We start from the raw sequence: 113,718 nt of genomic DNA on the forward strand, positions 1-113,718 counted from the left end.
CCTGCTCTCAAGCTTATCCTTTTCTTAACAATCCTGTCGTCTCAGATTTTCAAAATATGCTTTAGAACCAGAGAAAATCAATAATTTGTGTAAGAGTGGTGATAGCTAGCTTAGCATTTAGCATTAGCATTTAGCACGCAACATATTCACAAAAACCAGCAAAGGGATCAAATAAAATAATTTACCTTTGAAGAACTTCAGATGTTTCAATGAGGAGACTCTCAGTTACATAGCAGATGTCCAGTTTTTCCTGAAAGATTCTTGTGTAGGACACAACGTTCCATTTTGTTACTATGCATTTGGCTACCGAAACTAACCGAAAATTCAGTCACCTACACGTCAAACTTTTTTCCGAATTAACTCCATAATATCGACTGAAACATGGAAAACGTTGTTTGAATCAATCCTCAAGGTGTTTTGTCATATATCTCTTCATTGAAATGCCGTCCCTGGAAGCCTGCATTCTTCTCTGATTCGGATGGAAAAATACTGGTAGCTGACATTTGCGCACCAATTTCCACACAGACACCGTGCGGGACACTTGGCAATTGTAGTCTCTTATGGTCAATCTTCCAATGATATGCCTACAAATACGTCACAATGCTGCAGACACCTTGGGGAAACAAGAGAAAGTGTCCGTTCATTCCTGTCGCATTCACAGCCATATAAGGCGATCATGGAAAACGTAGCCTCAGAAATCCTGTTCATTTCCTGGTCGGTCAAACATCTTGGTTTTGCCTGAAGCATTTGTTCTAGGGCACTCACAGTGAAAATCTTTGTAGTTCTGGAAACGTAAGAGTGTCTTCTTTCCAAAACTATCAATTCCAAGCATAGTCGAGCATCTTTTCGTGACAAAATATTGCGCTTAAAACGGGCACGTCTTTTTATCCAAAAATGAAATACTGCCCCTATAGGACTAACAGGTTAAGTTTTATTTTGATGTATTTCACTTGTATTTATATGAATGTTAAATATATATATTTCTGTAGTTTGAATTTGGCGCTCTGCAATTTCACCGGATGTTGTCAAATCTATCCCGCTAACGGGATTTGAGCACTAAGACGTTTTAAGCAAATTGTTACTCCTGAACTTATTTAGGCTTGTGTCTTTACTATCATTAATGCGATGATGATTATTTTATCAAATCAATTAACTATGTGTAATTATTACAATGATTAAATTAACAATTAACAATTGTAACAATTAACTCATTAGCAATCTTGGGGCATCATGGAAAAAGTTTATTTAAATAGTTACCTTTTTCCGAATGAACTCTTAAAGATATAAAGTTCTCTTATATTTCAGTCATCAAACAGTCATTAATGAATGGTTACCTTCTATCAGTCTCATTCTGAATGTTGCAAAACTCTTGGATATCTGCACGAACAGTAGCATAAATGATGAATCAGCGATATTCAAATTGGCTTAATTATTTATTTACTATCTAACAAAATAATCACACAGAATTACATAAACACACAAACAGGTTAGCTTACACATTGATTACTACACAATGCAATGAAAAGTCTCTAGTGGACTAACCCGATATGATGGCTTGATAGACAATGGGAAAAGGGTGTGGATAAAGAGCGGGAAAGACAGTGGGAGAGACTGTCACGACTTCCACCGAGGTTGGCTCTCCTGCCCGTTCGGGTGGTGCTCGGCGGTCGTCGTCACCGTCCTACTAGCCACTACCGATCCCTTTTCGTGTATCTGTTGGTTTTGTCTGATTGTTTTCACCTGTGTGTTGTTTAGTTAATTAGTGTCTGTATATCATATAGGTTGTCCCGCCCTTGTTTTGTGCGGGATTGTTTATTTTGTCATTTGTTTCGTCTGTCGGTGTTTTTGTGTTTATTATTCTCCGGTTAGTCTGTTATCCTGTTTTTGGATAAATTCACCCTGTGTGTATTTGGGTTGACCGTGTTTATTTTGTTCACCGGAGAATAAACTTTATATCGCTATTTGCTCTCTGCGCCTGATTCCACCCACCTTGATTAGACGTGACAGAGACAGAGAGTGGGCTTATTGTACATACATGTGAAAATACGCCCAGCGTAAATATGGATATTTAGCACCCAAACAACTGCTCATTCGGATTTTGAAATGCAACAGATATTTACGCTTGTATGTCTTTGTTTTCCTTCTGTTGAAATCGGCGGTCTGTCTGGGGAGTGATTCGACAGACGTCTCAAAGTCTTTCGTAGTTTGTTCAGCGGGCTCTGTTCGTTAGAATAGAGTGGTGAGAGGAAATGGTTCTTTGTCTCTCGTTTTCAGTCGAGTTTACTAGACTAGTTTACATGCACAGCTGCAGACTGTTAATGTGCAGTCTTGTAGTGTTCTTAACCATTTCAAAGTGCACAGCTGGCGCTGCACATAACTGGTCTGTATTTAAATTGCCAACCATTTCAACATGTAGCTACAGCTCCATGCTTTCTGGTCTAATGTGAATTTGGTCACGAGGGGGGATTATGCATCCTGGCAAAAGGGGCGTTCCATGACGCTGACATAATGTCCGTGCTCACGTCAGTGTGGTCACTGACTGACTGGTTAAGACTTCAAATGAAAAACAATTCTCTCATTTAGAAGGCTAACATCACAACCGTGATCTGTACTTCTCCACAACTTTGTCTCTGACCCGTTTGGAGAGGTGTTTGATTTTGAGATAATGAAGGATTGTTCTACTCCAAAGCTATCTCTAGTAAAACACATTCTTGTCTATGTAATGCAGTCTTTAACTCATTTCTCAGCTCAAGCCATCTCCAGTGACCATACGCCCTGATTAGCTGCAGGGATCTAGAGTGGAGCCCATGAAAACACAGAATAAACAGAACAGATATGTCCTGTTTGTTAATTATTCATAGCTAACTATTAACATAAACAAACCAGGTAAATAAGTATTTTCTATCACAACACATAGCCTACATATCAATGCATACACACAAACTATCTAGGTCAAGTAGGGGAGTGGCGTTGTGCTGTGAGGTGTTGCATTACCTGTTATTTGAAACCAGGTATGCAGTTTATTTGAACAATATGAGATGATTATTCATTTTCACCCAACTTGGCCCACTGGTGTAACTGCTTAACTGCCGACTGTACACTGTACTGCATGATTGCAACAGGTTTACTTGCATTAGTTCTAGTAGCTAGCTATGTTGACAATGATGTTAATATGGTGACAACGATGTGGGATGTGTGTAGCGGTTAGCGATTATGACATGAAGGTTTGGCTTCGAAAGGTTTTTTCACTAGGGCACAGAAAGCTGATGTGTTGTACACTGAAGTTCACAATCGAAGGGAAAAAGTGAAAGGAGGGGAGCATGTAGGTGCAAGAAGGAATACGAACCGCATCATCCCTTTATTGTTGTATGTGGCTGCTATGAAAATGAACTGTGTTTGCATGTGATTAAGGGTGTATTCATTCCACTGATTCTGTTGAAAAACGTTTCTTAAACGGAAGCAAATGGAGAAAAAAAACAGGGATAGAAAAATACCTACATTTGTCTAATAGAAACTCTTGTTTGCAACTGTTGGACGAATAATTACACCTTAGATCCCCTAATGTAGATGGAGGCAAGAGTGTGCAATGCGGTATTGAATGTGTCAATGTCTGTCACCTTGATTACTCAAATGTATCTCGGCCTGTGCACCTACGTTGTAAACTTACATTTTTAGGCTAGGTTGTAAGCAACCTCATGATGGGTACAGGGAACATTTGAGTATCATGTAGTAGCCTATGATGTTACATCGAGCTGTGTGAATGGAATATGAATGACAGTCATCCAATATGCTGTAATAGAAATAAGAACTTGCTCATAAAAACAACAACAATCGTCCTCCCTCATCTTAAACGCCGACCGCCACAGGAGCCACAGGAGCACGCCAATTCCTCTTTCAATTATAACAAGGCTTATGATATGGTATGATCATTATAAGGTTATCACAAGACATTATAAAGGGATCCTAAACACTCAAGACAATTAGATTTATGATAGTTTCATAATGCTCTATGACTGCATCTATAAGGTCCCACAGTATGAATATGTTTACAAGTCTTCATAAGAAGGTGCGTCAAGTAAAGTGATACCATAAGTTATAATACTTTTTTAAAGACTAATTTGTGCGTATAAGAAGTTATAAACCATTATATGTCATATGTTACTGTTTTTCTTTCTTAGCTGCTGCAAGCATGTCTGGGTGAGCTATTCGAGGCCCGACTAGAGAGTTCCTCAATGGGTATGGAATGTGCTGCTCCACAGAGCTCCATGCCATGGGACTCCCACCCCACCTCCCTGCTGGAGGGGCTTCAGAGGCCCAGTCGGGGGCTCCTTTCACAGGAAGTACATTCTTCCTCTCCGGGGAATCGACATTAGCATAATGTCTGGCATTTTACCTCAACGATTATGATAACTAGAAACAATAAATAAACCATCTATTTTGGTCTTTCCAAATAAAGTGATATCGAGTTTTATTCCTATAGCATTCCACACGATGGTGATGGAAAACAACTGTGTTAGCCACAGTCAGTGAATCTTTGGCAATTATCATGTTCCATTCCTGTTCCGTGTCTGTTTCTTGAGCAGGAGGTGGAGGGGCTCCTGCAGAAGCACAGGGAGGATTTGGTGTTCCTCCATGTTGAAAGGCTGTTGAGAAAGAAGAGCTTGATGCTCCGAACCACGGAAGTGCGTCACAAAGCCCAGGAGGAAAATACTGATCAAGCTCAGTGATTGTCAACCAGGGGGGCATATGACATGATTTAGGGGTCCCTGGATTTTGGGAAAGCATTTTAGTAAGCGTCGGAACGGAAAATGTTGAGAGCCCCTCACATACAGTACTTGTTATAATTCATGATGGCTGATCTGCTTGGGAAATACACAGTTGTGTATGGACTGGAATCTGATGAAAGACCAAAACGTTCTCCTTGTGAGTGTGACGGAGAGGTTCTTCATGCACACACACCTATCCTTTTACAATCTGTATACAACCTGACCATGACGTCACAAAATACCTCAGACTGACATCACTGCAACCAGGTTTGCCCTACTGGGACTAGAATGCTGGGACGGTGGCGCAGGAGGTGTCCCTCATACCTATGTGTGTTGAGATTATTTGTAGGATCATCAGTTGCTGTTGTCCGTTACAGGCACAATCTGTGATATTTCCTGCTGTTCAATGGTCATGTCAATGAATACCCATTGGTTCGTGATGAATATAACTTTAGAAATGCCTTTATTTTAGTGCAACTGCATTACTCTATCATAATCCAAAATATAGGTTGCAATGCTCCATGTTTTAGCTTTTTCTTGTCATCTTACTTTTTGTTAACAATAATTGTATAATTTAAAGAAATGTGTATGTTTAAAACTATCATATCAATCTTTTTGATAACCCTTGTATCCATAGCTGAGTGTATGAATTTGACAGTGGTTGCATTTCTTCAGTTCCACCTCCCTGCTTAAATGGCGGCTGCTGCTGTTGGGCTGAAACGTTGTGGTGTTAAAATCTAGATTGTAGTAGAGGTTTTGAGTTTTAGAACATTGGTATACACAGTATTGACACAGGACACTGTAGGAGGACAGATAAGTCTTAAAATCTTTTTTAAGATCCAAGACTGATTTTTACACTTTATGCAATGATCAGTCTGTACTTTTGATGTAAACTGTTATGCCTGTATTGCTTGTATCAACATTTCTATGTCTCAAATGTGCTTGGAAATAAATAAACAAAGACCATGAATTATGGCTGATTCATGTGTTTATTATTACATTTGGCAGTCAGGAAGCTTCATGTATTTTCTCAAACCAGCAACTTGCAGTTGTCTCTGAGTATGGAGCGCAAGAGCTGATCAGTTAATGGCTTTCTCTGGGCGTTTGTTTACACTGGGTCTCAGTTAGAGCACAGCTTGTCCTCATCAGGGTAGATCTGGGCTGGTGTGTTGTATGAAGGCATAAAAAGGAATGCAAAGGGCAAAAAACATTTCCTCCTTTTTCACTCCTAACTAGTGAGTTTCAGTGCAACAATAATGATGAGCAACACAATGCCAATAACAAATCCAACGATGTTAAGGATCTTGGCCATTCTGGATGCCTCTGCAGCCGCTCTTGCCTCTCCAACTGCGTTTGCATTATCCGCCTTCAAACACACAATGGGGGATAATCAATGCATTATCCCACTTTCACTTAGATAACCACAGAATCCACCTCAAAAAATCAGACAAGCTATTCAATAGTTAATCAGCAGATGCATTTGTAAATACCTTTAGACTTCTTGAATAATTGATTGAGTCTGAATTTTGGATATCTTACCCTGCATGAGCAAACTATTGCTGCAATTCCAATTGGGAGACAGCAGCATAAAGTGTTGAAAATGGACCATCCCAGGTAGGATGGCACTGTGGTGCGGGCTTGGGTTCCTTCCATTGTCTCTGTTTTTATGTAGTTAGATGTACTATAGTGAACCAAGTTGGAGCTTGTCAGTGCCTGTCCCAAATAAGTGATGAGGGTTGGGGAGCAACAGACCTTTATTGAGGGGGTGTAGACTGTGGGATGTGGACTAAGAAAGAGGTGTGTCATCTTGGCGAATGTGAAAAACAAATGATGCTCATTTCCTTTGCAATAGGGAAGGACCAAGGGACTAGTGCGGAGTTATGATTGGGAGGAGAGACTAGTAGGAAGTGACAGCCTCCCGTTACAAGATCCTAGCTAGTGAAAGTGGTTTCCAAGTAACTTTTGAGACACTTTTTATACTAGGCATAACACTTATTTTTTTAATGATTGGTACTTTAATAAAATAGCAATCAATCCATAAAGAAAGGCTATTATTAAAACATTCATTTAATTTGTAGTGTTGGTTTGATAACAATGTTTTTAGGTCTTCTTATAAACTGCTTATATCATTACTAAAAATAAACAAATTAATTTGATAACACTTCCTATGAATATTCTCTTCATTATGCATAACACATCCTGAGTAGTCTGTTCAAAATATTTCCCATCACAGGATTTCCAATAAAAATTACTTGATCTGAAATCAACCCTCTATAACAGGAGGTGTAAACCACCAATAGGAGCTACACTACATGACCAAAGGTATGTGGACACCTGCTTACCGAACACCACATTCTAAAATTATGGGCATTAATATGGAGTTGGTCCCCCCTTTACTGCTGTAACAGCCTCCACTCTTCTGGGAAGACTTTCCACTAGATGTTGGAACAATGCTGCAGGGACTTGCTTCCATTCAGCCACAAGAACATTTGTGAGGTTTTGCACTGATATTGGCCGATTATGCCTGGCTTGCAGTCGGTGTTCCAATTCATCCCAAAGGTGTTCGATGGAGTTGAGGTCAGGGCTCTGTGCAGGCCAGTCAAGTTCTTCCACACCGATCTAGACAAACCATTTCTGTATGGACCTCGCTTTGTGCATGGGGACAATGTCATGGTGAAACAGAAAAGGTCCTTCCTAAACGGTTGCCACAAAGTTAAAAGCACAGAATCGTCTACAATGTAATTATATGTTGTAGTGTTAACATTTCCCTTCACTGGAACTAAGGGGCCCGAACCATGAAAAACAGCCCCAGACCATTATTCCTCTTCCACCAAACTTTACAGTTGTCTCTATGCATTCAGGCAGGTAGCGTTCTCCTGGCATCCGCCAAAACCAGATTCGGTCATGGAAACCCATTTCACGAAGCTCCCGACGAACAGTTTTTGTGCTAATGTTGCTTCCAGAGGCAGTTTGGAACTCGGTAGTGAGTGTTGCAACCGTGGACAGAAGATTTTACACGTTACACGCTTTAGCACTCTGCAGTCCCATTCTGTGAGCTTGTGTGGCCTATCATTTCGTGGCTGAGCCATTGTTGCTCCTAGACGTTTCCACTTCATAATAACAGCACTTACATTTGACCAGGGCAGCTCTAGCAGGGCAGAACTTTGAGGAAATTACTTGTTGGAAAGGTAGCATCCTATGACGGTGTCACGTTGAAAGTCACTGAGCTCTTCGTTAAGGCTATTCTACTGTCAATGTTTGTCTATGGAGATTGCATTGATTTTGTGCTTGATTTTATATACCTGTCAGCAACGGGTGTGGCTGAAATAGCCAAATCCAGTCATTTGGAGGGGTGTCCACATACGTTTGTGTATATAGTATAAGTGTTTAAATTGTGCCGTATTTAGCAATCATAATAAGTGTATGGTAGCAGCAGCTGTGATGTGTGTATAACATGAACGGATATGTGTGTTTGTGGATGTGTGTGGATGTCTGTGTGTGTATGTGTGTGAGTGCATGTGGGTCTTTCTATAAATAATGTGGCCAATGTGTGACATTGGGATCAACATTTCAAAATGGATTGAAACAACAGCAAAAACATTTTTTCATGCAATTCCACATGTGTCCTTAGAGGAATATATGCAAATTGGCCCATAACTCCACCTATACAACAACATAGTCCTAGGACTATATTCAAGTCAGCCTATTCCAGTAATTGAATTTCTATTTTTGTATATATATTTTCTATCTATTTTATTTTTCTCCTTTTTCTCCACAATTTTGTGGTATCCAATTGGTAGTTACAGTCTTGTCTCATCGCTGCAACTCCCATATGGACTCGGGAGAGGCGAAGGTCGAGAGCCGTGCATCCTCCGAAACACAACCCAACCAAGCCGCACAGCTTCTTGACACAATGCCCACTTAACCGCACCAATGTTATGTAGGAAACACTGTACACCTGGCGACCGTGTCAGTGTGCATTGTGCCCGGCCAGCCACAGGAGTCACTAGTGCACAATGGGACAAGGACATCCCTGCCGGCCAAACCCTCCCCTAACCCGCACGACACTGGGCCAATTGTGCTCTGCCCCATGGGTCTCCCAGTGGCCGGCTGCGACAGAGCCTGGACTCGAACCAGAATCTCTAGTGGCACAGCTAGACCACTGCGCCACTCGGGAGGCCTCAGGACCTCCAAATTTAAGTTCAAGTAGTCTAACCTCTCTGGGGTTTGCGTCCCACCTCGACAACGTCCAGTGAAATTGCAGGGTGCCAAATTCAAACAACAGAAATCTCATAATTAAAATTCCTCAAACATACAAGTATTATACACCATTTAAAGATAGACTTCTTGTTAATCCAACCACAGTGTCCGATTTCAAAAAGGCTTTACGGCGAAAGCACAACATGTGATTATGTTAGGACAGTGCCTAGCCACAAAAAACCATACAGACATTTTCCAGCCAAGGAGAGGGCTCACAAAAGTCAGAAATAGCGATTAAATTAATCACTAACCTTTGATGATCTTCATCTGGTGGCAGTCCCAGGACTCCATGTTACACAATAAATGTTTGTTTTGTTCAATAAAGTCCCTCTTCATGTCCAAAAACCTCAGTTTAAATTGGCGCGTTATGTTCAGTAACACATTGTCTCAAATAACATCGGTGAAATTGCAGAGAGCCAAATCAAATTACAGAAATACATATCATAAACATTGATGAAAGATACAAGTGTTATACATAGGATTAATGATAAACTTTTTGTTAATCCAGCCGCTGTGTCAGATTTCAAAAAGGCTTTACGGCGAAAGCAAACCATATTATTATCTGAGGATAGCACCCCATCAAAAAACATAGACAATCATATTTCATCCCGCCAGGCACGACACATAATTCAGAAATAACGATATAATTAATTCCTTACCTTTGAAGATCTTCTTTTGTTGGCACTCCAATATGTCCCATAAACATCACAAATTGTCCGTTTGTTTGATTAATGTCCATTTATTTTGCGCGTTTGATCCAGAAAAACACCAGTTCCAACTCACGCAACATGACTACAAAATATCTCATAAGTTAGCTGTAATCTTTGTCCAAACATTTCAAACAACTTTCCTAATAAAACTATAGGTATTTTTTAAACGTAAATAATCGATAATCGATAACATTTAAGACGGGATAAACTGCGTTCAATTGGCGATAAAAACGAAGTGTAGCGAGCTTTCAGGTCACGCACCTCAACCACAACAGTACACTTCACTCGATCCTCGTTCTGAACTGCCTTACTTCTTAAAAACATCAACCAATTTCTAAAGACTGGTGACATCCAGTGGAAGCGATAGGAACTGCAAGCAAATGCCTTAGAAATCTAGATTCTCATTGAAACCCCATTGAAAAGAGTGACCTAAAAAAAATGTCCTGGTTGGTTTGTCCTCGGGGTTTCGCCTGCCAAATAAGTTCTGTTATACTCACAGAAATCATTCAAACAGTTTTAGAAACATCAGAGTGTGTTCTATCCAAATATACTAATAATATGCATATCCAAGCTTCCGGGCCTGAGTAGCAGGCAGTTTACTTTGGACACACTTTTCATCTGGATGTGAAAATACCGCCCCTAGCCTGGAGAGGCTAGTCTACTTCAAGCCCAAGAACACTCAAGAACACGTTCTTCACATCCGACAAGTCGTCTAGTGTCGCCTGGAGAACCAGCTGTTTGTCAAAGCCGAAAAATGATAGTTCCATCGCCTCACCATCTCCTTCCTTGGACACATCATTGCTGCTGGGAATGTGTCCAAGGAAGGAGATGGTGGAGCGATGGAACTCGCATTTTCCGGATGTAGATGAAGATCATCAAAGGTTAGTGAAAAGATGGATCCGGGAAATGTGAGAGTGGTGGTGGATTGGCCTCAACCCACATCCAGAATGAAGCTGCAACATTTCTTAAGATTTGCCCATTTCTATCAGCGTTTTATCCGGAGTTACAGCACCCTGGCTTCCCCCCTTCCAGCACTCATCTCTCCCAAGGTCTTGTTCATATGGTCCCCAGCTGCCGGGCGTTCTTGGGCCTTAAGCACCGCTTCACCACAGATCCAATTTTGAGCCATCCGGACCCGTCCCATCAGTTCATGGTGGAGGTAGATGCTTTGGATGTCGGAGTGGGGGCCGTCCTGTCCCAGCGTTCTGCCCTGGACCTTAAGCTGCATCTCTGCGCCTTCTTCTCCCATCGCCTTAACGCCATGGTGAGGAATTATGATGTGGGGAATCGAGAACTACTGGCGGTGAAGATGGTCTTGGAGGAGTTGAGACACTGGTTAGAGGGGGCAGATCTTCCATTCATAGTGTGGACGGATCACAAGAACCTGGAATATCTCTGCACCTCCAATCATCTCAACTCCAGGCAAGCTTGATGGGCCCTGTTGTTCAACCGGTTCAACTTCACCATTTCCTACCGCCCGGGTCTAAGTATGTTAAGCCGGACACACTTTCACGCCGCTATTGCCCCTCTTCTACAACCTCAGACCCCGAAACCATTCTTCCTACCTTGTGCCTAGCGGCTACCCTCATCTGGGGAATAGAGAACCAGGTCCATGCAAATGCGAATATATAATGCATATATAACTTGTCTGTGTATAGCCGTATATAAGATAACTGCTGGGTCTGCCCAAAGAGAGATCCTGATTGACATGTGTACTATGGTACATTGAGTTGATTGGAACCTCTCCAGCACGTTAACAATAAACAATGATTAATTTAAGAATGACTTTGAATGTCCCTGTGTAAGAATTGTGTAAGAATTTCCACAACGGTGGCGCATTTTATGAAGCGTGTCACGACTCCCACCGAAGGTGGCTCCTCTTCCTGTTCGGGCTGCGCTCGGCGATCGTTGTCACCGGTCTACTAGCTGCCACCAATCCCATATCCCTTTTCTGTTGGTATTGTCTTATTGGTTACACCTGTTTCTTGTTTAGGTTTTAGTTGGGTTATTTAAGCCGGTAATGCCCGCCTGCTCTTTGTGTGGGCTTATTTTTCCTCTGTTCGTGTTTGTGGTTGTGCGATCTCCTTTGTTTTTCTCCGGACTGTTTGGGTCCTGGTTTTGGGCCGGTTTTGTATTAGCGTCTGGTGTTTTGGCGTGAACATTTTCCCTGCGCCGGAATAAAACATTTTTCTTTACCCTCTGCTTCCTGCGCCTGACTCCGCACCCACTACGCATAGAGTGTGTTACAAAGCGTCAGGGAAATTCCTCTCTGACCAAAAGAGGACGAGGACCCACCCAGACCAGACCCTTACTGTGAGCTGCCCAGTAGGAGACTCATCATCCATGAGCAATTGAGGGACGGAAACTGATTTCAGTAAGTCAATTTCAATTAATGTATAAAAAGAAAAACAAATTATAAAAATTTGATCAAGATGAGTAACAGATAAAAAGGTATCCATAGTCTTGTAGTGAAACGCCAAATGGATCTACCTCCTGGTCCTCTTCCCCTGCCTTACCCGCCAATGGTAGAGACAGAGATGACCACGCCTACTGAAATACCGGATTGGGCAACGTCACCAGAAGATGACTCAAGCCAACCAACTACTGAACAAGACTGGTGTCAGGAAGAACCACCCTCTGCCTCAAGTGACACCTCTGAATGGGAACAGCTGTTAGACTTATTGCTGATAGAGTAAGGGCACTGTCATAAACGGATGCCCATATATGTACTGTCATAAGAGTAAGGGCACTGTCATAAACGGATGCCCATATATGTACTGTCATAAGAGTAAGGGCACTGTCATAAACGGATTCCCATATATGTACTGTCATAAGAGTAAGGGCACTGTCATAAACGGATGCCCATATATGTACTGTCATAAGAGTAAGGGCACTGTCATAAACGGATGCCCATATATGTACTGTCATAAGAGTAAGGGCACTGTCATAAACGGATGCCCATATATGTACTGTTGTTAATGTGTGGTAAAGCAGCTGTGTGTCCTCCAAGTTTGTAGAGGGGAGGACACTCATGTGACCTCGTGTGAGGGATAAAAAGGTATATATAGAGAAACTGCTTTGGTTTTGTGAAAAACATTACTGGTACATTGTGTTATTAAATTACGTGGTAACCCAATGAGAACTTTTGGGGAATGTTCTCTGGTTGTTACAGATGTTGTGCACAACATTTTAGTGAATGTTAGGATAACATTCCAAGGATATTTAATAAAAAATAAAAAAAAGGATGTTATCATCTTCATGTTAGATAAAACCCTAACTAGAACTTAATGGGAATCTTAGATAATGTTCTGGGTATGTTCCCAGTTTGCTGGGATTGCAATCACTGTATCTCAAACACATCAACTCATGCATTTGGACGGAGATGTCGAATTAATTTCGCAATGATTACATTTTAATGAACCCCAGTCATACAAAATCAAAATGAGTGGTCTCATTGTACACACATGAAGTCATGAGTGGCTATAATTGGAGTATTCATTGAACTGACACCATGTCAGATTTTCCATCAAGGGCACACTGGCATTTAGGGTTTGGATGCAACCAAGAGAATCTGTATTTCAAACATACTGTAAGTCATCCTCTTTTACCATTGGCTACCATTGTCCCACATCTACTATGGCTATAGTGCCATACAGACCCATTAGCAGTTATCAATTTGTCACAGCGTGCAGTCACTTTTTATAAACTGTCATAATATGAATAATTGATTGTATTCTACCTGTTCATACCAATAACTGCTGCCTTGCTTTGCTTTGGTGGCTATGCTGCCTTAGAGTCCTGGATGACATCCAACTTGCTTTTGAAGACATTCTATACATGTCAATGGCTGGAACCTGTCAGAGGATCTTGTCTGTATTTGACATGCATCATGTTTCAATTACATAAGTCGTAATTGTCTAATGCTATTGCTACATGCTTAAGGCGTACGATAGTGAGGTGTAGGTTTTCTAACTTTCTAACACTGTAGGCTACGGAAGAATGATTCATTCACACTATTTCCTTTGTCTTGTTTACTCAAGGTCACATTCCATAGTCTCTATGGCTCTGTGTCTCTGTCTCTTCATCTTTTTGGGGGGTTCCTCTAGGGGGGAAACACTGACCTTCAGCTAATGTTTTCCCATTTCCTTTTCAGACATTGTACATGAAAGGAAACTAAGTGAAAGTGTCTGCAGCACATCCATTCTTGTACAGCTGCTGTTTCAGATCAACTGAGATGTCATTTGGCAATCAAGGAACCTACACAAGCAGGAACGCATGCATGCACACACACACGTGCGGGCATGCAGGCTAACACAAACGTACCACGCATGCCGCACGCACACACGTGTACACACACACACACACACACAAAAGGAAACCACACAAATCTGATTAGGATCACTAACGCTCTGCCACAAAGGATTTTTTTTATTTTTTATTTAACCTGCGACGAGCAATCCCGTATCTGGGAGCGTAATTATAGCCTCAAGCTCATTACCATAACGCAACATTAACTATTCATGAAAATCACAAATGAAATGAAGTAAATATATTGGCTCACAAGCTTAGCCTTTTGTTAACAACACTGTCATCTCAGATTTTCAAAAAATGCTTTTCAACCATAGCTACACAAGCATTTGTGTAAGAGTATTGATAGCTAGCATAGCATTTAGCCTAGCATTCAGCAGGCAACATTTTCACAAAAACAAGAAAAGCATTCAAATAAAATCATTTACCTTTGAAGAACTTTGGATGTTTTCAATGAGGAGACTCTCAGTTAGATAGCAAATGTTCAGTTTTTCCAAAAAGATGATTTGTGTAGGAGAAATCGCTCCGTTTTGTTCATCACGTTTGGCTAAGACAACCCCCCCGAAAATTCAGTCATTACAACGCAAACTTTTTTCCAAATTAACTCCATAATATCAACAGAAACATGGCAAACGTTGTTTAGAATCAATCCTCAAGGTGTTTTTCACATATCTATTCGATGATAAGTCACTCGTGGCAGTTGGGTTTCTCCTCTGTTCAAAATGGAAAAATGCACGCACTTGGAGATTACGCAATAGTTTCGACGGAGGACACCAACCGGACACCTGGTAAATGTAGTCTCTTATGGTCAATTTTCGAATGATATGCCTACAAATACGTCACAATGCTGCAAACACCTTGGTGAAACGACAGAAAGTTTAGGCTCATTCCTTGCGCATTCACAGCCATATAAGGAGACATTGGAACACAGCGCCTCAAAAATCTGGCTCACTTCCTGTATGAAATTTCATCTTGGTTTCGCCTGTAACATTAGTTCTGTGGCACTCGCAGACAATATATTGCAGTTTTGGAAACGTCAGAGTGTTTTCTTTCCAAAGCTGTCAATTATATGCATAGTCGAGCATCTTTTCGTGACAAAATATCTTGTTTAAAACGGGAACGTTTTTCATCCAAAAATGAAATACTGCCCCCAGAGGTTCAAGAGGTTAACCTTTATTTAACTAGGCAAGTCAGTTAAGAACATTAAGAACAAATTCTTATTTACAATGACGGCTCACCCTGGCCAAACCTGCTGTTTTTATTCTTTAGAACTGGAACCCCCATCTGAAGCTAGCCAGCTAACTGGCTATATAGCTAGTAGTCAGTTAGCCACTGCTAGCGGTCTTCACCGTAACTTGAACACCAGCCAGCTTCAGCTCGGTCAATACATGCCAGTCTGCACAGCACGACCCAGAGCATATCGGACTGCTTTTTCACTACCACATCACCGGATTCCTACCGCAAGCTCTGGACCACTACATCGGATCATCGCAGCTAGCTATCTGCAACCTGAGTGGCTACTGCTGGCTAACACCTATATCCTGAAGCAAGCACCAGTTAGCCTTGAGCTAGCCTCGAGCTAGGCCCATCTCCCGGCTAGCCCGAAGAGGTCTACCAGCTAATTATTGGGCTACAATGACTCTTTTGCCAATTGACCTGGACCCTTTATTGCCGACGTAGAGCCCCGCCGATCCATCAAGACTGGTCTGATGACTTAATCGTCCGAGGAGGTTTCAACAGGCTTTTCCATTGCGACGTCGCTGAAGACCCATCTGTTAGCCCCGGCCTGCTAGCATTATGAATCAACGTGCCTCCAGCTTGCCTAGCATAGTAGCAACTACCGAATGGCTCCCTGACTCACCTATTGCTGCTCATTGGACCCTATGATCACTCGGCTACACATGCCTCACCCTAATGTCAATATGCCTTGTCCACTGCTTAGGTTAGTTATTATTGCTTTATTTCACTGTAGAGCCCCCAGCCCCACCCAACATGCCTTAGATAGCTCTTTTGCGCTTTCATCGTCACTCAATGCCTAGGTTTACCTCCATTATACTCACATCCTACCATACCCTTCTCTGTACATTATGCCCTGAATCTATTCTACCACGCCCAGAAATCGTCTCCTTTTATTCTGTTCCCAAAACGCTAGACGACCAGTTCTTATAGCCTTTAGCCGTACCCTTATCAAACTCCTCCTCTGTTCCTCTAGTGATGTAGAGGTTAACCCAGGCCCTGTAGCCTCCAGCACCACACCTATTCTCCATGCGCTGTCATTTGTTGACTTCTGTAACTGTAAAACCCTTGGTTTCATGCATATTAACATCAGAAGTCTCCTCCCTAAGTTTGTTTTATTCACTGCTTTAGCACACTCCGTCAACCCTGATGTCCTAGCCATGCCATGTCTGGCTTAGGAAGGCCAACAAAAATTCTGAAATTTTCATTCCCAACTACAACATCTTCTGACAAGACAGAACTGCCAAAGGGGGTGGAGTTGCAATCTACTGCAGAGATGATCAGGCCTACCACTGTTGTGTTGTCAGCCAACTTAATGATGGTTTTAGAGTTGTGTTTGGCCATACAGTCGAGGGTGAACAGGGGGTACAGGAGGGGACTATGAAAGCACCCCTGAGGGGCCCCCGGGTTGAGGGTCAGCATGGAGGATGTGTTGTTGCCTACTCTCACCACCTGGGGGCAGACAGTCATGAAGTCCAGGATCCAGTTGAAGAGCGAGGTTTTCAGTCCCAGGTTACTGAGCACAGTGATGAGCTTAGTGGGCACTATGTTGTGCTGAATGCTGAGCTTTAGTCAATGAACAGCATTCTCACATATGTGTTCCTCCTTTCCAGGTGGGAGAGGGCAGTGTGAAGTGCAATAGAGATCCAAGGCGTCTGGGCTGATTGTGTTGATGTGAGCCATGACCAGCCTTTCAAAGCATTTCTTGATTACAGATGTGAGTGCTATGGGGCATTTTCCATCAAGATAGAACTGCTAAAGGGGGCGGAGTTGCAATCTGCTGTAGCGAGAGCCTGCAGAGTTCTGTCATACTATCCAGGTCTGTGCCCACACATTTTGAGCTTCTACTTTCAAAATTCCACCTTTCCAGAAATAAGTCTCTCACCGTTGCCGCTTGTTATAGACCCGCCTCAGCCCCCAGCTGTGCCCTGGACACCATATGGGAATTGAATGCCCCTCATCTATTTTCAGAGTTCGTACTGTTAGGTGACCTAAACTGGGATATGCTTAACACCCCGGCCGTCCTACAAACTAAGTTTGATGCCCTCAATCTCACACAAATTATGAAGGAACCTACCAGGTACAACCCTACATCTGTAAGCATGCGCACCCTCATAGATATCATCCTGACCAACTTGCCCTCTAAATACACCTCTGCTGTCTTCAACCAGGATCTCAGAGATCACCGCCTCATTGCCTGCGTCCGTAATGGGTCCGCGGTCAAACGGCCAACCCTCATCACTGTCGAACACTCCCTAAAACAGCGAGCAGGCCTTTCTAATCAACGTGGCCCGGATATCATGGAAGGATATTGACCTCATCCCGTCAGTAGAGGATGCCTGGTTGCTCTTTAAAAGTGCTTTCCTCACCATCTTAAATAAGCATGCCCCGTTAAAAAAATGTAGAACTAAGAACAGATGTAGTCCTTGGTTCACCCCAGACTTGACTGCCCTTGACCAGCACAAAAACATCCTGTGGCATATTGCATTAGCATCAAATAGCCCCTGCGATATGCAACTTTTCAGGCAAGTCAGGAACCAATATACACAGTCAGTTAAGAAAGCTAAGGCTAGCTTTTTCAAATAGGAATTTGCATCATTCCAAAAAGTTCTGGGACACTAAAGTCCATGGAGAATAAGAGCACCTCCTCCCAGCTGCCCACTACACTGAGGCTAGGAAACACAGTCACCACCGATAAATCTACGATAACTTATCATTTCAAAAATGATTTTTTTTTACGACTGGCCATGCTTTCCACCTGGCTACCCCTACCCTGGCCAACAGCTCTGCACCCCCCGCAGAAACTTGCCCAAGTCCCCACCACTTCTCCTTCACCCAAATACAGACAGCTGATGTTCTGAAAGAGCTGCACAATCTGGATCCTTAAAATCAGCCGGGCTAGACAATCTGGACCCTCTCTTTCTATGATCCAAATGATCCACCTGAAATTGTTGCAACCTCTATTACTAGCCTGTTCAACATTTCCTTCGTATCGTCTGAGATCCCCAAAGATTGGAAATCATCCCCCTCTTCAAAGAGGAAGACACTCTAAACCCAAACTGTTATAGACCTATATCCATCCTGCCCTGCCTTTCTAAAGTCTTTAAAAGCCAAGTTAAAAAGATCACCGACCATTTCGAATCCCACCGTACCTTCTTCACTATGCAATCTGGTTTCCAAGCTGGTCATGGGTGCACCTCAGCTACGCTCAAGGTCCTAAACGATATCATAACCGCCATCGATAAAAGGCAGTACTGTGCAGCCGTCTTCATCGACCTGGCCAAGGATTTCGACTCTGTCAATCACCGCATTCTTATCGGCAGACTCAACAACCTTGGTTCCTCAAATGACTGCCTCGCCTGGTTCACCAACTGCTTCTCAGATAGAGTTCAGTCTGTCAAATCGAAGGCCCTGTTGTCCAGACCTCTGGCAGTCTCTATGGGTGTGCCACAGGGTTCAATTCTCAGGCCGACCCCTTTCTCTGTATATATCAATGATGTCGCTCTTGATGCGGGTGATTCTCTGATATTCCTCTATGCAGACGACACCATTCTGTATACATCTGGCCCTTCTTTTGATACTTTGTTAAGAAACCACTGTGTTAACAAACCACTTCAATGCCATACAACACTCCTTCCGGGGCCACCAACTGCTTTTAAATGCCAGTAAAACTAAATGCATGCTCTTCAACCGATTGCTGCTAGCACCCACCCGCCCGACTAGCATCACTACTCCGGACGGTTCTGACTTAGAATATGTGGACAACTACAAATACCTAGGTGTCTGGTCAGACTGTAAACTATCCTTCCAGACTCACATTAAGCATCTCCAATCCCAAATTAAATCTAGAATCAGCTTCCTATTTCACATCAAAGCCTCCGCCACTCATGCTGCCAAACATACCCTCGTAAAACTGACTATCCTGCCTATCCTTGACTTCGGCGACATCATTTACAAAATAGCCTCCAACACTCTACCCTGCAAATTGGATGCAGTCTATCACAGTGCCATCCATTTTGTCACCAAAGCCACATATACTACCCACCACTGCGACCTGTATGCTCTCGTTGGCTGGCCCTCGCTACATATTCTTCGCCAAACCCACTGGCTCCAGGTCATCTAAGTCTTTGCTAGGTAAAAACCTGTCTGTTCAGCTCACTCGTCACCATTGCAACACCCACTTGTAGCACGCGCTCCAGCAGGTATATTTCACTGGTCATCCCCAAAGCCAACACCTCTTTGGTCGCCTTTCCTTCCAGTTCTCTGCTGCCAATGACTGGAACGAATTGAAAATATCACTGAAGCTGGAGTCTTATATCTCCCTCTCTAACTTTAAGCATCAGCTGTCAGAGTAGTTTACCAATCACTGTACCTGTACACAGCTCATCTGTAAATAGCACACCCAACTACCTCATCCTCATATTGTTATTGTTATTGTTTTTTTGCTCTTTTGCACCCCAGTATCTCTACTTGCACATCATCATCTGCACATCTATCCCCCCAGTGTTAATGCTAAATTGTCATTATTTCGCCTCTATGGCCTATTTTTTGCCTTATCTCCCTAATCTTACTACATTCGCACACACTGTACATAGATTTTTCTATTGTGTTATTGACTGTACATTTGAACATGTTCCCATGCTGTAACGTGAGGTGATAGATGAATGGCACGACAAAGGGCCTGAGGATCTCGTCACGGTGTCTCTGTGCATTCAAATCGATAAAATGCAATTGTGTTTGTTGTCTATAGCTTATGCCTGCCCATACCATAACCACACCACCAACATGGGGCACCCTTCTCACAATGTTGACATCAGCAAACCGCTCGCCCACATTTCGTCATGCACGCTGTCTGCCATCTGCTCGGTACAGTTGAAACCGGGATTAATCGCTAAGGGCACACATCTCCAGCGTGCCAGTGGCCATCAAAAGTGAGCATTTGCCACTGAAATCGGTTACGATGCCGAACTGCAGTCAAGTCAACACCCTGGTGAGGATGACGAGCACGCAGATGAGCATCCCTGAGATAGTTTCTGACAGTTTGTGCACAAATTCTTTGGTTGTGGAAACCCACAGTTTCATCAGGTCTCCAGGTGGCTCGTCTGAGAAGATCACGCAGGTGAAAAAGCTGAATGTGGAGGTCCTGGCCTGGCATGGTTACACGTGGTCTGTGGTTGTGAGGCCAGTTGGATGTACTGTCACATTCTTTAAAATGACGTTGGAGGCGGCTTATGATAGAGAAATTAACATTCAATACTCTGCCAACACTCTGGTGGACATTCCTCCAGTCAGCATGACAACTGCATGCTCCCTCAAAACTTGAGACATCTGTGGCATTGTGTTGTGTGACAAAAACTACATATTTTAGAGTAGCCTTTTATTGTCCCCAATTCAAGGTGCTGCTGTATAATGATCATGCTGTTTAATCGGATTTGCCACACCTGTCAGGTGGATGGATTATCATGGCAAAGGAGAAGTGTTCACTAACAGGGATATAAACAAATTTGTGCAACCAAATTGAGAGAAATAGGCTTTTTGTCCATATGGAGAAAAATATTTGATATTTTATTTCAGATCATTAAAAATGGGGCAAACATTTTACATGTTGCGTTTATATTTCTCTTTTTTTTTATTTTGGCTCTCAATAGACCTGGATTCAAATAGTACTTCAAATCTTTCAAATGTTTTGAACGTTTGTTTGAGCCTGACTGAAGTGTCATAAGGGTGGGGTTGGCAGTTTTGTGACTATTCCGCTGGTCCCATTACACCAAGTAAGCTCAATAAAGCTAAAGAAACCAAATACTAGTTCAACCCAGGTCTGGCTCTCATCAGATGGAATAACGAATGAAGGCTGTTGTAGGCTACAGTTGCTCTTACAAGCAAAAAGTGTTCCTTGGTGAGTATATTCAGTACTGGAGTTGCGTGCCGATGAGGACTATGAACAACCCACACATGCATCCTTTTGGGCTTGTCTGGTTCTCATTAACATTCCAAATGTAATACAGGAACGCATTCAGGCTGTTTCAAGTCACTCTACTAACTCCAGCCTAGCAAGAGATGAAGGAAGAAGACAAAATTCTAAAATAATATGTATTGTTTTTGTGATATATTAATCTAATTTTAAATAAATTATTCCCAGCGTGGATTAACAATTTAGGAAAGATGATATTACACTATCAAACAAAAAAGTTCAGTGGTTCCCAACCAGGGGTACACTCCTACCCACAGAGTGTACTGAAAAAGACTCATGAGCTCATAGGGTTACTGGTAAAGTGCATATGAGGGAGTGCTTCAGCTGTACTCCAGGCAGAGCCAAATTCAGTTGGTGGTACAGTAACCGAAAAAGCTTGGGAACCACTGGTCTAATTAAATTAAAACCAAAAGGTGGGTTATATAACCTCGCAGATGTTTTTTTGTGTGTGTGCAGCAATGCCACTGATTCACAATACAGTGCATAGTTAGATAATTGCCAACATGCTTTGGGCCAATTAGTAAATGCCACCCTCTAGTGTTCGCTGAAGACACTGCTGAGGCACAGCGGCTTTTTGAAGAGACTACAATGGTGTAGACAAGTACCTTTATTATGGAGTAATAATGAGAACAGAAAATAATGAGCGTTTTACCATAATGTAGCCTGAGTACTAATGATGCGCGGGTCAGCTGTTTGTTCTCCCGCACCCACCCACAATTGCTAATAAGCCGAAGTTAAAATCTCAGGCCCACACCCGACCCTAAGCTGCAAATATGGAACATGGGCTGTACAGTTCCCTTTTTTTCTCTTGAACATTTATAGAACAATGACATTGTTCTTCAACATTGATTCATTTATTTGGCGCGCGCACAGTTAGGCCCTAAAGCTTAGGCTTACTCATTAATGCCAGATAAAAAATTATAAAATAAAAACCTCAATGTAGCCTAGAAATATGAATTGCACAAGAAATATACATGATTTATGGGTCTTTTAATAATGCATTGTTTTCTCTTTATTCAACCCGTCCTCCACCCACACAATATTTCATGACCTTAACCCGCCCGCCCCGCGAGGCAGGGATGACAATTGGGTCTTGACAAAAGAAAATACAGTATCATGATAAGAACACACTCTGTGAGTATGGAGCACAAGCGCTGGTCTGTTAATTGTTTGCAGGGCATTTGTTTACACTGGGGCTCGGTTAGGGGCACAGCTGGTCCTCATCAGGGCTGGTCTGGGCTGATGTGTTGTATGAAGTTGTAAAAAGAAAACATTTGCAGCCCGAGGAATGCAATGGGCAAAAGATGGTCCAAAAAACATATCCTCCTTTTTCATGCTGCGGTGAGTTTTAGTGCAATAATAATGATGCCCAACACAAGTACAACGATGTTGAGGATTTTGGCTATCCTGGACGGCTTTTTATTTTTATTTGATAGGGCCATAAGTAAACAAGAAAATGCACATTCAGAGTGGCCGGTGATTTTTATTTAGGGAAACTGAAATCTGTTTTTACCTCATTTTTACCAGCCTGTCACCTGTGCAACTAGAAGCAACAAAACTCTAGATCACCTTTACCCCACACACAGAAACTCATACAACTCTCTCTGTTGAGAGTGATCCATGGCAAAAAGCCTCCAGTGATGATCAGTGGCACGAAGCCTCCAGAGACGGTCTCCAGTCCGGAGTCTCCAGCGACGGCCTCCAGTCCTGAGCCTCCAGCGACGGCCTCCAGTCCGGAGCCTCCAGCGACGTTCCCCAGTCCGGGGCCCGCAACGAGGGTCCCAAGGCCGGGGCTCGCAACGAGGGTCCCCAGGCCGGGGCCTGCAACGAGGGTCCCCGCACGGAGGCGCCACCAAAGTGGGGTGAGCCAGAGGTGGACGTCCCGCACCAGAGCCGCCACCGCGGATAGATGCCCACCCGGACCCTCCCCTATAGGTTCAGGTTTTGTGGCCTTGGGGGGGGGGGGGGGCATTAACATTCACAAGGCCGTATGGCCAGACGGATTACATTTTCAATTTCTCCCTGACCCAGTCTGTAATAGTAAAGTCCCTTTTTCCCAAGAATGCCTTTTTAAAAACATGGCTGATATGGCTGACTTGTTTAAACAAATGTGGTTTCTACTGACAATTTAGATGTACAAACTATGGAATAACAATCCATAATTTTGATTAAGCTATTAATGATTGAGCTAGGACGGATGTAGTCAATATAACTATTTGTTCAGCATTTTTTAAATGTACAGCGACAGAATTCAGAACATGGGACCTTCTTACAGTATTCTCCCAGTACACAAAGTCAGAACTGTAGGATAAATAAAGGGGACATATAAGCAAACAATTCTCTGGATTTATGGTGCTTCAAGAGAACGGCGAACTCTGAAAAAAGGTTCAAATCAAATCAAATCAAATGTTATTTGTCACATACACATGGTTAGCAGATGTTAATGCGAGTGTAGCGAAATGCTTGTGCTTCTAGTTCCGACAATGCAGTAATAACAAACAAGTAATCTAACTAACAATTCCAAAACTACTGTCTTATACACAGTGTAAGGGGATAAAGAATATGTACATAAGGATATATGAATGAGTGATGGTACAGGGCAGCATACAGTAGATGGTATCGAGTACAGTATATACATATGAGATGAGTATGTAGACAAAGTAAACAAAGTGGCATAGTTAAAGTGGCTAGTGATACATGTATTACATAAGGATGCAGTCGATGATATAGAGTACAGTATATACGTATGCATATGGGATGAATAATGTAGGGTAAGTAACATTATATAAGGTAGCATTGTTTAAAGTGGCTAGTGATATATTTACATCATTTCCCATCAATTCCCATTATTAAAGTGGCTGGATTTGGGTCAGTGTCAATGTCAGTGTGTTGGCAGCAGCCACTCAATGTTAGTGGTGGCTGTTTAACAGTCTGATGGCCTTGAGATAGAAACTGTTTTTCAGTCTCTCGGTCCCAGCTTTGATGCACCTGTACTGACCTCGCCTTCTGGATGATAGCGGGGTGAACAGGCAGTGGCTCGGGTGGTTGATGTCCTTGATGATCTTTATGGCCTTCCTGTAACATCGGGTGGTGTAGGTGTCCTGGAGGGCAGGTAGTTTGCCCCCGGTGATGCGTTGTGCAGACCTCACTACCCTCTGGAGAGCCTTACGGTTGAGGGCGGAGCAGTTGCCGTACCAGGCAACCGTATACAGCCCGCCAGGATGCTCTCGATTGTGCATCTGTAGAAGTTTGTGAGTGCTTTTGGTGACAAGCCGAATTTCTTCAGCCTCCTGAGGTTGAAGAGGCGCTGCTGCGCCTTCTTCACGACGCTGTCTGTGTGAGTGGACCAATTCAGTTTGTCTGTGATGTGTATGCCGAGGAACTTAAAACTTGCTACCCTCTCCACTACTGTTCCATCGATGTGGATAGGGGAGTGTTCCCTCTGCTGTTTCCTGAAGTCCACAATCATCTCCTTAGTTTTGTTGACGTTGATTGTGAGGTTATTTTCCTGACACCACACTCCGAGGGCCCTCACCTCCTCCCTGTAGGCCGTCTCGTCGTTGTTGGTAATCAAGCCTACCACTGTTGTGTCGTCCGCAAACTTGATGATAGAGTTGGAGGCTTGCGTGGCCACGCAGTCCTGGGTGAACAGGGAGTACAGGAGAGGGCTCAGAACGCACCCTTGTGGGGCCCCAGTGTTGAGGATCAGCGGGGTGGAGATGTTGTTGCCTACCCTCACCACCTGGGGCGGCCCGTCAGGAAGTCCAGTACCCAGTTGCACAGGGCGGGGTCGAGACCCAGGGTCTCGAGCTTGATGACGAGCTTGGAGGGTACTATGTTGTTGAATGCCGAGCTGTAGTCGATGAACAGCATTCTCACATAGGTATTCCTCTTGTCCAGATGGGTTAGGGCAGTGTGCAGTGTGGTTGAGATTGCATCGTCTGTGGACCTATTTGGGCGGTAAGCAAATTGGAGTGGGTCTAGGGTGTCAGGTAGGGTGGATGTGATATGGTCCTTGACTAGTCTCTCAAAGCACTTCATGATGACGGAAGTGAGTGCTACGGGGCGGTAGTCGTTTAGCTCAGTTACCTTAGCTTTCTTGGGAACAGGAACAATGGTGGCCCTCTTGAAGCATGTGGGAACAGCAGACTGGTATAGGGCTTGATTGAATATGTCCGTAAACACACCGGCCAGCTGGTCTGCGCATGCTCTGAGGGCGCGGCTGGGGATGCCGTCTGGGCCTGCAGCCTTGCGAGGGTTAACACATTTAAATGTCTTACTCACCTCGGCTGCAGTGAAGGAGAGACCGCATGTTTTTGTTGCAGGCCAGGCCGTGTCAGTGGCACTGTATTGTCCTCAAAGCGGGCAAAAAAGTTATTTAGTCTGCCTGGGAGCAAGACATCCTGGGCCGTGACTGGGCTGGGTTTCTTCTTGTAGTCCGTGATTGACTGTAGACCCTGCCACATGCGTCTTGTGTCTGAGCCGTTGAATTGAGATTCTACTTTGTCTCTGTACTGACGCTTAGCTTGTTTGATAGCCTTGGGGAGGGAATAGCTGCACTGTTTGTATTCGGTCATGTTACCAGACACCTTGCCCTGATTAAAAGCAGTGGTTCGCGCTTTCAGTTTCACGCGAATGCTGCCATCAATCTACGGTTTCTGGTTAGGGTTGAATCATGATGTCAGTGATCTTCAAGTGGGTACACTAGAAAGAAGCCTGAGTTCCCGACTTGGAATTTCGAGTTTGATGGCCGTATTTTCCCAGTCGGAGCTAGTTTTTTCTGACTTCCCAGTTGCTTTGAACTCACTGAAGTCTGAGATTTCAGAGTTTCCAGTTGTTTTGAACATTGCAGAAGTCATGCTGGATTGACAACACGGCCAATGTATTCAACCTGTTATGGCTCATGGTGTTAAATGTGTATCCTTTTAAGCCTGGAAAAGAGACCGTTAAACCCAGACTTTGACCACACACCCACTCAACTGAATAGTAGGTTAGTGATTGCTTTACAATGCTTGCCACTGATTCCTTCCAAATCACTCATTGTTGAATTTGTGATTCCAACTTGTTGTGTAATTGTTATGTCTAATGGCCGAAAAGCACCGATAGGTTGTATCTATAATTCCTCTTCATAATTTCTCTTCATAAGACAAGGATTAAAAAGATTTGCCAGTAGATTGTCGACTTGATTCATGATGATGACTGCTAACTTGCTAGCTAAGATTTTGAAAGTATGATGCTGACTTGATCAGTCCAATCAAAGCTACGGTAGATGTAACGGGATTTGATGCCATTTTATCTGTGGCCAATGACCTTAAGCCTTCTTGGATGGGTATTTCTAATGTAACTCTATAGCAGCACCCAAGGGGCTTGAATTTTTTTAGCTCTACCCATAGATTTTGCAGTGACGTAGTGTCCCCATGAGTAACAGAACACTGAGCCAATCACGGCGCAACTAGAGAATATTACCAACCCCTATGCTCCATATTTTCCGCTGACTGCCCCACAACTACAGAAAGCACTGAGCAAGGCTGAAACACCTACATTTTGGAGCTACCTTACTCAAAAAAGCAAAAAAGAGATCATGTTTGTATGCGGCTTTATTAACTCAATTATTATTATTCTTACATTTGTTGCAGGCTGATATGTGACACGTATTAATGCCAAAATAACATGCAAAAATGAATGACGGGTTGCCACTGCAAATAAGTGGTGGTGATTGGGGATCAACAGGCCTTTATTCCGTGTTTTTTTTTAATTTGCTGCTACTTTGGTTGCAAACTCAGATTCAAAATAATCCTTCCCAGCAGAATCAGGTTTAATTACTCACCTGGGGGGTACTATTCAGTAAATTGATAATCTGTCTTTCTAAAATATTGACTACTTTGCTGTGATGCATAATCCGGTTCCAGTAGTTATTATTCATTTAAAATTATAGAATGACCGAGTACCATGGTGCAATTATGCTACATGATAAAAATGCATGCTTGTAATAGCACAATTTAGGGTACAATAGGTGGACATCACTCCATTTGAAGAACTTTTAGTAAACTGTGCACATTTTCAATACCCCTGAAAATCTCATGGCGGCACTCTTGGTCTTTTTGTGTTCAGATACTGCTGTAAATGGTCCATTAATGAACCGAAGAGTTGACTGAAATAAGGGTGAGCTTGTGCTCTCCAGCGGGGTGGCAGTGGCAAGCACTCTCTGCTATATGAGTGGAGCTGTTGTCACAGGCCTAATATACTGTATCAAGCCTTTATATATTTGTTTGTGGAAAATGTAGTTAAGGTGCTGCACGGGATATTGAACGCTTCGAAACCACACACGCCCATACTTAGAGCACGTGACCTTTAGAAATCCAATCCCAACTTGGAAGAAAAAAAGTTTACCGTTACCATAGTTACAAGTACACTACACACTCAAATCAAGAGGAATAGTACAAATTGACTGCCACAACTATTGTAGCTACAGTAGCTAGCTAAACAAATAAAATACCTCGTTTCCTTGGTATTGCATAATCTCCGTTTAGCAGATTACTTGTAAACAAATCAACATGACAAAAGAGTTCGAGGATTTTGAGAGTTTCTTGAAGAATGTTGATGAAATAAGTAAGTACTGTACCAGCACCACCACAAATTATTAATCCACAGTAACGTTAGCTAGCTGACGTTAGGGACGTGTGCGTTCGGGTTTGAAGCTAGCTAGTGTGTGAAATTTGTTAGGGACAGATACAGTCAAGTCATTTTAGCTGACTGTTCTGGTGAAAGACATAAGACCAATGTAGTTGGCTAACGTTAGCTCTAACTTTAAAATGCTGTATCTAACGTTAGCTAGCTAGCATCTAGGCTTTCAGGACGGTCAGTAGCCTAATTTCTGGAAAGCAGTGGCGGCCAATGCCGTTTATGATGCGGGAGGACGATTTTATTTTCTATTACAGCATGTTGGATGACTGTCATTCACATTCCATGCACCCAGTTCAATGAAACAGAGATTTATGCTACTACATGATACTATAATTTTCCCTATACCTATCATGAGGTTGATACAACCCAGTTTATGAATTAACGTTTACAACGTAGGTGCACACAGGTAGAGAGAAACATTTTAGATGATAGACAGTGACACATGCAATACCCCCTTGCACACTCTTGTCTGCATCTAGCTTATCTAGGGTGTGTTGGTCAAATTCAGGTATTTGTATCCCTGTTTTGTTTGCTTCCATTTAAGAAACGTTTTTCAACAGAATCCGTGGAATGAATACACCCCTGAGCATGCATAAACACAGTTCACTTTCATAGCAGCCACGTTGTAGTCCTTCCTGTAGTCATTCTAGTTGTTGTCATTCATCAGCTGTATGTGACCATGCAAAAAAAACTTTCCAAGCCAAACCATGTCATAACTGCTACACACAGCCTACATCGTTGTCCCCATATTAGCTAACGTCCTAGTCAACATAGCTAATATAACTAATGCCTTATTAATGCTACAATCATGCAGTAATGTTACAGTACAGAGTTAGTAAGCAGTTACACCGGTGGGCCCTGGTGGTAAGAAATTAATACAACCAAAAGCTTACTTTGACTTGGAAGAGTTCCAGTGTTGTGTTGGATAGTCATAGCCTGCTAGCAAATATAGCATCCCTCTGTTTGAGCTAGGTGTTTGAGTAACTAAACTAGCTAGCTGGATTTGCTAGCTAAGTAATTAAGTGAAACTGAAAGTTAAAAAATGACTCTCTCGCTCTCCTTCATTTTTGAAGAAATACATTTATTGATAACTGTTGGCTTTCTATCTCTTTGAGGCAACTACTCACCACGTTGTATAAACTGCAGTGCTAGCTAGCAGTAGCTTATGCTTTTATTGCTAGATTCATTGTACTCTGATCCTTTGATTGGGTGGACAACATGTCAGTTGATGCTGCAAGAGCTCTGGTAGGTTGGAGGACGTCCTCTGGAAGTAGTCATAATTACTGTGTAAGTCTATGGAAGGGGGGAGAAGGTTTTGTAGGTTTTGTAGGTTTCCTAGGTTTTGTATTGTAGTCAATGTACCAAGATGAGGAGGCTACTGTAGCCCTTCATTGCAAAACAGTGTGTTTTAATAAATTATTTGGTGACGTGAATATATTTAGTATAGTTTTATCTAAAAAAGGATAACCTTTTCAATGTTTTACAATTTTTATTTGTATGAAATTCACTGAGGAGGATGGTCCTCCCCTTCCACCTCTGAAGAGCCCCCACTGATGGAAAGACAGCTCAACCACTTAGCCTATCTACTTTTTGGACTTGAATGCCAAAACATTCAGGAGATGGATGTAACAGTATAACTTTAGACCGTCCCCTCGCCCATACCCGGGCGCGAACCAGGGACCCTCTGCACACATCAACAACAGTCACCCTCGAAGCATCGTTACCCATCGCTCCACAAAAGCCACGGCCCTTGCAGAGCAAGGGGAACTACTACTTCAAGGTCTCAGAGCAAGTGACGTCACCGATTGAAACGCTATTTAGCGCGCACCGCTAACTAAGCTAGCCGTTTCACATCCGTTACATGGAGGTGCTCAAAGTTGACCCATTTTGCATAACCCACCAAAAGCACCATACCATGAGACATCCATGATGTCTTCATAGCAGTATACTTTTTTTTACATTAGTTAAAAGCTTACAAACTGGGTTGTCAAACAATTTAATCATTTCTAGAAATCCACGTAAACCCAGATTTTTTTCTCTTCGTTTTCGCATAATGTTGCAGTTTGGACACTAATTTACATTTCATGTGTTGTGCCCACCATCGTTTGAGACACAACATACTCTTGAATACAGATGATGTAAAATAGGATCTAAGCTACAACATACGCAATAATTTTTTTTATCAGAGTTTCTGCATTTTTAGAGAATTTGTTAAATGTAAAAAAAAACTAAAAATCAAATCAAAAATGTATTTGTCACATACACATGGTTAGCAGATGTTAATGCGAGTGTAGCGAAATGCTTGTGCTTCTAGTTCCGACAATGCAGTAATAACCAACAAGTAATCTAACTAACAATTCCAAAACTACTGTGTTATACACAGTGTAAGGGGATAAAGAATATGTACATAAAGATATATGAATGAGTGATGGTACAGAGCAGCATAGGCAAGATACAGTAGATGGTATCGAGTACAGTATATACATATGAGATGAGTATGTAAACAAAGTGGCATAGTTAAAGTGGCTAGTGATACATGTATTACATAAGGATGCAGTAGATGATATAGAGTACAGTATATACGTATGCATATGAGATGAATAATGTAGGGTATGTTAACATTATATTAGGTAGCATTGTTTAAAGTGGCTAGTGATATATTGTACATCATTTCCCATCAATTCCCATTATTAAAGTGGCTGGAGTTGAGTCAGTGTCAGTGTGTTGGCAGCAGCCACTCAATGTTAGTGGTGGCTGTTTAACAGTCTGATGGCCTTGAGATAGAAGCTGTTTTTCAGTCTCTCGGTCCCAGCTTTGATGCACCTGTACTGACCTCGCCTTCTGGATGATAGCGGGGTGAACAGGCAGTGGCTCGGGTGGTTGTTGTCCTTGATGATCTTTATGGCCTTCCTGTAACATCGGGTGGTGTAGGTGTCCTGGAGGGCAGGTAGTTTGCCCCCGGTGATGCGTTGTGCAGACCTCACTACCCTCTGGAGAGCCTTACGGTAGTGGGCGGAGCAGTTGCCGTACCAGGCGGTGATACAGCCCGCCAGGATACTCTCGATTGTGCATCTGTAGAAGTTTGTGAGTGCTTTTGGTGACAAGCCGAATTTCTTCAGCCTCCTGAGGTTGAAGAGGCGCTGCTGCGCCTTCTTCACGATGCTGTCTGTGTGAGTGGACCAATTCAGTTTGTCTGTGATGTGTATGCCGAGGAACTTAAAACTTACTACCCTCTCCACTACTGTTCCATCGATGTGGATAGGGGGGTGTTCCCTCTGCTGTTTCCTGAAATCCACAATCATCTCCTTAGTTTTGTTGACGTTGAGTGTGAGGTTATTTTCCTGACACCACACTCCGAGGACCCTCACCTCCTCCCTGTAGGCTGTCTCGTCGTTGTTGGTAATCAAGCCTACCACTGTTGTGTTGTCCGCAAACGTGATGATTGAGTTGGAGGCGTGCGTGGCCACGCAGTCGTGGGTGAACAGGGAGTACAGGAGAGGGCTCAGAACGCACCCTTGTGGGGCCCCAGTGTTGAGGATCAACGGGGTGGAGATGTTGTTGCCTACCCTCACCACCTGGGGGCGGCCCGTCAGGAAGTCCAGTACCCAGTTGCACAGGGCGGGGTCGAGACCCAGGGTCTCGAGCTTGATGACGAGCTTGGAGGGTACTATGGTGTTGAATGCCGAGCTGTAGTCGATGAACAGCATTCTCACATAGGTATTCCTCTTGTCCAGATGGGTTAGGGCAGTGTGCAGTGTGGTTGAGATTGCATCGTCTGTGGACCTATTTTGGCGGTAAGCAAATTGGAGTGGGTCTAGGGTGTCAGGTAGGGTGGAGGTGATATGGTCCTTGACTCGTCTCTCAAAGCACTTCATGATGACGGAAGTGAGTGCTACGGGGCGGTAGCCGTTTAGCTCAGTTACCTTAGCTTTCTTGGGAACAGGAACAATGGTGGCCCTCTTGAAGCATGTGGGAACAGCAGACTGGTATAGGGATTGATTGAATATGTCCGTAAACACACCGGCCAGCTGGTCTGCGCATGCTCTGAGGGCATATATTAAGACAATCATAATAATTCAAGAAATTATCAAATAGTTTGGCAACCAATTTTTGTAAGCGTTTAAATGAAATCAAACTCAACTGTTTATATTGTTCAGTGATGAAGACATGAATTTCTCATGGTATGCAAAATGAAGCAACGTTGGTCCCTTCTGAATATTTTGGCATTCACGTCCAAAAAGTAACTTTCTGACCACTTCTACCATGAGCAAATATGTATGGTAAGTTTTGTTCAATTCAAAAAGGGTGCAGTAAAGAAGTGATTGAAATGAAATGGAAAGACCCTAATTTGTTTGCCCTTTATTTGTTTATTCCTGATAGGGTATTGTCTACAATAGCTAGACAGCTACTTTAGATTAGTGAGGCACACAGTCATTTCAGGGTAATGCAATGATAAAGAATAGTCTACTGCTGAAGGCAGGCTACAACCTAAAACTTTACCAATGAAAGACCTAAGGTGTTCATGTATAAATTCAGACAATAACAGGGATTATGGGAGTGGTACTAAGTGAATAAAGCAGGTCACAACCATTTCCAGAGGAGTGTATTTCACCCAAATTACAAAATGTCACTGGTTTCCTTACTCTGTAAGCAGTATATACAGTGTATCTTACCTTGTCTGAGTGCTTACAGGGTAAGAAACCAAAATGTAATTTTGTCATTTGGGTGGACTATCCCTTTAATCTGTGTGATCTCGCTGTGAGTACCCCAGTATCTCTACTTGCCCATTCATCTTCTGCACATCTATCACTCCAGTATTAATACTAAATTGTAATTATTTAGCCACTATGGCCTATTTATTGCCCTACCTCCCTAATCTTACTACATTTGCACACACTGTATATAGATTTTTCTATTGTGTTATTGACTGTACGTTTGTTTATCCCATGTGTAACTCTGTGTTGTTTGTGTCACACTGCTTTGCTTTATCTTGGCCAGGTCGCAGTTGTAAATGAGAACATGGCCTACCTGGTTAAATATGATTATTTTTTTATAAAATCAGGCGGTGTCGGAGGAAGGCGTGAAAAATGACCAAAGAATCCAGCCACCCAAGCCATATACTGTTCTCTCTGCTACTGTCTGGCAAACGGTACCTCAGCATCGACTCTCGGACCAACAGGCTCCGAGACAGCTTTTACCCCATATCCATAAGACTGCTATATAGTTAATTAAATGGTTACCCGTTCAATTTGCACTGACCCTATCTTGCAGTGACTATGCACACTCACAAGTCTATACAGTACATACACGTTACACACTCATACAAAAGCTCCACACATTCACATACATTACATACATGCACACACATACAGTACATGTAGATAACACATACACACACACACGCACACGCACACGCACACGCACACACACACACACACACACACACACACACACACACACACACACACACACACACACACACACACACACACACTTTTACAGTCATTACATGCTGCTGCTCCTCTGTTCTTTATTTTTACTCTTATTATTATCTATCTTGATGCCTAGTCACTTTACTCTGTCTCCATGTAAATACATACCTCAATTACCTCGTACCCCTGCACATTGATCTGGTACCGGTACTCTCTATATACTGTATATACTGTAGCTTCGTTCTTGTGTATTTTATTCCTCTTGTGTTATATTTTTTTTTAAACTCTGCATCATTGGGAAGGGCTCGTAAGCAAGCATTTCACGCTAAAGACCACACCCATTTTATTCGGGGGCGTGTGACAAATCAAATTATATTTGATTGTAATCTCTTTAATTTACTCTATGTAATCTGTGATGTTCTTATACAGGCGACCTGGTCAAGGATCTGAGCTCCTCTGATGTAACATCTCAGCAGAGAGCTGTGGAAAAGGCTGATTGCTACATAAGTACCTTGAAGGAGAAGGAGGAACCATGCAAAACCCTCCTCAACAGGACAGTGATAAACACCAATCCCTCACAACAGGCACCTGCACCGACAGTAACAGCTCAATACTCACTCTCACTCACTCTAATGACTTTTCAGATTGTTAACCAATCGACTTGAGATCTTTCCCGTGGTCTGTAATAGGTTGGTTAGGTGTGCATTGTATAACAACAGGTACATTTTTAGCATCCTTTCATTTGGTGTTTTTTTGTCTTAGAAGTTACAGTTGAGTAATTTGATGTGACGCTGCAGAAACGTGTGTTTTTGAATATTTTTCTTCTATTCTTTTATTTCAGGGTTCACAAAATGATCCCAGTTCAAGTGCAGGTGTGTGAAGCTAAAATGGGTCTCTCTTTTGCTGTGTGATGAGATTCTAAGGTTTGGGACAACTATATAAGCAATCATTTAGGAACAACTCCTTCATTTGAGCATGATGTGTAGCAGATCGGGATCTGTGCAACTCACTTCTCCGCCTGAAGTGTCTCCACTTGCGTTGACAAATAGCTAGATGTCTGGTAGCGCTACTGGGTAAGATGCTTCAGTAGGGCAGTGGTCTGTGTTTATGAGGCAGAGATCATGGGTTCAAGCCTCGGTATGAGCCGAGTCAGGAGGAAGCGGTACTCGCTAAGTAAGCAGCGTAACATCCTTCACATTTGCATAAATCAAACACGAAAAGTTTGGGTAGCGTCTGGCTCTGTATACAGTACATGTATCGCAAGTTAGGATTCGTCCCTTTAAAGCGGCTATCTGCGATTTGTAAACAATGTTATTGTCAACAAACACTGTATAACCTCAAACCTCAAAAACTATCATTTTGATCTCATGGATGTTCAGTCAGTCCTTGAATCCACAGCTCTGTCTATGAATTTGAGAGTGTTTACATTTCTCCAGCCACGTCCCTCAGCTGTTTACCAAAATGCTGGCGGGACTGCCGCTTTGTTGTTCTTTGAACTGCAGATTGCCCCTTCAAGTGCTTACATGGTACTACATCATACTGCCCAGAGCACTGGGTCTTTTTAATCTGCAACTCCACCTTTAATTGTACTATCCCTAAACATTTATTTAAACTAAATAAATAAATCCCTAAACATCAATCGGCTTTGCTCAAACCTAGTAAATTGCACCTCACAGTAAATTCCAATTCAATAGCATATGGATGTCAATACCCTTGACTGGATTACCAAGATCAGCGTATCAAGGTTCGGTAACAGTGTTTTATTAAATTGTAGTTTCTTTTTTGTTAGGAGTTAGATTAGCTTTAATATTGCAGATAGATTGGGGGTTCTATCAATGTAATTGTTTGCATAATTTCCAATCTCCCATATGTTAAAAAATATATATAATTATCTTCTTTATTCTTTTTCTTTTTATTTATCCGTTATTTTACCAGGTAAGTTGACTGAGAACAGGTTCTCATTTGCAGCAACGACCTGGGGAATAGTTACTGGGGAGAGGAGGGGGATGAATGAGCCAATTGTAAATTTTCCCCTAACCCATACACCCCTCCCCTAATTGGAGTAAACTAATGGACGACAATGCTTAGGCTTCTACTTCCAGCTTAATCATACTATATACATTTTACGGACAACGTATATTTTACAATAGTTCTCATTTTTTCTTTGTTTTTCTTTGTTTTTAGTCCCACCTTTCAGCTACTCTCAACCCCTCCCATCTACCTCTGTAAAACTTCCCTTTTCTAATTACCATATATTTTTCAATCCTGCTGTAATTTTACTAAGAGTATTATTATATGTGTGCTATTTGCAGGGTTAGCTCCAGGTAAATGTTGCAATTCTTCAGCTATTCCTGAACCTATGACCAAAAGCAAACTACGTATGGGCAGTACCAAAACAATTGATTTAATGATTCTGTCTCTTCGCAGCAAATCTACAGAGCTGGGATGGTTGTATTGATTGCAAGAATTTGATATAATAATTTGAATCAGTTCACAAACCATGTGCCATGGAATCAGTAGATCAAAAATCTCTTCCCAACTATTTTGTGAACTGTATGGCGCAGCTGTTCATTTTTGTTGGTACTTAAATTAAACTGGTATACTTTTTTATTTAGCATATTTTCTTTAACCAAATGTGGTCTTTAATGTAGGGTTGACTGACAGGTTCCTTATCTTCTCCCCCTTCCACTTGCCTCTTCCATTTTCACAATAATGGTGCAATCAGTTGGTTGTATATTTGGATAGAGCAGACATTTCTATATATTTTTGTTAGCTGCATGTGTGACATAACTCCACCAGTCCAATTTATGACATAATTAACCAAGATTTTTAGAAATGTTTTATCAGTTACTATATATGAGTTGGACCATAATATTTGTTGCAATATTTGTTGGTAGATTAAGCTGAAATTGCAACCAACTTTCTATGGCTTTTAAAAAAATAGCTGGAGATATTCTAGAGATGATTTCATTTTCAAATAACCCGAAAGTGAGAGGTTGTAATCTGAATAAAGGGAAAAAGGAAAAATATTTTTTTTAAACCGGGGTTAGCCATTCTTACTAATCTGCTGGAAAACCAGTTCGGATTTAATACTACTTTTGTATGACTGAAGCCTTTAGTGAGAGGTTAAATTCTTGAATATTTAATCATTTCAGCTCTCCAAATTCATATTCATTATATATGTAGGCGGGTTTAAATTTTGTCTGGCTTGCCATTCCAAATAAAGAGGAATATCTTTTGCTCATATAATTATAAAAACAAGTCATTTGGTGTAGGCAGGGCCATATGTAAGTAGGTAAACTGGGATATGACTAAATCATTATACAGGGTAATTTGTCCACAAATACACAGGTATTTACCTTTCCATAGTAGCAAGATCTTATCTATTTTTGCTAACCTTCTATAAAAATGTATTGTTGTTAGATCGTTTCTTTCTTTCTTTCGGGATATGAATACAGAGTATGTCCACTTCCCTGTCAGACCATTTTATTGGTAAAATACAGGGTAGTGATTCTTTTAGTGATCCAATACGTAATATGGTAGGTACACTTATCATAGTTTGGTTGTAATCCAGAGAGGTTAGATAAATTATCTAGATCCTCTATAAGGCTGTGCAGGGATACAAATTGCGGATTTAAAAGAAAACATGAGTCGTCAGCCTACAGTGACACCTTTGTTTTTAAGCCCTGGATTTCTAGCCCATTGATATTGTTGGATCCAATTTTCATAACTAACATTTCGATGGCCATAATAAATACTAATGTCAATAGTGGACAATCTTGTTTCACTCCTCTTGACAGTTTAATACTGGGCTCCTGAGTGGCGCAGCGGTCTAGGCACTGCATCTCATTGCAAGAGGCGTCACTACAGTCCCTGGTTTGCATCCAGGCTGTATCACATCCGGTCGTGATTGGGAGTCCCATAGTGCGGTGCACAATTGGCCCTGCGTCGTCCGGGTTTGCCGGGGTAGGCCGTCATTGTAAATAAGAATTTGTTCTTAACTGACTTGCCTAATTAAATAAAGTAAATAAATAAAAATGCTTTCTGAGAAGTAGCCATTATTTACTATTTTACACCTGGGGTTACTACACATAACTTTAACTCATTGTATAAGAGATGATCCAGAATTAAAATAGTCCATTTATATATAAATTCTAGTCTGCTTTATCAAAGGCCTTTTCAAAATCAGCTACAGTATGAATACCAGTTCCGGTTTCTCTGATTTTTCATAGTTTTCTATTGTTTCCAGTACTTGTTTTATATTATCTCCAATGTATCGTCCATGTAAAAAAAGCTTTCTGATTAGGATGAATAATATCCGACAATACCTTTTCAATTCTATGCGCTATGCATTTTGCTAGAATTTTGACATCACAACACTGAAGTGTAAGGGGCCTCCAGTTCTTTTTAGGTGGATTGGATCTTTATATTTACCATCTGGGTCTTGTTTCAGTAATAGTGAAATCTGAGTATCTGATAGTCTATCATTTATATAGGAGTGGTTAAAACAGGTTCATAACGGACCTCTGAGTACATCAAAAAAAGTTTGATATACCTCAACTGGTATGCCATCTAACCCTGGAGTTTTCACAGACTTAACGGCCTTAATTGCATCAAGAAATTCCTCCTCTGTAATTTGGCTTTCACATGAGTCTTTCTGTACAGATATTAATTTGACACTATTAATATAACAAAATCCTTACAATTAACTTCAGTTAGTGGAGATGAAGGAGACCGAAACAAAAATTCATGCAGGAAGTACTTTTGTTCCTCTTTCTAAATATTGTTTGGTGAATCATGGAAGACTCCGTCATTTGTAACACGTTTCTGTAAATGATTTTTGATAGCATTTCTATTTTGAGGATTAAAAAGTAGCTTGGTGCATTTCTCCCCAAATTCCTTTATTTCACTTGATTTTTTAAATAATATATTACACTTGATCTTTCTTGAATAAGTTCCTGTAGGTCTTTTTGTTTGTCCTCAAATGTATTCTGTGCCTGTGCTTATGTTTCCAAATAATGTATCTTCCGTAATCCAGTTAGTGCTCTCTAAATCCCCCCTGTGAAAAGTATATACTGTAGTCCCCAATTCAATTGTAATTAATTTCATGGTTCTCTTCTGTGCCTAGTGTAAAATTGAATATCTGTACACGTACTGTACTCAGGTACAAAGAGTGGAATAGAGTCAATCCCAAAGGTTTCCCATCGTATTTAACATCATTTAGTGCAAAGTTTAGTGCAACTCCAAGAATGAACTACTATGTTACCAGCTGACCACTAATGATCCACAAATGTTCTTCTCATTAATGCATTATCTAATTTCACCGTTTAGAAATGTAGAGTTTTACATTCCAAATGAAACACTCGTTTAAGAACAGTGTTTTATATTCTCCTTAATTCTGTAGATCATTTCATGAAAATTATGGAAAGCGATGCAGAGGACAGACACAAAAGGAGACAAAGGAGACAGGAAAAGGCAAACGGTGTGCATGAAAGTCATTTCTCCAGCATGCTCTTGCAATTTCCTAATTAGGGTCGCTCTTAATTCAGCTGTTTTGAACCTGACACTGTATTTGTATATGTCCTTACTCCCTCAGCCCTTAAAGAAAAGGGGAATGAAGCATACGCCCAGGGAGAATACGAGACTGCCGTGAAGCTTTATAGCGACGGTTTAGACGAGCGACGAGACATGCAGCCGCTGTATACCAACAGAGCACAAGTACTCTCAACTTCATTTCAGCTTCGCTTCACTTTTAGTTAACTTAAAAACAGTATGTTGAATACTATCGGTCTACTTTTCCCCCACTTTTTCCTCTGCAGTCCTATATCAAACTGGAGAAATATAAGGAGGCCATAAGTGACTGTGAGTGGGCTCTGAAGGTAAGGCTGACTAGGAACTTTGGGTCAATCACTAGCTCCCTCATTTTTCATAACGCCATTCCAGGCAGTGGCCTGGTGATCCTGTAGTGTCTTGGGAGCACAGAACATACCGTGCAGTGTAGAGTACAGTACAGTGCTCAGTGACTTCAATTAACTGTAAGTGGTGTGGAGAGGGGAGGAAAGTGGGTTGGAGTACTGTATATACCCCTTAGAATCTGTAATAAAAGCAGTACAAAAAAATCAGTGCTCACCTTTCAGGACAATCTATTTCGAAAGACACACAAACTAACTAGACAATGGGTTTGGCCTAATTCAAGGGAGTACCGTATTTGAAGCTTGAGTAAATGTGGTTTTGGTCCAGTTTTGTGTAATGATGTCCATATTGCAGATGATGTGTTCAGTTGACGTGTCACGTATGATTCTCTTGCTCATATTATTTCATTACAGTGTAATGACAAGTGTGTTAAAGCCTATCTTCACATGGGGAAAGCACACCTGGCACTCAAGAATTATAACGAGGTGGGCATTCCATTGCATTTGAACCATATCTAACTGCATTGCAGAGGAAACAGCCTACAACTGTATTCAGTCATTCTGGATGCCTATCCGCTTCGAACCTTATGTTGATCTCCTAAAATGCAGATTTTGCAACTTTTTAAGCTTACCCTTCCTTCAGCAAGTAGAGTCCTGCAAGCGTTCTGCTTAATACAATATTTAAAATACAAAGTGACTGCATTTCTTTCTTTAATGGTCTCAACATTTCTGCTTACTCTCTGTCTGTGTGTATTAGTGAGACCAGAGTCCCATATATTTATCTATGGCTGGTTGAGATTAGTAGAGTGCATCAGCCAATCTCATGACCAAAGGTAGCTGTAGGAAACGTAATTGACATATTTCTCTTTTACAGTCACGAATGTGCTATCAAAAGATACTGGAAATTGAGCCAGGACGGGAAAAGATGCTCAAAGGTAAGGCAATATAACACGCTGAAAAGTCTTGTTGCAAGTGAAGTCTATTACTCAGATTTGCTCATGGTCCCACTTAAACAAACTACAATTTATAAAGGCTTTTATAGAGCAATCATAACATCTCAATAAACACTACATAGATGCCTCACGAATCATTTATGAACAAACTCAGCAAAGTCATACTATGTAAGGGTTATTTATATATGACCCATGTAATCATAGGGCGAGGATCATCAACTAGATTCAGCTGCAGGTGTAATCATTTTTTTTGCTCAGAAAAGGGCCAAATCAAGGAGAGCCAAATCAAATCTCCACAAGTAGGGGAACCCAAGGACCTAGGCTAACCCACCATCATCAGGGATGTGATTCTTCCTGATTAATCAGAAATGAAATGAAATGTTTTTTTTATGTACACTCCATTCATATACAGTATATCATAGAAACCAACCTATCACTTAGCCAAAATTCACGTTTTGTCCTGACTCCTGATCACATCCCACCGTCTTGTCACCAAATCATCCCCTCTCGGCAGAGAGGTCTGTTAGGCATCCTCATTTATTTACGCATGATAACAGCCCTGTAACAAGGACAGGCCTACAATGACAACCCAAAGCTGGATGGCACTCATTGTTACCTTGCAAAATAAAGCATTCTTTTTTTCCCTTTGTGCCATCATTGCCGTCGTCAACTGTGGTAAGCTTATTTTGCTTCATTAAAACAGATGGTCCCAGTAGCGTTTTGTTCTGAAGTCGCATGCTCATTTCACTGTTTTGTGTCAATTTAGACTAGGATGGATTCCCAATGAATAATGACACTATCATTTTCGCACGTTTTGAAGCTGTTGTTCGTTGTCGACGTGTGATTATGGAGATGTTATGAATCATCGGAAAAGACGACAACAACGTTTCTGGAATACCCTCATTATCTTTCCCTAAATGTATTGACAGTAAGATAATTGGTCCTTCCGTAGCTCAGTTGGTAGAGCATGGCGCTTGTAACGCCAGGGTAGTGGGTTCGATTCCCGGGACCACCCATACGTAGAATGTATGCACACATGACTGTAAGTCGCTTTGGATAAAAGCGTCCGCTAAATGGCATATATTATTATTATTATTATATTATAATTACTGAATCCGTGCATTTAATTGGTGATACCTTTAATTCGGTAGGGTTAGGAAACATTCGTATGGCCTCCTTGCAAAGTTGTTTCCATTTCTAATCTGTGGCCCTACTACCTGTTTATAGCATATGATGCTATTTACAGCATATGAATGCATATTATGAGAAACGCGGTGGTCATACTGTCCTACACTCCTTTGATCCACTGCCATTAGGTTACCTCATACTAGGCTCCTCAGAAGCGATCTGTCTCCGAGCCCATGTTTTCTCCTTTCTTCCTCAAGAGTATCTGACCCAAGTGGATTTGGAGGAAGAAAGAGAATGCCAGGAAAGCAACGCGTGGGAGGAGTTTGATAAGGGAGAAGAAAAGGCCATGACAGTGCTCCAACTGTTGAAAAAGCTGGAGAGACCCGATCAGTTCCCGTTATACTACTGCGCAGGGCTCAAGCTTCTGTCGCACGCCATTACAGACTGTGAGTACGCTGTTGGGAGTTTCCCCATCCCTCCAAATCTTGTGTGAGTGTGAGTGGGTGTGAATGTTGTTTTTTCCGCTTGGCTTTCCCCAACCCTCCTCATCCTATCCTGTGGGCCAGAAGGATGCCAACGGATGCTCCTTCAGGTCACGGGAGGACAGCGTTGACAGGTGGGTTTCTCTTATTCATGGTTCTAGTAGTCGACTCCGAAAAAATGCAGTTCATCTACTGTTACTGGAGAAATGTGAAACTCCTAGGAGATCAAATCACTGCACAGACCAAATGTTTGTTGTGGTGGTTATGGTCAATTTGTAATCCTCTGAAAATAACATCCGGAAGGGAAGACCTGACCTGACCCCTCTGCGGTATTGATTTATCTTCATGGTTCATTTTATCACAGTTCAGCAAACTCCCCAATATTGCCCAGCCGAGGCGCGAGGTAGGCAGAGGAAAGGACACATGGAAGCGCAATGATAAATATGTGTTTACAATCCAAGCATCCATGTGAGCTGTTCTATCACCAACAGAATGCAGAATGCAGTGTAGAATGCAGAGGTACAGTACTGGATGATTTATGCAAATTCTGAGTGCACTGGGCCTAAGATGCACACGCGTTTGCACTATAATGTTACATTTACATGATATCTGTGAACTGCCGGTATCAACTACACCACCAGGGACAATAATCAATGATCAATGGTAGACTACTACCACACATTTCCAGTCTGTGTTTTCACTTCCCTCATATGGATGAATACAACCTGTCAGATGTCTGACTGACTGTCTTACAATGTCATTCAATGAAAGGGCAAATGTAACATAATTCCCAGTTGAACATCTCTAAGAAGAGTGTAGAAACGGCCTGCCTGACATTACCGGCTCTCTCGCCACCAAATCACCTCAGGGGAGCTTTTTCCCCCCCTCTCTTCTAGATTTTCTCTGCACACACGCCCGGTCTCACCATCTTTATGAGGGAAATAGCGGAGGATCTTTGGCTCTGGATGAGTTTTATTTATTCCACTCTCTCCTGCCCTTGACCGCCAGGCATTGTGTTTCTGAAGCCTGGCCACGGGCGCACTGTGATGATGTATGTGGCTCACTGAGGTACGGAGAGGCCTCCCAGTCCTGACGTTATCTGCTCTTCCTAACAGGCACTGGCCAGACGCTGTTCCGATTAAACAATGGCTTCAGTATCATCCAAACCAATGACACCGTAAGAAGGTAAGGGGACCCGAGAGACGCCCCTGACTGACACTGATAGGGAGTTAAGGACAGGCCGCCAACCGTGGTCCCAAAAAGTTTTTCAAACCAAAGAGATGCTGTCTTTAAAAGTTACTCTCTCTCTGTTAGTTGCTAGTTAAATATTGCCAAAATACGATGAGCTCCTTTAGAGATTTGGATGAACCTGTAATGTGCTGTGCCCCACGCAATGTACTACATGTATGTATAGTAGGTTTTATGTAGGCTGATACACTAATCACAACTCCCTCATGTGAAATTAGTGAGGGTATTATTAGCTTAAAAATATGCCGTACTCATAAAGAACACAATTTGGTTTCCTTATTTTCAGTTGCCTGTTGCAGAAATCGACAGCGCCATGCGCAGAGGAGCTATGCGTGTCCGTACTGAAATTGTGGAGGGTGATTTGCGATGGAAATGGTTTGTAAAGACAAGACATTGGTGTGATATTTCCTCCCCCTATTTTTTTGCACGTAGATTTTTTTTGTCAAGAGAAATTGTGTGAAGAAAATGCATGAAATGCCAAACATCTTCAATTATCCCATTGTTTTCTCATTATTCTGCCTGTCATGCATTTTTGCCAACTCCTTATTAAGTGCCCACTTGTTCTGTAGTCACACAGGCAATGTGTGCTTAAGTGGCAATCTGGGATTGGTACATCCATTATTTATGAATGATATAGCCATTGATTGTTGAAGAATATAATTTATACATGCCTCGTGTCTTGTTAAAACCCACAACATATAAGCTTGTTTTACTCCATTAACATTGTCATTGTAAACACACTTTGTGACTGCTACATTGTTGTTTGAATCCCGGACTGCCCCTTTTACCACATCAAAATTCATGAACACTTGTAACCAAGAGAAAATAATTGCTCCTTCTCCCAAACGGTGACAAATCAATTACACAGCTATCCAAAACCTGTTGTGCCAATGTCAAAATAGGGGAAATGCATTTGATGTAAAAAAAAATCTGCCAATTAAGGAGGCAAGTGCAATTATATTGTTGCTATTGCATTTAAAGTAGGCCAACAATCATCCCCTGACAAATAGCATTCAAATCGATTGAAAGTGCATGCAATGTGTTATTAAATTCAATCTTTGCCACGACTGTCACTGGAACTGTCCCTGTTGCTGAAGACATTTTTTCTCCTGGGCTGCTTGCTTTCAGATGAAAACCAAAAGATGCTGATGAGATGCCCAGACTCCAAAGAGTACATTGTTGACTTATTAGTATCAGGAATGGCGGCGGTGCGGAAAGAATGCCTGGCGTTTCTGTCTTTGTACTCCCAAACTCCACATGGAAGATGCGTGTCCATTGAGAACCTGAATTTGCACATGTAAGAGATCAGATCCCTGTTGGTAATTGCGTGTTCTGGCTGACAAGAGCCACACACTATTATCAAATCAAACCTACCTGCCTTCTCCTCTTTCAGCTCTTTCAGACAGCAGGTAGAGCCGTCCACTCAGAGTTCAGGGAAATTAAAATATGGGGGGAAAGTATGGTTGTAGGGTCGCAAAATATTATGTGCTCTATTAACAATAAACATTTAATTTAGGATTTTAACCCTTATGTACTGTGGGAATTGAAAACATGTTGATATTCTATTGCTGTATTTAGTCTCACATCAGACCTGCATTTGCACTTGCTGGTCCCTGTTATTCTGAATATTGTGTCATCCATCTTATTTAATCAGTAAAACAATGATATAGTACGTTGGATAATTGTCTTGGCTTAAAGAGGTGTTAATGACATGTGAAAATGAAATATTTGACTTTCTCACACAACTCTGCAGGTTGGTGGGAAACTTGATGATGTGCATATCCACACAGAGCCAGCTGGAAACCACAGCTCTAACTATTTTGGAGAACTTTGCCACGGAAAACCAGTATGTACACTGTAGCTAATGTAATACATAGTTTTTTTGTAACAAAATGGTGGATGCTCTTACTTGAAGGAGGGAACAACTCAGTCACCGAAATATTCTTTAAGTTTTTATGTGTTTTCTTAGCAGCAGATGTCAGAACAAATGGACACGTTTCAGGCCTTCGTCAGCGTTTGAAGGACAATGCTATCACAATGATATCACTTCACAGGAAAATATAAATACATATTCTGACCATGACCCACCAGGCTAGTCTATTGTATTGCCATATATCATCGGCGTAAATATTAAAGAGCAGTTTTAATTCACTTGGCTGGACAGTTAGGAGGCTCCAAGCAAATGCAAAGTGAACAGCGGGGTTGACATCCCAATCCATCACCGGGCTCTATCCCACCGTTAATCTCAGTTGAAAGCCCAATGGCCGCTCCATTCCTAAACTCACACTGTCACTTATGAAAATAGAGTCTGCGTCTCTGCATCTCAAGTGGCACCCTTTTCCTGATGTAGTGGTCAAAAGAAGTGCACTAAAAAGGGAATATGGTGTAATTTGGGACTAAGCCACAGAAGGAGAGTCAGAGCCACAGGAATAAAGCCAGAGAGCGTATAGTGGTTGAAATGGGAAGATCACAGTCTATTTGGTTGGACTTGAATGGTGCTGGAAGGGATTACATTTCTAATGTGAGTCTGGAGCCTTTGTCGAGGACTCGCTTTTTGTTAACGTTTCTGAAAACAAGGCTATCAGCTACTCTACGCTGCTGTTTGTGTGAGACGTCTCACTGGGCACTCACTGGTTGAATCAACGTTGTTTCCACGTCATTTAAATTAAACCAATGTGGAATAGACATTGAATTGACTTCTGTGTCAGCGTTTCCGTTATGAAGATTTGTGACTGGAAAGATTTTAATTTACGGACATTTGAGCAATTTACCGGACATCTATATGCATTCAAATCCGAAAGTAGAAAGAGAGAGATAATGAAACCTCCGACCTGGTTTAGCCAACGCCATCAATTCATGAGGGATATGGGCCAAATTAGCAACATTTAGACTACTAGACCTTAAAAACAGCCCCCCAAAAATGTCAAAAACACTATTCCTTGTTTTTCGATGTGTAGCATATGCTAAACTTTATAGCCCTTGGCTTTATTGGTTTTTATTTTCCAAAAACAATAAGTGTCCATTTCACGGTTCAGTTTTTGGCAATTTGAGCGCTAAGTGCATCCGAGCATTGCATGCATTTGCGTCCACTGTATGATATTAATATTAGAAAAAATGACATAAAGGAGGAGCAGCCCCAGAGAGATATAGAGATGTGCCGGCAGCATGCTATGACACCGACATGCATTTGTCAGATGGCTACTGTGTCTGCTAGACAGATATAGGCATACAGAAGGAAGCTTATTGTCACGCCCTGACCTTAGTCATCTTTGTTTTCTTTATTATTTTGGTTAGGTCAGGGTGTGACGAGGGTGGTATGTGTGTTTTTTGTCTTGTCTAGGGTCCTCACCTCAAGTTCAACTGTTGGATTCAGTCGGAGCGCTGGTGCACACTGCCTTCATATCATAAGCCGGCACTAGTTAAGCTTAATAATAGCCTCACCACACCAAAACTTCACAAAAGTTTCTACACTTTATTAGGGTAATAACAAAAGTAAATCAAGCCATTATTTATAGGAAAAATAGGAGAAGGCTATTATAATATGGCACACACAACATTACAGTTGGAACTTAATTTGACCAAAGAAAATGGCTCAACAGAATGAATCAAAAGACTTGGTTTAAAAAGACGAACTGGTTTAAAACATCACAAGAGTTTTGAACACGCCATATTTGCAGCAAGTAACCTCTAATGATATTTATTTTACAACGGGCCTTCTTATAACTAATTTACCTTAAACTAAAGATGGAGCACACATTTGAAAAGAAAATTCTAACTTAATTTAGCCAACGAAAATGTCTCAGCAGAATTAAACAAAACATGTTTAGCGTATTTAAAGAACTGGTTTAGATTAATAGACCTACAATAATAACAATGATATACAATAATAATAGGCTAATGATAAAGCATATGATTATAAATACGAAAATAAATACATTTAAGTTCCAAAATTGCATTCTCTCTGAATAGCGATTTGCACAGTGGCTTGCATTTGGCCGTGCCAACGCTCTTCTCATCTTTGTCCACTACAATATTAAAACTTGACCACACAAAGGACATTCAGCTTGTAGTTTTTTCACTGTAGGCATACTGTTTATCCTCTAACTTTCGTTTTACTTCAATGAAAAAAAGCCTCAATCTTCGCAATCAACAACAGCCTAGGCCAAGGCTCCTCTCTCACTCTCCCTATCTATCCTCAGCACCACACACACATGCTCGCAGAGTGAGAGAATGGTGGAGTGTGAAATTGGGGTGTAAAGCCTATGATAGACAGCCTCTCCAGGACAATTTGTTTGGCTTCAGTTCTACAGTTTAATTTAGCGTCTTTTCTTTTTTGGTGGGCCAAAAGCCGTCCCATTACTTGCTAAGGGTGGGGGGTGTGTGTTGACCTATTAAGTATGCGTGTGCTTGTGTGTGTTATAAAACATTTAGATAATGTCGTCACATACTGTGGTTTGGTACCGCACGTCATGACTCATGAATAATATTATAATATCGATTGTGTTTGTAACCTCCTGACATCCATTGTCTGTGTCCCATACTGTATGCAGTGTGCAACCAATTATTTTATTGTTCCTTGTCATGTGGGAACCTATTGTATAGCGTATGCTACATCACTATACAGCGTAGGCAAGTGATTTGTAGCATATCTACTGTATATTCTTGAACATTTCATGTTCATCATGGTTAACTCCCTGTTCATGTTACAGATTTTGCTTGCAGTTAAGGGACACGTTTACAACATTGATTGTGCCCCCTTTCGCAAGTCTACTGGTAAGATATTTGTGTTGGAAGTTAGCTACATCTCATCAAATACTTCATTTGCTCCTGATACTGTAGTTGTTGTAGCCTGGTCCTAGATCTGTCATGCCAAACATGACTACAACCATATGAGTTGTTAATACAGCAAAAGCTAATCTGCGACCAGACACTGTCAAAATGGGATAATGGGATAATCTTTCTTGTGCTCCGCTTGCAGAGAAACATCACCACATTCAACCAGCATAGTTTCCCATCGCTCATATCAACAATAGGCAATATGATTGGAGATGATGCCATCCATAACGAGGTTGCCAACTGTCAGGAGTTTTGGCAGGCCTTTCTAATCGCCATGGTGAATATTGCTCCATATTGTATTTATGACTAGCTTATTTTAAAGGAGCACACAACTTTGTTATTTTCCTAAACTGAACTGGGATGTTTATTTTTCTATTTTATTATTTTTCAATTCTAATGATGGCACACTTGCTTTGTCTCTTTCCAATAAAATAAAGGTTTTGAAATGTCACAGACTGAAATTTATAAGCCAGAATAAATAACAATGTACAATGGTAATTTCTCATACCAAATTCAGTGAGTGTTGTATTGCACTGTGGTTCTCTATTACAGAAATGGTGTACTCACTGTGAATACAGAGAGATCCTTTATCCCCTCCTGGGACTGATGATCAACCTCTCTGGTAATCCCTCCACAGCCATCCAGGTACGATAGAGGCTGTTAGGCTGAGCGTATCCCAAATGGCACCATATTCCCTATATAGTGCACTACTTTTGACCAGGGCCCATGGCACACTAGGGTGCCATTTGGAGTTGGGCAGTGATTGACTAGTCCTTGGCCCACCTATCAGGGTAACACATCAATTTGATGGGAAGAGGGAGGGAAGGAGGTGAATGGAAAAACAAGAACAAAGAGAGCACTGAGAGCTTTTGTTTCAGACCCTTTGGTGTAGTGATAATAATAAGCACCCCTTATGAAAAAGTGATATGTACAGTGAACATTCGATTAACCTTTCTCTCTCTCGCTTTCTTTCTCTCCTTTATCTTGCAGGAGCATGCTGTTCCCATCAGTGGAGTATGCTTGGGCTTGCTGAGTGATCCCGACGGGGGCATCATCACAGTGAGTGGTTGCACCACAGGGCCCCGACGCAGCTCTGCTGATGAGACCAAAACCACGGCATCTCTCACGGACACTTCTCTACGGCCCCTCTGGCCTATCATGCTCTAACTATCCATATCGCAAGCATTTTTCATATGCAAACAAAGATGGAAGAGATGGGTATTTGGAGAGAAACAATACGACACCATACGTGTTTTATGTATAGCAACTAGTTTTAGATATAAACACAACTCCTGCTTCGTCAGCATGTGTTCCGAAGCATTGAAAACTTAAGATTAGAACACGTATAAGAAAACATAGCATGGTCTGGTCTGAGCAGTCTCAAGGGGCTAAAAACTATTCAGAACGTATCTCGAACATACAGTGCATTTGGAAAGTATTCAGACCCCTTGACTTCTTCCACAGTTTGTTACATTACAGCCGTATTCTAAAATGGATTGTAAACTGGGTGGGTCGAGCCCTGAATGCTTATTGGCTGACAGCCATGGTATATCAGACCGTATACCACGGGTATGACAAAACACTTATTTTTACCGCTCAAATTATTTTGGAACCAGTTTATAATAGCAGTATGGCACCTCGGGGGTTTGTGATATATGGACAATATTTTGTATTTTTTTTATTTAACCTTTATTTACTTTGGCAAGTCAGTTAACTTCTTGCGTCGAGCCATCCCGGATCCGGGATCATGAATACAGCCTCAAGCTCATTACCATAACGCAACGTTAACTATTCATGAAAATCGCAAATGAAATGAAATAAATATGCTAGCTCTCAAGCTTAGGCTTTTGTTAACAACACTGTCATCTCATATTTTCAAAAATATGCTTCTCAACCCATAGCAAAACAAGCATTTGTGTAGCAGCATTTAGTGTTAGCATAGCATTTAGCGTTAGCATTCAGCAGGCAACATTTTCACAAAAACCAGAAAACCATTCAAATAAAATAATTTACCTTTGAAGAACTTCAGATGTTTTCAATGAGGAGACTCTCAGTTAGATAGCAAATGTTCCGTTTTTCCTGAAAGATGATTTGTTTAGGAGAAATCGCTCCGTTTTGTGCGTCACGTTTAGCTACTAAAAAAACCTGTATCCGCAAGCTCATTAGCATAACACAACGTTAACTATTCATGAAAATCGCAAATAAAATTAAATCAATATGCTAGCTCTCAAGGTTAGCCTTTTGTTAACAACACTGTCATCTCAGATTTTAAAAAATATGCTTCTCAACCATAGCAAAACTAGCATTTGTGTAACAGTATTGATAACTATTGATAGCTAGCATTAGCATTTAGCGTTAGCATCAGCAGGCAACATTTTCACAAAAACCAGAAAAACATTCAAATAAATTATTTACCTTTGAAGAACTTCAGATGTTTTCAATGAGGAGACTCTCAGTTAGATAGCAAATGTTCCGTTTTTCCTGAAAGATTATTTGTGCAGGAGAAATCGGTCTGTTTTCTGCGTCATGTTTGGCTACCATAAAAACCAGAAAATTCAGTTATAAAAACGCCAAACTTTTTCCAAAATAACTCCATAATATCGACTGAAACATGGCAAACGTTGTTTAGAATCAATCCTCAAGGTGTTTTTCTACATATCTCTTCGATGATATATCGTTCCTGGAAGTGTGCTTTCCCCTCTGAATCGCATGGGAAAATGCTTGCAGCTGAGAATTACGCACCAATTTAGACAAAGGACACCGGGCGGACCCCTGGCAAATGTAGTCTCTTATGGCCAATCTTCCAATGATATGCCTACAAATATGTCACAATGCTGCAGACATCTTGGACGAACAGCAGAGAGCATAAGCTCGTTCATGGCACATTCACAGCCATATAAGGAGTCGATGGAAAAACAGAGCCTCAAAAATTCTGCTCATTTCATGTTTGAGGTTTCATCTTGGTTTCGCTTGTAGCATGAGTTCTGTGGCACTCACAGATAATATCTTTGCAGTTTTGAAAACGTCAGAGTGTTTTCTTTCCAAAGCTGCCAATTATATCCATAGTCGAGCATCTTTTCGTGACAAAATATTGCGCTTAAAACGGGAACGCTTTTTTTTATCCAATAATGAAATAGCGCCCCCATAGCTTCAACAGGTTAAGAACAAATTCAGCCTACCCCAGATGACGCTGGGCTAATTGTGCGGATGTGATGCAGCCTGAATTCGAACCAGAGACTGCAGTGACGCCTCTTGCACTGAGATGGAGTGCCTTAGGCCTCTGCGCCACTCGAGCGCCCAAATATACCACCGCTAAGGGCTGTGTCCAGGCATCTACCCTCGGGCCATATTGCTTAATTAAATAAAAAAATGTTCTTCTTCAATCTACACACAATACCCCAAAATAGCAAAGCGAAAACAGGTGTTTAGAAATGTTTATAAATGTATAAAAAATGTCAAACAGAAATACATATTTATATAGGTTTTCATACCCTTTGCTATGAGACACGAAATTGAGCTCAGGTTCATCCTGTTTCCATTGATCATCCTTGAGATATTTCTACAACTTGATTGGAGTCCACCTGTGGTAAATTAAATTGATTGGACATGATTTGGAAAGGCACACACCTATCTATATAAAGTCCCACAGTTGACAGTGCATGTCAGAGCAAAAACCAAGCCATGAGGTCGAAGGAATTGTCTGTAGAGCTCCAAGACAGAATTATGTCGAGGCACAGATGTGGGGAATGGTACCGAAACATTTCTGCAGTATTGAAAGTCCCGAAGAACACAGTGGCCTGCATCATTCTTAAATGGAAGAACCACCAAGACTCTTCCTTGAGATGGCCGCCCGGCCAAACTGAGCAATCGGGGGAGAAGGGCCTTAGTCAAGGCCAAGAATCCGATGGTCACTCTGACAGAGCTCCTGAGTTCCTCTGTGAAGATGGGAGAACCTTCCAGAAGGTCAACCATCTCTGCAGCACTCCACCAATCAGGCCTTTATGATAAAGTGGCCAGACGGAAGCCAGTCCTCAGTAAAATGCACATGACAGCACACTTGGAGTTTGTCAAAAGGCACCTAAAGGACTCTCACACCATGAGAAACAAGAATCTCTGGTCTGATGAAACCAAGATTGAACTCTTTGGCCTGAATCTAATCGTCCGGTCTGGAGGAAACCTGGCACCATCCCTACGGTTAAGCATGGTTGTGGCAATCTTCAATATAGAAATGCTACCCAAAAAATGTATTGAAACTTGTTACAAATGATGGAGTCACGCATGATTTTGAAAGAGGAAGAAAAGTACTTTAAGAATATGTTTTCATTTCAGTCTCCTCCATCTCCGCTAACTGAAACAAATTGTATGGATTCTTTTCCTAATAATAATGTAAAATTAACATCTGTACAGAAAGACTCATGTGAAGGCCAAATTACAGAGGAGGAACTTCTCGATGCAATTAAAGCCTTTAAGGCTGGGAAAACTCCAGGGCTGGATGGCATACCAGTGGAAGTATACAAAACTTTTTTTGACCGTTATTAGCATGTTTTAACCACTCCTATATAAATGGTAGATTATCAGACACGCAACAAGAAGGTCTGATATCATTTTACTGAAACAGGACCCAAGTGGCATATATATAGTGGCCTGGTTTTCATAGCTGATTTTGAAAAGGCTTTTATATAAAGTACGACTGGAGTTTATATGTAAATGCCTAGAAATGCCTATATTTTGGGGAATCTCTTGTAAGTAATGGCCAAATCTCAGAAAGTTTTAAACTATCTAGAGGATTAGAACAAGGTTGTCCACTATCGGCATATCTATTTATTATTGCCATCGAAATGTTTGCTGTTAAAATTATATCAATCAATAATATTAAGGGATTAGAAATCCGTGGCTTAAAATCTAAGGTGTCATTGTACGCTGATGATTCATGTTTTCTTTTAAAATCACAATTAGAATCTCCCCACGGCCTCATGGAGGATCTAGATACTTTTGCTATCCTCTCTGGATTGAAACCAAATTATAATACGTGTTACAAATTATATTACGTATTGGATCACTAAAAAATACTAATTTTACATTACCGTGTATTTGACCAATTAAATGGTCTGACGGAGATGTGGACATACTCGGTATACAAATCCCAAAAGAAAGATACAATACATTTTTATAGAACGTTAGCGAAAATAGATAAGATGTTGCTAACATGGAAAGGAAAATACCTGTATATTTGTGGAAAAATCACCCTGATTAACTCTTTAGTCATTTAGTCACTTTACCTATTTGCTTATGGTTTTGCCTGCTTTGACCTGCTTTTTAAATTATATGATTGGTTCTCTAGTAAATTGGTAGGAACATCCTATGTTCAAGAATGGCCTTTTTCCCTTTATTCAGATTACACCTGCTCACTTTCGGTTGTTTGAAAAGGAAATCATCTCCAGAATATCGTTATTTTTTTAAACAAGCCTTAGGAAGTTGGTTGCAATTTCAGTTTAATCCACCTGCAAAGACAGAACAAATAATACAACAAATATTGTGGTTAAACTCAAATATACTAATTGATAAAAAACAACATATTTTTCGAAGAAATGTTTTAAAAAAGTATCATTTTTGTGAATGATATCATATATAGGACTGGTGGAGTTACAGTGGAGCAAAAAGGTATTTAGTCAGCCACCAATTGTGCAAGTTCTCCCACTTAAAAAGATGAGAGAGGCCTGTAATTTTCATCATAGGTACACTTCAACTATGACAGACAAAATGAGATTTTTTTTTTAAATCACATTGTAGGATTTTTAATAAATGTATTTGCAAATTATGGTGGAAAATAGGTATTTGGTCAATAACAAAAGTGTATCTTAATGCTTTGTTATATACCCTTTGACAGAGGTCAAATGTTTTCTGTAAGTCTTCACAAGGTTTTCACACACTGTTGCTGGTATTTTGGCCCATTTCTAAGAATAGAAAGGTTCAGTACTTTTGTGAAGCATCACAGCACAGTTGAAAAATATATGGCAAATAGAAATCCAAAATGTATGATGTTGAGAGATAGATGGGAGAGGTAGAATGGAGCTGAAGGGTGGGACTAATTACAAGATAACCAATGTAAAACAAACAGTCCTTTAAAATGTGTATAGGTTCAGAAATTTTGTGAAATAGCACAGTTACAAATAGATGGACATCAGGGATGGACATCAGAAATAGAGGAAGGACTAAAAACAAACAAAATATAACTATTGTAAAATAGATTGTGTCTGTAAAATGTGTATAAGATGTATAAACTGAAGGTAGAAGCCTAAGTGTTACAGTTTATTAGTTTACTCCAATTGGTGGTAAGGTTTGTGGGGAATAATACTGTTGATTTAAAAAAAAAAAAAAAAAAAATCAACTCATTAGGAATTTAGGACGCCTCGGAAGAAGTTGTTTAACGAGTTGCCATCTCCCAAATTAAACTCTAGATGATCTAAGTTACTTATTAATCATTACCTCATATCATTCTCATTCTGAACAGTCGTAAGCTTCTTGGATCTGCGAGAACCCCAACCGTGAGTATTATTTACTAGCTAACTAAATAATTACACAGAATACACATACACAGTTACATGAGACAAAGGTCCCTAGTGGACTGACAAGATATGGCGGCTTATTACACAGAAATAGAGAATGAGGTGGGGAAAATAGAGAGAGAAAAAGGGGACATTTATCGTGGATACATTCTAGGACTGTCCTCACATTAATCATATACCTTGCACACGAACCGCCGCCCATTTGGAAGAAAAATAAATAATGTATTTACGCGTTGAATACCGTTCGTTCATCGTTTATCTCGGTCGGAACCAATCACTCTCGGAAAGTTGTTTCAGTGAGCTTTTCCTGTGGGCCACTTGTACATGCTCTGATTGTCCACCAGAGGTCACAATGTCCTTCTTAGTTGTCTCCAATGGGCTGTTTCCTAAGGTACCAGTGATTGTCTGAGAGGGGAGTTTTCTTCTCCTCTTCCTCGGGTAGATAGTCAAAGTTCCAAAACCACTTTACACGCACAGCTGCAGACCGACAGTGTCCTGGTCTGGTAAGTTCATTTTCTTCACCTCGTGTCTTTCTGGTCTAATATGTTAATTCCTAGCCAGTTCTTTTATGCACTCTGGTCAAAAAGGGTGGTTCCATCACACTGACACGCTTTTCTGACATCACTCGGGGCGTGGCTACTTAATGTGCAAAGGACATAAAAAAATGTATCTCATTAGAAATCACATTCCTATCTTAACAAAAAGAGAGTTGTTTTCACATCAGATTGGATGAAAACTAGATGGCTAAAGGGGGTTTCCTTCCTAAGTTACAGTATTTGGTTCATACAGTTTTTAATAACTTCATAAAATTACAAACAATATGACATTAATTTTCTACATCTACCCACTGACCATTTCCCACATTCGGGTGTGAGAAATATTGTTCCAAAGTTCACTTTTTGGACTTTAGAGTTTTGGGCTGGCGAAAGTCTTCTGGAGACAAAGGTATTCCTTTGGTTGATACAAAGGAGCCAAGAGTCCTTTGCTGCATACAATTTACAACCGGGCATGAGGTGTCACAAAACTCCCACATCAATCCCTCCTCCCCTCTGCGGGTGAGAGGGGTCTGATAGAAGTTGGATCCATTGAAAACCTGATCTTTGGATCCTCACAGGAGAGTCATGACAGCACACAGCCAAGACAATGCAGGAGTGGCTTCAGGACATGTCTCTGAATGTCCTTGAGTGGCCCAGCCAGAGCCAGACTTGAATCTGATCGAACATCTCCGGAGAGACCTGAAAATAGCTCTCCAGCAATGCTCCCCCAGCCAACTTGACAGAGCTTGAGAGGATCTGCAGAGAAGAATGGGAGGAACTCCCCAAATACAGGTGTGCCAAGCTTGTAGCATCATACCCAAGAAGACTCAAGGAAGTAATGGTTGCCAAACAAAGTACTGAGTAAAGAGTCTGAATAATTATGTAAATGTGATTGTTTTTTGCAAAAATGTCTAAAAACCTGTTTTTGCTTTGTCATTATTGGGTATTGTGTGTATATTGATGAGAGAAAAACAATTTTAAAACAATGTAATCAATTTTAGAATAAGGCTGTAACATAGCAAAATGTGGAAAAATTCAAGGGGTCTTAATACTTTCCAAATGCACTGTACATTCCTAAGAGGATCTCTCTCTCTCTCTCTCTCTCTCTCTCTCTCTCTCGCTCTCTCTCTCTCTCTCTCTCTCTCTCTGTGTGACATTCAGTGTGACATTAAGGATCTCTCTCTCCGGGTCAGTAAATGTGACAGAATATCAGCAACAGGTGTTGATGACTGCTCTGTTTCTTTCCCCACTCACTCTCTTTCTTTTCCCACTGACTGAATATTGTTCTTTCTCTTGGCCTCAGAGAGCCACAGGTTTGCTGAGTAAAGTGCTCCCACAGTCCCCCGCTGCTACTGAAGACGCCGTGCAGAGAGGAATCGTGGGGACAATGCGGAGGCTACTGAAAGTAATGCCAAGCATAATTTATTGCCTTTTTTATTATATTTATTTTAGGTGATCACTGCCACAGCTTCTTGATAAAATAATAATGTTGTGTTATATGGACTGATATAATGTATTCTATATACTGTATATGGTGTGAGAGAAATTATCGTTTTATCTTGCCATGCAGGGATCAGGGAAGACCACCACTAAATATTTGATCAAGACCCTCACAGTGTGCACGGCTATCAGTCAAACGGCTCAGGAGGAGTGGGTGAAATGTGATAATCGTAAGATACATGTATGATGGATTGGTCTTGGTTTTTGAACTAGTGTGTTATGTGAAAGATGCTAAATAACAAAAACAGATATTGTATTATAAGATGTGTCCTCACACATGCGTGTGCGTGTTGGTTTGTGTGTATGAGCACGTCTGTTTTTATTTTGTTTGTATGTGCCTGTGTGTGTGTGCTTTTGTCTGTGAGTGTACGTGATTACATTGGGCAACTTTTATTTTGTCCTACTCATCAGGACTTCACACCCTGAGGAGGCTCCTGGGTCCCAGCAGTGAGGAGGCAGTGGCAGGGAACGCTGCCCTGTGCCTGGGCCACTGCCTGGGGGTGCGGGGGGCAGCCAGTAGCCTCCTGGGAACCGACACTGTCCTGCTCCTGCTCCGCCTTGCTGCGGGCGACACCAAGAGAAGTGCTGTGCAGCAAAATTCTGCCATCGCTCTGGGGAAGCTGTGTAAAGCAGAGCCCAGGTAAATGCTATGTTAATTAATCACACGTGCACGTATGCTTACACACACACGCACCCATACATACACACACATACACATGCAGGCACATGCACCCACACACACTCCTCAACATCTCAGCTCTTACACTGGCATAACGCAGTTATTTATATTTGAGAACTTTCCTACTTTCCTAAAAAAAAAAAATGTATTTTTTTACTCCAAACATTTAGGAGACACCCAAAAGTACTCGTAACATTTTGAATGCTTAGCAGGACAGGAATGTGGTCCAATTCACACACTTATGAAGAGAACATCACTGGTCATCCCTACTGCCTCTGACCTGGCGGACTTACTAAACACAAATGCTTTGTTTGTAAATGATGTCTGCGTGTTGTGCTGTGCCCCTGGCTATCAGTGCATTTTTTAAAAATAAAACAATTGTGCTATCTGGTTTGCTTAATATAAGCCATTTGAAATGATTTATACTTTTACTTTTGATACTTAAGTATATTTAAAACCAAATACTTTTAGACTTTTACTCAAGTAGTATTTCACTGGGTGAGTTTCACTTTTATTTTAAGGTATTAAGGTACTTTTATATTAAGGTATCTCTTCTTTTACATAAGTATTGCAATTGAGTACTTTTTCCGCCACTGAGATTATAGACTACCGATCGCTGTCCATCAAATCAACGTTTATAGTTCCAATAGTGCAGTATTACCTAGCAATACAAAATAATACACACATAATTCCAAAGTTAAGAAATATCAGAACGAGCAATGTCAGTGAATATACAGTACTAGTCACAAGGTTGGACACACCTACTCATTCAAGGATTTTTCTTTATTTTCACTATTTTCAACATTGTAGAATAATTGTGAAGGCATCACAACAATTAAATAACACATATGGAATCATGTAGTAACCAAAAAAGTGTTAAACAAATCAAAATATATTTTATATTTGAAATCCTTCAAAATAGCCACCCTTTTACCTTCATGACAGCTTTGCACACTATTGGCATTCTCTCAACCAGCTTCACCTGGAATGATTTACAAAAGTCTTGAAGGAGTTCCTACATATGCTCAGCACTTGTTGGCTGCTTTTCCTTCACTCTGCGGTCCAACTCATCCCAGACCATCTCAATTGGGCTGAGGTCGGGCAATTGTGGAAGCCAGGTCATCTGATGCAGCACTCCATCACTCTCATTATTGGTCAAATAGCCCTTACACAGCCTGGAGGTGTGTTGGGTCATTGTCCTGTTGAAAAACAAATTATAGTCCCACTAAGGGCAAACCAGATGAGATTGAGTATGGCTGCAGAATGCTGTGGTAGCCATGCTGGTGTGTGCCTTCACTGACAATCACTGACAATATCACCAGCAATGCACCCCCACACCATCACACCTCCTCCTCCATTCTTCATGGTGGGAACTACACATGCGTAGATCATCTGTTCACCTACTCTACATCTCACAAAGACACAGAGGTTGGAACCAGAAATCTCTCATTTGGACTCATCAGACCAAAGGACATATTCCACCAGTCTAATGTCCATTGCTTGTGTTTCTTGGCCCAAGCAAGTTTCTTCTTCTTATTGGTGTCCTTTTGTAGTGGTTTCTTTGCAGCAATTCGACCATGAAGGCCTGATTCACGCAGTCTCCTCTGCAATTTCTAAGCCTGTTAACTCTAATGAACTAATCCTCTGTATTTTCTGCATTGACTGACCTTCATGTCTTAAAGTAATGATGGACTGTTGCTTCTCTTTGCTTATTTGAGCTGTTCTTGCCATAATATGGACTTGGTATTTTACCAAATATGGCTATATTCTGTATACCACCCCTACCTTGTCACAACACAACTGATTGGCTCAAACGCATTAAGGAGGAAAGAAATTCCACAAATGTAATTTTAACAAGGCACACCTGTCAATTGTAATGCATTCCAGATGACTATCTCATGAAGCTGGTTGAGAGAATGCCAAAGTGTGCAAAGCTGTCATCAAGGCAAAGGGTGACTACTTTGAAGAATCTAAAATATTTTTGTGTCACACTTTTTTGGTTACTACATGGTGTTATTTCATAGTTTTGATGTCTTCACTATTATTCTACAATGTAGAAAATAGTAAAAATAAAGACAAACCCTTGAATGAGGTGTGTTTCCAAACTTTTTAATGGTACTGCATGTATAATGGTTTTTATAGACGGTATGGACATATTCATAGAGAACGTGTTTACAGCAGTTCTTATATAGGTGTTCCTAATGTTTTGGACACTTAGACTCAGTATACATATATGAAGTGGGTAAAACAGTATATAAGTATTAAAGTGATCAGTGTTCAATGACTCTATGTAAATAGGGCAGCAGTCTAAGGATCAGGGCAGAGTACTGGGTGTAGGCTGGTTAGGAGTGACTGTTTAACAGTCTGATGACCTGGAGAGAGAAGCTGTTGTCTTTGGTTCCCAGATTTGATGCACCTATACTGTCTCTGTCTTCTAGCGGGGTGGACAGGCCATAGCTCGGGTGACTGAGGTCTTTGATGGTCTTCTTGGCCTATCTTTGCCCCCGGGTGCTGTAGATGTCCTGGAGGGTAGGCAGTGTGCCCCCAGTGATGTGTTGGGCTGACCTTAGCACCCTCTGGAGAGCCCTGAGGATGTGGGCGGTGCAGCTGCCCTACCAGGTGGTGATACAGCCCAGAATGTTCTTGATGGTGGGTGCATCTGTAGAAGTCTTAGGGGCCAAGCTGTATTTCTTCAGCCTCCGGAGGTTGAAGAGGTGCTATTGTGCCTTCTTCACCATGCTGTCGATGTGGAGGGACCATTTCAGGTCCTAGGTGATGTGCACGCCAAGGAACTTGAATCTTTTGACCCTCTCAAATCGATGATAGGCTTTCTGTGGTGCCATGGCACGTAGCCATTGCTTTGCTTTAGCTAATTTATAAATGTTTATTGGGAGGCCAATTGGCCGTCATTTTGTCATGTTAAGTGTAACATTTCACAAAGTTATACACACAAAGCTATGCTGCCATTTAGACAGCTGGCTGGCAGGAATAATGTAATTACTTGTAATTCAAGTTTTTCCTATAGTCCACGATCAGCTCCTTCATTTTGTTGACGTTGAGGGAGAGGTTATTTTCCTGGCACCACTCCACCAGGGCTCTCACCTTCTCGCTGTAGGCTGTCTAGTTGTTGTTGGTAATCAGTCCTATCACTTTTGTGTTGTCAGCCAACTTGATGATTGAGTTGGCAATGTGAGTGGCCAATCAGTCATGAGTCAGGAAGTCTAGGACCCAGTTGCACAGGGCGAGGTTCAGACTCAGGGCCCTGAGCTTAGTGATGCGCAATGAACAGCATTCTCACATAGGTATTTATTTCCAGGTGGGATAGGGCAGTGTGCAGTGCAATGGCGATTGCGTCGTCGGCGGATCTGTTGGGGCGGTATGCAAATTGTAGTGGGTCTAGGGTGTCGGGTAAAGTGGAGGTGATATGATCCTTAACTAGCCTCTCAAAGCACTTCATGATGACAGAATTGAGTGTTACGGGGCGATAGTCATTTTGTTCAGTTACTTTTGCTTTCTTGGGTACAGGAACAATGGTGGACATCTTGAAGCAAGTGGGGACAACAGACTGGGATATGGAGAGATTGAATATGTCCGTAAACACTCCAGCCAGCTGGTCTGCACATGGTCTGAGGATGCGGCTTGGGATGCCGCCTGGGTCGGCAGCCTTGCGAGGGTTAACGCCTAAATGACTTACTCACGTCGGCCATGGAGAATGAGAGCACACAGTCCTCGTGAGAAGCAGTTTGATGTTGTTTTCCTCAAAGCAGGCAAAGAAGGTGTTTTGCTTGTCTGGCTGGCTTTTCCTTTATAATCAGTGATTGTCTGGAGTCCCTGCCACATATGTCATGTCTGAGACGTTGAACTGCGACTCCACTTTGTACCTTGAATGTCGTTTTGCCTCTTTGCCTTACGGAGGTCATAGCTGGTCTGTTTGCACACGTCCATGTTCCCAGTCGCCTTGCTATGGTTAAATGCAGTGGTTTGCGCTTTCAGTTTTGCGCAAGTGTTGCCATCTATCCACGTTTCTTTAGCTTGGATAAGTTCTAATCGAACAAAGTCACTGAGGCCGTGTATACGTCGGTACTATTTCCCGGAACATTTCCCAGTCCGCGTAATCAAAACAATCTTGAAGGACATATTCCAATTGGTCAGACCAACGTTGAATAATCCTTACCACAGGTGCTTCCTGCTTACATTTTTGTCTATGGTTGGAGAAGAGCAGAATGGAGGTGTGATATGATTTGGGCCTTGTAGTCGTCCCGGAAGGGAGAGTAGCAATGAGTCCCCGATGTTTGTGTAGCACAATAGATGTGTTGATAGAATTTCTGTAGCATTTTCCTCAGATTTCCTTTATTAATCCATGGTGCTGAAATTGTGAAATGTCTACGCGGCTGCCTAACGAATCGATGATAGGCTTTCTGTGGTGCCATGGCACGTCGCCATTGCTTTGCTTTAGCTAATTTATAAATGTTTATTGGGAGGCCAATTGGCCGTCATTTTGTCATGTGAAGTCTAACATTTCACAAAGTTATACACACAAAGCTATGCTGCCATTTAGACAGCTGGCTGGCAGGAATAATGTAATTACTTGTAATTAAAGTTGGACATTCAAACATTGACGATTGTAAAATACATTTTTGATGCAACAGCATACTAATCAGCTGGGATAGAAAGTTGTTGTGCGTAAAACCAGTCTATTAATCCCAAATTATAGTCAGTCCACCCTCAAAACACTTGCTTACTAGGGATTGTTTTATTATGCAGTATTTCCTACTATCTACAGCTAGGCTATTTACAGTATGTAGCTCCTAATGAACTGCTGTTTATAAACCTTTATAAAAATGACACATCAAATAGCCTAACAATGAGGAAAAAAGTCGTCGGCTTTAGGATAAATTCAGCCATTATTTATTGTTGAACTCAACAGGTTTCAAGGTAAGTTAAATCAAGTCAAATGAAATCTTCTCTGGTCTCCTGAAGTCCTCCTTCCTGCTTTTCTGTTTTTGTGCTTGTCTCTTTCGTTTTTTTCTATCTTGAGTCCTATAGTAGCTACAGTATGCGACAGCGTCGCCTTGCGTTTTTCTGTGGGCAAATGTTTTCATCACAGCCTGTAGGTCCAGGTTGCCTGGACTGCCTATACTGAGTATTGCCAACCAAGACAGTCATTACTGAGACATTGTGCATTATATGTCCATTGCGCTGCACACATTTGAAACTTAGTCTTGAATGATGCATGCTAAGATACACAATTCAAATGCAAGTTCACCAGTACGAACAAAATTCGCAATCTGCTTTTTTTTTGGTCAAGCCCTCAAGAAGTGTTGTCAGCTAAAGATGATCGTCTGTTTGCATCGGCCGATTTTATTGGCTGTTCACAATCCAGACGACTTGTACCCAGAGCTTCCTATACAGTTTGTCATTTCTTTCTGTAGCATGTTGAGGCCGGCAATTACGAAAGGCTCAATCAAAGATGTTGCAGAACGGCTGTATTTGAAGCAGCACTCTCTTCTGCCCAGTTTCCCTGATGTTGCTACGGCAATCAGGCTGTTTTTAATCATCCCTGTAACTGTCACTTCTGTCGCTTCTGCGGAGAAATGTACATTAGAAATGTACATAAAACCCCATGCCATTACACACAAATATGTAACCTTCATTTCGACATATAGGCTACTTGCCTAACTGTTACTCTCTTAAGATACTATGCAAGGTGTTGACATACGTATGGGATAAAGAACAACATTGTAGCGAATTCAAAAGGGCAACACGAAAGGGACTGACTGGTGCATGCAACTCCATTTCTCTTCGCGGTCAGTAACGGTAACAAGAGAGTGAACTTCATTCGGTGTCCTGACAATGCACCATGGCCGTTAGAATGGTATTGCTTTGGGGATACCGTGTGTGTGTGTGTGTGTGCGTGCGTGCGTGCGCAGTACAGTCACGCCTGTTAAATATGTATTTACTCATAACATGATGCAGCCATCACCATGCTTGAAGAGTAGTACCCCCCCTCCATTCACACACAGCTCACCCATCTCTACCTATGTATTTAACCATCCAAGTCAGTGTGGTTCCTCCCTCTGAAAAGAACCTATCTCTGGCGCAACCTCTTCCAAGTCCTAATACTTATAATATGGGTAGTATGTGCTAAAAGAGCGAGGATTTTCTTGTTACTAAAGCCAATTCTAAAGTATAGTTTCACCAGGTCATCTAATTAAGGTATTTTAACGGTGGCGCACACAGCAACAGGGAGCCATTCTCAAAATAAAATGTTGGGTTTATTCTCAAAATATTGTCCCTGTAACGTCGTTCTTCGTTTGTAGAAAGAGAGTCGGACCGAAATGCAGTGTGGTGGTTACTCATGACTTTAATGGAAAAAGTGACACATGAAATAACTATACAAAACAACAAACAGACCGTGAAACCTAATTACAGCCTATCTGGTGAAACTACACAGCGACAGGACACTCAGAACAATCACCCACAATACAACCAAAGAATATGGCTGCCTAAATATGGTTCCCAATCAGAGACAACGATAAACACCTGCCTCTGATTGAGAACCACTTCAGACAGCCATAGAATAACCTAGAACACCCCACTAAGCTACAATCCCACTATCTACACACCACATACAAAAACCCATGTCACACCCTGGCCTGACCAAATACATGAAGAAAAACACAAAATACTACGACCAGGGCGTGACAGTCCCTTTATTCTCGAGATATTGCCACTTTAGTTTCGAAATATTGTCACTTTATTCAGGCTATTTTATTTAGACTATATTCTCAAGATATTTCAGGTTTTTAAAGTACTATCCGTGCCCCCCCAAAAAATCCAAGTATTCTTTTTTTTAAATTCACTTTGCCCTAATACTAATAAATTACTTACAGGTAGTGTGTCAACCTCTGGCTCATTCTTTATGCTGTTCTGTTCTCGTTTGCCTGGAAATACTGTGTGGAAATAAGGGAGTAAGTATCCCTTAAAAGTTATTTGTAATAAATATAATTTATTTAGGATAACATTTTATACAGAACTCTTATCTTATTTAAAACACAATTGTAAAACATAACTTAATACTGAATTTAAAATGGATTCAATTGAGATTTTGTGGCACTGGCCTACACACAATACCTCATTATGTTTTTAGAAATGTTTCCAAAATACATTAAAAATTAAAAGCTGAAATGTGAATTGAGTCATGTATTCAACCCCTTTCTTATTTTTATTTTTTTAAACCTTTATTTAACTCAGCAAGTCAGTTAAGAACAAATGCTTATTTACAATGACGGCCTACCCGGGGAACAGTGGGTTAACTGCCTTGTTCAGGGGCAGAGCAACAGATTTGTACCTTGTCCGCTCAGGGATTCGATCCAGCAACCTTTCGGTTACTGGCCATACGGTCTAACCTTATGGCATGCCTAATAAGTTCAGGAGTAAAAATGTGCTTAACAAGTCACATAATAATGTGCATGTACTCACTTTGTATGCAATAGTAGTGTTTAACATGACTTTTTAATTACTATCTCATCTCTGGACCCCACACATACAATTATATGTAAGGTCCCTCATTCGAGCAGGGAATTTGAAACACAGATTCAACAACGAAGACCAGGGAGGTTTTCCAATGCCTCACAAAGAAGGGTACTTATTGGGGATTAAAAAAAGCAGACATTGAATATCCCTTTGAGCATGGTGTGTCACGCCCTGATCTGTTTTTCACCTGTCCTTGTATTTTGTCTCCACCACCCTCCAGGTGTCACCTATCTTCCCCATTATCCACTGTGTATTTACAGTGGGGCAAAAAAAGTATTTAGTCAGCCACCAATTGTGCATGTTCTCCCACTTAAAAAGATGAGAGAGGCCTGTAATTTTCATCATAGGTACACTTCAACTATGACAGACAAAATGAGGGAAAAAAATCCAGAAAATCACATTGTAGGACTTTTAATGAATTTATTAGCAAAATATGGTGGAAAATAATCTTTTCTACAGACACTGCCAAAAAATTGTCAAAGAAGGAACTTTATGTCCTGAATAAAAAGAGTACAGTTTTGACTTCAATCGGCTTGAAAATCTATGGCAAGACTTGAAAATGGCTATCTAGCAATGATCAACAACCAACTTGACAGAGCATGAAGAATTTGTTTCAAGAATAATGTGCAAATATTGTACAATCCAGGTGTGCAAAGCTCTTAGAGACTGACCCAGAAAGACTCACCACTGTCATCACTGCCAAAGGTGATTATAACATTTCTGTATTTCATTCTCAGTAAATTTGCTAAAATAAAATAAAAACACATGTTCCCTTTGTCATTATTGGATATTGTTTGTAGATTGGTGATTTCAAAAAAAGCAAAATATATATATATTTTAAACACAATAATGTAGAATAAGTCAAGGGCGTGAATACTTTCTGAAGGCACTGTATATGCTCCTACTAAACTCTGTGGTGCAGTAGACAGCAGCCTTCAGCAAGTTGTTTCTACCCTGCTGATGCGGATGTAACTGTTGTCCCAACTGATGTGCGATGGCAGAAACACGTTTAACCTCGAAGTGCTCTAAGTTTAATCTCGGAAGTGGCAGAAAAGAGGCAGAATACCCTATACATTAAAGCAGTATGCTCTGTGTCTCTACTCCTCTTTGGACTTCCCATGACAACATCCAATTCAGGGGAGAGGAAAGAATAGAATAGGTTCACCCACAGGTCAACTTAGAGGGACATCATTATGTTTGCTTACATGATTCTTGTCTGTTTTTGTTTCTAGGCATATGGCAAAACTCAGAGAACTTCACGGATTGGAGATACTCCACTCCTGTATGAAGCTGATCACATGAGTCTCTCCAACCGACCCCAAAAAAGGCTCCCAGTCTTTTTATATCCCTTTCTTGTGCGTGAAAACAAAGTTCACATATGCCATTTGGAAATGACACCTTTCATTCAGCATATCACGCTTAACATATCCCGAGGCAGACATTTTTTTAAGTAGCTGCTTCTTAAGCCTTTTTTTCCCCATTGTAGCACGGTTTTATATTCCCATGTACCCCCCTGTGTTCTGTTGTGTAGTATTATGACAGGTTGCCCAAGGACAATGTAGCTAAGCCTCACACAGGGTTTTTAATTTTCTGTTATGAAACACTAACTAGTAAATGAAAAAGTTCCTCCCTACCAGCTGGCGTAATATTTAATATGTCAAGTTTAACTTCAAACAGCGTTTAAGATGTTCAGATAGCTAAGCAGAGTGCACGCTATTAAACAAAAAGTCATTCTTTTCAATTGGATTTAGTTGTTCTTTGCATTTTGTACACAAGCAAGGTCATAAATTAGCAAAGTGTTAGCAAAGTGTTTAGTTATGCCAAGTTGGCTCGTTCACCCTCTGAATGGCACACATACTGTACACAATCCATGTCTCAATTGTCTCCAGGCTTAAAAATCCTACTTTAACATGTCTCCTCCCCTTCATCTACACTGATTGAAGTGGATTGAACAGGTGACATCAATAAGGGATCATAGCTTTCACCTGGAATCACTTGTCTTGGAAATAGCAGGTGTTCCTAATGTTTTGTACACTCAGTGAACATCACTCAGCCATTTCCTAACATACAGTGGGGTTCAAAATTATTGGCACCCTTGATAAAGAGGAGCAAAAAATACTTTATAAAATAAATAATACAAATACTGAGTTATTTTGTATTCTCAATTTAAACACATATTGAGAATATGATTTTATACAAATACAATTGCTCAGAGAAAGATTTTGTTTAACATGTAATATTTGTTTTCTCAAACAGATAGGGGAGAACATTGTCACCGCTAAGTTGAGTATTTAGTCATTTTTATTATAAATTGAGAATAGAATATGCTTCTAAACATTATTGTGGATGCTACCATGATAACGGATAATATTGAATGAATTGTGAGTAATGACGAGTGAGAAAGTTACAGAGGCACAAACATCATAACACCCAAGTCATGCTAACCTCTCACCATTACCAATAATAGGGAGGTTAGCATGTCTTGGCCGTATTCATTTTGTGCCTCTGTAACTTTATCGCTCATCAATGCCACAATTCATTATTTACCATTCATTTCTATTGGGCACAAAATAATCTGAAACACAACCAAAACAAACTGCAAATGCATCCAACAAGTTTGTAGTCACAAACTTGATGTAGTCATTGCGTGCTAGGAATACCCAACCGAGTACTAAACTTTTAACTACTTTGACAACAGGGGTGCCAATTATTTTGACCCTTATGCTTTTGAGAGAAAAAATATTACTTGTTAAACAAACTGTCTTTATCTGAGCAATTGGATTCGTGTAAAATAAAATAATTTTCCAAAATGTTTTGCTCATCTTTGTCAAGGGTGCCTATCTTTTTGGAGGTGACTGTATATTAAATCATGTGTGGAAATGGCTAAAATGCTCACATTTGACATTGATTTTAAAGAGCATTATCATACTGGATGTGTTTGGGGAAAATGGATTAGGATGATAGCGTATATTCCTGTGGTTTAGGGCTGTTCATGTGATTATAAACCCTGGCACTGGGTAAACAGCTTGAGGATATATATTCTATCTATGGCATGGAGGACCCCCTGCTCTAAATGGATCATTACACTGCATGCTTGTTAACAGCTTTGCATCACTGCCAATCATGTAAAGATTACAACCATGAGTTTAATTAAAAGGGCAATGTGTGTGTGTGTGGTGTGTGTGTGTGTGTCTGGTTGTGTGTGTGTGTGTGTGTCTGCTTGTGTGTGTGTGTCTCGCTCTCGCTTTAATAATGCCATCTTAGAAATGGAGCAACAGTAGGGAAAGGGATCCCTATTAACATATCAGCCCCACGATGACTGAAGAGAGAGGAGACCTGGAGCTTGTTTACAGTACATGTCACCGAAATCTAATCCATGCATCAAAATGAAATGAGCCGAGGACAATGCTCTCCGTATGTGATCACACTGGCTGTATATCTACAAAACTACAGCTCCCACCTGTTTTGGATTAATAGCAAGCAGGGTTTGCAAGCAACACTTTTATTTCGAAGAATATTCACCTGTTCTGGTATAAACAGGATGAGCAGTCATTTCTATTTAATGCTATTTGTTTTCATTCTCACAGGTACGTAATTTGCTTTTTGTGTGCCTTTATATGATATATGTATGATTGATGATATGTTGGTGGGCTCCTTGCTGCTTGTGGTTTTCCCTGCAAGGCAATGATGTTAAGCAAAAGATATTGGTAATAGTTCATGGTAATGGCTAAAGAGTGATTTTCACTGCAGCTATTGTTCTGAGGCTACTAATAGGTTAACAGTAGACCCGTGTCCTTATTGGCAGATGAATCATGATATTGTCCCTGTTAAGGCTGGAATAATTGCTAGTTATTTGCTACAGTGTACAACACATTCGGGAATTGGAGTGCATTCCAAATGAGTTTCTTACTAAAAACGTGACATAGTAATGAATATTGATCTGTTTGGGTCGACTTAAATGAACCCAAGCTGGATATTTCGCCATGCATGATTAAACATTTCTGCATTATGTTGATTGATATTAACCATCTTCATAGGAAATGATTTCCAATTTGTGACATCCAAAAGACGATTGACTCAGATTTATCTCCTTGTAGTGCAAGCTGAAAATGGAGACCTGCAAGGTTATCCCTATCCGTCCCCGCCAGCAGCAGCAGAAGTTCCAGTCTCAATAGAGTCTGTGTCTAAAGAGCACAACAACAAAGGTCATGGTGGAGCAGTAACAATGCCCACAGAGAATAGCCACCTCCAGACTGTGGCTGTAAGTGCATCCCCAGGGACAGATTTGTTCCATACGCCACATGAAAGGAACAATTTCACGAACGCCACAACTGCTGAAGATGCAATTGCTGCTTCATCAACTGGAGGCTTTGTTTGGAAAGAGGGCTCCGATTTACCTATGCCAGCTGAGGCCACTGAAGCAAATCTCACATTGATCTCTAATTATGAAGCTCTATTTGAATCGATGAAGAATGGCACCGTGATGCCTGTGGCTCATTTGTCCAAAGGCGTGGAGGAAGAGAAAGAGAAAGCCTCAGAATTGCCGCTTCACTCTCTACTTGTTAACAGGAATCAAAGAATCGCTGAGTCTATCACTCGTATGTCCACACGACGGAGGCTGGGAGTACCTATGGTGACTGCCACTCGTCCTCACATAATTGATAACTGGGCCAAGTCAAATGACAATGAGGAAAAACGAGGCCAAGACGCAGATGAAAATGGGATTTTGGAATTGAGTGAGTCAGAATCCATCTTGCGTGACAGAAAGGAAGTTTCTTTGACTACGGAGCGCGTGATGACAAACATGTGTTTGAATTGCCTGCAAGAAAAAAAGCCATCGTCAACAGAAGAAATGGCTGTTCTGTCTGCGTTGTTCGACCGAGGCAGCTCACTCAGTCTTGGAGGAAATGGAAATATGCTTACTGTAAACTCCAGTCACCACAAGGCCTCAATGCCGAGCTCATTTGAAGCGACAACAAAGAAACAAGAGGACAGAACAGTAGTATTTGATGGTGCCAAAACATCCAAAAAGAGCACATTTGATTTCTCTGTAAATCTTTTGGATGGGCTAGATTATGAGTTCATACCACCCCTTTCCTCATTAAACTCTGAAATGAATCTCAGTAAAACCATGTTGAATGATTCATTTGCTAGTACATCTTTCTCAACGATTGAAGTCAAGGCAAACACAACCAGAACAGTGTTTCTTACTTCAAAGGTGGAAAATATGACAGTTTCCAGATTGAGTGATATTAGCAAATCTTTTGATAAAAGGTTGTTATCAACAACCAGCATGCCTTATCCTTTAACTTCAGAGATCTTTCACACTTTATTATTATCATTGAGAGATAAAGAAGAAAAGATATCTGGGAAGACTGTGAATCTCAGAAACCAGTCAGAATTGGTTTCTCAAATCCAAGATAATTCATCTCTAAAACTACAAAACATGTCCTCCAATTTACTTCATAGTTTTCTTGGCAATCACACGTTGGCGGGTGTTGACATTACAGATAAGGACACAGAGTTTAGTTTAGAAAATGGGGGAGGGGAAGAGCGGGAGCATGCTGTTGGGCAAGTTATGACAATTCCTCTCACCAATGCTCCATCTCCTTCTGTCCATGTTCTCTCTGATCAGAACATTGAAAACAGTGGGATTAATGACCCCAACAGTGGGGTTAATGACCCCAACAGCGGGGTTAATGACCCCATCAGTGGGGCTAATGACCCCAACAATGGATCAATGATAAGTGGTATGCTAGACTCGTTTAATTCTCTCTTTAGCCAAGCTCGTGAAATAATCACGTCAAAAAGCCACACCACTGGCCACATTGACGAATCAGCCTTGCCTATGAGAATGCCATCAATCGAAAGCCAAAGTGCAGCAACATCCTTCCGCTCTACGAGGCAGACCACGGCAGCTGTCAAAGTTCCTCCTGCCTCTCAGGCTCTGACAGGGAGTGCGAAATCTTTGATGTCTGTGTTGAGTACCACTGGCCACCTGCCAGCACAGCCCAGTGTTCTGTTCAAAGAGAAGCAGCCTATGAGCCTCCTGCCAGACGTCCCTAACATGCAACGTGCATCTGTAACTATGATGAGAACATTGTCCAAAAAGCCATATTCTAAGAGTGCCGACAATGTAAACGGTATCGATAAACTGACTGCGCCTCCAGTTGTTTTGTCACAGACAGTGAAGCCAAGTCCTAAAGTAAATGCTCAGTTGCCCAGAACAACAGAGAAAGGACTTACGCTTTCCGCAAAGCGTATTTCTGAAACCACAAGTAAGTTAGACATTCATGTGTCCGCCATGATGACGACAACAACACATGTCGATGTGAAAAGGTCAACCGAGCAAAGGCTTGCCGTAGGTCGCGGTGACATCAAGTCGAGTGGTGACACCTTTCGAATCTCTGCCGACAGTGCTGGGAACCTTGAACCACCTAAAGAATTGAAAAATGTGAACATACCAAAGCTGAAAAACAACAGAGGACAGGAGTCTGACTTCTCTCAGCCTCAAGGTTCTCTTGAGGAGGTGACAGAAATGACAATGGACAAGAGCAGTACTGTTCACCATGGGATAATGAAAACCACAGAAAGGCTGGCTCGAGAGGGAAAACGCACTTCTCCAAACATGTCTCCCTCCCATCTTTTAATGAAACTGTTGGGAGCAACGGCAAGAGACATTCATCGGGCTGAAAATCTCTCTGAATCGCTGGGAGAAGAAAATAAGTCATTCTCCAGCCAAGCGCCAAGTCATAAAATGCCAGTGCAGACTGTGATAACCCCAAGCCAGACACTATCACGAATGGTATCTTTTAATAAGAAACCACATATTGTGTCCAAACCACAGCAAATCTCTGCCCATAGGGTCACGCTTACAACGTATGCGGATGTGTCAACAAAACATAAGCAAAGCTATCAGCAAAGACACTCAACAAAAGGTAAAAAACAAGTATTCATGACGACTTCCTCGCGAAGCACAGGCCCTCCAAATCAAATCAGAAATGTGAATGCAACATTTAACGTCTCCCCAGAGCGTGTGAAATCAACATTCTCTACACCTGACAGTGTTGGAAATCTGTTTTCACTTAGCGCTGCAAAATCATTACTCCCAGTTGGGCAGTCAACTATTCAGCCTAATATTGCAGTAAAGACATATACTTCCCACCCAACAGTAATTCAACATGTTTCTGCTCAAAAGCATCACATAAGCATTTCGACATCGACAACATCAGGAAACTCAGTCTCTCAGTCCATAAGTGTTGGAAAACATCTACAGCGTGTAGGACCGGCGACACCTCTCTTTGACATTGTTAAAGAGGACGTCGTGACCTCTGACATCACTGAGGCATTAAAGGGGAGCCACCTTGTTCCCCTCTTACCGCCTCGTCCGTATAATGACACATCGACTAGTCCACCCACCGACAATTACTCGCCCACGGGGCCACTTACCGCCAGCCTGGCTTTGCATCATCGCCAAGGGCAATCTTCTTCTGAGATAATGCCTTTCGGCGCTCCATCTCAAAGCCAATGGGACTCGTTTACAGATTCGGAGGAGAAAGAGGAACGGCATTCAAATGCCTCACATGCTTCTGCCGATAACGAGCAAATAAGCCCTTCAGAGGCTCCAATAGTGCATGAAGTGAAAAGTGAGCATTCTGGGTTTAGCACATGGGCGGCGCCGTTCGCTACCGATAGTTCAGCTGTCACCAGCCACATTAACTTAACTCAATCACGACCTGATGAGACCATGGGATTGAGGGCCAAGGAACCCACCCTGCCACGTGCACTACTGCACCAGACCACTAATGGGGTCGGGAATGACCATGCTTTGTCTGGAGTAAGTCCAGCGCATGAGTCTGGTAGAAAGCTCCTGGGGTCTGGGAGTGGGTCAGATCCATTGGCCTTGCACCAGAGAATTGGGTTATCATCCCCTGATCTCCTCACTGGGTAATTATCACAGCATATTTCATTTAATTAACAAAATAATGTATTATGATATTAAAAAGTGCATTCTAATATTAACATTCAACATTAGTTAGTCAAGTTATTTGAATTGAATTGGATAGGCGGTAACACTTTACCTTAAGTTAACTTAACTGTACCTATGCGACTACACAGTAATATCAATATTTTTTTAAACATGTATTTGCATCACAAGTGCTTTTTAAATCATAGGTTTCATGTTTGTTCTAATCTGTTTTCAGATTAGCGGTCATTTCCGATGATATTTGTGCCACTGGAAACTACACGGCCGAGATGAACTTGAACCTGGAGCGCAACGTTCTGCCCGGAGACTTGGTCCCGGCTCTGGGGATTCTCCAAGTGGTCATCAACCTGAAAACCAACAACAGCCAGGTGAACCTAGAGATAAAGTCCTGCTGTCTCTCGCCCACTGTTCAGCTTGACGACATCAACATAACCTGTTATGTGTTTTCCAGGTAGGTGTTCATATTGTTGTGTTTCATATATGGAATATCTCCAGCAGCCCGACTACCAACAGCTCCAGAATGGGACTAAACTGTCAATGCTGACTAACATTCCAATTAAGTCAAATAATGTCCTGGAATCAAATCAATCCCGCTTGATCCAGGTTAGCAGGCATGTGTCGAATGTTGGAATATTTTTGTTCGCCGTATATAGACGGCACCGCCCAAGGCTTGCTTGCTGATGGTCTTATCGCAGTTAATTAAGCAGCATTTCTGGGATGGATGGCAAATGAAACATTTAGAGAGCGCAGAGCGAAAAAAAAAAAAAACCTAATGTGTACCAACAGTAAATAAACTCTTTAGCTGTGGACTACCACCACTGCCTATATCTGAACAGGGACATTTTATTTACTTGGAAAAGTGTTGACAAGGAAGAGGGGTGTCTTTTTAATCCCTCAGTCAGGATGGGGATTGAAGGACAGCGAAACATGTCTCCTTACGGTCAGGTTTTTCTCCCAGACCCATCTGAACTCCGCTTTATGTCGGCTGAGTAGGCTATCATTTCAAAAGATCCATCTTTTAAGTCTGATAAATCCCTGCATTAGTGCTGAATATGCTTTTATCAAATGACTTGTCTTAAGATCATATCGCATAAACACATCCTCATAACAGTTTTAGGAGAGGGAGCATTTATGCAGACTCATAACCTCAAATGGCAAGGCCTTCGTGATCAATATGAACAGGAAGTCAATGATAACCACCAACTCCACTGTTCCACTCTTCTTCACTTTGTGTTGACTTGCGGTTGTCGGAAACATTTGGGACCTTTGTTATTTGAATTACACTCACTATCAAATTCACTTCAAAACAAAGTTTGGTGTCGTTCCTATCACATGTCCTGTGAACGTTTTTATGCTTCTGTCGACCGATACTCAACCCCCCCCCCCTCTCAGTCCCACAGTTGTTGTGATTTGTTGTGTGAACTTCCAGGTTACCGCTGAACCCGCGAGGAATCAGGCTGTTACCCAGCATCCTGTCAAAGCGCGCCAGCTTCACCATCAGTCTCTTCCAGATGATTAATTACTCCATGGCATACCTACACTGCGATCTGAGCATCTGCCTCAGGAACCATACCGAGTGTGAGAGGGTGAGACTGGGATGCTAGTAGTAAGGGCGAGGCAATTTTATCAAGTGCACCGATCAGTTAAGGAAGAGGTGGGGAGTGTGGGATGTAGGGGAGGGGAAGTTGTGTGGGTTAGACTGCGGTTCGGGCACACAGGTCTGAATGCCACATCGTGGATGATGGGGAGACATGAAACAGGTCTGTGTGATGAGTGTTCAGTGGGGGGAAATGGGGGAGCATGTGTTGATATTTTGTGAACTGTGTGACGATCGACAGGGAGAGATTGTGTGAAAGAGTTGGAGATCCTGTACAGGGTTGGGGCTTTGGGTGGTGTAGTGGGAGGAGGAAAGGGGAGGGAGGTGGTGTCCAGGGCTCTATTTCACTTTTCTTAGAGCCATTGGTGGAAACAATACTGAGATGGAGATGCCCCCATTGGAATAGCTGGAGATGGAACATTCTCATGAAGCTACATTTCTTTCAATTTCTATTGTTTAGCCTGTAGCCTAGCCTAGCGAGCCGCCTTCAAGCTGATAACAGGCCTTTTATGTGTTGTTTAGTATGTTGCCTAGCATATGACCTAGTGTGCTGCCTTCAAGCTCAAAATAGGCCTTTATGTGTTGTTTGAGGTATATCGCCTTGCACGTAGCCTTCAAACTAAAACCTCACTATTGTTAGAAGATGAATTATGTGCTGTATAAAATGATTTATTTCCAGTGACATTGATATCAAACAACAACAACAACCGAGGCAACATGTTTGAGGCATGTTAACAACAGAGGAATGATGTACACTACACTATGCACCTGGAAAGAGACCCGGAAACATCGTAATTACCGGTTATCTCCTCCAACTCATCGTTTTCCACACACCACACACGCCATGTTTTTCTCTGTTCTGACTGCAGCAGTGTCTGCAGCACAGAGACCTCCTCTCTGAAGCGGGTCCAGAGGCTATCACCAATCTGAGGAACCGCATATCCTTTGGTCCCATGTTGAAAGGAGCAGAGAATTCTTCTCTCCCGGGGGAGATGGGTAATTATTAGCGCGACTAAGTGATCAAATGTGACCATTGAGCGTATCTTGATAATACGCTCAAAATATCCTTATCAGAGAGGAAAGTAGTGCCTGCTATGTGTAGACCCGTGCATCACAAATGGCACCCTATTCCCTATGAGCCCTGGTCAAAAGCAGTGCACTATATAGGGAATAGGGTGCCATTTGTGACAACTTGTGTTACTGTATGCATTTCAGATACAGCAGCTGAGATGGAGATTATGCTTGTCATCCTGGGGATGGTGGTGGGATGTTCGCTGATGACGGGGACACTGCTGCTTCTCTGGATGGCCTATAGACGGCGGAGGGCCGATTGGATGGTTTACTCAGAGTCCAGAGCGTGCTGCGGCTGCCTGCGTAGAGGAGACATGATCTTACCATAGCCAAGTAGGAGACAATGGTCAATCACTTCAGCCTGCAGACCAGACCAGACCCTGACCAGAATCAATCCAATTCACTCCTATCACACGTGACACCCGGGCAGAGCTTCTGTGGTCCCATATCTCACTCCCTTCACCGACGCAGTGAATGCCTTACCTTTACCCTGTAGTAATATGACACAGAAACACATGTACGGAACAGATTACCTGATGGTCGTTTATCTTGGTCAATTTTTTTGCATGGTAACAATTGCTAATTCACCAAACAACCGCGCACAGTGAAGATGAATTGACGATCAAGAGTGTTTTATGATCATGTGAATTTTAACACGATGTGCGTATTGTGTATACACCATATTCTTACTTCTAGTCTTTTCTTGTACTAAGTCCTCTAAACCTGCCACTATCTGGAAGTAATTGTTTGTTTAAAAAAAAAAGTGTATTATCCTCTCAATGATTCTCAATCATCATCTCAAGCATGACGCGTATTATCATACCAATTCTGGCCAATTGCTTTTAAAAACAATACAGATCACGGGCTACTTTCACTAAGACACAAATGACACCGACAATTTATGAACATCTCTGTCTGCATTACTTCATCATGAACCATATTACCTCAAATGCTACAACAGTTTGTTCCTGATTTGCCACAACCTCAAATGATTAAACAACTTCCACAATGCTCAGATGGATGACTGGTCCTTTCATACACACGCATGAATAAATGCTAATTAATATCATTGTATGCAAAGCTCATATACAGTGTTCACCGTAGCATTGCCAACAGAACAGAATATGAAATGTGTTGGTTCGTAATTCATCACTTCTTAATTGTGTTTGGGAAAGTAAACAGAGTTGTGTCCCTGTGCACACCATGTAGATGAGATACAGGTACCCAACCAATTAGAGTGCAAAGGAGGAATAGAAGCCAGGGGCCTTACCCAATCAAATCTCCTTGCATGAAAAAGATTGTTTTAGTGATTGATTGAGGTTTGAGTGTCTATGGGCACACCCCTCAGGTAGCCACTTACGACTCTGCTCTCTGTGAGATTGGAATAATCATTGGCAGATCCCATTGGTGGATCGTTCAGAAGGCCATCCCAATAGTATGTTAGCAAGCTGCGTTGTAGCCAAAATGTACTTTTGTAGGATAGCCGGAGGCAAAGTCTGGTCAGAGGGAGGCGTGATGAATATTGTGTATTTTGAAAAAGCTTACAATAACATGTGGAGGGACGGGTTGTTGATCATGTTGAGTGCATTGGGCATTGGGGGACGTCTGTATAACTGGATCATGGACTTCCTGTTTGATCGGGTCATACGGTTGAGGGTGGGGTCAGAATTGTCAATGTGGTTTGAAGTGGACAATGGTACTCCTCAGGGAAGTGTGGTTAGTCCGGTGTTGTTCACCCTGATGATAGATTACATATTTAAGGAGGTGGTACAGGGTGTGGCCTTGTATGCTGATTTAAAATATATATATATTTCACCTTTATTTAACCAGGTAGGCAAGTTGAGAACAAGTTCTCATCTACAATTGCGACCTGGCCAAGATAAAGCAAAGCAGTTCGACACATACAACAACACAGAGTTACACATGGAGTAAAACAAACATATAGTCAATAATACAGTCGAAAAATAAGTCTATATACAATGTGAGCAAATGAGGTGAGATAAGAGAGGTAAAGGCAAAAAAAAGGCCATGGTGGCGAAGTAAATACAATATAGCAAGTAAAACACTGGAATGGTAGATTTGCAGTGGAAGAAAGTGCAAAGTACAGATAGAAATAATGGGGTGCAAAGGAGCAAAACAAATATATACAGTAGGGGGAGAGGTAGTTGTTTGGGCTAAATTATACTGTAGATGTGCTATATACAGGTGCAGTAATCTGTGAGCTGCTCTGACAGCTGGTGGTTAAAGCTAGTGAGGGAGATAAGTGTTTCAGAGATTTTTTGTAGTTTGTTCCAGTCATTGGCAGCAGAGAACTGGAAGGAGAGGCGGCCAAAGGAAGAATTGGTTTTGGGGGTGACCAGAGAGATATACAGTACCTGCTGCTGAGATAAGGGGGGACTTTACCTAGCAGGGTCTTGTAGATGACCTGGAGCCAGTGGGTTTGGCGACGAGTATGAAGCGAGAGTCGCAGTGGTGGGTAGTATATGGGGCTTTGGTGACAAAACGGATGGCACTGTGATAGACTGCATCCAATTTATTGAGTAGGGTGTTGGAGGCTATTTTGTAAATGACATCGCCGAAGTCGAGGATCAGTAGGATGGTCAGTTTTACAAGGGTATGTTTGGCAGCATGAGTGAAGGATGCTTTGTTGCGAAATAGGAAGCCAATTCTAGATTTAACTTTGGATTGGTGATGTTTGATGTGAGTCTGGAAGGAGAGTTTACAGTCTAACCAGACACCTAGGTATTTGTAGTTATTCTAAGTCAGAACCGTCCAGTGTAGTGGTGCTGGACGGGCTGGCAGGTGCAGGCAGCGATCGGTTGAAGAGCATGATTTGAGTTTTACTTGTATTTAAGAGCAGTTGGAGGCCACGGAAGGAAAGTTGTATGGCATTGAAGCTCGTCTGGAAGGTTGTTAACACAGTGTCCAAAGAAGGGCCAGAAGTATACAGAATGGTGTCGTCTGCGTAGAGACTCACCAGCAGCAAGAGCGACAAGAATTGAACCCTGTGGCACATATGGAAGAGACTTGTTGAGTATATTAAAATTAATTGTAGGAAGGTACTGAACCTCATGAGGACAGTGGCAGGATTTGATTGGGAGTCAGATAGATAAACACGGCTGTGTATGTATCAGGCATTGATCGGGCAAAACAGTACTACAGTGCCTGGATAGGATACAGTCAAGGGCCCTGAGATCGGGGGGCAGGTAGCCTAGTGGTTAGAGCGTTCGACTAGTAACCGAAAGGTTGCAAGATCGAATTCCCAAGCTAACAAGGTAAAAATCTGTCATTCTGCCCCTGAACAAGGCAGTTAACCCACTGTTCCTAGGCTGTCATTGAAAATAAGAATGTGTTCTTAACGAGGCAAGTCAATTAAATAAAGGTAAAATTTAAAAAAACGTGTTGGTGCCTTCAGGATGACACCTGTTGAGGCATTTCAGGTGGATAGTGGGTAACTGCCACTGAGGATAAGGCAGGACAAACTTGCATTAGTGTACTGGATGAGATTTAAAGGGAATTCAGAAGGACATCCTGAGGTCACGGTAACTGGGGAATGCGGGGAGTGGGTAAGAAGAGGCTGTACAGATGGAAAATTGGGCAGAAAGTAGTAGAATATGGACTCGGGGAGAGCGAGATAGGGCCAGCAATTGGAAATGTTCCTCCGTGGCTGTTTCTGAAACCATGTGTAGATGTGGATATTATTGAGGGTAGGAGAGAATGGGGTGAGACGTGTGTGGAGAAATATACAGTATAGATTAATTGGTTTTATTTATTTTTTAAGGATATATACAGATGGTTCAAAGGATTCAGTCAGTGGTAGGGTAGGGGCATGGGTGTACATCCAAGATTTTAGTGGTTAACTGATTATGTGTCAATGCATGATGATAGGTTTGAGATGCATGGAGGAGGTGAAACCACTCAAGAGTGGAGATCTGTTCTGATAAGGCTGCAGTGTTGAGTGGTGTGGAGACGGGCAAGTCGGATAGGGGAGACTTGTTTGTGGAGATCATGCTGTTAATGGGATTGGAGCGGATGGGTGAGGTGGTAAGCTTTTGATGGGTTTTGTGTGGTCATCATATAGCGTTAACGAGCTAGCTTTGCTAACTGAGATGTTTTATAACAAAAAGGCTGAGGTGACTCACATTTGGCGTACTGTAGTTGACAATTTGAGCTAAATGGGTGTCTCAAGTAACCTGGGGAATCTATATAAAGCTGGAGAGTTCATTTGTGGAGTATTGGCAAAATGTACTATTTAAATATATATAATATATATAAGAGTTTGGACTTTGGACTTTTATTACCTACCAATTGACAAAAAAGTCCCGGAGGTAGCAGTATCCCAAAGAAAAGCTATTTGTTTTCTCGTTGAGTTGTTTAATGATAGGCCTATCACTCTTCATTATTTTTTTCTATTAATAAAGATGGATCACATTGTATCTGTCTCTCAAGCACACACCCCTTTCAAATTAACAGCTGCCATGATCCATAGCATCCCGTTGTGAGACAAAGTACTCAGCCAGAATTGCATAAAGCATCACTATGATGTGTTTACGCTCTCTCCCTGGACAGGCAAAGATTTCTATCAATTAAAAGCAGCCAATAGGCAGACGTCGCCTTTGAGATACAGTAGCTCCGTGTGTAAAACACAGATCGCACACACACATGCACAGCGCATGCATGAACACACACGCACAAAGGGAGACCAGCGCAGACAGCCTGGAGGGAGAAGATGCTGAGCAGATTTAGGAGAATTGTGGGGAAATTGTGTTTGAAGAGGATTTGTTTAATAATTTAAAAAACTCCTTAATGGCGTCTTGTAATTGAAAGGGTGCGCAGCTGGATTCATAAAAGGAGAAATAGTCTCAGGATCCCAACCTCCAGGCATTTTGAGACACATGAGCCCAAGTCCAAATGAATCAAGGAACCGTTAATACGAAAGCTCCTCAAAACTGCACTGCAGGGAAGGAGACGGATGCGAAAGAGAGACGGAAGGGAAGACGAAAACTATCTGAGTGTGGCGGAGATTCGGAATGTGCTTTCAGTAGTTCTGAAATATCCTGAAGCTGAACATATGATCATTTTGTTTTGTTAACGTGTGATTTAAAAACAGCAGGAGGTCATGGTGTACAGTACCACAATGTATAGGCCTTTGAAGCAAACCTCTCCCCCATGCACATGAAGGATTCATAAGATAGGCCTATCAATGTTACATTTTTAAATCGTTCACAAAGACCCACTCTGTCTCAGACAAATATACCTTGTAATAGTTTACAAGAGTGTAAGTATGATATAAATGTGCAAGCTATAACCAGAACAACATGGGTGATAAAAGGGTAGCGCGAGGAGGATATCTTTATTTTATCATCTCCCTGAATTGACTTCACATAACCCCCGGGCCACTCATAAAGGATATCGCTTCACACCTTTTCTGAAAGATAGGCTAAACTAATGGAGCAGAAAGGTAAAGACAGAACGTTTGTGCCAAATGTCACCCTATTCCCTATTTAGTGCACTACTTTTGACCAGATCTTTATGGGCATCCTCTATTAAGCCCTGGTCAAAGGTTGTTCTCTATCTAGGGAATGGCATTGTTATGATGACATTGTTATGATAGTCCTCCTGCGGCGGCCTCTGCTGCATCACCCGAATATCGTAATATTCAAAGCACAATGATGTGCAATTTGCCCAGCGCTGTATGTGCTGTCGTCCAATTAGTTCCCCGGCATGTGCGTATAGCTTCCGTGGGGACTTTTCTTTTGACTCTGAGTGCAGTTCCTCTGAGCACAGAGAAGACAAGTGTCATACAAATGAAACGCGTCTCTCTCTAGGAGGATTCCAGACAGGAGGAGTTTCACAATGTGACATTGTTTTTGTTCATTGTGCAGAAGAGGCCCCTGCTATCAAGGATGACTATGCATGTGAAGTCTGAGAATAAATGACAGTATAATATGAGATAATGCTTCGGTGTCCCACAGGGTCTGGAAAATCATAATGAGCATATATGCTTTATCTTTAACAGGTTTTTGAAAGTCGTTGTCAGTTGGTCCAAGAAGCTGACTCTTCAGCAAGTAGTTCATGTATCATTACAGGGCAAAATCAATGTTTGATCAGATGTTTTCTGATTTCAAACGTTTCCTTCTGATGACATACCTTGACGTCCGAGGCCGTCAGTTTTGTATAACCAGCGATATGACACAATCCAAAATAAGTGGAAAAGAGAATAGCCATATAATTTCCAGATTATCTTTCCCATAGCTGGAAACATGTGAATGAATCTTACCATTGGACCACTTTTCAGGTGAAAACAGCAGATTTGTTTGTGTAATGTTCCGTTAATGCAGTGTCATCATGCAGAACATGAATTATGGTTTCATTTCCATAATCGTAAAGTACAGTATTGCTGGTAATCCAGTGTCAAGTCATGCAAATTCTTTCTGCTGTGCACACAATTTCTCTTCACCCCCTAAGGTCGATGTCCTCGAATTAACATAATACAACAATTCCCATTCAAATCTGTCAGTTTAAGCGAGAGATACTGTATCAGTTGTTCTGCATTGGATGCATCTCAATCCACCACCTCCGCCTATGTAACACTTCCGCACCTGCAGTGAAGGGTGAGAGGTGTTTGTCAGACCATGCGACATTCTCACAAAATCATCTATAGCTTCTGAACGGCCTACAATCTTTTATGACCCATCAATGGAAAGATGAGACTCTTACGAACTTGATGGTGTTCTCTGTTTTCCTCCACAAGTGCATTGGGACTCGTCTGAAGTCGGTACAGCCGATCTGACAACTTGTGTCTGTAGCGTCCAAACAGCTGGGCTACACACTAATATGACCCCTCTGGGTGAAGGTGAGACTCTCACCAACACGTACTTGTCGGTTGTTTTGCTCTAGGGAAGTATACAGTATGTGGAGACTGTTTAGGGGAAAAAAACAAGGTGTTAAATACATGTAAAAAAAAAATATATATATATATATATAACATTTCCTTATCTTATATCTTTCAGATTTAGGATAGACACTTCAGAACAAACTTCCTTTCGATTTTTGGGAGGAAACTATCTTTTGTTCCATGTAGTGAATCGTTTGAATGGGTATAAAATTATATTTTTTTTATACTTCAAGGGGTCTTAAAATGATATATCAAATTGTCGTAAGGATGACCTTCGTAAAACAATTGAAAGTACAATTAAAAAAATACCCATCATTATGGATGTCTCTATTGTGATTGGCTGATACTCTGTCAAACACTGTCAAACACTCGTGCGCAAAAGCTCATCACAGCTCTTGAGTGAGTATATACACTACAGCATTCCAGGTATCAGAGCTATCTGCTCTATCAGGTTTCCTTCCCGCTCTCTGGTGGGAACCTAAGCCATTTTCTTGGCAGATAGCGCAGTGGAAACCGGTCTTGTTACATTGCTATGAAAACATGGCTCCTCCCACAACCCATAGTAAACCACAATCGAGTCTTAAGACACACTTGTTTGCTGCCTCGACCCCGCGGAGAAATTATTCTGAGTTTGTGTGAGATTTGAGACGGTGTTGTGACACACAGGAGGAGCTCTGCCCCCCATGGATCGTGTTGAAGGGGGTCTGGAGAAGTTCAGGATCTTCAGGAAGGATGACTTTGAGGCTGACTGGATTAAGGTGACAGAACGCAGCTTTGGCCAGGTCTACAGAGTGAAAGTCAAGCTTTGGAGGGAAAAGTGTGCCCTGAAAAGCTTCAATACCACCCTTACTGGCACCAGTCTCTACAGGTATGGTTAATGTGGCTTTATTACAGGCCTAGAAGAGATACTCTAGATCAGAGCAAACATTTCACAGAATAAATCACATCATTTTTAATGGAATAACAATCACTAAAAGGGAGCACATTTGGGAGTTTGGATAATTAGCCGTTTGCAGTAGTGGTCTAATTACTGGGAAAATAAGTGTGTTAGATTAGAAAGGTTGGACGTGACATCAAAAATCTTTGGGCTGAGGCTGCTCAGGTGTGTAAAAAAAAACCTGTCAACTCCTCCTTACACTTATCTTTTCTTTATTTGTAGGAGAATGATAGAGGAAGCATCCAAGATGGAGAAAGTGACATTCAAGTACATTGTGTCCATCTACGGGGTGTGTAATGACCCTCCCTCCATGGTGATGGAGTACATGAGTAATGGCTCCCTGGATCGTCTCCTCACCAGCCACGTGTTGATGTGGCCCAAGAAGTTCAAGATGATTCACGAGGTCACCATGGGCATGAACTTCCTTCACAGCATGAACCCTCCACTTCTCCACCTGAACCTGAAGCCTTCAAACATCCTTCTAGACGATCACCTCCACATCAAGGTGAGAATAGCTCCACAGAGAGACTGGTATGCCGTTTAAGCAGCTATTCCTATTTTTAAAAAAGTGTAATGAGCGAGACGAGGGTCCTTAATGATATCTTGACTATTTTGTTAATTAGGCATGCAGACATTAAAAAATGTAAGGTTATATCTGAATAAGAGTTCAGTGGTACGTACGCAGTAATGATTATCTGTCTGAAGAAAATTTCCCTCCAAAGATTTCAGATTTTGGCTTAATTAAGTGGGAGGAGGCTGGGAACAAGAAGGAATTCATTGAAAACTTGACTGCGAGAGGAAACATTTTCTACATACCTCCAGAGACATTCACCCTGTGCCCTGAGCATCCGGGAACCAAATTCGATGTTTACAGGTGAGGTAGTTGCCAAGGGCAAATTCCTACAAACTCACACATAGGCCCACTATAGAACAGTGTTAATAGGCTAGTTTTCTCTCTCTCTGTAATAGAAACATTATGAGTTACTAACTAGATATTTCAATCATTTGTTCAGTATTTGATCCTAAAGTCATCAATTTTTTCAATATAGTTTCTAATGAGGTATAATCTTTGATAATGTCATTTAGATTTAATGTACTCTGAACAAAAATATAAACGCAACAGGTTTAGTGTTGGTCCCTTGTTTCATGAGCAGAAATAAGTGAGCCCAAAAATGTTCCATATGCTCAAATGTTGTTCACAGATTTGTTTACATCCCTGTTAGTGAGCATTTACATTTTGCCAAGACACTCCATCCACCCGACAAGTGTGGCACATAAAGAAGCAGATTAAATAGCATGGTCACTACACAGGTGCACCTTGTGCTGGGGACCGTAAAAGGCCACTCTAAAATGTACAGTTTTGTCACACAACACGATGCCACAGATGTCTCAAGTTTTGAGGGAGCGGGCAATTGGCATACTGACTGCAAGAATGTCCACCAGAGCTGTTGCCAGGTAATTGAATATTAATTTCTCTACCAACATCGTTTTAGAGAAAATGGCAGTAGGTCCAACCGGCCTCACAACCATCCCGCCCACATTCGGCTTCCTCACCTGATACCAGCCAACCGGACAGCTGATGAAAATGTTGGTTTGCACAACTGAAGACTTTCTGCACAAAGAGTCAGAAACCGTCTCAGGGAAACTCATCTGCATGCTTGTCGTTCTCACCAAGGTCTTGACCTGACTGCAGTTCGGCGTTATAATTGACTTCAGTGGGCAAATGCTCACCATGCTGGAGAAGTGTGCTCTTCACAGATTAATCCTGGTTTCAACTGTACCGGACAGATGGCAGACAGCGTGTATGGTGTTGTGTGGGCAAACAGTGTGCTGATGTCAACATTGTGAACAGAGTGCCCCATGGTGGTGGTGGGGTCATGGTATGGGCAGGCATAAGCTACGGACAACAAACAAAATTGCATTTTATCGTTGGCAATTTGAATGCACTGAGATATCTCACACATTAAGCATGTTTGGGATGCTCTGGATTGACGTGTACGACAGCATGTTCCAGTTCCTGCCAATATTCAGCAACTTTGCACAGCCATTGAAGAGGAGAGGGACAACATTCCACATCCTGATCAACTATATGCGAAGGAGATGTGTCGTGCTGAATGATGGTGGTCACACCAGACACTGACTGGTTTTCTGATCCACGCCCCATCTTTTAAAAAATGTCACTAACAGATGTATATCTGTATTCCCAGTCATGTTCAGCTATGAAAAGCCAACTGACATTTACTCCTGAGGTGCTGACCTGTTGCACCCTCTACAACCACTGTGATTATTATTATCTGACCCTGCCGGTCATCTATGAACGTTTGAACATCTTGGCCATGTTCTGTTATAATCTCCACCCAGCACAGCCAGAAAAGGACTGGCCACCCCTCAGAACCTGGTTCTTCTCTAGGTTTCTTCCTAGGTTCTGGCCTTTATAGGGAGTTTTTCTTAGCCACTGTGCCTCTACATCTGCATTGCTTGCTGTTTGGGGTTTTAGGCTGGGTTTCTGTACAGCACTTTGTGACATCGGCTGAAGTAAAACAGGTTTTATCAATACATTTGATTGAAATTTGATTGATGTGAAATCCATAGATTAGGGCCTAATGAATGTATTTCAATTGTCAGATTTCCTTATTATGAACTGTAACTCAGTAAAATCATTGAAATTGTTGATGTTGCGTTTATATTTTTCTTCAGTGTTATTAGATACACGGAGAAAGAACCACATTGAAGTTATCCTGTCCGGTCAGAGTAGTCTTACGTGTTCCTTGTTTTAATTTAGCTTCTCTATTGTGATGTGGGAAATCCTGACCCAGAAGAGACCTTATCAAGCTGGGAAACGTGAGTAGTGGTAATGCATTCTGATTCAAGTATCAGATTTTCAAAAAATCAAATCACATACACAGTAGTCTTTGACAAAGTTCAGGTAGTTAAACTATACAAGCTTATAATCACATTGAGAGGTCATTTTTGAAAATCATCTCTCATCTGACAAAACATATAACTTCCTGTGTCACAGGAAGCAGTATAACGACCGTCCTGATGAAGGTGTCATCGGGTAGAAGGCCAGGCTTGGAAAATATCCCTGATGACAAGCCACAAGAATGTGAGCAGATGGTCACAATAATGCAACAGTGCTGGGATCAGGATCCCAGAGAGAGGCCAGACTTCTCAGGTAACACTTCACCTGATTCCAGATCTGTTTGTGCTGTAAAATACTGTAGAGTAGAATAGATGCGTTATTGTCCATTTGGTTAAAAAGAAAATGAGTATTCTGCTTTTTTCCCTACCTCAGACACACCCACATGTTGAGAGGCACATGGTCAGCCATTGTGCAGTGCAAGATGGAGAGATATATCCGTTCTTACAGAATTCTCCCTGTACACCAAGTCAGAACTGTAGGATAAATAACGCGGGCATATATGCAGACAATGAAAGCTCTTACAATATTAGATGATTACGTTTCTCTAAAACAGGCTATAGGCTACATGTGCACGTGCACCACCAAGTCAGAACAGTAGGCAAAATTAAGATTATTAGGGTGAGGCACATGGGCTACTAACAGCTTACTACAAAACATAAACTTGGAATTACTTTCTTAGCTACAGTATACATATCTCCCTGGCATATTACATCATTTATGCAGCAGCATACAATACATTTTGGACTTGTTGTGCTGTGCTCACTTCCTTCCAAACCACTCATCGTTGCATTTGAAATGTTCAACTTGTTGTGTAACGTTTGTGTCAAATGGCCGATGAGCACCAATACATTTTATCTATCATTTCTCTTCATTATTTGACAAGAATTTAAAAGGATTTGCCAGTAGATATTTAACTTGATTCATGATGAAGACTGCTAGCTAAGATTATGAAAGTATGATGTTATCATGATCAGTCCAATCAAAGTTACTGTATATATATATATAATGTGATTTGATGTCATTTTATCTGTGGCCAATGACCTTGAGCCTTCTTGGATGGGCACTTCTAATGTAAGGTCTCCCCTTAGACTTTGCGGTAACGTAGTATCCCCATGAGTGACAGAACACTGAGCCAATCACGGTGCAACGTTCCATATTTTTTGCTGGCTTGCCCCACCACCACAGAAAGCACTGAGCTAGGCTGAAACACCTGCATGTTGGAGCTGCTTAACAAAAAAGAGACCATATTTGAATGCGGCTTCATTAACTTAATGATTTTTTTAACGTTGTTTGCAAACTGATATGTGACGCGTATTAATGCCAAAATAAGATGCAAAACAGGCAAGCCCAAAATGTGGAGCTCTAACCCAGCTGCCCTGAATGACGGGTCACCAATGCTGAGGCCAGATCCTCAGACGGGTTGCAAAGGGAGGGTATATTACTGGTAACTTTGTCAATTTCCAGTAAACTACCAGAATGTTGGTAACTTTCAAGGATGTTATGGAATTTTCATCACATGACATCAAGTGGCCTTTTTGGGTACTTTAGATTATCACAAGGGTCTTTAATTAACTTAATAGTGGGACTTATCTGTCCCACTATTGTTTGTGGAGTTATGCTCTGATGTATTTTGCCTCCAGCACCTTCACTATTTGGTTTTCACATGTAAAATATATAAAATTATAAAATAAGACAATTTTTAAATAAAAATGGAGCGACAAAGCTGTAATGGACACAGATATAAAAAATAAAATGAATACTTTATATGAATGCATTTTTTAAAAAGGTATTAAGGTACAAAGTTTTTTATTTTTATTTAACTAGGCAAGTCAGTTAAGAACAAGTTCTTATTTACGCTGACGGCTACCTCGGCCAAACCCTAACACGGACAATTGTTCACCGCCCTCTGGGACTCCCAATCACAGCCGGTTGTGATACAGCTTGGAATTGAACCAGGGTTTGCAATGATGCCTCTAGCATTGAGATCCAGTGCCTTAGACCGATGCTCCACTCGGGAGCACTTAAATGACCATAGATTGCCATAGATGTCCTGTTAATTACCAAAATGACAGAAAATGATGATAACTTTGGTAAATTACCGGTAGTTTATTTACCAAGTGCTCAGACATCACTGCATCTGTTTCTGCACGAAGATCATAATTATCCTGTCCAGGGCTTGTACTCTGTCAGCTTTCTGATTGTAGACTTTGAGGAGACTCAGAGAGACTCGGAGAGCACATGCTCTGTCCAATGTAATGCTTACTGATGTGAGATGCCTTACTGTAATATTCTAAAATAAACTCAGATAAGATTGGATCATTTACAAAAGCTGTAGGCAAGCAATTAAGGCAAAAGGATTAAAGTGCCATGTTAACGAATACTAATAAACACCATGTGTATGCATACACTGCCACATCGAAATGAGCAACATTACTAAGCAATTTTCCATATTACAGCATTATTACGCATAAGAATAGGTTATCTGCATTCTACTTCACATGTCATAAAATGGACACCGCAAATCTGTATGACCAAAAGTGTGCAATCGTTTCAGGGTAATTGTTCTTCATCTTCAGTGCCCTTTAGTATTGTGTTGACTACAGCAGTTACTGTATAATATGAAAAGTTTTAATAAAACTACAGTGCCTCATGGATTTTACAAACAGAATTGTAAAAAAAATAGCATACATTATTCACACGTTTACACATCTTGTTAACATATCGAGTATGACGGATGCATGCACTGCATCAATCAAATCCCTATGAATTTGAGAATATGTTTTTAATGACCAAACCTCTTTGTCTGTTTGTTTATTTCCAGACACTGTTCGAAAGACAGAAGCTCTGAGCGACATCCTGGGAATAGGTGGATGTAGCAACGGGTATAAAACACACAAACCTGATTATACCGTGCTGTCGTCCAGCTGCAGGAGAGTGAGTGCTCAGTGCTGCATCCTCCATCAATGTTGAGATAACAGATACAGCATCCTCCATCAATGTTGAGATAACAGATACAGCATCCTCCATCAATGTTGAGATAACAGATACAGCATCCTCCATCAATGTTGAGATAACAGATACAGCATCCTCCATCAATGTTGAGATAACAGATACAGCATCCTCCATCAATGTTGAGATAACAGATACAGCATCCTCCATCAATGGTGAGATAACAGATACAGCATCCACCATCAATGTTGAGATAACAGATACAGCATCCTCCATCAATGTTGAGATAACAGATACAGCATCCACCATCAATGTTGAGATAACAGATACAGCATCCTCCATCAATGGTGAGATAACAGATACAGCATCCTCCATCAATGTTGAGATAACAGATACAGCATCCACCATCAATGTTGAGATAACAGATACAGCATCCTCCATCAATGTTGAGATAACAGATACAGCATCCTCCATCAATGGTGAGATAACAGATACAGCATCCACCATCAATGTTGAGATAACAGATACAGCATCCTCCATCAATGTTGAGATAACAGATACAGCATCCACCATCAATGTTGAGATAACAGATACAGCATCCTCCATCAATGGTGAGAGAACAGATACAGCATCCTCCATCAATGTTGAGATAACAGATACAGCATCCACCATCAATGTTGAGATAACAGATACAGCATCCTCCATCAATGTTGAGATAACAGATACAGCATCCTCCATCAATGTTGAGATAACAGATACAGCATCCTCCATCAATGTTGAGATAACAGATACAGCATCCACCATCAATGTTGAGATAACAGATACAGCATCCTCCATCAATGTTGAGATAACAGATACAGCATCCACCATCAATGTTGAGATAACAGATACAGCATCCTCCATCAATGTTGAGATAACAGATACAGCATCCTCCATCAATGTTGAGATAACAGATACAGCATCCACCATCAATGTTGAGATAACAGATACAGCATCCTCCATCAATGTTGAGATAACAGATACAGCATCCACCATCAATGTTGAGATAACAGATACAGCATCCTCCATCAATGTTGAGATAACAGATACAGCATCCACCATCAATGTTGAGATAACAGATACAGCATCCACCATCAATGTTGAGATAACAGATACAGCATCCTCCATCAATGTTGAGATAACAGATACAGCATCCACCATCAATGTTGAGATAACAGATACAGCATCCTCCATCAATGTTGAGATAACAGATACAGCATCCACCATCAATGTTGAGATAACAGATACAGCATCCTCCATCAATGTTGAGATAACAGATACAGCATCCACCATCAATGTTGAGATAACAGATACAGCATCCACCATCAATGTTGAGATAACAGATACAGCATCCTCCATCAATGTTGAGATAACAGATACAGCATCCACCATCAATGTTGAGATAACAGTGACAGCACTCACCATCAATGTTGAGATAACAGATACAGCATCCACCATCAATGTTGAGATAACAGTGACAGCACTCACCATCAATGTTGAGATAACAGATACAAAGCTCTCAAGCAAAGTCTGTCTGTCTGTCTGTCTGTCTGTCTGTCTGTCTGTCTGTCTGTCTGTCTGTCTGTCTGTCTGTCTGTCTGTCTGCCTGCCTGCCTGCCTGCCTGCCTGCCTGCCTGTCTCTCTCTCTCCCATGTGAATGTATGTTAAAGAAGACCTTGACTATGCCAACTGTATGGTTGTATAATGTATGCGTCTTATAAACAGTTGTCATTAGCCCCATTAATAACAACATTAACTTGTGGATGTGCTGCTATTATGATGACTACCATTAACCCTTTTTCATTATATCTCCATTAAGAAATCCACGTGCTCACTCGCCAACCCTCCAGGTGAGTGCATGGGGAAAACTCATGTTCCGTGTGTCTCAGTGCTTCTAGGGCTGACATTTAAAATGCAATTCTACCAAGTGTTTTCCACGTATTGAAAACTGGAGAAGGTGTAGCTTTGGACCATGTGACAAAAAATGCTTATTTAGCTCTGGCTCTTAGACTGAACAAAATGCATTGGAGGAAAGCCATGTCTCTTTAGACTAAGCCAACTTGTATGCAAATGCATGCACTCTTCAATTAACCATGGCTACTGCCACAATCAAATGAGGCAGCAGACATATTGTTATACTGTATCAGATTGATTTGCATTGGCAATACCTCTGCCTCGGTGTCTTATCTGGTTTATGTTGCTTTTTTACATTCACAGACACGAGCAACACCAGGGATGACATTCTCAATATTCTATCAAGGAAAGACTTTGAAAACTTCAGACAGGCCCTTAGGAAGGAGCATGTGTCTATGCTCTTCAAAGACAACAACACTCTTCTCCACTACACAGTGGTTAGTGGTGACACGGAGAGTGTGAGGCATGTCTTGAGTCTTGGTGCGGAGGTAAACTCACAGAGCGTCAAAGGATACACCCCTCTCATTGTGGCTGTGCTCCACAAGTTCCACGAGATATGCTCCTTACTGACGGAGCACGAGGCAGATGTTAAACTTGGAGATGGGGACCAGTGGACTCCTCTGCACTTTGCCGCTCAAAGCGACGACAGCAGAATTGTCCGTCTGCTACTGAACAGTGGCGCCCAGCCTAGCGTTAAGGAGAAAGCCGGGTGGACGCCGCTTCACCTGGCCACTCAGAACGGCCACGAGAACGTTGTGCGTCTCCTCCTGACGCGGATGGGAAGCGCCGAAGAGCATGAGGAGGTCCACGGGAGGACGGCGCTCCACGTGGCGAGTGTGTACGGCCACCTCGCCATCGCCAAGCTCCTGCTCAGTAAGGGAGTTGACCCCAACGGGATCGACCACTCCCTGACCACCGCTTTACACCTGGCAGCCGAGGAGGGCCACAACAGGGTAGCCAGGCAGCTGGTGACAGCTGGCGCCGATGTCAACTCCCGGGACAGCCGGCACTACACCCCATTACACTTCGCCGCCCTCAAGGGACACACGGGCATCTGCAGGCTACTGTTGGGCAACGGGGCAAATCTCGACCCCAGGACCCTCCAGGGTTGGACGCCCATGCACTTGGCGGCGCTGAAGGGCCACGCGACCACCGTGCTGGAACTAGAAGCCCACCAGTGCTCTATGGACCTGCCAGGAAAGGGTGGCTGGACACCCCTCCATTTGGCCTGCCACCACGGGCAAGAGGAAGTAGTGTCCAAGCTGCTGTCGGCCAAGGCCAATCCCGACATGGCAGAGGATAGCGGCTGGACTGCGCTCCACTTGGCGTGTAACGGCGGCCTTTTCTCCAGTGTGCTCCAGCTCATTTCGCATCGGGCCAGCGTCAACGCTCTGAACAAGAGCCAGGCCACCCCATTACATCTGGCTGCCCAGAACGGCAGTGTTCCCATTATCAAAGCCCTGCTAATGAACGGGGCAGAGAGGAGTAGTAAGGACTCGACAGGCTGCACAGCCCTATCCCTGGCCAGGAAGTGTCAGAAAGAGGAGGTAGTGCAGCTACTGGAGGACAGTTAGTGAGCCTTTCACACTACTGTGCCGAACCGAGCCGCACCAAACCAAGCTGTACTGAGCTGGTCTGGTTACATATCCACCGTTGTTGCTGGGATTGTGCTAAAAATAGTAATGTGAGAAGAAACTATCCGAGCCAGTACAATTTGTTTCGGGTTGGCAAGATAGTGTAAAAAGGGTACTAGAAAGGCGTGTTGAAAGATAACTCTGGACAGGGTAACACTGATGTCAGGCTTAGTGACTAAGAAGTACAGTATATCACTGTTGGGAAAAGTGTATTGATACTCTATTGATTTATGTCTCTACGGTGTCGACGCTGTAATTAGGAATGTTATTCTGAAAGCTCAATATTATATGACATTGTTATGTTAATTTAAATTGTAAGGATGACCTTGCTGTCTGTTGTCGACATCTATAAATATGTAATTATGACCATGAGTGGATTATAAAATCATTTTTTCATTAGCTGGCAAATAGTGAAGGTTTTTCATTCTACTCACTGTGGTGACCAACCAAGAGCACTATATCTTGTGCAAGACTAAGCTGCCAGGTTGACACATTATATTGAATAGAACTGAAATGCATTGAGAAATATATTTGCATATACTTATGTTCCCATTTCCATGGCACAGGTGACCAAACATTTTTTAAATATTTAAAAAAGAAATACTCCAGCATAGTAGCCATGACCGTACCGTAACATATCCCATGAGTCATACCATATCAGATCTGTTGTGTCTACATAACCTAATGCTTCACTGACAGGTGGAAGTGACCCGAAACCTGTGTGCAATGGAATCGAAAACCCTCCCACAACGTCTATCTCACCAGAGAGGAATAACATCAATGTGAAGCATTCTAACCATTCTCACTGCCACCCTCCCCGCGAGAAGATAACTCGTTTGACAGCATTTCTCTCTCCCCAAGCAATATGACAATCTCTTTCTGACACCAGTGCATTTCTCCCTGATCTGCAGGATTTGATCAACCCTCCTCATTCATAAAAGACTGTGTGCCACTCCCATCCACAATAGTTTACAGCAGACTTCCTGAAAAATGTAACTCATCCTCACCGTCTAATCAAAGTTACTCTGAATCAATGGCTCCGGCACAACCTTTTACACCCACAGTGACACATTTGACGGTTTCCTTTCGGGCTATAATTCAGTTTGCAAATCCCTAACAGAATTTCTGAGGGAGGTCAGGAGACGACGTGCAACAGCAGCTAATGCCAGTTTTGATTGGGCAAGCCGTTAAGGGCATTGCATCACAGCAAGGGATGCTAGTTAACAACAGGAGTTTAGATAGAAGAAGGAGCGCTTGCTGTCGTCCTTTTTCCCATGGGACATTCCTTGTAGGCCTACTACTTTCAGACAAAATGTTGCATTATTAATGAATGCAATATGTTTTACACAGTCTATGGATATTAATAGTACACCAAACTACAATTACAATGGTCGGTGGTGTATTTAATTCCCCAGCAAGCTAGAGGGATATCTTTGAGTTGAGACAGCCCCTCACGGGGTTAAATGATCCACAGAGGCCTGTGGTGCTTAGCAACTGCAAACATGACTAATTCAGCCACTGAACCAGCTCCTGACCCAGGTGTGCCGCCTCAACAGCCCCCCAGAGAAAGTCTCCTCTGTCCGGGCACCTCTGGTCTTGCCCAGGTAATTGACGTCGAGTGATCTTTCAAGTCTCCAGGGTGATGATGTGGAAAACATTTTTACCCTGTCATCTTAGCCACCACTTGGCCTCTCAGTATACCTGTATTTAAAAAAATACCCCCGAGTTGAATCCCTTTTTCTGCCCAAGGTTACTATTTGGGCAATTATCATTACGTCGTTCTTCTAGCAGACCTGTCAGTATAAACACAGGTTAAAGTCACAACTATTTTATAGGCTGATGAGTTTGAAATACTTTCACCAGACATCCACTTGCTCAGCCAAAGATATAATAGCTAGAGTAGTCTAAGTATAAGCAGCATATATACTGCAGAACTGCATTAACCCAAAGCTAGTTTTCCATGCCCTTGTTTTCATCAATATACAGTATATTATTGCCCTTAGTCTTCTTGTCATCATGCATGCCCCTTTTATGATGATTCATATTTCAGTTTACTGCTAGCTCCTCAACAAAGTGCACAGCCCCCGACTTTCTCTCTCTTTCTCTTCCCCTCTCTCTCTTGCTCGTCTATATCTTTGTGATGGTTTTACCCATCCATTTATACCCCTTATCAATCTAAAGTCATGATATTTACTATTTCCTGACATTTTCTGAGTAGGTTGGCTTGTTGTGTGCGATGAGAGACATGTATATGTACAGTATGAGCTATGGCTGCAGTGGCTACCATGCACTGAGGGCCATTTCCCATTATACAATATGTTAGTGGAATAGCAATCAGACAGATTCATGGGTGATAACGGAGAGAGCTCCCCAGAATTGGACCCTTAGACGAATCCCTACCTGAACTTTCTGCAAAAGTGAAAATTCTGACCTTAATAAAAGATTCATTTAGCTTTCCACTTGAGGGTGGATGGAGGGGGCACGATGGCTCACTGGCTCTCTCAGTATAGACTCAACAACCACAAACATTCACATAGAATTTAAGGTATCAAATAGCATTTTAGTCAGCAACTATTCTAGTTGAATTTTCAACACTGGGAAACAAACATTATTTTGTCATACTATATTAAGCTTCTTTAAAAAAAAAACGTTAATAACTCACATAAATTGCTTTACAGCCCAATACAAATAAATGCCTTCAAAAATGGTAGGCAGTCGGCAGTTGGCAAGATCGGGTGGGACCATTCCAACCAATGAGAGGTCAGATATGTGTGCGTGAACAACAGTCACAACTGTTTCCACTAGTTACCAAGTTGTCTATATCATAAAAATTCATGGTTTTAATTTAAGGTCAGGGGTTAGAAGTGTGGTTATGGGTTAGGATTATGTTTAAAATCACATTTTCAGAAGATACATTTTAGAAATAGTCTGGGTTTATAACATTGTGGGTGTGCTAACTAGTGGTTTTTCTCAAAGTTGCCGGGATGTCACGTGTCCTACTGAAATCAGCACACTCTTACAACTTAATCATCATGAGACTTCTATCAAATAAGTCACACATAGCAAAAAAAATCCATTCGATGTATTGTTAACCAAATTTGACACTCTATTTGACCTCTATACAAAAACTCCTCGATTGGTGAGCAGGAGAAGAAAAAACTGAAATAACAGAACCTGCTGGAGAAAACAGATTTTGGGCCCAGTTCGCCCTCTCACTTCGCCTCTTCCTTTCTGGTGTGTGAGGATGATTGGAGTCATCCTCATTGACCAGGATGTGTTGCACCTGTTGTCCTCTTTAGTCAGGAGGTGCTTCACCTGTGCTAGCACCGCTGATATTTAAGGACTGCTGGCCCAGTGCATCAGTTGGAAAACTAGATATTTTAAGACTCAACTGGAGTTGCTTGACCAGCACTCTGTAGCCCCCCATGGATGCCTTTCAGAACCCACTTGGTCTCTTATTGGGGAACGGAACACACACACGGGCGTAACGCATGCACACGCGCACACAGGGATGCACGCAAGTCAAGGCAACACGTGACTCTTTATTTTTTCTCACTGACATTGGTCAACATTTTATCCAGCCAATGGTCTATAATGACATGTTTAGAGCATAAAGGATGTGTTTCGTCAAATTGTTGTTATTGTAATAGGAATGCATCGTGATTTACCCCCCCAAACCTTTGTGTGTCACACATATTGTGGCTGGCTCTGAAGGATCAAAGACATTTCAACAATGTATTTCTACAGTTGTACAGTGAGTTACACAGGCTATAGTGAAGTGAAACGCCTTTCTCTGTCTCTGTCGTCTCCTCTGAAGGATTGAATCAAACAACACATAGATATGTATCTGTTTCATTTCCTCTGTCTCTCCTCTATGTCCTTCAGGCCTCGGCGGAGACAGCACCACGGTGGCAGACGAATGGGATTGTTCTCCTCACGGACTGCCAATTCCCTTTAAATATCACATCCACAACCTTTCCACAAATCCTCCGCGCACAGTCCTGTCACAATTCACACACATTGAGTAGGCCCCTGCACGATGGCAATCAGACATGCCTTGTAGTCTGGATCTGGAAGGCTTGTGGATTTCACTGGACTGTCTAGAACTGGGAGCTCTTTGATGTCACACGGCAGTACTGTATGGGAAGATGGCATGACAACTAAAGACATGTTTACAGTTGAGGCAATGCATCCTAGACTTCTGTTAACTGTCATGTGGAAATGTCTGTAACCAACTCAAATATGAATGTGTTTCCATTCTTACTTGCAAATGGGAGAAGCTTTGGGAATGGAGAAGAGGAAGCTGAGGATTAGAGGCTCCACAAATCAATAGCAAATCAATTAGGATGTGAAATAGTTAGGCTGGGCTGCTGGGCTCCTTTTAACAATCAGTTGTCAACTGTAAACCTAATTTTCAGCAGTAGGTAATATCATTACAGTTGTGAGGTTTGCAGCAGCAAAGGATTGGACGAGTGCATTTCAACCAGAAAACCTCAAAGGAATAGAAAAATCTGGTAACACTTTATTTTAAGGGCTCCTGATTACAGTGTAATTACACGTGTAATTAGTATTGTACTTCATTGTAATAACTCATAGTGACATTGTAAAAAAAATCATGTGTAATTCAGTAATAACAGTCACAAGGGTGTAGTCTCTTGTGGACAGATGCGCTGGGTGTCCGAGGTTACAGATGTTGGCGGCTCAATAGGCGTACCTGTGAATGCTCACTCTTCAAAATCTCCACTCAGTGTTGTTGCTAGCACTTGCCCCCCAAAAAGCGTACCATCTGGGTTAACTTGGTTGAGTTTAAAAAAAAACAGATCAGATATACAATGAGAGTAAAAAACATTAGAAACACCTTCCTAATATTGAGTTTCACCCACTTTTCGTTGGGGCATGGACTAAAAAGCGTTGAAAGCGTTCCACGGGGATGCTGTCCCATGTTGACTCCAATGCTTCCCACGGTTGTGTCAAGTTGGCTGGATGTCCTTTGGGTTGTGGACCTTTCTTGATTTGGGAAACTGTTGAGTGTGGAAAATCCAGCAGAATTGCAGTTCTTGACACAAACCGGTGCGCCTGGCACCTACTGACATACTCGGGTCAAAGGCACTTAAATCTTTTGTCTTTCCAACCTCAGGAGGCTGAAGAAATTTGGCTTGTCACCAAAAATACTCTTTTACAGATGCACAATCGAGAGCATCCTGTCGGGCTGTATCACCGCCTGGTACGGCAACTGCTCCGCCCACAACCGTAAGGCTCTCCAGTGGGTAGTGAGGTCTGCACAACACATCACCGGGGTCACTACCTGCCCTCCAGGACACCTACACCACTCAATGTCACAGGAAGGCCAAAGATCATCAAGGACAACAACCACCCGAGCCACTGCCTGTTCACCCCGTTACCATCCAGAAGGCGAGGTCAGTACAGGTGCATCAAAGCGGGGACAGAGAGACTGAAAAACAGCTTCTATCTCAAGGCCATCAGACTGTTAAACAGCCATCACTAACATTGAGTGGCTGCCGCCAACATACTGACTCAAATCTCTAGCCACTTTAATAATGAAATATTGATGTAATAAATGTATCACTAGCCACTTTAAACAATGCCACTTTAAACAATGCCACTTTACCCTACATTACTCATCTCATATGTATATACTGTACTCTATACCATCTACTGCATCTTGCCTATGCCGTTCGGCCATCACTCATTCATATATTTGTATGTACATATTCTTATTCATTCCTTTACACTTGTGTGTATAATGTAGTTGTTGTGAAATTGTTAGGTCAGATTACTTGTTAGATATTACTGCATGGTCGGAACTAGAAGCACAAGCATTTCGCTACACTCACATTTAACATCTGCTAACCATGTGTATGTGACAAATACAATTTGATTTGATTTGATTTGATACCAAATCCATGTCTAAAAATCCTCCTTTAACCTTCCCTTCATCTAAACTGATTGAAGTGGATTTAACAGTTTAACAGCTTTTCACCTGGATTCACCTGGTATCATGTTTTAGGGAAGCCCCAGATGCAGACAGCTAGAGTCACAGATGTTAATTGACCCAAACAGGGGGCAGGGAAAATATAGGTCAAAGGAAGGCAGAGGTTCGTAATCCAGGGCAGAGTCACGAAGGTACAGAACAGCAGACAGGCTCGGGGTCAGGACAGGCAGAGGTTCGAAAATGGGTCAGAGTCAGGCAGGTTCAGAACGGCAGGCAGGCTCGGAGTCAGGGCAGGCAGAATGGTCAGACAGATAACACAGGTATAAATACACAGGGGATCATGAGGGGAGATGGGAGACACCTGGTGGGGGGTGGAGACAAGCACAAAGACAGGTGAAACAGATCAGGGTGTGACACCTGCTCAGTCTGTGTCATGAAAAGATCTGGTGTTCCTAATGTTTTGCTCACTTCGTGTAGGTCAACCTCACTGAATGGGGTTTACCATACGGGTTCCATCCAGATTATGATTTAAAAAATAGTTATAATTCATGTGTAAGTCACCCATTATCACAACCTGAAAATCCTATAAATACATCACAGAGCTCATGTAATATCCACACATGCACATAGTCGTGAAGAAAGTACTACATTCTGAACAGTCGTAATCTCCTTGCATCTGTAAAAACCAGAGCCTTACTTATGATTCAGTACTACACAAATTGGTTTCATTATTTATTATTTTTAAACATACACACTCTGCACCGGTTATTGACTGGAGACACAATACGCTGAAAACAGGTCCCTAGCGGAATGACAACAACATTGATGCTTGTTAAATAAGAGATGGAGAGGGAGAGAGAGGGACAGAGACACTTAACATTGGTACATTCAGAAACTACTCTCACCTACAGTAACCATATACTTTAAACACGAACTGCCCCATGCTTTGAGTAAGAAATCATGAATGTACCTATGTGAAATGTCTGGGATCGCCAGGAGTCTCTTGGTGAACCGGGCAGCCTTGAAAAGGGGTTTGGGTGTAATGGTTTTCTAGGTGTGGTGAAGGAGAGTCGGAACCAAAATGCAGCGTGTAGATTGCGATCCATGTTTAATGAAAAAACACACTAAACACAAACACTACAAAACAATAAACGTAACGAAAACCCAAACAGCCTAAACTGGTGCAAACTAACACTAGACAGTTACAAGGACACTAAGGAAAATCACCCACGACAAACTCAAAGAATATGGCTGCCTAAATATGGTTCCCAATCAGAGACAACGATAAACACCTGCCTCTGATTGAGAACCACTCCAGACAGCCATAGACTTTGCTAGATAACCCACAAAGCTACAATCCCAATACCACCACCAAAACCCCAAGACAAACACACCACAATACAAAAACCCCATGCCACACCCTGGCCTGACCCAATACATGAAGATAAATACAAAATACTTCGACCAGGGCATGACATTGGGCCTTTTCACGGCACGTTTGTAAGGCTCTGATTGTCTAAAATGGTTCCAACAAGTCTTCTATTGTTGTCCTTCTTTGTAGTTGTCCTCTATCCGGTGACTTGTCATGTAGTCCTGTATAGAACTAAGAGTTGACTTTCCTTCCATTCACTCTTGAAGAGGCTTCTTTGAAGATAGGCTAGCCAGCCATATCGATGGTTTGAGCAGAGTAACAGGATGGTCCTACTTAAATTTGCTTTCGAAGATACATTACTTAGGACAGCTAATCAGCCTATCAATGATTGTCCCGAAAGGTGAGTTCATCATCTCTACTCAAAGTTCAAACCACTTTAAACGTGCAGCTGCAGTTTCCCGTTTTTCTGGTCTGATGTGTTATTTCTTAACCCGTCACTTATACAGTTTGTTGGAAAGGGGCAGTCCCGGCAGGCTGGCACACTCCCTGATCTCACTCCCCGTGGTAACTACTCACTGTGCAAAGTTAGGTAAAACAAGGATCTCTTATAGCTTCTCAAATCACATCCCTCTCTTATTAACAAAAACACTTTCATCATTTTTTAATACGACATTCACAACGCAAAGAATGGAAACTTCATATATGTAGTGGGTATACTTTCTAAGTTACAGTGTTTCCTTTATAACATTTTTTTATCACAAAATAACAAACAAAATGACATTGGTGTTCTGTAGACCGCCTTTGACCTTTCCCCACGTTCTATGTTAGAAATATTGTTCCAAATAAGCTCTTTTGAACTTGTTAGAGTTTCAGCGGGAAAAGTCTGTTGAAACAAAGTACATTATTTTTGGTGAATCTTGAGAGCGCAGGCCTGAATCTTCTCCCTCGATTTCCTTCCCCCTCTAGGGTGAGAGGGGTCTGATTTAAGTTATTAATTGGAAACCTGGTCTGACCTACCTCTCGTGGACACTCATGACAGTCTGGTGGGTTTTATCTTGGAAGGATTCTTGGTTCTTGATTCTTGGAAGTTGTAGCCCACCACAAGAATGACCATGGAATGTCCTGTTTGTGGATCGTCGTGACATTCCCCCTCTGGTGGTTTAACCTGGTAGTATTTCTGCAAGCTGCAGACCACCACAAGAATGGCCATGGGATATCCTGGTTGTGGTTTGTCTTTCCGGATGCGTCGTCCGGTTGTCCGGGCTGGTGGATCTAGGCAGACGTTAATAATGCACTCATGAAACATTCATAAAACACTCATGTCAATACATCATTACATTACTGCCCCCTAGCCCGAAGAGGTTTTAAGGCCGTATTATTGTCCCCCAATCATTTATAAGAAAAGAAACATAAAAAAAGAAAGCTGATGATATAGTTATAACACCTTAATCATCTACTTGGAACTTTCTCTATACGTCCCTGCTTGTGGTTACTCTATCATGACGTCTAGGGCGGCCCTAGACATGACGGTGTCTGGCTTAAGACAGTCTCTAAAATGGCAACCTGAGTGACGAGGCTTACATTGGTGACACTACAGGGCTGACCTAGCAAACTCTGGGAAAGATGCTAGGGATTCCGTGGATGGATCATGTGAGGGGGTTCAGAATCTTTTGCCAATTTTCCAATATCTTTCCTACCGACAGAAGGGTTTTGTTCAGGAGAGTATTTGCGTGTTTACCACCAGAATAGTGTCCTGGAGAGACCTTCCTAAATGCTGCAACCTGAGTGCCTGTGATTTCATCTGTTGCTGGTTAAGTGTAATCTCTTCTGTAATCTCCCTAATGTTTCTTTTGACTGTGGTTAGACTGATTACGCTTGGTCCAGGGCTGACTGGACCACACAGGCAGGTAAGCACGCCCAGTTGGACACTGCCCATATTTTGGCCAACTCCAAAAGTTCACAGTAACCCAGTCAGACTAGCAGAGCCCAGGCTTGAAAAACAATTTGTTGGGGCGCTACTCTCAATAGGTGTCGCCATAGGGTCACTATTTGCTGGCAGTAAACTAGACACCCCCTCACGTATTGTACCACATCTTGTTCCATGTGAGGCAAGCGGGTCACCTGTTGCAATGCTTCGCATGTAACCTTGACCCCCCCCTATGGCCTCCACGTGGCTCGTTCCATGAGCTATCATTATCCCCCTCTGTGTTTTGGGAACTCTCCACCATTGTGTGGCGTCAGTACCTGAAACATATACCAGTAGGTCATCTACAAGTGTGAGGTGCTGTTTAGTGGCGTACAGCGAACGCATGTCATGTGAGCCTGCCAAAGCCAGCTCGGTCACTGGGTGATTGACAGGATCAGACAAGAAAGCCATCAAAGTGGCGATGGTCTCATCTTGGTGTTGCATTGCTACCAGGTCACCCTTCTGGAAAGAATGAGTAAGAAACACATTATGTTCGTGCGAAGATGTTTCCCGTGGTGCTACATGGCTACGCGTGACCGCAGACACCATGGGGTTACCGGTGATCAGTGTGTCCCCAGCATCGAACACCCAAGGAGGGCCATGAAGTGCACCAGATTTCGCCATGCTATCGGCAGGGTGATAAGTACACCATCAAATTCTGCACACTGGCTGTTCTTGCTACCCAGTTGAAATTGAAGTGGTTTGCACTGATTGTCGTTGTGCCATACCAATTCCACACCAGCTTGCAAGTGGTCTAGATGACGGTAAGAACAGCCATCAATGAATGCCATCGGCATGCCAAGACATACGTGCTCTTCAAAGTAGTGATGGTTCAAAGGCAACGGCAGAGCTACGTCAAATGGGGGCGGTTTGAAGTCGGTGTCATCGTCTCCCCAGCTTTGACACACCGCCAAGCCCCTCACAAAGGCAGGTTTTTCGTAGTTTACTACCACATCATGCATAGTTTACTACCACATCATGGCTCTGCAGTGTCATCAGCCAAGCCGCTGTCTGGCTGTTGTGTACCGCTCCCTCCCGGAGTCGTTGGCTCATCAGAAAAGTCCCCGGTTGGTGACATGCTCCTATCATCACTTTTGGTCTGCCAACGTAACTGGTGAAGTGCTTGACTGCCCAGACTGTTGACGGCAGCACTTTTTCGCAGTCTGAGTATTTATGTTCAGCAGGGTTGAGGGTTTTGCTTGCGTAAGCAACCACATGTCTGTCTTGACTGTATTTTAACCCAATGACCACTGATCGTCTTGAAATCTAGCTGGGTAGATAGCCAATGAGCTGAGGTAAACGGCAATATGCAATGGTTGTGTGTTGGAAGACCAACCCATGTCGTAAACTCCGGCGTAAAGAGAGTCATTCGCTATTGAAGTTTTATTCCGGAAGGAGCTAGGCATTTTACGCACAGCGTTGTTTTGGTAAACGTGCAGATTCAGCTGTTTATATATCAATCAGTATGGCGACTAAGTCAGGGAAAGCTAAATCTAAGTCTAGATATACAGATGTACACACAATTGTAGAAGAAATTGATTGGAAAAGTGAGACAGAGATTGTTGTAGGACTCCGTTGTAGTCACTGTGTATAATCTGTAACAGTGCCTGCAGAAGAGGAAAAATGTCGCAGTTTTCGACTGGTAAGTTCTTGTCATGCTAATCTTTGTGATTTTTATTTTATTTTAGAAGCAATATATAAAAATGTAATGTCATGAAATGTGATGAAATTATGTAATGAAATGTAATGAAAAGTGATTAAATGTGTCTGCCGCCCACCCCAACCCACATGAAATAGCCTATTTGAGGCTGTTGAGGGGAGGGTAGGCCCACAACAATGGCCTAAGTGAAATGGAGACAGTAGATACAGCTGGTCTGTTGTAATATAATAAAGACAGTAGATCTAGCTGGTCTGTCATAATATAATAGAGACAGTAGATCTAGCTGAAATGTCATAATATAAAATAGACAGTAGATCTAGCAGGTCTATAATAATATATTCAACCTTATGTTCCCTGTACTCTATATATATATATCTGTTTATTATACCTCAGCAGTACAATATTGTGTAGAGCTTTGGCAAAGTGGGTGATGTTATATCCTTCCTGTTTGGCCCTGTCCGGGGGTCTCATCGGATGGGGCCACAGTGTCTTCAGCAGGCGGGTTAACTGCCTTGCTTAGGGGCAGAACAACATATTTTTACCTTGTCAGTTCAGGGATTCAATCCAGCAACCTTTCAGTTACTGGCCCAATGCTCTAACCACTAGGCTACCTGCTACCCTAGCTAGTCAAGGTTGCAAAACTAGCTGCTAGCTAGTGTTCTAGCAAATCCCCAAAAACTCACCAGATTTCATGCAAGTCTATTCTGTAGATCAATGGTCAACAACCTTTTTTGAGTAGAGATCACTTTCTAAGACAAAATTATATATTTTTTTACATCCCTTAAAAAACATAAGCCAATCCAACATTAACTTATTAAAAACAGTACTGTGGTAATGAGGTTTGTCCAGTAGGCTATAGGCCCAAAACATAATCACTGCATATATTGGCTTTGCTTGAATTGCCCAATGCAGTGTTGTTCTTCTCAGACCATAAAAAAAATCAATATTTAGGTCTATATAAGTGTCTTATATTGGTTGAAAGCTTAAATTCTTGTTAATCTAATTACAGTAGCTATTATAGTGAAAACATGCCATGTGATTGTTTGAGGACGGCGCCCCACATCAAAATATTTTTTCCACCGGCACAGGTTTCATAAATTCACAAATAGCAATAAATATTCACTTACTTTTTGAAAATCTTCCTCTGATTTGTCATCCAAAGGGTCCCAGCTATAACATGTAGTGTTGTTTTGTTAGATAAAATCCTTCTTTGAATCCCAAAAAGTCTGTTTAGTTGGCGCCATCGATTTGAGCAATCCACTCGTTCAACATGCAGAGAAAGAAATCCAAAAATCTACCCTTAAAATTTGTTTCAACGAGTCAAAATATGTTTCTATTTACTCCTCGGATAGTTTTTCTTTGGTTTTCTCCTACCATATCTATTGTGTTATATTCTCCTACATTTAAACAAAAAATTCTACAAACTTCAAAGTGTTTTCTTTCCAATGGTACCAATTATACGCATATCCTGGCTTCAGGGCCTGAGCAACAGGCAGTTTTACTTTGGGCACGTCATTCAGGCGGAAATGGAGAAAAAAGGGGCCTAGCCCTAAGAATTTTTTTATATCCCTCCGCTCTCCCTTTCCTCTGCTGACGCTGACCAAAACGAGACACTGATGACGAAACTCGAGTCACACTGCATTATTTCTGCCTTGTGTACAACTGAATGTTGTTACTCCTATCACCAGAGAAAGTGACATATTCCTTGCAAGGTCACATTATAAAAAATGAATTTGACTATTCACCGTTTTAAGTGCATTTAGAAACCATTATTCAACCAAGCTTAATAGGCTTACAATTTGACAAGCACAAATGACTATCTCACAATCTTAACCATAACCTTTTTTATTAATGCGTCAATTATTTTGGGATTGATGGTTAAAGTCATTGACCCATTGTCAAACGCACAGTTTAATGATTTAATAAGTTAAAGTATTTTTTTTGTTGATGTGAACCGTTTGTGAACCGTTTTTGCCACTGGAACAATACTTGTTATAGTGTAATTACATATATAATTACACTGTAATAAGGACCCCTTAAAAAGTGTTACCAAATATCCTATTAGAAAATAGTCATTCACTAGGCATGTCAAAAACGTGATTTGTTGACATAGCAAGGGTAAGTGACTTGACTGCTTGGTTAATAGATACAAAACATGACGGGATGAAACCCCCATACAGTAATATTATAACCGATGGTTAAAGATGCACAATGGAAAGTAAGAATGAAGGTAACACTAAAACCACAGAGCACACCAAGGCTATTTGTACTTCATACACAATACAACATTAATCTTAGTTCCGCTGTCATTTAGTCCCCCAACAAACAGACCTCCATAATTGTACTAACCCCAAAGTCCTTCCATTCTACTTCTCCAACAATATATCTTTTTTGAAATTGTAATGTAATTCCCAGAAGCCATTCAGCAAGTTACAAAAGAGTATTTTGCAGGAGGAATGGAAAAAAAGTTATGATAAGATCCGATGAACTTGCCGGATTGCTTTTCCCAGCTATTTTACCGTAGGCCTATAGTGTAATGTAGCCCTAAACTGAATCAATACATAGATAACTAGATGGCTATAGGCCTATAAGTGCAAATTATGGATTATGGAAGGCTTTTGGATGCTGGAGCAGCCTGAAAACTTCAGACATACTCAGACATCCCCTTAGATAGCATCGATCGTCCTCAATATTAGATAGGCTTCCATTGATCGTCCTCAATATCGTTTTGATTGATGTGGAAGATCACGTTTCGAGGCCTTTCGAGGAACAGGAAAGTGACTTCAAAAGAGGTTCCCCTGTGAAAGTGAAACCATAAGTTCTGTCTCAGAAACACATTTGTGACGGTGACGGAGCATGTTAATGAACTGCATGCGAATGAATTGAACTACATGCATCAGTTGTAATCAAAGACAACTCCCATTGCGGTGAAAAATGTCATGTCTGAAGTGGAGTAAAATTTCAACTATTCATCAGCTATTTGGACAGTATCCACCTTGTTATTTAACGAACAGTCTCCACTGATTATGTGGAATTGTATTAAGATTCCTCAAACAATAATCAAATCTCTGGGGAAATGATTGGAATAAGAGGGAACATTTAGGATGGAAATGACACACTTGTCGCAGCTGGTGCCACTTAAATATAGCTATTTCCAGAGGATGGCAGACTGTGGCAGAGCTTTTATCCCCAGCCTCAGTAAACAACAGAGGCTGCATCTCGTACACAGCCCAGCCCAGGTACTTGACAATATTGATTTATACATGTGAAAAATGAATGCATGAAGGTAATCAACCAGCCAGCTCTAGTGAATAGGCAGAGGGCTTAGTGTCCGGTTGGGGCCCAGCGAGAACAGTCTTATTAACACATTAGAAAAACAAACACAACATCTGCCAGTGGCTCAGCTGTGGCAGCCTTATTCTCCCCATCACCCTGACTCTGGAGGAGGGAGGAGGCGGCTTTCAGCTTGTCTCACCAAGCATGTGATTATGGCCGGGACGCCTTGGGAGCTCTCAGAGCTCTCCAATCTTCCACCACACTCCCAACACAATTAACAACAGGCTCCACAACTCCTCTTGCAATCCCCAGCCTCAAATGAGATAGATTGTACCAAGATTTAGATTGATACTGTGCCTGGGAGGGATAAATTATTACAAACGACTCCGTCCTGACTAATTGCGTGAATTGAAGAAAATATTCCCTTATAAGTAAGGGTCGAGCATCTAAAGCTTAGGGACAAGTTGCCAATATTGTCTATCAGCCACAAAATCTGTCCTCCATGCTTATCTACCAAGACCTTACATATGCAGACATTAAGGACAATAGTATGCTTATCTAATAACCCTCTAGAGTCGGGTGCATCACTCTAAGTTATATAACAAAAACGTACCCATCAAAATCTCTGTTTAAGATAGAGATATCATCCGGCAGTGTCACACTTCCTAATCTGCGGTGCTCAGTGGTGTTTGTCAAACCATGAGACATCCCGAAAATCAGTCTTCTCACGAAAACAACTGTGGCGGTTTGCTTTACAACCCTCATGAGTGTCAGGGGACTCGTCTGAAGTCGATACCGTCGATGTGCCAACTTCTGTTTGTAGCGTCGAAACTGTTTGGGCTACAAACTAATGTGACCCCACTGTGGAAACAGGAGATTCTCACAAAGACAATGGTGTTCTGTTTTGCTCTACAACCGCCACAATTGTCACAGAACTAATCTAAATGTAACCAGTACTGGTTAACAACAATGTATGGAAGTATGAATGTAGTTTTGAGCCTACCCACAAAAGGGGTTCAACAATTCCCCCCCGTTTTCATGGTATCCAATTGTTTAGTAGCTACTATCTTGTCTCATCGCTACAACTCCCGTACGGGCTCAGGAGAGACGAAGGTTGAAAGTCATGCGTCCTCCGATACACAACCCAACCAAGCTGCACTGCTTCTTAACACAGCGCACATCCAACCCGGAAGCCAGCCACACCAATGTGTCGGAGGAAACACCATGCACCTGGCAACCTTGGTTAGCGTGCACTGCACCCAGCCCGCCACAGGAGTCGCTGGTGCGCAATGAGACAAGGATATCCCTACTGGCCAACCCCTCCCTAACCCAGACAACGCTAGGCCAATTTTGCATCGCCCCATGGACCTCCCGGTCGCGGCCGGTTACGACAGAGCCTGGGTGCAAACCCAGAGTCTCTGGTGGCACAGCTGGCGCTGCAGTACAGCGCCCTTAACCACTGCGCCACCCGGGAGGCTGGGGTTCAACATTTTCTGATACCTAAAGGGGTCCTAAAATTCTAAATCAAATAGCTAAATTATCCATAGCATGACCATCTTAAAACAATTCCATATGTCAGCAGCTTAGCCCAACCCCCCACATGGGGTAATAGCCGACAAAACTTAACTCAACTCCACGATTTACGATGCAGCTGAGCACCGACTAGTGTGGGTGGACTGGAGTTTTCCTCATAAACTGGAGGGACCTGTCAGAAGGATCTGTCACGGTATTTGCTCTTTGGGATTGTCTACGCCAGCTAAAGATGGCGCCGACAGAGAAGGCCACTTCGCTTCTAGTCCTTAGGAAACTTTGCAGTATTTTGTTTTTTAATGTGTTATTTCTTACTTTGTTAGCCTGGAAAATCTTAAGTGTTACTACATACAGCCGGGAAGAACGATTGGATATCAGAGCGACGTCAACTTACGAGCACTACGACCAGGAATACGACTTTCCCGAAGCAGATCCTTTGTCTGAACTACCCAGGGAATCTGAACAGAAGAGGTCAACAGACCGGCCTTCTGGTTAGACCTCGGAGGCGCACACACCACCCACCGCCTAAGAGTATATTACTTGCTAATGTCCAGTCTCTAGATAACAAGGTAGATGAAATTAGGGCACGGGTTGCTTTCCAGAGAGACATCGGGGATTGCAACATACTCTGTTTCACAGAAACATGGCTCTCTCAGGATATGTTGTCAGAGTCGGTACAGCCACTGGGATTCTTTGTGTGTCGTGCCGACAGAAATAAATCTCTCCGGAAAAAAAGAAGGGTGGGGGTGTATGTTTCATGATTAACGACTTATGGTGTAATTGTAACAACATACAGGAACTCAAGTCCTTTTGTTCACCTGACCTAGAATTCCTCACAAATGCCGACCGTATTATCTCCCAAGAGAATTCTCCTCGGTTATTATCACAGCTGTGTATATCCCCCTCAAGCCGATACCACCACGAAAGTGTGGGTTTATTAGGAAGTGCATAGGAGATGTTGTACCCACTCTCTCTCTCTCTCTCTCTCTCTCTCTCTCTCTCTCTCTCTCTCTCTCTCTCTCTCTCTCTCTCTCTCTCAGGACCTGAGCCCTAGGACCATGCCTCGGGACTACCTGGCACTTCTTGGCCACCCCTCAGAACCTGGTTCCTCCTCCCCTCAGAGCCTAGTTTTTGTGGAATTGTTAGATTACTTGGTAGATATTGCTATACTTTAAATAACATCTGCTAACCATGTGTATGTGACCAATTAGATTTTATTTGAAAGGGGTATTCAAATCTCTTACACTACGATGTCTGAAATACTGTTGCTTTTCTGTTCTACCTGAAAATGAAGTACACCCACCTGGTGTCCCAGGTCTATATCAGTCCCCGACTAGAGGGAAATCATGAAAAAATGCAGAGGAACTGGTCCACATTTGAATTTGAGGGGTAAACAATGCCTTCGGAAAGTATTCAGACCCCTTGACTTTTTCCACATTTTATTACGTTACAGCCTTATTCTAAAATGGATTAGATTTTTTTTTAAATACTCAGCAATCTACACACAATACCCCACAATGACAAAGTATTTAATAATATTTTAATTATTTAATAAGTATTAAAATCCTTTGCTATGAGACTCGAAATTGAGTTTCCATTTATCATCCTTGAGATGTTTCTACAACTTGATTGGAGTCCACCTGTGGTAAATTCAAAGGCACACTCCTGTCTATGTAAGGTCCCACAGTTGGCAGTGCATGTCAGAGCAGAAACCAAGCCATGAGGATGAAGGAATTGTCTGTAGAACTCAGAGACAAGATTGTGTCTCGGCACAGATCTTGGGAAGGGTACCAAAATATTTCTGCAGAATTGAAGGTCCCCAAGAACACAGTGGCCTCCATCATTCTTTTAATACATTTTTGATTTATTTAAGTGCACAAAATGACAGCCTACCCAGGACAATGCTGGGCCAATTGTGCGCCACCCTATGGGACTCCCAATCACAGTCAGATGTGATGTAACCTGGATTTGAACCAGGAGCTGCAGTGATCCTTCTTGCATTGAGATGCAGTGCCTTGGACCGCTGCACCACTCGGGCCTCTCAAATTCAAATCTGGCCCAGTTCCTCTTAAATGGAAGAAGTTTGGAAGCACCAAGACTCTTCCTAGAGCTGGCCAGCCGGCCAAACTGAACAATCGGGGGAGAAGGGTCTTTGTCAGGGTCTTTGTTATTATTATTATTATTATTATATTATTATTATATATTATTTGTCAGGGAGGTGACCAAGAACCTGATGGTCACACTGATAGAGCTCCAGAGTTCCTCTATGGAGATGGGAGAACCTTCCAGAAGGACAACCATCTCTGCAGCACTCAGCCAATCAGGCCTTTGTGGTAGAGTGACCAAACAGAAGCCACTCCTCAGTAAAGCACATGACAGCCCACTTGGAGTTTACTAAAGACTCTCAAACAATGAGAAACAAATTTCTCTGGCCTGATGAAACCAAGATTGAACTCGTCACGTCTGGAAGAAACCTGGCACCATCCCCACGGTGAAGCATGGTGGTGGCAGCATCATGCTGTTGGGATGCTTTTCAGCGTCAGGGACTGGGAGACTAGTCAGGATCGAGGGAAAGATGAACGGAGCAAAGTACAGAGAGATCCTTGATGAAAACCTGCTCCAGAACGCTCAGGACCTCAGACTGGGACAAAGGTTCACCTTCCAACAGGACAACGACCCTAAGCACACAGAGAAGACAATGCAGGAGTGGCTTCGGGACAAGTCTCTGAATGTACTTGAGTGGCCCAGCCAGAGCTGGAGAGACTTGGAGAGACCTGAATATAGCTGTGCAGTAACGCTCCCCATCCAACCTGACAGAGCTTGAGAGGATCTGCAGAGAAGAATGCGAGAAACTCCCCCAAACGCTGGTGTGCCAAGCTTGTAGCGTCATACCTAAGAAGACTCGAGGCTGGAAAGGGTGTGAATACTTATGTAAATGTGACATTTCAGATTTGTATTTGTTTGTAAATTAGCCAAACATTTGAACAAACCTGTTTTTGCGTTGTCATGATGGGGTATTGTGTGTAGATTGATGAGGGGGGAAAAACAATGCAATACATTTGTGAAATGTAATACAGCATGTGAAAAAAGTCAAGGGGTCTAAACCCTTTCCGAAGGCACTGTCAGCCCATTTGCTTAGTGGGCTTCTCTTGAAACCCTTTAGACTTCTCAGCAGTAATCCAGAATAGAGCGCAATTCTAATGACGAAAGTTACATCTCTCTCAGGATATCTGTATCCAGTAAATTGATTTCTGGATTAACTGCTACAGTATTCCTCCTAATGGAATTGACCACCTTGGGCCAACCATCTCAGACTCTCAAATAAACTCTCAAATGGCCCAAATGTGCAGCGCTATACCATTACAGTTCTGTTGCTTTCTATATCACCTCTCGTTGACTTTTTGTCTCCACCACGCAATTTGGGGTGAAATACTGAGGAAAGTATTTAAAATAAATGTTAAATGCGGCGTATGCCGTGACTCAATACAATGTGAATGCATACAGCAGTAGAAATAATGGGATTTTGGGAGAAAAGAAAAAAAAGTATCTGAAATTCTGTATTTGCATATTTCAGTGTTTTCTGTATTTAATATCTCTGTTCTTTTTATTACGTTTTAATCTGTGCTATCTCTGTCAGGAAGACAGTACAATAACAACCCTAAAAGTCCAGGTAGTAAACAACATTTATCATTACTGATAGAAAACAGTGATACAAACATTCCCAAGATTATGTCCTGGGATCCTGGCCGACTAAGATTCATACGTACAGTGTGATGAGAAATGGTATCCACTCAATTTTTGTGACTTGCAATGCACGTAGCCTTAAGTAATCTTTAGTGTTTTTCTGAAGAGCGAGCTGGGCCTGTACCTCTGTTATATCTCTATATCTACTGTAATATTTCAGCTAACCCTGTCTAACCCTGTCGTTGCAAAGTCATGTCTAGGCCACCATTACTGATGAACTGGTCTGAACTGGATCTAACTCCATAGATGTAGATATGTGCTCTTCAGTTAATGAGGAGAGACGAGACAGAGAGGTGAAGTCAGTTGCAGTTCAAAACTTCCTGTTAGGTTTGACTTCCACAACGCAGTAACCAGGATGCTCCGTCTCTGACAGGCAATCATTCATCCACTACGCTCCCTGCAGCACAGAAATCACTCGTCCGAGTGGCACGACTTCACAGCTCACGGTGGAGGTAAATGGCAATGGCTGGCTGAGGATCTAACAATCACATTGGAAGCTCTGACACCAAGTCCATTAAGAGGCTTTCAGGCCGCCTGATCACAGCTCAGGTGTGGAAGCTTTTCAATAATGCAATGCCTGGCAAGCCATCTTGACTCAGTTCATTTAAAGGGCCCCAGTGTTGGAACACACACCACCACTACTACTTTATTTGAACATGCCAATCACCGGGGCTCAGGCAAGCCTTAGGGTGATAGCAGGCGAGGAAAAGGAGAAAAGTCGCTTCAGAGATCAGAGGAAGAGGGATATACACTGGAAGGAGGCCAATCCCTGTCCTCCACTGATGGTTTGCATTAGAGCGGTGCAGAGATTATTCAGTGTTTCCAGTTGTCCCTCGAGGTAAGTGCTTGTCAAAAGTTACAGTTGATATGAAGGAAACTTGAGGAGAATCAATGTCACAGACGGTTCCTTAAAGTGTAGACAACACTGTGGGGGCCTGACTGTGTCATCATCACGGATGGAGGGGAGGACATTCAGATTGACAGTGACCGGGGATAGTACATGTATGGTTGGTATTGGGGTCATTGAAGGTGACATAGCATCTGAAGAACAGGATTTTGAAGACTCAGGGTGCTGTTTGAATTGGGGCTCTGGGGAATGTGACATGGCGCCAGGGGGTTGGCTGTAGCAAATGTCAAGTGTTTAAAATGGTTTCTAAAGGAACCTTTGCTACAGAGCAAAGGAGGAGGAAAGAGAGAGGTAGATTGTCAAATGGCTCAGGCACAGAGGAACCATGGCTAAAGTGTAAATCAAAGTTCCCGTTATTACACAACAGCCTGCGATGAGACGTTATACTGTGGCGTCGGGATATGTCCGAATGCCAAACCAATTGAGACAAGGTATTACAAAAGCACATGACTTGGTCAGAAAAAAAAAACATCAGCACCAAGGTCATGGGTTTAAGTCCCACAGGGATGACAAAGACATTCTAAAAGTGAATGCACTCATTGTACTGTAAGTACATTTGGATCTGGTAATTGGCATACTATCCTACCTGTACAATAATGGGGTTCTGTATGTGAAAGC

General features: G+C 41.9%; 4 protein-coding genes across 8 annotated transcripts in view; all 4 read left to right on the plus strand.

Moving 5' to 3' along the window:
- The window catches only part of si:dkey-103g5.4 (uncharacterized), a 221,465-nt gene extending 215,726 nt beyond the window's left edge, over positions 1–5,739 (plus strand). For all 3 annotated transcript variants that reach the window (XM_052467197.1, XM_052467196.1, XM_035791504.2), the window contains 2 exons: positions 4,179–4,340; positions 4,584–5,739. In XM_052467197.1, the coding sequence (XP_052323157.1) occupies positions 4,179–4,340; positions 4,584–4,727 (306 nt within the window). In that variant the 3' untranslated portion in view covers positions 4,728–5,739. The remainder of the gene's footprint in view (positions 1–4,178; positions 4,341–4,583) is intronic.
- Positions 5,740–27,670: 21,931 nt separating this feature from the next.
- ttc12 (tetratricopeptide repeat domain 12) lies at positions 27,671–66,489 on the plus strand. The gene is made up of 21 exons (XM_035791510.1): positions 27,671–27,860; positions 33,797–33,966; positions 34,209–34,239; positions 38,772–38,849; positions 38,964–39,085; positions 39,187–39,246; positions 39,694–39,765; positions 40,154–40,214; positions 41,618–41,806; positions 42,958–43,027; positions 43,377–43,465; positions 44,219–44,387; positions 44,844–44,936; positions 47,800–47,863; positions 48,069–48,203; positions 48,479–48,571; positions 48,917–48,985; positions 56,332–56,433; positions 56,599–56,698; positions 56,940–57,168; positions 65,976–66,489. The coding sequence occupies exons 1-21, from the start codon at positions 27,806–27,808 to the stop codon at positions 66,043–66,045; spliced, it is 2,121 nt and encodes a 706-aa protein (XP_035647403.1). The 5' UTR covers positions 27,671–27,805; the 3' UTR covers positions 66,046–66,489.
- A 137-nt stretch (positions 66,490–66,626) lies between these two features.
- LOC118397079 (uromodulin-like 1) lies at positions 66,627–76,409 on the plus strand. 3 transcript variants are annotated; one of them, XM_035791506.2, is made up of 5 exons: positions 66,627–72,690; positions 72,948–73,181; positions 74,160–74,316; positions 75,197–75,323; positions 75,543–76,409. In XM_035791506.2, the coding sequence occupies exons 1-5, from the start codon at positions 68,969–68,971 to the stop codon at positions 75,725–75,727; spliced, it is 4,425 nt and encodes a 1,474-aa protein (XP_035647399.1). In that variant the 5' UTR covers positions 66,627–68,968; the 3' UTR covers positions 75,728–76,409. The 3 variants fall into 3 exon arrangements, with proteins under 3 accessions (XP_035647399.1, XP_035647401.1, XP_035647402.1); XM_035791509.2 differs by having other exon boundaries at positions 72,561–73,181; XM_035791508.2 differs by lacking the exons at positions 75,197–75,323; positions 75,543–76,409 and having other exon boundaries at positions 72,948–73,098; positions 74,160–74,307.
- Positions 76,410–82,846: 6,437 nt separating this feature from the next.
- ankk1 (ankyrin repeat and kinase domain containing 1) lies at positions 82,847–93,091 on the plus strand. The gene is made up of 8 exons (XM_035791513.2): positions 82,847–83,164; positions 83,456–83,738; positions 83,956–84,107; positions 86,016–86,074; positions 86,253–86,408; positions 88,978–89,090; positions 90,964–90,994; positions 91,362–93,091. The coding sequence occupies exons 1-8, from the start codon at positions 82,980–82,982 to the stop codon at positions 92,630–92,632; spliced, it is 2,250 nt and encodes a 749-aa protein (XP_035647406.1). The 5' UTR covers positions 82,847–82,979; the 3' UTR covers positions 92,633–93,091.
- Positions 93,092–113,718: the final 20,627 nt, after the last annotated feature.

The sequence above is a fragment of the Oncorhynchus keta genome, chromosome 18 (genome assembly GCF_023373465.1).
Source record: "Oncorhynchus keta strain PuntledgeMale-10-30-2019 chromosome 18, Oket_V2, whole genome shotgun sequence".
NCBI classification, from domain to species: domain Eukaryota; kingdom Metazoa; phylum Chordata; class Actinopteri; order Salmoniformes; family Salmonidae; genus Oncorhynchus; species Oncorhynchus keta.

Coding starts and splice junctions, on each gene's coding strand:
- ankk1 (XM_035791513.2), top strand. CDS start 82,980: ATGGATCGTGTTGAAGGGGGTCTGGAGAAGTTCAGGATCTTCAGGAAG. Junction 83,739..83,955: donor ACGATCACCTCCACATCAAG/GTGAGAATAGCT, acceptor TTCCCTCCAAAG/ATTTCAGATTTTGGCTTAAT. Junction 84,108..86,015: donor ACCAAATTCGATGTTTACAG/GTGAGGTAGTTG, acceptor GTTTTAATTTAG/CTTCTCTATTGTGATGTGGG.
- LOC118397079 (XM_035791506.2), top strand. CDS start 68,969: ATGCCCACAGAGAATAGCCACCTCCAGACTGTGGCTGTAAGTGCATCC. Junction 74,317..75,196: donor ACCATACCGAGTGTGAGAGG/GTGAGACTGGGA, acceptor TTCTGACTGCAG/CAGTGTCTGCAGCACAGAGA. Junction 75,324..75,542: donor TTCTCTCCCGGGGGAGATGG/GTAATTATTAGC, acceptor TATGCATTTCAG/ATACAGCAGCTGAGATGGAG.
- ttc12 (XM_035791510.1), top strand. CDS start 27,806: ATGACAAAAGAGTTCGAGGATTTTGAGAGTTTCTTGAAGAATGTTGAT. Junction 47,864..48,068: donor CCCCTTTCGCAAGTCTACTG/GTAAGATATTTG, acceptor CTCCGCTTGCAG/AGAAACATCACCACATTCAA. Junction 57,169..65,975: donor CTGTGTAAAGCAGAGCCCAG/GTAAATGCTATG, acceptor TTTTGTTTCTAG/GCATATGGCAAAACTCAGAG.